The sequence below is a fragment of the Monodelphis domestica genome, chromosome 2 (genome assembly GCF_027887165.1).
Source record: "Monodelphis domestica isolate mMonDom1 chromosome 2, mMonDom1.pri, whole genome shotgun sequence".
NCBI lineage: Eukaryota > Metazoa > Chordata > Mammalia > Didelphimorphia > Didelphidae > Monodelphis > Monodelphis domestica.
Genome location: NC_077228.1, coordinates 417,554,572 through 417,698,750, shown reverse-complemented (window position 1 = coordinate 417,698,750; position 144,179 = coordinate 417,554,572). Strand labels below are relative to the sequence as shown.

The 144,179-nt window shown below is 33.7% G+C and overlaps 1 long non-coding RNA gene across 1 annotated transcript; it reads left to right on the top strand.

Moving 5' to 3' along the window:
* The first annotated feature begins 51,881 nt into the window (after positions 1–51,881).
* LOC107651193 (uncharacterized) lies at positions 51,882–122,932 on the top strand. Its single transcript, XR_008916694.1, has 6 exons — positions 51,882–53,027; positions 61,059–61,184; positions 108,864–108,952; positions 111,759–111,796; positions 122,151–122,286; positions 122,893–122,932. It is a non-coding gene; the product is annotated as an uncharacterized LOC107651193 (long non-coding RNA).
* The last annotated feature ends 21,247 nt before the right edge of the window (positions 122,933–144,179 follow it).

Sequence of the window (144,179 nt, the reverse complement as noted above, 5' to 3'; positions counted from 1 at the left end):
TGATAGTGATGGAATGCTATTGTGCAATAAGGAATGATGAACAGGATGATTTCAGAGAGAACTGGAAAGACCTACCCAATCTGATGCAGAGTGGAATCAGTAGAACCAGAAGAACATCATACACAGTAATTGAAATGTGGAATGGTCAAATGTGATAGACTGTGCTACTTGCAGTAATTCAATGATGCAGGACAATTCTGAGGGACTTATGAAAAAGAACGCTTTCCACCTCCAGAAAAAAGAACTGTTGGAGTATAAATGCAGATAAAACATAATTTATAACTTGTATATTTGGATATATGACTTGAGGTTTTGGTTTTATTAGATAATTCACTTATAAAAATGAATAATATGGAAATATTTTTGGTATGATCATACATATATAACCCAGATTGAATCATTTGATAACTCCAGGAGTGTGAGGGAATAAGGGAGAAAGATAACATGAATCAAATAATTTTGTAAAACTTGTGTGGAAATTTGTTATTAACATAAAATAAAGACATACCCATTGAAAAATAAATGTTTATTGATATAAATAAAAATACACTACAACATTGAAAAATTACTTAAATTGTACATCAGAATGAACAAGAAGTCTCATTCCAACCCTCCATCACTCCTGTCCTCTCTGAAAAAAAAGGGCATGCTGCCACGCAGCTGAGGGCTGCCCTTAGTTTGGATGGGCAGTGTAGACTGCTAGACAGTAGGAGTACTTGTACCTCTGATGTGAGGGCTTTTCAGGGCTGGCCATTCATATTTGGTAAATACCTTTCATGCAACTCTGACTTCTGGCTCCAAAATGTCTTAAGATGTTCAGAGGACACATCTTGGTAAAAGCATTTTGGTAAGCAGACTAAACCAAGTTGAGGGTAACTGAAAAGCCTGAAATTCATCTATGAATAAGGGGCAATTTTTATACCAAGCATGTGAAGACTTGCCCTGATGGAATGGGTAGATATGAACAATTTGTTCTAACAGTCATGCAGATGACTAAATCAAGTGTTGTGGAATTGGAGCTTGGTTGGATATGGAGATACCAAAGTCATCCACTACATGCTAGGCCAGCACTAGTCTTCCTGACTTTTTTCTTGGTAGTGGGCTTCAGTCACTCTGGAAGACAGAATAAAGTTGATGATCTGGGGCAACTCTACCTAACTTACATCCAGTTCATAAGAGGAGTCAAAACAACACTCCATGATGTCATTGGTCCCCTTTGAAATGAAGGATGAAGAGGATTTATCTTGAAATTCTTCTACTTAGTCTAAGAAGGTAAATAGGAGATTTAATGGAGAAGTGTTGGAATAGAATAGGAAAAGAAAAAGGTTGGTTATCTTAGAAGTAGGCAACATGTTTGTTCATCATGGGAGGATTGAATATAAAACATATCCCAATGATTTACCTGATTAACCACATACCTCTTGGAATTAAGGAACAGCTTGTTTGATGTGATGTCATATCCCCTGCCAAGGGACACTGGTCTCTTGTTTGTAGACTCCTTCTTTAATAGATTTGGTTTATCATCAAGGTCATCCCTACAGTATTAGAGACCAAAATATTGTCTTTGGGGATGATCTCCATAGCAGACTTTATCTACAACCCTGTATAGTTTTTGAGGCCATATTATAGAAAAAAATAGAAGGTTACTAAACATTCAGAGAAGTGTTATTGTGTGTTGAGGGGAATCTAAACTCTGTTAATATTTAATTTATATTGATTTTATATAATTATTTTAATATAATTGTAAAATTATATGCTTTATAGTATACTTATTGTAAAATATTTAATTATAAATATATTTATGATGCATATATATTTATAATATATGTGTATTTATGTAACATATTTTGAATATTTATTTTTAATTCAAGGTAGTGAAGGTTTTAATCTGAAAAGAATGATGCTTAAGGAGTAGTGGTTGTTTTGAAATATCTCAAGGGTTTTGTAGTTGGAAGAAGTTTTATATTTACTCAACGTGGCACTAGATATAAAAACTGAAAAAAAGGGTAAAAGTTTTTATATAAGCATAACTTCTCAAGCATTAGATCTCACCCAAAATGAAATGAGTTATTTGGATGCTAAGGTGTTCCCTCTCACTAAAAGTCTTCAAGCAAAGATTGGATAATCACTTGAGAGATATTGTTCAAAAAACTATTTCTAAAAACAATAACAAAACATTTATTTTTAAAATTTCAGTTCCCAATTCTTGCCTTCCCTTCACAAGCCCACATTGAGAAGGTAATCAGTGAAATACTTATATATGTGAAAGTCATAAAAAACATAGTTTCCCATTAACTATATTGAAAAAAGGAGAGACATAAAGAATATTAGTAATAGTAAAGGTATAGTCTTTATTCAGAATATATTAGTCTTTTCTCTTAAGGTAGATATAATTTTTCTTCTTGAGTCCTTTGGAATTATCCTAGGTCATTGTGCTGACCAGGGTAGCTAAGTATATCATAATTCATTATCCTTGTAATGTTGTTACTGTTTACAATGTTCTCCTTCTTTTACTCCATTTTGTATCAGTTCATATGAGTTTTCCTAGATTTTCTGAAATTATTCCCTTCATCATCTTATTACAGAATAATAACATTCCACAAAATCAAATGTTACAACTTATTTGGTCATCCCCCAATTAATGGACATTCCCTCAATTTCTAATCCTTTTAGACCACAAAAAGAGATACTACAAATTTGTTTGTACATATAGGTCTTCTTCTCCTCTGGTCTTTTTTCGATATAGACATGGAAGCAATATTTCTGGGTCAAAAAGCATGCCCAGTTCATAGCACTTTGGATATGATTACAAATTGTTCTACAGAATTAGTAGACCAGTTCTCAACTTCAACCAAAGTTCTTTATCATACCTATTTATCCACATAAAGGAGATTCTTTTTCAGATACAGACTGTACTTGAATCTTCTATGGCCTCTCTCAAGTCTGAGTTTCAGCAGTTCTAGAGAGCTGCATGATTTCTGTCCTAAATCACTTATTCAGTGGAACTCTTGTGGCTGAAGAGAAATACTACATCTCATTATGTTTCTCCTATTTAGGAACTCAGGAGACTTTCACTATTTGAATTTAATTTTCTCTTTCTTTTCAGGAACAGTTAAGTAGTTAAGTAGATATAGCATTAGGCTTGAAATCAGGAAGAGCTGAGTTCGAATGCAGCCTCAGACATTTAATAGTTGTGTGACCTTGGGCTAGTCACTAACCCCATTTACCTCAGTTCCCATATATGTAAAAAGAGCTCACAAAGGAAATGGAAAATCGTTTGCATGTCTTTACCAAGAAATATGCAAATACAGCCTCAAAATATCAAACACATCTTAAACAATTGAATGTTTACAAAATATCTCTAAGAAGAGGATTTAATAAAAAGTCACATGAAGTATGGTTGTAGATATGAATAGAACATGGGTTGGGTTTGTTGTCATACTCTGGCCGAATATCTCTATATGTCCTTCCTCTAAAGAGAGAATAGAAAGACCATTTGGAAGATTCCAAGTTATACCAATAGATATTCTATGTATGCATTTCAATATACTAAGGGAATATATTTGTGGTGGATTCATATCTATCTCCATAACTATAAGGGAGACAAATTAATGCTTTCCTGATTGTGAACTTATTAATTGTAGAAATTAAGTTTTAGGACAAAATTTAACCCATAAGATAAATAAAAGGTCTTTCTCAATGTAGACTATATCATCTTTTTACCCTATGATGAATAAATTTCAATACATTTATTAAAAATGTTCAATGAATTACTGGAAAGAATAATTGATAATATGACTGAGAAGGTAGAAGAATTAGGTAAAGGAGGAAAGGAATGGCATAAGGAATTTATCCTAAAGGTTAAAATTGGAATACATGACCTCAGAGGTCCTTTAAATTTTAAATATCTTTGCTTATCAGAAATGGAGGGTCAAATAATTTATCACTCCTAATAGATATCAATGAAAATGGAGGAAATAAAATTAATTTTTGAAAGTTTCAAAGTTGTTAACCAATGAACCAAATGCAAATTAGATAAAGTAAAATTGTTCTAATCCATTCCAAAATTACAATTTTTCCACACTGTATTCTGTGCTTAGATATGAAAGGAAATCCATGGGAGTTGATGACTGTTGTGACAAAAATCTGTTAAGCTATTTCTTCTCATGAGTAAAGACATAGTAAGAGTCATAATAGCAATCTGTCATCATGTGTTACAGTGAATGTTCTCCTTTTCTTCAATAGTACTGAAATTACTTTGTTGTACAATTATGTAAATGTAAATTTTTACAATGAAAGGAAACACAGAGTGATAAAGAATTAAGCTTCTTGAAATTTTTCGGACTCTCCTTCCTAAATGAAATACCAAAAAGAACTGGCATCACTTGAAAACAGAAGAAAAAAAATGTACAGGGACATTAAAGCATATCTATTATTAACACAATTGAACTTTTTACAAGAGACTTGGATTAAGTGAATCTTGGAAGTAAAAAGTACTCTTAGAATTCTTGCAAAGGACAGAGAAAGATGTTAGTGAGGCAAAAAGAACTGGATATAGAGTTAGGAGACTGGAATTCAAATCCTACCCCAATATTTGCTTAGCCATTTTATTATATAAAAGGAATTCCCTTCTCTGAAATTGTTTTTTAAATTATAATTCAAGATTAAAAATACTTGTGCTACCTACAGTAAAAAGATAAGAGGAGAAATATAAAAATTTGAAGCACCACAAAATTGTCAGGAACACAAAAATTATCATCTAGCACAAAAGTTTTACCCACTATATAGATTCTATCTTCAATATCTCTGGCAGATGGCAACCTTCAGTTGCTAATGACCATCACTTAATGCCAGATTCATGTGACAGAAAGAGAAGGAAATGGATAGCAATTTGTTATGGTTCAGATAGAAAATCAGTACATTTAAGTGCTTAATTATCTACTAGCATATGGAGGTCAGAAAGGAATCACAGATGCCAAGGGATCTAAATAATCCAACCAGTGAAATCATAAATAAATTAGATAAACATAGATTAGTATACCTGTCAGGTCTGTGGGAAAGGAAGGAATTTAAGACCGAGCAAGAGATAGAGAACATTGCAAATGTAAAATGAATGACTTTGATTATATCAAATTAAAAAGTTTTTTGTACAAACAAAACCAATGCAACCAAAATTAGAAGGGAAACAACAAACTGGGAGGACATTTTTATAATAAAACTCCCTGAAAAAGGTTTAATTTCCCAAATAAATAACGAACAAAGTCAAATTTACAAAAAACCAAGCCATTCTCTTCAATTGACAAATGGTCAAGGGACATGAATAAGCAGTTTTCACATAATGAAATCAAAACTACCAATAAGCACATGAAAAAGTGTCCTAAATCCCTCCTGATAAGAGAAATTAAAATTAAAACAACTCTGAGGTACCACCTTACACATAGTAGACTGACCAATATGGCAACAAAGGAAAATGATAAATATTGGAGGGTGTTTGACAAAATTGGGACACTGATACACTGCTGGTTGAATTGTGAATTGGTGCAACCATTCTGGAGGGACATTTGGAACTACGCACAAAGGCCTTTAAATGAATGACTTCTCTTTGACCCAGCCATGCCACTGCTGGGTTTGTACCCCAAAGACATAATGAGGAAAAAGACTTGTACAAAATACTTATAGCCACGTTCTTTTTATTGGTAAAAAAAATGGATAATGAGGGAGTTTCTATCAATTGGTGAATGGCTGAATAAATTGTGGTATATGTTGGTGATGGAATATTATTGTTCTGAAAGGAATAAAGAAATAGAGGAATTCCATGGGAACTGGAATGATCTCCAGAAATCGATGCAGAGTTTAAGGAGCAGAACCAGTACAACATTGTACACAGAGACTGATACACTGTGGTACAATCGAATGTAATGGACTTCTCTACAAGCAGCAATGCAATGATCCAGGACAATTATGAAGGACTTATGAGAAAGAACACTATCCCCATTCAGAGGAAGATCTGTTGGAGCAGAAATGCATTAGAAAAAACATGTGCTCAATCACATAGTTGATGGGGAACTGATTAGGGTTTTGAGGTTAAAGGATCACTTTCCTGCAAATATGAATAACATAGAAATATATTTTGAACAATGATACATGTATAACTGAGTGGAACTGCTTGTTGGAGGAGGGAGGAGAGAGCATGGGAGGGGGGATTATGAATCATGTAACCATGGAAAAATATTCTATATAAAAATAAAAAATAAAAATAAAATAAATAATCCAACCAAATATAATATTTTTCTTTTAGACAAAAGAAAATGCAAATAAATGTGTTCTAAAAATAAACACCATTTTCATAGATAGCTGACTCATCAGATAGAGGCATAGTTTAACCATTCACATTGTTTTCAAATGTAAAACTAACCATCACAGTAGACTATTATAGAAACATCTTGTACAGACCTTTAGAGTCACCAAATTTTAAAGTGGAAGTGATATTAGGATATGTGAAATAAATAATGCTATCATTATATTTGCCACAGTATCATAGGGGAAAAAAGGTACTATAGCAGAGACAACATAATGTAGTGGAGAAAATTTATGGACTTAGAGGCAAAAAGACATATCTTTGACATTGATTGTTTCCCCATCATCCTACCACTATGGAGCATTTAAGCATTACAAAAATGAAGCATTTAGCAAAGTAAAATGAAACAATGACTCTCTCTGAAAATATATGCTTATTTCATAGCTTATTTATTCATCAAAAGCACTTCAATAATAATCTGTGTAACCATAATTAGCATAAGCAAAATGGGAATTAGCCCTACAGTACCATCATTTGGGAAAGTTCTTTTTAGGAAAAGGACATTTTCTCCTTCCCTGACCACCATCCTTCAAAACTTGCATTACAGTACTCTGGATTCTTCCCACATTCTACTATTAGGATGCCATCACCATTGGTCACTTCTTTTAACTTTTTTCATCTCTTCCTAATTTTTGTATCAACATGATATTTGTGTCATGAGAAGAACTTGGTAGAGTTCCTTGCCCAACAATTTTCCAAAATAGTTTATAGTGTATCAGAATTAATTGTTCTTTAAATATTTGGTAGAATTCACTTGTGAATACATCTGTCCCTGAAGCTATTTTCTTAGAGAATTCATTTCAGTCTCAAATATAAATTATAAGGTTTTTAGCTCCAATAATTTCACAAAGAATGCTTTAAAATACACCATTAAGTATAAATTTCTTTCACTGTAGGATTATGCTGAGTTTCATTAAGTAGGTGATTTTTGGTTGTGGGCTTAGATATCCTTTGTCTTATGGGAATATGATATTCTATAATTTCTGACCAAGTATCTGACCAAGTCCTCTGCAATCCTGATATTGTTTCTACAATATTGTAATTGTTTGTTGTTCTATCTTCTTGTAGTATTTTCTCCTTGACTTGAAACTAATGCCTATACTTTGGTTTTAATAGTACTAGAACTTTTAAATTTGGGATTTTATTCATTAAGTATTGGTGGATTCTTTGCATTTCTACTTCCCCCTCTTTTCCAGGAACATTAAGGCAATTTTCTCTGATTATTTCTTTTAATCTGCTGTTCAGGTCTATTTTTTATATCATGGATTTCTGGAAATCCAGTGATTCTTGTATTATCTCTTCTAGATCTATTTTTCCAATCACTTGTTTTTCCAGCTAAATATTTCAGATTTTCTTCAATTGTTTTTTTTTCCATTCTTTGGAATTTGCTTAATGTTTCTTACTTGTTTATGGAGTCAATAGCTTCTGTTTTATCCAATTATAATTTTTAGGCTTTTAGGAATCTATTTTCTTATTGAGGCTTTGTGTTTTCTTTCTTAGTGAATTATTGTCCTATTTAAAGTATTGCATTTCCTTCTTTATGGAATTGTTTTCTTCAGTAAGTTTTGTTCAAAGTTGCTATTTTTCTATTTTCTCATCAAAATTTTCTGAGTCTCTTATTATTGGGTATTTCATCCTTTTTGAAACTCTTACAGGAGTTCATTTTGAGTCTGATATCCTTTGAGGATTCTCACATTTTCATTTTCATATTTCTGTTCTCTTCTGAGATTATATTATTGGCATCTTTTGTGCTAAAATACTTTTTTCTCTTTTTGGACTTTTCCCCTGTCTATTGCTCATTTTGAGGTTAACTTTACCCTTGATTTTGTCTATATGCTGAAGCTTTGTCTGTTCTTGAGGTCTGGGGAATCCTGTCCATGTTTACACTATGCCTGGAGAAGGCCCAGCTATCTCAGTTTCAGATTAAGCACTCCTCACAGGTGGTCTTGTTGGCCTGCTATGTGTAGGTTTATAACTATTCAATTCAGATGCTATTTTCACCAGGCCAAGTTGGGTTGTTCCCAGTCCTACCAAGACTAGACCTTGTTGGATTGGGTTTCTCTCACTGTTGCACAAACTGGGTTGTCTCCAGCCTCTGTTATGCCCAAATTATTTTTTTCCAATGCCACATTTTGGTTTTTTTTTTATCTTACTCTGCTGAAGCTAGGCCAAACTGATTGGCTCTTTTTCTTGCCACTTGTACTGTATTACATCTGAATTCTACTAAGGCTTTTTCAGCTCTTTCTTATCATACCCTAATGAAATGAATTCACCTTGCTGCCTATCCATATTGTTCTGTGCCATAGCACTTTATTCGGCTGGTTCTGCCACTCCACAATTAATTGAGTTGTTTTTATTTTTCTGTTTTCATTTGGTGGTTGTCATGTGCTGAGGGTTTCTTACTCTACCATTCTTGCAACTGGCTCTTCCCTTGCAATTAAAAAGAAAAGAAAAAAGGGCATCTTTAAATTACATATGGATAGACAACCAAAGAAAAAATCCTACATTGACTATATAAAAATCCTGTGTCTTTTTGGGGTAAAGAGAGCAACCAAGGTGAACTTTCCCATTATTTACCTGCAAATAACATTAAAATAATATTTCAAGTTAAATTCTGGAGTAGTAGAGGCAACAAAATATCAGATTGAGCCATTTTTTAGTCCAAGAAAACTTGGGATTTTAGTGAGAATTCTATTACATTCAATAGGAGTTGGCCAGGAGCATAGAGATGACAGTACCAGTTGTGGTACAATAGCAGTTGTGTTCAATAGCAGCTTTCAGATATCTCATTCCAGTGTTTGTAAGAAGGTCAGTCAACTAGTCCAAAAGAGATTACATAGAATCTTGAGTTGACACTGATTTCAGGACCCTGATGCATTACCCATTTGCAGTTCTGAGTCAAAGGTAAGGTAGAGAAGGGAACTTACAATCAGTCATAAAGGCATTAGGGGCATATTATCATTTCCAATTAATAGAAGAACACTACATTTTTTGGCTGCAAGATAGTAAGGAATCTGGTCACAATTTTAGGGCCATGAAGAATGCTAGTGCTTAGGGTTCCAGAGAACTTGGGGATATTCCTGGGTAAATACCAGAGCACAGAATAGGAAAACAGTATAGACACCTCTTCCGAGATTATACTACTTTGAAAACAATGAAAACTTGAAGAATCCTACAACTAGTTCTGAAAATTGTACTGCAAAAAACCCTGAGACTTGGGACAATGCTCCCCCAATCTCATCCATAGATGAGAATAAGTTAATAAATTTGAAATGTAGAAATAAACTTGGAAAAAATAACAACAGTAATAAAATACTTGCCCGTAAAAATCTACTATGGTAACAAGGAAGACAAAGACACAAACTCAATTGAAATAGCACTTTTAGAATAGCTTCAAGCAAAGTTTCAAAGAAAACTGCTAATACAGATAAGTCCAACAAGAGCAAGTTCATGCAAAAGTTAAAAACATAAAAGAGATGAGAATAGAAATAGAAAATTGGGAATGGCAGAAGTGACAGATAAATGAGAGTGGAAAAAGAAAATAAAGGAAAAAAAGAATTAACAACTTGGCAAAAATACAATAAATACCAAAGAAAATATCATAGTAAAAATAGAAGTGGATAATGATACAAGGGGCAAAAAAAAGTCAATGAAGATAATCTTTTTAAAAAGTAAAATAGGTTAAATAGAAAAATGAGTACAAAGTTTTAATTAGAATTAGAAAAGTCAAAATTAATGAAAAAATTAAAAAAGGAAAAAATGTTTAATGTGCCATGAAGAAAACAAAAGATCTGGAAAATAGATTGAAAAAGAACAATTTAAGAATTATTTAGCTAAATAGGGTAACTATACCATATTAGTGGGGTAGAGTTTTACTGTGGATTATGAAGCATTACAAATATTGGATCTATATGCTCTAAATATTATAGAACCCAGATATTTAAAAGAAAAACTAAATGTGATATAAATATATAATACCAACAAATAATAAATTTCCCCACTCAGAAATAGATAAATCTAACCAAAAATAATGAGAAGTTAAGGAAATGAATAGAAGCATAGATAAGTGAAATAGGAGAATTATCTGGAGACCACACACACACACACACAAATACACAAATACACACATACACAAATATATGAGGTTGATAGTAAATCTAAGCCCAAGTATACACATAACCCAAATAGTTTTTTGTGGTACAACAATGGCTTAGAAAGCATAAATATTCTGTAAAATTCTTGCTTTCATAGTTATTAGATTATTGAGATAATCCTATTGCCCTGAGGAGTAGTGACACTGGAACAAAGCTTACACTGAGTATGGCCAAGCTGGAAAGAGTTATTCTGGAAAGATTATAGTCTGATTGTGTCTGCTACCTAAGGACCATTCTAGCCAAATATAGTTCAGGGATGTATATCAACTGAAAAAAAAAGATGGGCTAAAGTGATCATATTAAGTATAAATAGGCACATGGAGAAATAGATTTAATACATTGCTAGAGCAGCTGTGATTAAAAAAGAAAACCAAGATGGAAATATATATTTAGAACTAAGGGGTGTTCATGCATATTGACCCAGAGATTCCAATACTAGGATTATGCTCGAAGGACATTATTGAGAGGACAAAAAGTTGTGTATGTGAAAATATTCGTGTAAGTTTTTTATGTTATGACAAAAGAACTAGGAATAACTCAAAGGCAATGAATGGGAGAAATAGTTGAATGTAAAAGATTGTATTATGTTATTAAAAATAACATTGAAAATTTAAAAAAACAAAGGGAAATATATGAAACTTAAGAAGAAGAGAAAAGAGAATAAGAATAAAATATATTCTGATTATATATATTTTAAAATAACAACCACAAAACAAAAAAAAATATTCAAAGGAAACAAATACAAGGGGAACTCAAAAGCAGAGGATGTTTATATTAGCATACATATATAATTTACATATTTTAAACAATGTGTAGTTTGTGATTTTGCACATAATTTTACATGCATTTGCTTAGTCAAATATTTCGTGGTGGTGGTAGAGATTACTAAATACATAATACAAATAAATGAATAAATAAGAATGAATGGTCTGAAATCCATGATATAATAAGGCTAGATATATTTCAAGAAACCAAGAACATTGTCCCAATAATTTAGACTCAGCTAGTAAAAGATAAAATGAAAGAATCCAATAGTTACTTATTGAGAAATTCTCAAATGAAAACACTCGTGAACATATCCAAATTCCAAATTTTTAGGCGAATGGGGAAATATTGCAAGCAACTGGAAACCATTTAAATTGTGAAGTTGCAATCAGAATCACACAAGATTTAGAAACTTACACCTTAAAGGAACAGCAAGTTTGGAAGGCAAAAGAGCTAGGGTAACAACCAAAGAAAACTACCTTGAAAAAATTGGTAAAATACTTCAAGGAAAAAATATTTTAATTAAATAGTAGATTTTAAGTATTTTATCTATTAAGATGAAAAGCCCAGGACTGAATAAAAATTTGACATTCAAACACAAAACTTAAGCAAAACATAGAAGGGTAAATATGAAAGGGATTCAAACAAGGTTAAACTAATTGTATTCCAAAATGGGAAGAGGATACATGTTATGCTTAGAAACTTTAATGTTTTGTTTTGTTTTTTGGAAATTTGGAGTATATATAGATAGAAGTTATGCATGTGTGTTGATTATGCTAGGATGATCTAAATACATAAAGGTTTGATAAAAAGAGGTGCACTTAGAGAAGGGGGAAGGTAAAGGATGAATGTAAAAAAAATTATCTTACCTAAAAATTGTGAAGGATGAGCTTTTACAAAGGAAGAGAAAAAAAAGAAGAATGGCTGCCAGGGAAGATTAAAGGAGTCAGAGGTCAGAAGTTAAAGATATTTTTTAAACCCTTACCTTCTATACCTTAGAATCTATATTGATTCTAAGAGAGAACTTCAGTAAGCACTAGGCAGTAGGCATTAAGTGTCTTGCCTATACTCACACAGATTGGAAGTGTCTGAATCCAAATGCAAAGTATACTTTTGAAGAGGTACAGAATAAGAAGAGAAGAGAAATTGAGGTGGAAAAAAATGCACAGTAATCATACTGTGGGAATGGGAATGAATTAACCTTTAGAAAGTGTATATATAAATATACATATATGTGTATATATATATATATATGTGTGTATATACACACATATGTGTATATATAAATATATATATATATATATAAATAAAAATTATAAAAACAACAACTCTCAGATACCACCTTACACCTATCAGAAATGACAAATGCTTCAGGAGATGTGGGAAAATATGTACATTAGAGTGACCCTGGTATAATCATTCTGGAGAACAATGTGTATTTCCAATGAGCTTCGAAACTTTGTACACCATTTAATTTAGCAATAAAACCATAAAGTCATTCTCCCAAAGAGAACAAATAAGAAGAGAAGAGAATTATAAGAATAAAAATATTTGAAACTCCTTTTTGTGGTGAAAAATAGAAATTAATGGAATGTCAATCAATTGTAAAATGGCTAAACAAACTGCAGCATATGATTGTGATGGAATACTTTTCTGTTATAAGAAATGATGAGGGGGATAGCTTCAGAATATTCTAGTAATAATTATATGACCTAATAGATAGTAAGTAAATAAAACCAAGAATTTATTGTACACATTACTGTTAACATTGTAATGATCAATTGTGAAAGATAGTTTCTCCAATCGATAAAATGATCAGACAATCCAAATAAATGTTCATTAAAAATGCTGTACACCTACCAAAAGAGAAATGATGAACTGAATGCAAATTGAAGTATTTTTCTCACTTTTATTACTCTATTTTTATATATAAATTTGATTAAAATAATGTAAATTTTAAAATGTGTCTCCTTCTATAATTTAAGTGTATAACCTCTGTAAAGGGTAGTTACCATACCTCATATTTGGTCCTCTATATTCATGTTTTGTTAATGCAATTATCAGAATTTTCTAGTAATCAAAAGATTTTTTAGGCAGTTTTAACTTTCAAATATTCTATAATATAGTGAAAGATAACACTAATAAAAATGTTTAACTATAAATCAGAAAGTTTCCATGGTCATAAGGGTATAGTGGCAAAGCAGATGGTAATGAATCATAAACATAAGATCATTTTCAATGATGAAATTATATTATTTTCTGCTTTTGATCTATTTGACTCTGGCCAAAGACCTTGGTGTTAAGGATCTTATTTTCAGTTAATTGTCTTTACAGCCCCAAGAGAAACAATAACCATGTCAATAATCCACAAAAAGTTGTTTCCCAGGATTATAGCTTCTAAAGTTGAGTCTGAAATAGGACTAGTAACTTCTACTGCAAGATTTCTTGGGTTTTCCTTTTCATTTGTAGTAGCCACTCAACAATTGTTAATAGTGGTTCTCCATTTTGACTGCTTTCCTTAATGTTAGCAGCAGGTATCAGGCTGATAGCAATACTGATGATCTAGAGGGCATTGTTATTCCAAAGCCTATAAAGGACCTTGCTATTACCAGAGAGTCTTCTGGACGGAGGAACATGTATGTTTTATTTGTAATGGATTTTTGATATCTCTGCCATATACCACATATTTTCATTCCCTCAGGGTGATCTGCTGTTTCCTATTATAATGCTTGACCTGTTAGTGGCAGTTGGATAGCAGGTGGTGGAGGTGTCGAACATGTAGTAATTCCTTAAAAAATCACAAGTTAAACTGATTATATTTCAAAATAAAATGACTCATTAGTGGTGTGTCATTTCTGAATCATCTTTTTCTGTAAAGTCAGATGATAAATGTATAAAAATAAGGAACATAATTATAACAAAGTAAAAGGAAAATATAAAAGTGTGAAAAATATGTGGCATTCATTAAAGATTCTTATACTTTCATTCAGAGGTTAAATTTTCATTAATGCCTAGTGTTTAGATCATGATCAGATAGAATTTTTTATTGGTCACTGCAAATAAATGATGAGTTGAGATCAGCTCTGTACAAAAAAAAATTGGATGGACTGATTTTCAGCAACAAGGAGGGTTTTTATTGGTCTTCTTCTTGGAACTTATCCGTGGAATTAGAAATTCATCTTCTATAACCATAATTCATTTTTGTTAGTATATGGCTAAGTATTATGGAACATAATAGTCTGTGAAGAATCAAAAATAAAGATTACACAAAGGGCCATGAAAATACACATTACTGACAAAAAGTATCCAAAATCTTATAGTCAAGTTATTGCAAATTTAAAATTTGTCATTAAGCAAATACTATCAACAAAGCAATGGGTTCAAATCAAGAAAACATCTAATGCCCAGTGGACTTACGCGTCGGCTATGGGGGGGTGGGGGGGAGGAAAAGAAAATGATCTATGTCTTTAACGAATAATGCTTGGAAATGATCAAATAAAATATATTTTTAAAAAATTGTCATTAAAATATGTTTTGATGAAAGAAAAAAATTCTAGTTGTACATTACAACTTAGTAATGCCCAAGGGATAATCTGTGTAGAAGGAAGAATATAAACATTTATTGTGTATGTGCCAGACACTGATAAATACTTTACTGGTATCATGTCATTTAATTCTCATAAACTTGGGAGGTGTATGATATGCCATTATTGTCCCCAGTTTTACAGTTGAGGAGGTTGGGGCAGACAGAGGATAAATGATTTTCTCAGTGTTGCATTGCAAGTTAATATCTAAGAGAAAATTACAATTCAGGCACACACACTCTACTATGATGTCTAGTTGTCTCTAAGTCACTCTTTGATATCTCTAAGACTTCAAGGGAAAGGAAGAAATGTCTCTAGTACCCTGGGTGGATGAGTTGGTTGTATGTATATGTGATCACACAAGCATGGATGAGTGAAAACTGTATATTGGAAGCAACACTCACATTGATGAAATCAAAGATCCACATAAATAAATTCACTATGAAGTAATAACATTGTTCAATCATTCTTTTATCTGCTTAATTTGACCAAGGGTTGAGTTTTAGGAATTAATTTACCTCATAAAATAATTTAATAAAATGCTTCTTTCACACAAGTAGGTCTTATATAGGGTAGGAATCTATGTCAATATTAGCATATCATAAACTTTATTTGTAGTTCTATATGGTGTAGGATTTTATAATTCATATGAATCTGTGTTAATCACTCTGAAGTTAGCTTTCCTCTAAAAATATCTTACTAATATTGGAAAATTGAATTTTCATGCTATGAAAAATCAGTTAACACACTAAATTTCTTGTTGATTCTTTGGAAGATTTTAATTTAAAAGTCCATTTTCAGTTTTATTTTTTTCTCATTTGCTTTTAAATTTTTCAAGTTTTCAGTTCATTTTGGGATTTTAACCATACACTATCTAGCTAAAGATGTATTTTAAAATGTATACAACTGGAAACAAATATTGGCAAAACAGAAGAAAGATTTGTTTCACCAATATTTATTTCCAGATGTATATATTTTAATACTTCTTTAGCTAGATACTACATGTTTTAGTATATTACTTTAATATCATTTCTTTTAAAATCACTTAGTTTTCATCAATTGTTCTTTGACTAATAATTTTTAAAAGATATTAAATCCCCCTTCTCCTTTTTTATTTCCATTTTTATTATTTAAAGACACCTTTAAAGTTGTTTTCTGATTTTATTTATTTTTTAAATATATTTTATTTGATCATTTCCAAGCATTATTCGTTAAAGACATAGATCATTTTCTTTTCCTCCCCCCACCCCCCATAGCCGACGCGTAAGTCCACTGGGCATTAGATGTTTTCTTGATTTGAACCCATTGCTTTGTTGATAGTATTTGCATTAGAGTGTTCATTTAGAGTCTATCCTCTGTCATGTCCCCTCAACCTCTGTATTCAGGCAGTTGCTTTTTCTCGGTGTTTCCACTCCCATAGTTTATCCTTTGCTTATGAATGGTGTTTTTTTCTCCTGGATCCCTGCAAGTTGTTCAGGGACATTACACCGCCACTAATGGAGAAGTCCATTACATTCGATTATACCACAGTGTATTAGTCTCTGTGTACAATGTTCTCCTGGTTCTGCTCCTCTCGCTCTGCATCACTTCCTGGAGGTTGTTCCAGTCTCCATGGAACTTCTCCACTTTATTATTCCTTTTAGCACAATAGTATTCCATCACCAACATATACCACAGTTTGTTCAGCCATTCCCCAATTGATGGGCATCCCCTCGTTTTCCAGTTTTGGGCCACCACAAAGAGCGCAGCTATGAATATTTTTGTACAAGTCTTTGTGTCCATTATCTCTTTGGGGTACAGACCCAGCAGTGCTATGGCTGGGTCAAAGGGTAGATATTCTTTTGTTGCCCTTTGGGCATAGTTCCAAATTGCCCTCCAGAATGGTTGGATCAGTTCACAGCTCCACCAGCAATGAATTAATGTCCCTACTTTGCCACATCCCCTCCAGCATTCATTACTTTCCTTTGCTGTTATGTTGGCCAATCTGCTAGGTGTGAGGTGATACCTCAGAGTTGTTTTGATTTGCATCTCTCTGATTATAAGAGATGTAGAACACTTCTTCATGTGCTTATTAATAGTTTTGATTTATTTATCTGAGAACTGCCTATCCATTTCCCTTGCCCATTTATCAATTGGAGAATGGCTTGATTTTTTGTACAATTGATTTAGCTCATTATAAATATGAGTAATTAAACCTTTGTCAGAGGTTTCTATGAAGATTTTTTCCCAATTTGTTGTTTCCCTTCTGATTTTAGTTATATTGGTTTTGTTTGTACAAAAGCTTTTTAGTTTGATGTAGTCAAAATTATTTATTTTACATTTTGTGATTCTTTCTAAGTCTTGCTTGGTTTTAAAGCCTTTCCCCTCCCAAAGGTCTGACATGTATACTATTCTGTGTTTATCCAATTTACTTATGGTTTCCTTCTTTATGTTTAAGTCACTCACCCATTTTGAATTTATCTTGGTGTAGGGTGTGAGGTGTTGATCTATTCCTAGTCTCTCCCACACTGTCTTCCACTGTCTTCTGATTTTATTGAGAAATTATATCAGGAGTCACATTTCTCCAGAGGTATTAAAGGTTATTTAGAATGGAGTCTGAAGAGGAAAAAATTACCCAATTATTTTTTTTTGTCCACATGCATGAACAGTCAAATTTTTCCCCTTAGAAAATATCCTGTTTACTTGCAATTTTGCAGACTATGAAATGCTTTTGTTTGTCTCCTCTAACAGTTTTAGTCAGTAGTTATATTTTGCCACCAAGAGTAATAGGACATGAACCTAAAAATCTGTCATTTCATCTAATATTCAGGTATGATACTGCATCTATAACTTTTATTTTTTCAATTTTTGGGAGTTTGAGGGGAGAAGATACTGAATATATCACAGAGGTGACACATTTAATCTTCAGGGATGTAGAAATGGAAGAAATTAAGTTGCATTACTAAATAGAAGTTCCTGCCACTCAACTGATGAAGCAGCACTGATTACAGTCCTAAAGGGATCTGTTTCCTGCCTTTCTTCTTAGAGGTGAAGTACCAGGAGAGTGGCTTCTGACCGGGGCAAGACAGAAGATTTATTTTCAAGAAGGGAAGATGGAAGTCAAGAATACTTTGGTTATCTAGAGAGATATAGAATTAGGGAGACATGGAATTAATTGATCTAATAGAGTAAGATCAAAAACAAAAGAAAAACCAAATGGATATAAAGTACACAATGATAATAAGAAAAATTCTAGAAAAGAAAATTAATACTTTTCAGATGGCATCACTTCATAACACTAGATATCTAAGTATTTGAATTTTTTTCAGGACATAACCTATTATCATAGGAACAAATGTTCACCTTTAACATGAACATGAAAAGAAGAAAAATGTAATATAAAACATTTGGCCATCTCTAGAGGATATTAGCAGTATAATAGAAAACAAGAAAAAAGTAGACCCTGAAGAGGACAGAACTTTATAAATGGAAAACATCACCAGAATCTACTACCAACTGAAGAAATTTAAGACTAAAGAACTGAAAAAGGTTATAATTATGCTGTCCTGTAGTGCCAAAAATATATATGCATAGTAGTAATTTTAATAAAATATAAACATATGATGAAATCAAAATGGAGATGTATTTCAAGTAGTAATGTAGTTACTAAAAGATAATATTTTCCTTCAATTTCTCCTCAAAGAAAAATTTTAAAAGTAGGCAATGTTTTTTTTTTTGAGTATCTTAACTCCTTATTCCTCCTGTTTGACCTTTTTAAATTTCAATTTTAACAAAACCAAATGAAATAAGCATTTCCAGAAGATTGTACATAAATGAAATCACAAATCTATTACAGTTAACTTACATTTCTTCATATCTACAGCATAAATCCCATCCACAAATGTCCCAGCTCTTTCCCAACCTCCCTGCATTATGGAAGATAATTGGCTAAGATATTGACATGTTCATACAAATTAAAGAAGTTCATGCTCTGGAAGCAATATTCACAAATTATTCTTCCAATATCAATTCAGTAGCTGTGTACAATTATTTGTTGTTTCTACTTATTTCACTCTTTATTATCCCATGTAGTTCTTTTCAAGTTTTTTTAATTAGTCTGCTCATCACTTTTAATTGCTCAATAGTACATCTCACAATTACATACCAAAATTTGTTTAGCCAGTCTCCCATTGATAGCCATTCTCTCAATTTCTAATTCTTTGTCACCACAAAGAGAGGCTGCTATAAATATTTTGGAACATATGGGTTCTTTTCCTTTTTTTCATCATCTCCTAAGGGTATGCATCCTTTTATAACTCTCTGGGAATAATTCCTAATTACTCTCTAAAATATATCTCTTTTTGCAGGGATTTTTTTTTCATAATATATAAAAAATCTTAATTTTGTGAATTTATTTTATTTTCTGCTAATTTGCTAAAAGTATTGAAACTTTCAACTACTTTTATAAGGAATCTCTAGGATTTCTACATATACCATAATGCTGTCTTTAAATGTAGTTTTATTACCTTTCTTCCCATTCTTCAAATTCTTTTTCTTCTCATTGCTATTGCTTCCATTTCTAATTTTATGTCCAGTTATTTTGGTGAAAATTGGCATCATTGTTTCACTTCTGGTTTTATTGGGAAGGTTTCTACCTTCTCCATATTACTAATAATACTTGCTGATGGTTTTAGGAGAATGTTTTATGTCATTTTTAGAAAAAAATCCATTTATACTATACTTTCCAATGTTTTAAATAGGAATGAATGTTGTATTCTTTCAAAGGTTTTTTTCTTCATGTATTGATATATTCATATGGTTTTTATTGCTTTTGTTATTAATAATATCAATTATGTTGATTCTTTTCCTTATATTAAAACCTTACCTGTACTCCTGATATAAATCCTTTTTGGTCACAATTTATTATCTTTGTGACATATTGTTGTAGACTCCAATAGAGTATTTTATTTTTTATTTTTGCATCCATTTGATTTTGTGAGTAGTTTGTAATATATTTTTATATATCTTTTCAAGTACAACAATAGTGTACTACATTTTGACAATGGGCAAGCATTGTGTTAGATGCTAAGGTGACAAATAATGAATTTGCAGTCTAGTAGAAAGATGAAAAACGAACACAAATAACATTAATATATATTATTTTATGACAAATTAAGAGTTTTTGTGTGGAGGTAGAAGTGGATGTGTAGAAATTATTACAATTTGTGAAAAATTTAAAAAGACCCTATAGTAGAATATGTATTAGGGAACTCACAATCCTCATGCCTAAAGTCTATGCCTTGCTTCTAATGTCTATGCATGGTTAGCTAAGCATTTACACTATTGAATTCCAAACAAGACAACCATTCCATATTCAAAGAACATCTAATTTCTCTTTTTTATCTTCATATTTATTTCCACTATTGATTAAATAACATGTTCAATCTGTGTTCAAATTCCTCAGACCTATATACACTATGGAGTTGTAGCTAATTGGATAACATAGCTAATAATAACCTGGTCTCTAAGATAATTGGTTATGTTAGAAGTATCATCCTGGAGCTAATATTTTAAGCCAAAGTAATTATTAATTATGGGAATTTTAATCATTAGAGAAACAAAATTATTTTATATAATCCAGACTTTATTGAAAAACCCTTCAAATTATTTCATGAAGGTTACTATTTATAATTTTCTAATTCATTTCATTTAAAAATATTTTGCTCAGCTCTTTGTACACTGACAAAATAATATATTATTTTTTGCAGAATTACAGGACCATCCAGATTTTAGAACTTCAATGATCTTTAGCATCCATCTTGTAAAACCATGCCTCATAGGAAAGTCCACTGTAAGCAACCCAATAGGAGGATTTGGGGGAGAGAAAAAGTAAGAAGTCTATAGGATATTAAGTTAGAGATGTGAGCTTGTAGGTCAGCAAAGATGTTAGTACTAAATAAGTAGACTTGAGAATCATCAACATAGAGATGACATTGAAAACTGATGAGATCACTGGGATAAATAGCATAATGGCAGAAGAGAATAGCCCAGGAGAGAGCTCTGAGACACATTCATTATTAAAGATCTGAGTACATATACTCTAAAGGAGATTAAGGAGTGGTCAGATAGGTAGCAGGGCATTAAAACTTAAAGAAAAAAGTATCAAAGACTTGTAAGAATTAAATTAATGTCCAGTAATTCAAGTAGTATTTTTTAAAGTTTATTATCTGACAAAATAAAACTACATGACTAAATTTTTCTACCTACTCAAAAATCCCCATTCACCAAAGCTACAACAGGAAGAAAAGAGAGAGGTAGACAAGAACTCCACCCAATTTATATTCTATCTCTGTCAGCACATAAAGATAGGAAATGAGTAGGGTGCTGGGTATTTGCTGGGGGGTGTCGTTTTTACTGAAACATATTCAAATTACACAGAGATGAGGTTTATTGATAGTATCAAATGCTACAGAGAGGCCTCACCAATTTTTTCCAGGAGACTGAAGAGTGTAGCTCCAATACAAAATCATATTTTGCAACAAAAAATAGAAAAATGAATAATTATAATAAAGCTCTGTTGATAAAGAAATATTACAGAGTCAGGATACTCAAGTATCAAACCCAAAAGGAAGAAATAACTTGAAAATATCTTCAAGAGAAAGCCTAAAAATATGAAAATTTATTTTTATTTCAATTCCTGAAAAAAATGAAGGACACATACAGAAAAAGAATAAACATCTAAACTTATTAGATATGAAATATTAATCAAGTAATAGATTCTTGAGTAAATATTGGAGTACACATATGAATCACTTGATGGGGGAGAAAAGAAATAATGGAAAAAACTCAAAAGACTGGAAAATTAAAAAAAAATTAAATATATTAGAAAATTAGATTTCCTTTGAAATACAACTAACCAGAAAAATAGGTGGAGTAGAATCCAAAAATGATCAGACTACCTAAAAACTTGGAAAACCTAAATATCATATTTGAATAAAACATGAATGAAAAAAATTCTAAACCTATTAGAACCATACAGAAAAATGAAAAAAGAATGAACTTGTTGGTCACCTGTAAGAAATTTTAAAAAATAAAACTTCTTGAGAAACTCAGAGCAAAAATTGAGAGATTCCAGGTTAAAAAAAAAAAAACAAAAAACTTTGATAATTAGCAAGGAAAAAAAAGAAAGGAAGGAGGGGAGGATAAGGATAAGGATAGGGGAAAGGGAAAGCAAGTATGAGAGAAGAAAGCAAATAAAAAGCATGTATTAAATGTTTACCATGTACCAAGAAACTTTGTAAATGTTAGTTCATTTTAGCCTCACAACAATCATAGAATATATGTGCTATTATTTTTGGCATTTTATATTTGAGTAAATTGAGCCAAAAAGATGTAAAATAAGTTGTCTAGGATCTCACACTCAAGAAGAGGCTGAAGCTAGCTTTGAATTCTTTACTTCAGACATTTGAAACACATATTCTGATGGGTAAAAATATAAAGTTGATGAGAGCTGGGAAACTGATATTTGAAGGGGAATGATGCAAGCTTATAACAAAGTGTATCTTGCTTTGGAAGGTTGAGTAAAATTTTATGCTACATGTGAACAAACAGACCATTAATTAGACAATTTCAAATAACATTGCTAAAGAGAACAGAACTTGGTGTAGCTGGGTGGCTCAGTGGATTGAGAGTCAGGCCTAGACAGGAGGTCCTAGGTTAAAATCTGGCCTCAGACACTTCCCAGCTGTGTGACCCTGGGCAAGTCACTTAACCTCCATTGCCAAGCCCTTACTGCTCTTCTGCCTTAAAACCAGTACACAGTAGTGATTCTAAGATGGAAGGTAAGTGTTAAAAAAAGAGAGAGAACAGAACTGAGGAGATGCTATGGATGCTAACACAGTCAAAATACATAAGGTTAAATTAATTTGAGCAATTTGAAAGAAATATAGAATGATGAAATATGGATATTATAGTGAAAGAAGAAAAAATATCCTCCAGAATGAAAGGTTTTCAAGGGTCATCAAGAAAGTTGCAAGAGCAGATAATTTGATGGCAGTGTCATTATATTTTAATGTTCCTAAAATAAAACAAAGGGGAAGTGGAACATACTACAGAATTGAGCACAATGGACTAGGGAACCTACTATCTCACATAATTGATGTATGAAAGAATCCATCAAGGGATGGGGTAGAAGAAAGAGTGTATGCTTTAATCTTCATTTTCAAATAAACCTAAGGTGTGAATATATACACAAATACACAGAGATGGATACAGAAATTCAATAAGCAAGGGAATCAAATGGAGATAGGAGATAGGAAAAGTAGAGATAAGGTTAATATAAAGTGTCATTTAGGGGTATATTAGAAAGAACAAAGAAACAAGTAATATCTTAGAATAGAAAATAATAATGGAGGAATAAAAATACATGAATAAATAGGAACCTGTGATCAGAGTGGTTGAAGGAAAAAGAGAAGGAAAGAGAAGAATGGAACAGAACTAAATTTTATTCAACATACCTCACCAAAGTTGAGCTAACACTTTTATTAACCTATTTCTTTGTAAAGAAGGATTAGTGAACAAACAATAAGCATTATGATATTTAGAAATACATGACATAAAACAGAAATTGTGTACAGTTTACATAAGAGTATGATGCATAATCTATTATTGTTCAGTTATAATAAAAATTAGAAGTAGAAGCAATGGTCAAAATAAGAGAGTAATAAAATAATTTTGGTTGAAACCAATAAAAGAGAAGAAATATAATTCTTAAGTGCGTGACACAATGATTTAATATGGATGAATATGAGATGACTTAAACAGCATCTCCATATTTAAAGGAAAATATAATTTATTTACAAGGAGAAATATATAGTAAAATTTTAATAGAGAATGAATTTATTAAGCACAGATTTAGATAAATTTAACTTAATCAAGAAAGAAAATAAATACTGACATACACTTTTAAGAAAAAAAGATAGTAGACTTCAAGTGATTATCAAATAGATAAGAAAAATAAATATAATTATGTCTCAGTTATACTTGACACTTAAAAGATAAACTTGTAATTTTTTATAACTATAGATATGGAAGGTTTCATGACAAGAAAAGTGATTGCCACATAAGCAACTGAGATTAAATGAAATTTTAAAAATACACTAAAAGTCAATCATTATACTTAAAAAGAAAAATGTTAACTAGAAGTATTCACAGTAATTTTCTTTTATAATATTCCTGATATCCAAGGTATATGAAGAAGTGATTTAAATTTATGAGAGAAATAGCTTCTCTTAAATCAATACATGGTCAGGGAATATAAAATTTCCAAAGGAAAAAATATAAGCTATTAAGAAGCACAAAAAATATTCTCCATCACATTGGTAAGTCGAGAAATACAAATTAAAGCAAAGTTAAAGTTCAGCTTCCTATTCAGTATGTTGGGGTGGGACCCAAAAATAAAAGATAATGAAAATTGTTTGAGTGACAGAAAAGGACTATGTTATATCTTGATTAAATTAGCAATGGTTCTTCCTCATCTGGAAAGTAAATGTATACATTTCCCTAAAGTAAGCAAAGTTTTTTGTGCATATCTTTTGACATAGAAATTCCTGTATTATGCATGCTATGAATCAAATTTCAAACAGAAATAGAAAGCTTTAGTGACTTGCTCATGGTTATCCAAATAGCAAACATCTAAAATTAGACTCAATCTAAGTTCTCTATGATCTGAAGTACATCTCTCTATGCATTGTGCCATCAATCAACCTTGTTATGCTCAAACATACACAAACATGAGAATAAATCAGCTCTTTGGTTGGTATTGTATCAAAGAAAAGTACTTGAATAAAGGAGGCATCCATCAACTAAAGGATGTCTGAAGAAGATATGTTAAGTGACTATGAGCATCTAGGTTTGGGAGATATCATGTGCTTTAGCTAATTCCTTTTTGTAAATGTTAATTGTCATCCTAGTTAATTTCTATAAAGTGATAATCATTGCAGAAATCACAAGAGTGGACTCATGAGTCAATGAGTGAGAAAGACTCCTTATTCCTAACAGGGTGGCCTCTACAACCCTAAGGGGACTTCTGCCCTTTCTCTAGATTAACCAGTATAAATGGGAGCTAAAATGTGTGTGCCCAAAAGCAAAGACCTAAATAAGTGTGATGATAGTCAATATTTGTGAATGGAGTACACCATTATGTTTAATATGATAATACCTGAACGAATCTACATATGTATTCATTTGTTAATTAAATTGCCAAGGAAAACCATTATAGAACTGGTCAAAATAACAGCAAGTCCAAGAATTTCAAGAGAAATAAACTAAAAAAAAAGGGTGCAGGTGGCCTACCATTGTCTGCTTTCTAATTATATTATAAAGTAATGATTGACAGAATTTTCTGAACCTCACTTAAAACGAAAATAAAATTATCATTGGAATATGCAAGAAAAAAGGCATAAAAGCAAAAGTACATAGCAGCTGTATGTTTGTTAAACCCAAGAATTATCTCCTACTCCTGAAAAAATAAAATAAACAGTTCAGATGTGCATTATCTTCCATATGTTGTACTACTTCCAAAATGAGAGATAAAAAGAGGGAGAGTAAAAGAGCATAATACATAGCAACATTTTTCACAAATATGGTAATATGAATAGGGAAATCATTTATAAGCCTCATATCAGAGGGGAAAAATACAAAACAGGTCATTTCTGTCATGCAAGTGATTGTTTTACTTCAACAAATATCAGCTTCAATAGAAGGAAAATATATGGTTTGGGGCAAAAACTGCATCAAATATCTTTGATAATATTTCATATTTTATATTTGTAGATAATTAACATAAATCTACATGGCCAATAACTATTCCCTGATAGAAATGTAATTATAGGATTTGAACACTTTTCAGAAGATTAAGGCCAAACTCTCAATAGTCAAAAATGAATTACAAATCATTACAAATAAGAGAAATTTAATTAAAATTACTTTGGATTATTATATCAGATTTATACAATTAGCAAATTTGAGAAAACACACAAATACTCAATTCATAATGGACTTTGAGTCCCTGTTTACTTATTTGCTGCTATTTGTACAATCTAAGCATGCCAGTGACAGAAAGGAATATAACATAGATTCCAAAATAGTCATAGCAATGACAAGTAAGTGAAATAGCAAGCAAGAAAGAAAATACAATCACCAACTATTCAAAAATGACTGAATAAAATGTTACTAATGAAAATAATGAAATCTTATCATACCATTAGGAAGAATGATTGAGGAAATCAGAGAAATGGGCAAAATTTGTTTGAACTTAGGCAAAGTGAATAAATCAGTGCTAAATAATAATAGAAAATACTATTGTGTAATTGAGAAGAATATTTGAAAGTAGCAGTCTAGCCAAATACAAAAATCACTTTTGGTTCCAATTAACAGTTTAAAATAGATTAGAATTTGTTAATTAATGTAATAAATGTAAGTCATATATATGTATATATATAAATATAAAAGCTGCTAGCAGCAATTGCTGTATTAGAAGATTTCATATAACTTTTAGTTTTTATAAGTTTACTATTATTAGGTTGTTTGATGGAAATTTGTTTTTGTGTTCAAACAAAATTTAATAAAAATAACAGATATAAAATGCACATGATTCCTTGATCTTCCACTCATAATTCCCATTTCTCCATCAATACAATGCAATAACAAATTGTCCAGGGGTTTTGATTTGTTTATGTAATTAAATGACAAAGGTGAAAAATATTCAATCAACTAAATAGGTAAATTATGTCTTAAAGTTTTCTTAAACCCTACTGTAACCCTTGTCCATTACATCAGGTAGCCTCCTTTGGTGGATTTATGGAACAATATGCACTAGAGTCACCTTGAATAAGAAGGCATTAAACGGTTGCCTCTGCATCTTGGAAATTCCAACATTGATGAGATAACACATCCATTTGAACATTCAGGTAAACATGTTTCTTGTTCTTCCTCTAATTTTAAATGAAAGGCATATGTTTTGCTCAATTAGGTTGAAGAAGGGGTAGGTGACTTTTTAGACTGATTTGTCTTAGTCTAAACACTGCTGCGGATCATGTTTGGTTCTCACCTCTGCAGCTTAGGAACGTGATATTTCCTTCTCCCCCAAAAGGATATAACTTCCACATTCAATAAAAAGTCAGATCTACTTATGTGAGAACCTTCTCACTGAAGCAGCACAAATCAACTATTATTTATTGTCCTTTCTTTTACTAGACTACATGAAGAACTTTATTTCATAATAATATCATGCTGGGCACCTTAACAATATGATTAATGCAATTGAGGTTCATTTTGCCTTAATAATAATAGACATTTAAAGATCTTTATGGTCTTCTCTTGTCCTTTCCATCATCTTACACTCTTCTCCTCTTCATATGACATATGATCTATCTCCACCGGCTTATTTACTGTTCCTGGAAGAAATGATTCTGTCTCCCATCTCTTTACCTTCCCTTGCTCTGTCCATTTTCTACAATATTCTCCTTTCTCACACAGTCCTTTTAGTTGCCCTGGCTTCTTTAAAGTGAGTTAAAAATTACCTTCTGTAGGAGAACTTTCTCAATTCCCTCAAATTCTAGCATATTTCTCTCTGAGAATAACTTCTATTTATTTGATATTTCAAATCAATAGCTCAGTAGCTATTCAAATCAATCGGTAGCTGTTAAGAGACAAAGCCAGGATTCAGAAGCAAATCTTTAATCTCAAACTCCTTTGCTTTTCTCATCACAGATATCCCTTGAATGCTTAAACCTTAGTTTCTTGTTACATTTGTTTTTTTTCCTGAATGAAATTCAACATAAAAGCCAAGAATCTCTTCAATAAGGTGGCCATGCCTCATCTCTTAAAGACAGTTTACTCCTTCAATCCATTAAATTCATACATTTTATGACTGCAAATTATCTTCAAATGTCATTATTTTTCACAATTGTAGCTATTTTACATGATCCCCAATTCTCAAAGCCCATCTTATTCATGAAGAGCAACCCTTAAATTCAGTGATATTGAACATTCTGGATGAACTTTTCTAAACTTTTTCAAGTATATTTTTGCTGTCATTTAGACATTTTCAGACAAGTCCAACTTTTTGTGACCCCATTTATGGTTTTCTTGGCAGAGAGTCGTTTACCATTTGCTTTTCTAGCTCATTTTACAAATGAATAAACTAAGGCAAACAGGGTTAAGTGACTTTCTCAGGGTCACACAGTTAGTAAGAGTCTGAGGCCAGATTTGAACTGAGGAAAAGGAGTCTTCCTGACTCAGTGCTCAGCACTCTATACACATACCACCTAGATAGCTCATAGAGTGGAGACAGTAATGTCTTTTTTCATCTGTAACTCCTGTTTATATCTAGTTTGGGGGTATTCATCCTTTACATACAAAATGTATAATAGTCTGGAGCTTTGCCAAGCCCCTTTAATATTTATGAAACGCATGTGAACTTAGCATGTGCTCATGAACTCCTCATTAAATTTTGCAAATTATACTTGGGAAATTGATGCTTCCTATAAACCATGCCAGATGACATCAGGGTTGGTTAGTTTCACATAGACATATTAATTCAGATGATAGATAAAAAAATGTGTAATTGGAGTCTTTTTCTAGAAATGAAAGGTGTTGTTCAAAAGTTTCCACAGTTTAAAAGGGGAAATTCAATAGGGGATAATAATTCATCACAAGAAATAAATAATATTGCAACAAAATTATAAAGTGGATGAACTACCATACTCTATATAGTTTATGGATATCTCTACATATCTTAGAGTCAAAAAGATTTAGGTTTAAATTTAGTCTGTAATACTTATTAGCTATAAAGCTGATCAAATCATATAGTCTGATTATGCATCAGGAGACACTTTAGCACTTACCTACTAAGTCATGGTACTATTGAAAGACTACAAGATTTACAGTCAATTTAAATATAATTTCTACCAGTTATTTCTTTGTGTTGTAAACCTGGACAAAGAATCTAACCTCTATGGACCTCAGTTTCTTTATCAGTAAAATGAAGCAGTACCATTATATGGTAATTTAGGGATCTGTCAGCTCCAGCTATATGATTCCAGGACCACAGATAGTTTGTAACATAGATCTGCATTGACAGAGGGAGTTCCCACATTACAAGAAGAGTGTAACAATAAAATTTTAAATCTTTCTTCGTTTGGGTATAAGATCTAAGGAATAAATATGAGACCAAAGTCACAGATTGTATACTCCCAATCAATAAATTGATTTCATTTCCATGTTCAAAGATGCTACCCTAACCCTGGACAGATATTCTGTCACAAGGGGAAACAAATTAGAAAGGATATGTGATTTATTGTACACTTATGTCAAGCAACAACAACAAAAAGGAACCGTTAAAATTTTTAGTCTTGTAGCAATGGGTCTTTAACATTATAAACTATATACTCTTTGCTAAAAGATTGAATATTGCTTCTTCAAACTGGTTAGTTTAATAGTTAAAATTACCAAAAGAATCTAACATGAAACCTAATAAGTTAACATTTTTAACCTTCATTTTAAACAAACATAAAAGCTAATCATTACAGCTTATATTGATTGATTAATATGTCAAGAAAATATTTCATGACAGAAGTATAAATTTACAAGTTTTTCAAATTCCAACCATTAATCTCCTTTTAGTCCTCTAGAAACCAAGCAGAACAAAGTCTAATTCTTCTTTTCACTCAAAATCTTTCAAATATTTGAAGATAACTACTATGTCCTTCCCCTAACTTTTCAATTTAATCAATTGGCACAAATGTATTAAGTTCCTTCTTTATGAAAGACAATCTGTGCTCTCAAGAAGCTCAAAGTCTAATGGGGGAGGCAACAAATAAATATACACAAACAATAGGAAATAGAGACTAGAGAGAAGGAAGTAGGATTAAGATGGGCTGGGAAAGTCTTTCTATAGAAGATGGAATTGGGAGACATAAACAAAGCCAGGGATACCAAAGGGTAAAGAAAAAGAAAGAGAAGTCCCTAGACACGGGGGACAGCCAGAGAAGATGTCCAGAGTAAGAGATAAAATGTCTTGTTTATGGAGAAAGGAGACCAGTGTCTCTAGATTGAAGAATACTTAGTGAAATGTAATAAGATATAAGAAGACTAGAATATTACAAAATGGGTGGGTTCTGAAGGGCAACACAATATATAGTATTTGAACCTAGAGGTGACAAGAAGCCAGTGGATTGTATTGAGTAGATGTGGTGACATGCAAAAATTTACCTTTACTTTAGGAAAATCACTTTAGTGTCTGAATGATTAATTGGGGTTGAAGTGGGGGAGACTTCAGGCAAACAGCCCCAACATCAGGAAATTGCAATGGTCTGGGAATGAGGCGATGAGGACCTGCAGCACAGACTTGGCAGTGTCAGAGAAGATAAGGGATTGTATTCAAAATATGTTGCAGAGTTGAAATTATCAAAAGACATTAGAAACAGATTGAATTTGTGAGGTAAACGATAGTGGGAGTCAAGGATGATTCCTAGGCTCCCTGGCCTAAATGATTGGGATGGTTTTTCTCTCTACAGTAATTGGGAAGGTAAAAGGTTAGGGGGTTAATGAGTTCCATTTTCTACCTGTTGAGTTTAAAACATCCACTGGATATGCATTAGAAATATCTCGCAGGAAGTAGGAGATGTGAGATTAGAAGCAGAGAGTTTAGGATATGATAGATTGATTTGAGAGTCATAAGATTTTAGATCTGCAATTAAGATATCTTTGATAACTTCATGAAGAACAGTTTTGGTGAAATTTAATCAGCTCATTAGCATTTAAATAGTATGTTATTTGTATGGTGTTTTTAAGATTTTCAAAGCACTTTACATAGGTTATGTTATGTGATTCTCACAACGGCCCTTTGAATAGTTTTTTTTTTTTAATCAGACAGAATTTAAAATGGGACTTTTTGAGTCCAAATCCAAGCTTTTATCTAGTGGACTTATTAAATTTCATTATATTTTTGAGGTTCTTAACAAAATATGGTAATTAAGACACTTTAACACACAGTTTTTCAACTATTTATACAAATCTACTGAGGTATTCCCAGAGATACAAAATGTAAGATATTATGGTTATAAGTACTTTAGTTTAAAATTACATTCCACATATGCTGATTTTTTTCCAGTGAGATTTTTATTTTCAGATTTTTGTTTCCAGAATATGTATAAAAACAAGTGCACTAAGATATAAGAAATAAGAGTTTTGCAGTAATTATTTAAAAAGAAGAGGAAGTGATTTCATTAAGTTTCAAGGGATAAAGGTGACTAATAATTTAGGACTAATATTACAATTGTAAGCCAATAATTGTGGAAATTTTATGAAATATTCTTTCTTCTAACAAAACTTTGAATAGTCTTTCATAATTAAAATTAAAAACAAAGGGAACAGAACATTACATGAAGGGGATGTGTTTGACCAAAAGAAATCTTCAGTAAGTTTCTGGAAGTCATTCCTATCAAAATCATTTTAGGTAGCTAAATTCAATAAATTACTTGTGTGAAAGGGAAGGGGGCTTCATCTTAAAGTTTTGGTAAGGCCATGATATCCTTCACAGAATCCAGATCCTTTTGAATATATCTCACTTTTATAGACTTTGCTACTAACAGCAATACAATGATACAAGACAATTCTGAGGGACTTACGAAAAAGAATGCTTTCCACCTTCAAGAGAAAATACTATAGTAATTGAAATGCAAATGAAAACATATAATTTGTCACTTTTGGGGGGTATATTTGTTTTTTTTTAAGATTATTTACTCTCCACAACCTAAATCCCAAGGGCTACATCAACAGAGTGTTTCTACCATTTTTCACTCTTTGGATACCAACTGTTTACAGTGAAAGGAAGAGATCTTTGTCTTGAAACGTTAAAATATTTCTCATAAATGTTTTTCTTTATTTCAATGAATATGGTCTTCTCTTTTTATATTTAATTGCTAAATTATGGCCTGTTGAAATCAAAACATTTCATTTACTACTTCATTTTTCTCCATATGCCCTACCACTTATCACTTACTATAACCAATATTTATTATGAGGCACAAGAAAAAAAATCTTCCTTATTTTCTTGTTCATGCATGAGCATCTCATTTAGAAAAGCTTTGCAGCACTCAAAATATATTTTTCTATTACAATGTTTTCTTCCAATGTCACCACAGCAGCAGGAAATGTCACTGCCAGAGTACTTGTCCTACATAAGCAGCAGGGCTTCATATTTTCTTTTTTAAAAATTTTTTATCAAATCATAGACTACGTATTAATACTCCATTTAACTATAAAGGAAATGGTTATATAAATTATGTAAACATTCATAGAATGAAAAGAGGTCAACAAAATTGTTAGAGCAAAACTCTAGGATTAAAGAAAACTATATTCTACTGCCATTAGTCACTAATGTAATAAAATTGACCAAATCTCAGATCCCTTTATGCCTTAACTTCTCCACCTATAAAATTAAAATAGCTCAATTATTTATTTATATAGTTCTTTTAAAATGTTATCTAGAATGGGTTACAATAAAAGCTACTATTAGCCTGAAACACTAATAATGAGTAAATAGCAGAAAACAGAGATTAGAATGAATGGAACATAGTACACATAAGTTTTGTGTGAGTGTGTTAGTTATATCTGGGAATTGGGCAATGACTATAAGGGTTGAATTGGAAGGACTCAGTAAATCTATCAGTGAAGTAGATAGATAGAGAACTGATTGTATAAGTCAGAAAGAAACATCTTCCTTTGTTGAAATATATACTTACTAGCTATATGACCCTGGGCAAGCCATTTAACCCTGTTTGCCTCAGTTTCCTCATCAATAAAATGGTCTGGAGAATGAAATGACAAACCACTCCAGGATCTTTGCCAAGGAATCTCCAAGTGAAGTCATGAAGACTCGCACAGGACTAAAAAATTACTTCAATAACAGCAATAAGTAAAACTATCAATAAGCAATTATTAAAAATTGAAAAGGAGGAATATAGAGTTGAAACAAGTATGGAATGAATATAAAATTAAACTTTAGCTCTTTCTTTGTTATATCTTGGACTTGAACTGGCTGTAGCAAAGGCCCAAACTCCATCTATGACTATATTATATAATATTTATATTTACATTTGATTTAAGTGATTTGGGATTTAATAGGTGGATACTGTGGGGTTTTCCTTAATGGACTTCCCTGACCAGCAGGGTCCCACAAGGGAAGGGGCTCACCTTTGTGATGGGACCCGAGGAGAGGTAGGAACCGAGAACCAGGGTGGAGAATGAAAGACACGGACAAATCAGTGATTGGATAGGGCAGGCAATCCCTATGATTTTCCTTAAGGCGGAAAATGAGGATAATGGAATACAAGGTGGTTGAGGAGATTAAGATAGAGAATGCAGGCCGAGATGGTTCCAGCCTCGGGGAAGGAGAAGGTCAAGAAGAGAGAGACATAGTGATAGAGGAGCCCAGTGGAGCTCCATGGAAGGGAGAAAGGCCAAGAGGAAGTTCATGGGATTGCCTCTGAATTTATTCATGTCCTTCTTGGGCGGTACTCCCAAGGACGTAGTAACCACATCACAAAGTATAGACAATTAAGATTGGGTGGCAAGGTGGAGGGAACACCTTTTGGGCGTGTAGGACCTAACCACACTTTCCCGGGCAAGTCTCCGAACATGTTAATGGACTTGTGTTGGGCAATAGGTCTCGTGATCAGGTCAAGGTTACCTTCACAAAGCTTATCGGTAAAGCCTCATGCTTGGAGACACAGTAGTAATACAGTCATCTATATTTCATAGATGTGAATATGCTTGGGATGCTACAGATACTACATTTGCTGTCATAGTTCAAAATATTTTTTATTCTTTCTTTACCTTCTTTTCTACTTTATTTCCAGTATGACTCACACAATGTAAAGGTAAAATGGTTTATTTGTAGCAGGTTCAACCAAGAGAAAGATCTATATAGCCAGTAGAGGCTTTCTTTAATGTCTTATTTTTTATAACAAAGTATGAATTTACTTTGTTCTCCCTCCTAATCGTATTATGTATAATATGATAAAGAGGAGGGGATTTGAGTGTGTGTACATAATAGTTCTATGACAAATTTCACAAAGCATTTTACATATATTATCTCATTTGATCATCACAACAATACTGCTCAGTAGGTGCTAGTATGCTATTTTTTGATAAAGAAGCTAAAGCAATAAAAAGTTATGTAATTTGCTAGATTTGAATCAATATCCAATAACTCTAAATGTTATATTTCATAAGATTTATTAGTAATCACTTGAAGTAGAAGAAATAAAATAATTAAAATAATAAAAAACTTAAGTAAAAACCACATGAAAAAAATTCCCCTGCTTGGCTCTCCCCCAACCTCCACAAACTGACTTCCCAGGAAATGAGAGCAAGGCGAAGCTACACAAAACTTATATCTTCCCTATGTTAGTAGTTAGCATAAATATACAAATGGGGTGCTGGAAAAGAGTCTTGGGTTGCAAATTCTAATTATACAAATTTAAGCAGTATCACAAAACTAGTATCTGAATTAAAATTTGAATTCCGATCTTCCTGACACTAAATTTAGCAGCCTATCCAATGGACAGCCTTGCTTGGCATCATACTCATTATACCTGCCTTTAAACCATCCATCTGTCTTCTACACAATGCATTTTTTCATGTTTTATATAAAAATAATGAAAATTTTCTAAATTTGCTCACTATGTGAATGTATTTATGAATATAATACATATATTCATACATATAAATTCCATTTCCTTTTAAGTTTTTGGATATTTCAATTATTTTAATACTAGATTCATTGTTAAGAATATAGTAAACTATGTGCTGTTGCCTTCCATCCTCTACCTTTCCACATTTTAATAATCCATCTCACTATCCACAATAGAACTACCAAATGAATGAAAAATGTTTTTTTTTTTCATGACTATGGAGTTTCATGAACAATACTTTGAGATTATCCATTAGTATATCTATCTTGAACAGATAACAAGATATGAAGTACATTTGGGATAAGTGGAGGATGCAAGAATTATAAGACAAGTGTTTTACAGAACTTTCATGAACACAGTTGTATGGCTAGAAGGGAATATAAATCAATCATATGAAAAAAATGAGGGACAACTTCCCCATTTTTTGAGTATCAGGCAAAACCAAGTACTTACCTTCTGCTCTCCTATCTTTTGGCTCTATATCCATGTTAGCGAGCCTATGCCATGTGTACAGAGGGACTGCTGCCCACCCCTCTCTGCACATGCCTGAAGACATTACTCTCATCACCTGCTATTCTGCCCAGCAGCCCAGAGGGAGTACTTCCTCCTCCCTCCCTGCCTGGGGTAAGGGGAGGCTTTCATGTGCAATTTGTGCACTAGATCTCTAAAAGGTTCTCCATCATTGCTCTGTATTATCTGCCAGGCCAGTTTTAAACATCCTCCTTAGTCCTTTAATTCAGGACTCACTACTTGTGTTCTCTCTCTCCCCCTCTCTCTCTTTTTCTCCTCTCTCTCCCTCTTACACCCATGTATATATATAGAGACAGACAATAGATATATGTATTATTTAGTTCATATATACATTTATCATTTGATTTTCGAATAAAACTAATGATTTTTGATGAAAGGGGTTATTTTATTTAAGAGAACTGTAGCAACAGTGTTGGCACATTAGGGTTGAGTTTTTGGTCGGGGTGGTTCCTGGGCTCTGAGGAAGCTTGCTCTGAAGGAAGCTGAAGGTGGGGGCCTCTGAGACTGTTTCTCCATTTTGGACACTGGTTTTCTCAAAAGTTACTGATTGTTGTCCGGTTAAGATGGCGGCTTAGAGAAAGCTAAAGCTCAGATCTCGGGAAAACCCTTCCCGACCAATCTCAAAATATAAGCTCCTAAGGCGCCGAAATTCAAAACGATCAACAGCACAGACCCTGGGAACCCTCCTCCTGGACCTGGACCCGGTTCAAAAGGTACGGCTCCCCTCAAAAGCCAGAACCCGAGATCACTCGGACCTAAGGGGTAGGAGCGCAGAGTCCAAGGCTCCCGGAAGCCGCAGCCCGGCGGGGCTCAGAGAGCAGAACCCTCAGGGCCTTCTACAGTCCCAGTGAAAGTTACTGCCTGGGGCTTCCGCTGCAGAGAGCTGGTCAAAACAACAGCAACCCTCAGGGCGGGCAAGACAGCCTCACAAGCTGGATCCTGCTATCCAAGTCTCATTGAAAGTCCTTGCCCTAGAGCTTGGGAAAGCTGCAGCCCATCCCCCCCGGAGGCCGACAAAACAGCCTCACGGCCAGCGATTCTGAAGGCAACTTCCTGAAAGCGAGCTGGGGGGAGAGTGTGGCCTCGTGGTCCAACCCTTCCATTCCAGCTCCAGTGAGGCATATTCAGTTTAACCCAGGGAAAGCTCTTAGAACCAACATCTGCCCAGGACTAAAGCCTCGGATCACCAGAGATAAGAAAAGCTAATCCTCCACATTCAGAGATGACAAACTCCACAGAAGCACAGAAGCCCCAAAATACCAAGAAAAATAAGAAGAAAGGGGCGACTTTGGACACATTCTATGGAGCCAAAATACAAAATACAGAGCAGATAGAAGAAGATATACAAGAAAATTCTCCAAAATCTTCCAAAGGAAATAGAAACTCTCCACAAACCCATGAAGAATTTGAATCAGAAATGACCAAAAAGATGGAAGCCCTCTGGGAGGAAAAGTGGGAAATAATGCAAAAGAAATTCATGCATCTACAAAACCAGTTTGACCAAACTGTAAAAGAAAACCAGGCTTTAAAGCAAGAACTAATAAAGCAAAGCCAAAACACCAAGAAATTAGAAGAGAACATAAAATATCTCACCGACAAGGTGATAGATCTGGAAAATAGAGGGAGAAGAGAAAATTTAAGAATAATTGGACTCCCAGAAAAGCCAGAAATAAACACCAAACTGGACATGGTGATACAAGATATAATCAAAGAAAATTGCCCAGAGATTCTAGAACAAGGGGGCAATACAGCCACTGACAGAGCTCACAGAACACCTTCTACACTAAACCCCCAAAAGACAACTCCCAGGAATGTAATTGCCAAATTCCAAAGCTATCAAACAAAAGAAAAAATCCTACAGGAAGCCAGATAAAGACAATTTAGATATAAAGGAATGCCAATCAGGGTCACACAAGACCTTGCAAGTTCTACTCTGAATGATCGTAAGGCATGGAACATGATCTTCAGAAAGGCAAGAGAGCTGGGTCTCCAACCAAGAATCAGCTACCCAGCAAAACTGACTATATACTTCCAGGGGAAAGTATGGGCATTCAACAAAATAGAAGACTTCCAACTTTTTGCAAAGAAAAGACCAGAGCTCTGTGGAAAGTTTGATACCGAAAATCAAAGAGCAAGGAATACCTGAAAAGTAAGAACATTAATAGCTGGAGAAGGAAATGGCAAATCGCTCCAATATCTTTGCCAAGAAAACCCCAATGGAGTCACAAAGAGTTGGACACAACTGAAAAACAATTGAATGATAACTAAGAATTTTAATGTAAATTTGATTATGTTTTCCTAGAACAAATTCTGCAACAATAATTAGATTGAATAATTGGATAGAGGTCTCACATTTAGAATATCAACAAATAAGTGCACTGATAGAACACTGAATCAGAAAACCTGAGTATAATTTGTACCTCTGTCACTTCCTTCTGTGACCTTGTATAATGCAGGCGCTGTGCTAAATACTGAAGATACAAAGACAAATTTGAATGAGCCCCTGAATTAAAGGATCTCATATTCTAATGGGAGAGACAATGGAGAAACATATAAGTTCACCAAAGCATAAAATATTCATAATGAATACAGGGTAGTTGAGGGGAGGAGTATATTAACTTCTCTGGGCCCTTGTCTTTTCATTTTTCAAATGGGAGGATTAGATATTATGCCCTCTAAGATTTCTTCTTCTGTCTGTTCATACCATGTGATCATTTATCAATTGGAGAATAATTTATTTTTATAAATTTGATTCAGTTCCCTATATACTTGAGAAATAAGGCATTTATCATAAAAACCTGATATAATTATTTCCCAAGTTTCTTGTTTTCTTTCTAATCTTGGCTGCATTAATTTTGTTTGCGGAAAACCTTTTTAATTTGATATATTAAAAACCACCCATTTTATTTTCTGTGATCTCTCTCATTTTTGGACATAAATTTTTCTCTGATTAGTAGATTTGACAAGGAAAACATCCCATGCTTTCCTAAGTTGCTTATTCTTAGTTCAGCAGCAAATAACAAAGCTTTTATTATTTGTAAGTCCCTGTTCTAGGCAATGAAATAGTAAGACAAATGTGAATTTGTTCCTAAACTCAAGGAAGTTATATTCTAGTGGGGGATACAACATGCACACAAATTCTTAACACTCAATATCCCCTATTGCTATATCTAATAGGCTATCACTTTTACTACAGAAGTAAAAGAGAGGTGTGTGTGTGTGTGTGTGTGTGTGTGTGTGTGTGTCAGTCAGTCAGTCACATGAAACTGAGGACTATTTTTCTTTGTTAAATGGGAAAAATATTCATCACCTTCTGGTGATGACTGTCTCTGAAGTTATCTAGTCTGGTCCTTAGACAGCAGGTACAGTCTGCTGCCAGGACAGCAGTTAATGTCCCACAGCTTGGTAATATCTTCCAGAGCTTCTGTTCTTCCAGAATAGTCTTCAAGAATCCACGGTCTCCTCTATAGCATCATGAAGAATTTAAATAGGTGGGACTTTGAGGAGACTAAGTAATTTTTTAAAATTACATTTTTACCTAACTAGCTAATTTAGTTAAAACCAATTCCTGAGTTTCACAGATGAGCTGTCCCTTTACACCAAGATCATTACTCATGGGAATCAATGCTCCTCAGCATTTGGCCCAGTGAACCACAGGTTAAATACTCCGGTTCTTATTTGGTACTAAGGATATTCATCTTTCAGGTAGCAAGGCATATGCAAGAAAAATAGGAGTTTCAAGAGATCATTGTACTACCTAACTGACCAAATTCTATTAATTTTGATCTTGGTGACATTATATATGACCTTGATCCTTGGATTGCCTTGGTTCTTAAGGGGGACCAAAGTTCTTTTTAGTGACTCTCTGATGTCTGATTAAAATGTCAATTTCTCAAAAAAAAAAAACAGTGTTGGCACATTAAGTAAAGACATCTATAATAATAAGTATTTGAAGACTAAATGCAATCTGGCCTCATACTCCCCTAATCAGTTCTGAGACAGTTCATTATTCAAATGCTACATTTGTTCAAAATATATGCACCAATGAACTAATTCAAAGGTTATCCAGTGAACTAATCTAGTTTCTTCCATTTTTCCTTTTGCTGATGGACCAAAAAATCACTGATCATAAAATGTGTTACATTCTGGAAGATTACTTATGGAAGGGTAAATGTTTTCTTCTTGTTTTCACTGGGTATTTCTTTTATATACATAGCAATTGTTTTCATAGATTTGATAAAGAAGAAAAAAGAACATATATAGCTTATATCTCCATCTTCTCCATTGTCTATTTAGGCAAAGAAGGACTACTCATGACTTTCCCTATCTTAAATGAATTTTCCTCTTGATTTTTTTTAATTTTTATTTGGTCATTTCCAAACATTATTCATTGGAAACAAAGATCATTTTCTTTTCTTCCCTCCGCTCCCTCCCACCACCTCTCCCATAGCCCACACGCAATTCCACTGGGTATCACATGTGTTCTTGATTCAAACCCATTTCCATGTTGTTGGTATTTGCATTAGAGTGTTCATTTAGAGTCTCTCCTCAGTCGTATCCCCTCCACCCCTGTAGTCAAGAAGTTGCTTTTCATCGGTGTTTTTATTCCCACAATTTATCTTCTATTTGTGGATAGTGTTGTTTTGATCCTGGAGATTGTTCAGGGACATTGCATTGCCACTAATGGAGAAGTCCATTACCTTCGATTGTACCATAATGTATCAGTCTCTGTGTACAATGTTTTCCTGGTTCTGCTCCTTTCGCTCTGCATCACTTCCTGGAGATTGTTCCAGTCTCCATGGAACTTCTCCACTTTATTATTCCTTTTAGCACAATAGTATTCCATCACCAGCATATACCACAATTTGTTCAGCCATTCTTCAATTGAAGGGCATCCCCTCTGAATATTCTTGTACAAATCTTTTTCCTTATTATCTCTTTGGGGTACAAGCCCAGTAGTGATATGGCTGGATCAAAGGGCAGACAGTCTTTTATCGCCCTTTGGGTATAGTTCCAAATTGCCCTCCAGAATGGTTGGATAAATTCACAACTCCACCAGCAATGAATTAGTGTCCCTACTTTGCCACAACCCCTCCAGCATTCTTTACTTTCCATAGCTGTCATGTTAGCCAATATGCTAGGTGTGAGATGATACCCCAGTGTTGTTTTGATTTGCATCTCTCTGATTATAAGCGATATAGAACACTTTTTCATGTGCTTATTAATAGTTTTGATTTCTTTGGCTGAGAACTGCCTGTTCATGTCCCTTGTCCATTTATCAATTGGAGAATGGCTTGATTTTTTGTACAATTGATGTAGCTCTTTGTAAATTTGAGTAATTAAACCTTTGTCAGAGGTTTTTATGAAGATTGTTTCCCAATTTGTTTCTACCCTTCTGATTTTAGTTACATTGGTTTTGTTTGTACAAAAACTTTTTAATTTGATGTAGTTAAAATTATTTATTTTACATTTTGTGACGCTTTCTAAGTCTTGCTTGGTTTTAAAATCTTTCCCTTCCCAAAGGTCTGACAGGTATACTATTCCATGTTCACCTAATTTACTTATAGTTTCCTTCTTTATGTTCAAGTCATTCACCCATTCTGAATTTATCTTGGTGTAGGGTGTGAGGTGTTGATCCAAACCTAATCTCTCCCACACTGTCTTCCAATTTTCCCAGCAGTTTTTATCAAATACTGGATTTTTGTCCCAAAAGCTGGGGTCTTTGGGTTTGTCATAAACTGTCTTGCTGAGATCATTTACGCCAAGTCTATTCCACTGACCCTCCTTTCTTTCTCTTAGCCACTACCAAATTGTTTTGATAACCACTGCTTTATAGTATAGTTTGAGATCTGGGACTGCAGGTCCTCCTTCCTTTGCATTTTTTCATGATTTCTCTGGATATCCTTGATCTTTTGTTCTTCCAAATGAACTTAGCTATGCTTTTTTTCTAATTCAGTAAAGAAGTTTTTTGGTACTTCAATGGGTATGGCACTAAATAAGTAAATTAATTTGGGTAGGATTGTCATTTTTATTATGTTAGCTCATCCCACCCATGAGCAATCAATGTTTTTCCAATTGTTTAGATCTAGTTTTAGCTGTGTGGAAAGTGTTTTGTAGTTGTGTTCATATAGTTCCTGTGTTTGTCTTGGCAGATAGATTCCTAAGTAGTTTATATTGTCTAGGGTGATTTTGAATGGTATTTCACTTTCTAATTCTTGCTGCTGAAATGGGTTAGAAATATATAGAAATGCTAATGACTTATGTGGATTTATTTTGTATCCTGCAACTTTGCTAAAGTTGTTGATTATTTCGAGTAACTTTTTGCTTGATTCTCTAGGATTCCTTAAGTAAACCATTATATCATCTGCAAAGAGTGATAGCTTGGTCTCCTCATTGCCAATTTTAATACCTTCAATTTCTTTTTCTTCTCTAATTGCTACTGCTTGTGTTTCTAGTACAATGTTAAATAATAGAGGTGATAATGGACATCCTTGTTTTACTCCTGATCTTATTGGAAAAGCTTCTAGTTATCCCCATTGCAGATGATGTTTGCTGATGGTTTTAGATATATACTATTTATTATTCTTAGGAAAGGCCCTTATATTCCTATACTTTCTAGTGTTTTCAATAGGAATGGGTGTTGTATTTTATCAAAGGCTTTTTCTGCATTTATTGAGATAATCATGTGATTTTTGTCAGTTTGCTTGTTAATATGGTCAATTATGTGGATGGTTTTCCTAATATTGAACCATCCTTGCATTCCTGGTATGAATCCTGCCTGGTCATAGTGGATGGCACTTGTGATAACTTGCTGGAGTCTTTTTGCTAGTATCCTATTTAAGATTTTTGTGTCTATATTCATTAGGGAGATTGGTCTATATTTTTCTTTCTCTGCTTTTGACCTGCCTGGCTTTGGGATCAGTACCGTGTTTGTGTCATAAAATGAATTTGGTAGAACTCCTTCTTGGCCTATTCTGACAAATAGTTTGTTTAATATTGGGATTAGTTGTTCTTTGAATGTTTGATAGAGTTCATTTGTGAATCCATCTGGACCTGGGGATTTTTTCTTAGGGAGTTCTTTGATGGCTTGTTCAATTTCCTTTTCTGAAATGGGGTTGTTAAGGTAATTTATTTCTTCCTCTTTTAGTCTAGGCAATTTATATTTTTGTAAGTATTCATCCATATCACCTAGATTGCCATATTTGTTGCCATATAATTGGGCATAGTAGTTTTTAATGATTGCCTTAATTTCCTCTTCATTAGAGGTGAGGTCTCCTTTTTCATCTTGGATACTGTCAATTTGGTTTATTTCTTTCCTTTTTTTAATTAGACTGACTAGTACTTTGTCTATTTTATTTGTTTGTTCAAAGTACCAGCTTCTAGTCTTATTTATTAAATCAACAGTTCTTTGACTTTCAATTTTATTCATTTCTCCTTTGAGTTTTAGGATCTCTAATTTAGTCTTCATGTGAGGATTTTTAATTTGTTCACTTTCTAATTTTTTTAATTTGCATGCCCAATTCATTGACCTCTGCCCTTCTTAATTTGTTAATATATGAACTCAAAGATATAAATTTCCCCCTGAGTACTGCTTTGGCTGCATCCCATAGGTTTTGAAAGGATGTCTCATCATTGTCATTTTCTTCAATGAAGTTTTAATTGTTTCTATGATTTGTTCTTTAACTAACTGGTTTTGGAGAATCATATTATTTAATTTCCAATTAATTTTCAATTTACCTCTCCATGTTCCCTTACTAATTATTATTTTCATTGCATTGTGATCTGAGAAAGTTGCATTTATTATTTCTGCTCTTTTGCACTTGTTTGCAATGTTTTTATGCCCTAATACATGGTCAATTTTTGTAAATGTACCATGTACTGCTGAAAAGAAGGTGTATTCTTTTTGTCCCTATTTATTTTTCTACACATGTCTACTAACTCTAATTTTTCTAAGATTTCATTCACTTCTCTTCCCTCTTTCTTTTTTTTTGACTTTTTTTTTTTAATTTTAATATTATTTTATTTGGTCGTTTTCATACATTATTCACTGGAAACAAAGATCGTTTTCTTTTCCTCCCCTCCCCTCCCCCCCCCCGCCTTTCCCTCTCCCATAGCCGACGCATGATTCCACTGGTTATCACATGTGTTCTTGACTCGAACCCATTTCCCTGTTGTTGGAGTTTGCATTATAGTGTTCATTTAGAGTCTCTCCTCAGTCTTATCTCCTCCAACCCTGTAGTCAAGCAGTTGCTTTTCATCGGTGTTTTTACTCCCACAGTTTATCCTCTGCTTGTGGGTAGTATTTTTTTTTTTAGATCCCTGCAGATTGTTCAGGGATTGCATTGATACTAATGGAGAAGTCCATCACCTTCGATTGTACCACAATGTATCAGTCTCTGTGTACAATGTTTTCCTGGTTCTGCTCCTCTCGCTCTGCATTACTTCCTGGAGGTTGTTCCAGTCTCCATGGAACTTCTCCACTTTATTATTCCTTTTAGCACAATAGTATTCCATCACCAACATATACCACAATTTGTTCAGCCATTCCCCAATTGAGGGGCATCCCCTCATTTTCCAATTTTTGGCCACCACAAAGAGCGCAGCTATGAATATTTTTGTACAAGTCTTTTTGTCCATTATCTCTTTGGGGTACAAGCCCAGCAGTGCTATGGCTGGATCAAAGGGCAGACAGTCTTTTATCGCCCTTTGGACATAGTTCCAAATTGCCCTCCAGAATGGTTGGATCAATTCACAACTCCACCAGCAATGAATTAATGTCCCCACTTTGCCACATCCCCTCCAGCATTCATTACTTTGTATAGCTGTCATGTTAGCCAATCTGCTAGGTGTGAGATGATACCTCAGAGTTGTTTTGATTTGCATCTCTCTGATTATAAGAGATGTAGAGCACTTTTTCATGTGCTTATTAATAGTTTTGATTTCTTTGGCTGAGAATTGCCTGTTCATGTCCCTTGCCCATTTGTCAATTGGAGAATGGCTTGATTTTTTGTACAATTGATTTAGTTCTTTATAAATTTTAGTAATTAAACCCTTGTCAGAGGTTTTTATGAAGATTGTTTCCCAATTTGTTGCTACCCTTCTGATTTTGGTTACATTGGTTTTCTTTGTACAAAACCTTTTTAATTTGATGTAATCCAGATTATTTATTTTGCATTTTGTAATTCTTTCTAATTCTTGCTTGGTTTTGAAGTATTTCCCTTCCCAAAGGTCTGACATGTATACTATTCTGTGTTCGCCTAATTTTCTTATAGTTTCCTTCTTTATGTTCAAGTCATTCATCCATTTTGAATTTATCTTGGTGTAGGGTGTGAGGTGTTGATCTAAGCCTAATCTTTCCCACACTGTCCTCCAATTTTCCCAATAGTTTTTATGAAATAGTGGATTTTTGTCCCAAAAGCTGGGATCTTTGGGTTTGTCATATACTGTCTTGCTGAGGTTGCTTGCCCCCAGTCTATTCCACTGATCCTCCTTTCTGTCTCTTAGCCAGTACCAAATTGTTTTGATGACCGCTGCTTTATAATATAGTCTGAGATCTGGGACTGCAAGACCCCCTTCCTTTGTATTTTTTTTCATTAATTCCCTGGGTATCCTTGATCTTTTGTTCTTCCAAATGAACTTTGTTATGTTTTTTTCTAAATCAGTAAAAAAAATTTTTGGAAGTTCCATGGGTATGGCACTAAATAGATAGATGAGTTTGGGTAGGATGGTCATTTTTATTATATTGGCTCGTCCTACCCATGAGCAGTTAATGTTCTTCCAATTGTTCAAGTCTAGTTTTAGTTGTGTGGAAAGTGTTTTGTAGTTGTGTTCATATAGATCCTGTGTTTGTCTCGGGAGATAGATTCCTAAGTATTTTATTTTGTCTTGGGTAATTTTGAATGGGATTTCTCTTTCTAGTTCTTGCTGCTGAGCTGTGTTGGAATTATATAGAAATGCTGATGACTTATGTGGGTTTATTTTGTATCCTGCAACTTTGCTAAAGTTGTTGATTATTTCAATTAGCTTTTTGGTTGAGTCTCTAGGATTCTTTAAGTAGACCATCATGTCATCTGCAAAGAGTGATAATTTGGTCTCCTCCTTGCCTATTTTGATGCCTTCAATTTCTTTTTCTTCTCTAATTGCTACTGCTAGTGTTTCTAATACAATGTCAAATAATAGAGGTGATAATGGGCATCCTTGTTTCACTCCTGATCTTAATGGGAATGGATTTAGTTTATCCCCATTGCAGATGATATTAGCTGATGGTTTTAGATATATACTGTTTATTATTTTTAGGAATGACCCTTCTATTCCTATGCTTTCTAGTGTTTTTAGTAGGAATGGGTGTTGTATTTTATCAAAGGCTTTTTCTGCATCTATTGAGATAATCATGTGATTCTTGTTGGTTTGCTTGTTGATGTGGTCAATTATGTGGATAGTTTTCCTAATGTTGAACCAGCCCTGCATCCCTGGTATGAATCCTACTTGATCATGGTGGATGACCCTTCTAATCACTTGCTGGACTCTTTTTGCTAGTATCCTATTTAAGATTTTTGCATCTATATTCATTAGGGAGATTGGCCTATAGTTTTCTTTCTCTGTTTTTGGCCTGCCTGGCTTTGGAATTAGTACCATGCTTGTGTCATAAAAGGAGTTTGGTAGGACTCCCTCTTTGCTTATTATGTCAAATAGTTTGTATAATATTGGGGTTAACTGTTCTCTGAATGTTTGATAGAATTCACTGGTGAATCCATCAGGCCCTGGGGATTTTTTCTTAGGCAGTTCTTTGATGGCTTGATGGATTTCAATTTCTGATATGGGATTATTTAAGAAAACTATTTCTTCTTCTGTTAGTCTAGGCAATTTATATTTTTGTAAATATTCATCCATATCACCTAGATTGGTATATTTATTGCCATATAGTTGGGCAAAGTAGTTTTTAATGATTGCCTTAATTTCCTCTTCATTTGAGGTGAGATCCCCCTTTTCATCCTTGATGCTATTAATTTGCCTTTCTTCTTTCCTTTTTTTAATTAAATTAACCAGTACTTTGTCTATTTTGTCTGTTTTTTCAAAGTACCAGCTTCTAGTCTTGTTTATTAGCTCAATAGTTCTGTCACTTTCTATTTTATTAATTTCTCCCTTAATTTTTAGGATCTCTAGTATGGTTTTCTTCTGGGGGTTTTTAATTTGTTCATTCTCAAGTTTTTTTATTTGCATTTCCAATTCCTTGGTCTCTGTCCTCCCTAATTTGTTAATATATGCACTCAGGGATATGAATTTTCCTCTAAGTACTGCCTTGGCTGCATCCCATAAGGTTTGAAAGGATGTTTCGCCGTTGTCATTTTCTTCAACGAAATTGTTAATTGTTTCTATGATTTCTTCTCTAACTATCCGATTTTGGAGTATCATGTTATTTAATTTCCAATTAATTTTTGATTTGGGTCTCCATGTACCCTTGCCGATCAATATTTTAATTGCCTTGTGATCTGAAAAGGCTGCAGTTAATATTTCTGCTTTTCTGCATTTAAGTGCCATGTTTCTATGACCTAGTGTATGATCTATTTTTGTGAATGTGCCATGTGGTGCTGAAAAGAAGGTGTATTCTTTTTTGTCCCTATTTATTTTTCTCCATATGTCTATTAATTCTAATTTTTCTAAGATTTCATTCACCTCTTTTACCTCTTTCTTATTTATTTTTTGATTTGATTTATCTAAATTTGATAGTGGTTGGTTCAAGTCTCCCACTAATATGGTTTTACTGTCTAATTCCTCCTTCAATTCTCCTAGTTTCTCTATTAAAAATTTGGATGCTATACCATTTGGTGCATACATGTTGATTAGTGATATTTCCTCATTGTCTATACTTCCTTTTAGCAGAATATATTTACCTTCCCTGTCCCTTTTGATCAGGTCTATTTGTACTTTGGCTTTGTCAGATATCATAATTGCAACTCCTGCCTTCTTTCTATCGGTTGAGGCCCAAAAGGTCTTACTCAAACCTTTAATTCTAACCTTGTGAGTGTCAACCCGTCTCATATGTGTTTCTTGAAGACAACATATGGTAGGGTTTTGTGTTCTAATCCAATCTGCTATTTGTCTGCGTTTTATGGGTGAGTTCATCCCATTCACGTTCAAAGTTATGATTGTTATTTGTGGATTCGCTGGCATTTTGATGTCTTCCCCTAGTTCTGACCTTTCTTCTTTAGCTTTCTCCTTTTGAACCAGTGATTTACTTTAGGTCAGTCCCCCTAGTCCCCTCCCTTGAGATGCTTCCCTTTCTAGCCCCTCCCTTTTTATGCTCCCTTCCCCTCCCCCCTCTCCTTCCCTCCCTTTTTGTACTCCCTCCCCCCTCCCCCTCCTTAATTTTCCTTTCTTTCTTGCCCTAATGGATAAGATAGAATTCAGGATCCCACTGGATCTAGATGTTCTTCCCTCTCAGATTTGATTTCACTGAGAGTAAGGTTTAAGTAATTCCACTTCACGCTCTCTTCCTCTCCTTCTCATATGAGAGTTCTTCCCCTCCCCTTCCCATGTGTATCTTTATATGGGAAAGTTTATTCTATTGATTCCCCCCCTATTTCTTGAAGTTAATCTTAGTATTATCACGGTTCCCCCCTCCCTTTTCCTTTTTTTGCCCCAACTTTCCCCAAATCTTCTTGATTCCCCAATCTTTCCCTATGCATGTTTCTTCTAACTACTCTTATGATGATACAATTTATGAGAGTTACACAAAACATTTTCCCCACATATTAATATATATAATTAGATGTAAATGTAGTCCTTATAGAAGAGAGTTTGACTTAAAGAGAAAGATAAGATTTATCTCCTTTTCCCTTTCTTTCATATTTACCTTTTCATGTTTCTCTTGCTTTCTGTGCTTGGATATCGAACTTTCCACAGAGCTCTGGTCTTTTCTTAGCAAATGCTTGGAAATCTTCTATTTTGTTGAATGCCCATACTTTCCCCTGGAAGTATATAGTCAGTTTTGCTGGGTAGTTGATTCTTGGTTGGAGACCCAGCTCTCTTGCCTTTCTAAATATCGTGTTCCATGCTTTGCGGTCTCTTAGTGTGTTAGCCGCTAAGTCATGTGTGATCCTTATGGGAGCCCCCTTATATCTGAAGCTCTTCTTCTTGGCTTCTTGTAGGATTTTCTCCTTTACTTGGAAGCTCTTGAATTTGGCAATTACATTCCTAGGCGTTGTCTTTTGGGGATTTAGTATAGAAGGTGTTCTATGAATCCTTTCTATTTCTATTTTGCCCCCTTGCTCCAGAACGTGGGGGCAATTTTCTTTTATAATCTCCTCTAGAATAAAATCCAATTTGTTGTTTACCTCTGGTTTTTCTGGGAGACCGATGATACGGAGATTTTCTCGTCTTCCTCTGTTCTCCAGGTCCGTGACCTTCTCAGTGAGATGTTTTATGTTTTCTTCCAATTCATTAATTGTTTGGGTTTGCTTTATTGATTCTTGCTGTTTTATCATCTCACTTTCTTCGAGGTGCTTAATTCTGGTCATTAGGGACTGGATTTGCTTTTCAGCCTTGTCTGCCCTTCTATTGGATGCTTCGAGTTCTTTTTCCAATTGAGCATTCTTATCTGTCAGACAGCTGATCTCTTTCTCCCATTTTTCTTTCCAGAAGGTTTCCATCTTTTGGATAAGTTCCAGTTTGAGATCTTCCAGAGCTTGTTGATAGTTTCCATTTTGGGAGGCGTGTTCTGAATTTTTTTGGATTTCCTCCTCATTCTCCTCTTTTCCTTGGGTACTTCCACCATAAAAGTTTTCAATAGTCACTTTTTTCCCTTTCTTCCTGGAGGCTTGATTTTGGGCCATGTGAGCCATCCCTTTGGTGGTTTTATTTCCCTTTCCTTTTTGGTCTGGGGTCTGGGTTATAAGAGCGGTTTTTCTGTGAATTTAGGTTGCTTCAGACTAGTTCTTCCCAGCCTCCGATTCCAGGTATTCAGCTCCGCCCAGATAATCAGCGCGCGTTGTTCAGCGCAGCCCGCCCCAAGCTGGATTCTCCAGTGAAAGCGCCCTGAGACGTTTTTTCCTGGCAGTCCCCAGATCCCAAGGACCCTGGAGTGCCCCCCCAGACAGAGACGCTCCCCACTCACTCGCTGTCCCGGTGAGCGCTCAGGTAGCTCACTCTGGTTTAGTGGGGGAGGTGGGGTGGGGGAAGGGCGGCTCAGTTAACTTTTCTGTGCAAGCTTTTCCTTCTTATTTTAGTGTGGAAATGTTCAAGCCCCACGTACCTTTGCCTCTGTGGGGTACTGGGGAGTCCTTCTGTTCCTCCAAAGGTGATTTTATGCTCCTTTGATGTAGTCTATTTCGTTCGGTGCTGGGGAGAGAAAGCGTGTGGCGTCTAGATTGCAGCCATGATTACCCGGAAGTCCTCTTCCCTCTTTCTTATTTATTTTTTGGTTTGATTTATCTAGTTCGGATAGAGGAAAATTCAGGTCTACCACTAGTATAATTTTTCTATCTATTTCGTCCTTTAGTTCCTCTAGTTTCTCCTTTAGAAATTTGGATGCTATGCCATTTGGTGCATACATGTTGAGTACAGATATTTCCTCACTGTCTATACTGCCTTTTATCAGGATGCAATTACCTTCCCTATCTCTTTTAACTAGATTTATTTTTACTTTGGCTTTGTCAGATATCATGATTGCGACTCCTGCCTCCTTTTTGTCAGTTGATGTCCAATAGATTTGGCTCCACCCTCTTACTTTCACCCTATGTGTATCTACCTTTCTCATATGTGTTTCTTTTAGACAGCATATGGTAGGGTTTTGGACTCTAATCCACTCTGCTATTTGCTTGTGTTTTTTGGGTGAGTTCATTCCATTCACATTCAGAGTTATGATTACTAGCTATGTATTTCCCAGCATTTTGATTTCTGCTCCTTTACCTGCCTTTTCTTCTTTCACTATTTCCTTCTACTCCAAAGTTTGCTTTTGAATAGTCCCCCTTGTTCCCACCCTTATTTTACTTCCCTTTCTATCCCCCTCCCTATTTATTCCCCCTTATTTTTCCTGTAGTCTTTCTAAAATTAACCCCCCTCTCTCTCCCTCTTTTGTACTGCTTCCCTCCCCACCAGACCATTTGTTATCCTTCTACTCCCCTATAGGGTGCAAATCTATTCTCTGCTCCCAATGAGTTGGATTGTTTTTCCCTCTTTGATTCACTTTCAAAGCACGTAAAAGTTGAGTATTTCCTGTCTCTGACCTCTTTACCCTTCCAGTGTATTGATGTTCTCCCCCCTCCCACCATGAGCTTCTTTATGACATATAAATTTACCCCCATTTGTTTCTTTTCCCATTTCTTTTAATATTAACATAATTTTAAGCTCTAGTTATATATATATATATGCATACTCATGCATATGTATTTTTGCATGCATATATCTATATACATATTTATGTGTTGTCCTTTCATCCTATACAGTTTGTTGCTGTTCCCTCTAAGTATACTTCTTTTTGCTGCCCAGGTAATAACAAGAGTTTTTAAGAGTTACCAATGACCTCTTTTCTTATAGGGATACATATCATTTTAACTTATTGAGTCTCTTAAATTTTTTTTTTGTTTTTCTTTTTCCCCTCTTTTTAAATTACCTTTTGATGATTCTCTTGAGTTCTGTGCTTGGACATCAAATTTTTGGTTCAGGGCTGGTCTTTAAGAATTCTTGAAATTCTTCTATTTTGTTGAATGACCATACTCTCCCCTGTAAGAATATAGTAAGTTTTGCTGGGTAGTTGATCCTTGGTTGTAGACCTAGTTCCCTTGCTTTCCGGAATATCTTATTCCATGCCTTTCTTTTTTTCAGTGTGGATGCAGCCAGATCCTGAGTAATCCTCACTGTGGTTCCTTGGTATCTGAATGACTTCTTCTTGGCAGCTTGTAATATCTTTTCTTTGGTCTGATAGTTATTGAATTTGGCTATAACATTCCTGGGTGTTGTCAGTTGGGGATTAAGTATAGGAGGTGATTTGTGGATTCTATCAATCTCCACTTTTCCCTCTTGTTCAAGGATTTTGGGGCAGTTTTCTTTAATAATTTCCTGTATTATAATGTCCAGGCTTTTTCTTTTGTCATGGTCTTCTGGTAGGCCAATAATTCTTAAATTGTCTCTCCTTGAATGATTTTCTAAATCCATGTTTTCCTCAATTTTTTCATTCTTTTGGTTTTGTTTTATAGTGTCTTGCTGCCTTGTGAGGTCGCTAGATTCTAGTTGTTGTATTCTTGTTCTTAAAGACTGAATTTCATCCTTAGTTTTTTGGTCGTCCTTTTCCTTTTGGTTGGATTTTCTTTGGAGGTCATCTTTCATCTTCTTCACCTCATCTTTCATCTGCTTTGCCTCATCTTTCATCTCCTTTGCCTCATTTTCCAGCTGGTTGATAATGGCTTTCAAGACACTATTTTCTGTTTCCAGATGACTTATCTTAGTTTTTAAGTTCTTTTCCCAATTGTCTTCAGCCTCTCTTAATTGTGTTTTGAATTGCATTTTGAGTTCTTCCAAAGCCTGTATCCAATTCGCTGGGATTTCTGATTTTCCTTTGCTGATCCCTCCCCCTCTATTTCAATCACTCTTTGCTCATTACCTGTGCAGAAGCTGTCTATTGTAATTTCTTTCTTCTTTTTCTGTTGTTTGCTCAAGTTTACCCCTTCTTTGCTCCCCGTATTTGGCTGTGCTCTTGCTCCTCTCATTTTGTTTTGGTTTTGGGGCTGTCAGTTTCCCCTCTTGGAGCTTTGTCAGTTCTCTTGGTACAGTCTCTAGGGGAGGAATGTTAGCTTCCCTGTCCTCTGGAGGCTTTTGATCAGATTGAGTTCAATTGGGTTGGGCTGTATGTGGTATGAAGCTCTGAGGCTCTGAAGACTCCTGGAAGGCTGGCCCGCCCAGGCTCTCTCCAGTTCTCTCCAGCTGCTTCTCTGCTGTCCGCAAGTGCCTTTGCCCGCCTCCCTAAACTCTGAGGAATTTGGATGGGGTTATGTTTAACTGGATTGGTCTGGATGTGCCCGAGGCAAGGGTGAGACTGGAGCCCTATGGAGGGACCCAGCCATGGCCCCGTTTCTCCCTGGCTTCCTTCCTGCTATCCAAACTGGATGCACCAAGCCCGGCACCCCACTGCTCACAATGTAGACCCTCCAAACCAGCACCTTTGCCCACTCAGAGGTTCCAGCTGCTGCTGGGGGCTCAGTCCTCTTGATTGTGGGGGAGGGGTCCTGGGACCTTCGCTCTGCCTTCCCCTTAGCTCTGAGTATTCTCAAATTCCGGCTTTTTGGGGGTGTACCTTTTGATTTGAGTCCAGAAGGATGGTTCCCCACTTCTGTCCTGTTGTTCAGATTGAATTTTGGTGCCCTAGGAGCATTCAGTCTGTATTGGTTAAGGAAGGGTCTTCCATGAGGTCTGAACTTTTGCTGCTTGCTAAGCTGCCATCTTGACTCCGCCCCAATTTTCCTCTTGTTTTGAATATATCTTGAAATTCATTCCTTTGAAGGAAAATCTTAAGTGGGAGGTCATATAAAAAGAGGAGGAGAGGAAGAAGATATTAAAATTAAGTTAAAAACAAATAACATAAGAAAACAACTTTCCACACAGAAGAGATTCTATAGGAGAATAGGTAAGCTTTAAAAATGGGGAAAACAAGTTTTTTAATGGTCATAATGCATGCCAATTATGAATGCTCATATAAGAGAAGAGACATGATTTATAAAGAGACAGGGACCATACAATGGATATTATCTATAGAGAATTTTTTTACAGAGAAAGACTACTTATGCAGTCTTGGGAGAAAATGAATTGAAGCACCAACTGACAACTGATACTCAGAAGAATGGAAAGAGTATATTCATGGAAGAGATTTTGAGAGAAAAGAGAAAAATGGCAAGAAAAAGCAAAGGTAAATAATAAACTATATAATTAAGGATATAGGAAGATTTGTACAAAAGGACAATATCTTCCCATCCTCTGGAGAAAATGATCATTCTAATACTGAATCACAACAGATAAATAAATCTAAGAGGTCATATCTACAATTCTATCACAAAAACTATTTAGAGGAGAAAACTCAAAGTAATTAGAATAAGAGTCTTAATTCTAAGATGAATATAGAGATTAGAGATTGACTAAATAATCATAAGAATGAAAGAATTAAAGTCTAGATTAGAAAAAGATGGAAGACAAATAATGAAGAGACACAGGTAAAAGAGATACTTTCTAGAATAAGCTAAAATGCATTATAAATACACAAGACATAGAAAAGGATGAAAGAATCAAGGAAATACTATTGACTACTTATATCAAAGAAAATAAAAAATGAAAATTAAATAACTGGATAAAAGAAAACAATTAAATGAGAACTAATAAACATAATCCCCAACCAGAGAAAGGGGTACAAAAAATTGGTGCTTTGATTAGAGGAAAGGAGATAACCAGTAGGATCATATATGCCTTAAAATAGATTAAGCTAAAACTGAAAACACATAGAACTATATTTACAGTAGAAGAGGTAGAAATCATTTTTTGGGAAAAAAGCAGTATTTGAGGAATGAGTAACACATTGCAAATATTTTCAAATTATTAATCAACTAGAGTCCTTTTCTTTGTTTTTGTCTTTAAAAATACTATGTAGGGACCAGGTAAGTGAATCAGTGTTTAGAGAGTCAGACCTGGTGATGACCGTTTCTAGGTTCAATTTTGACCTCAGATATTCCCTTCTCTGTGACCCTAGGCAAGTCACCTAACCACATTGCTTAGCCCTTACTGCTTTTCTGCCTTATAACTGGTATTTAGTTTCAATTCTAAGACAGAAAGCAAGAGCTTAATTTACTATTTGTTATGTGGGATTACTGTAGGAGAAGCAATATTAGGGGAAATTATAGTAATATTTTTTTAAAAATGAAACACTTATAAAGCAGAGTTAAATTCTATGGGTTGTGAATCTATAATGAAATAGGACATTTCTAAGCATTCCTGATGAAAATTTCAGAATTGAGTAGAAACACTGAAATAGAACAGAAATCAAAAGAATCATATAAACATAAATGCACGTATTTGAAAGTAACTGAACAAAGTAGAAAGGGTTTACATTAAAATAGATGAAGATAGTAAGAGTAATCCACAGAACATAAATGCTACCAAGTCAAATAAAGGGGAAGTTAAATAATATAGAAGATCTATGAGTAAAATATTTTTTAATATTTGATGATGTTAATAGAAGTAAGGAAAGGTAAGATAAAAGGAATATACTACAGAAGGAAAAGACTGCAAGAGTGAAGGAACTTATCTTGCATAATATATGAAGACATATAAACAAGGGGGAATGAATATAAGGAATTAGTGACATGAACCCTATTTTCATTTAACTGCAGGCAGAATAAGCAATTGCTGTGATACTGCTTTCAACTAATTAGGGAAAGAAGGAAGGGAAGAGGGAAGATGAATGAAGGTGAATAAAGGGAGGGATTAGTCATAAAATAAACTCTAACTACATGGAAGGGGGCAGCATAGAAAAGAAATGTGTTTAAAATGGAACACAAAGCAAAGATGAGAACCACTAAATGAGGTGTGACCCAGGGAAAGCAAAACAGGAAGGAGAAACAAGTGACATAAAGCACAAGCTCTGCTCCCAAATAAAGACATTTCTCACTGCCGTATTCTGTGTAAATGGGGGATGAAATCAAAGAGGGTCAAAATTATAAGATAATGAAATGAACAGTAAACAATGAATCATCATAATTATAAATATAAATTAGATTAATTCATACAGGAAATGGAAGAGTAATGGTTTTAAAGAATCTTGGGAAAGATGAAGTAATACATCATGAAGTAAGAAAAGCCAGGAGAATTATTTATGCAATAACAACAGGGGAAATAATATATATGTATATATATGTATACATATATATATATATATATATAATTCATGTGTTTGTGTGAGGAGAGAATGTGTGTATGTATGTATATATGTATGTATGTACGTAGGATAGGACCTTATTTTACACAGACACAACATTCCATAACACTTCAAATAAGCTGAAAATTATGCATAATGATGAATGCCATTATTCAATAAGTATTTCTTATATTAACATACTTAGGTACTTTACAAGTAAGTACTTTTTTCCCAAGACTTATAAGAGCTAACATCACTACTCATACATTGGGAACATTTTAAATAACTAAATGATGTTAATGAAACCAAGAAAAGCACTACTCTGATGTGGACACAATTTCTTATGAGTGAGAACAAAGATTGAAGTGGAATCTACTATCTGGTACAAAACAACGTATGGACTCACACTAACACTTCTCAGAGTGAGAATGAGTGTGATTGAATGAATTGCTTCATGGACTTTATGCCTCTCAGGAAAACTGATGTGGATTTAACAAATAGTTTTTTTTTAAGTATTTTTGTCTTAATTTTTTGAGTGACAATTTCATATACCTGACTTCACATGTGTAGAGTACACGTAAATCAGTGTCCCATTTGTATACACACACAAACACATATGAGCATAACTAAAGTAGGAATTTGTTTTCCTTGACTATATATGTTTGTTACAAGGGTATTGTTGCTTGTTCATTTAGTTGTTTTGGCTGACTAGGAAGCCATAGAAACATTTCCTGATCTACCAGAAAGTTTCTCCATATACAAATATAACCATTGCCTCACTATTTTGGGCCAATAATGTTCTTGAGATCGCCTCTTTGTCTTTTAGGGAACTAACTAGGTTAATCCACATGATGAAAGAATGAAAAAATTTCTGGTAGATATTGATCTTATCACAGAATGGGATTAGGAAATGAACAGAGAATCTTGAAAGAGATAATGAGGTCACAAAGCTATGGCAAAAGACAAGAGTTGGGTTCAAGCATAGAAAAAAATTATCTGGAGTTAAGTATGACTTTAGAATTCCATTTTGAAGTTAAATTACCCTTCATCTACATTTTACTTTGCCATTTTGAAGTTAAATTACCCTTCATCTACATTTTACTTTGTCATTTTGAAGTTAAATTACCCTTCATCTACATTTTACTTTGCCATTTTGAAGTTGTTACCCTTCATCTACATTTTACTTTGCCCCTGACATTTCTTGCTTATCAGTCCTTGTTGGGTGCAGTCATGCCAGGGGAGAGTTGATCTATCACCCATGAAGTGCAACCTTGCCCCCTCTGCTCCATTATAGAGCATCTTCAATAATCCTTTGTTCCTCCACTATCTCTAATTAAGAGAATAAGAGGAGGTATACAGAGAGAAGATAGAAAGCATGAGACCCATCTTCTTTGACTGGATGATGTAATTTGGATATATAGCATTGATTATGCCAAGAAGGAATCCAAAGTTGAGTTTGATAACTCTTGAGGGCTCTAGGACATCTGTTGGTAACTGGGATCAGTGCCCGTTAAGAGGAATGTTCCCTTTTTGTGCCAAGTTTTCAACCACCTCCTCTCCCCCTTCCTGTGTCCCAGACTCCTTTGGTTGACCTTCAGGTAGCTATGTAAACTTCCCTCTTCCTAAAATAAGTTAGGCAGACCCCTAAAATCAAACTGTTGTGGAAATCTTTCCTTTCCCAATCCCAACAAATTAACATAAAAACAGTTTAATGCTAGGAATTTGAATGATATCCTTACAGAAGAATATCTATATCTATGTTGTTGTTTAGATGTCTCAGTTATGTCTTGACTCTTCATAATCCCATTTGAGATTTTCTTGACAAAGTTGCTGGAGTGCTTTACCATTTTCTTCCAAAGTTCATTTTATACATGAAGAAACTGTCATAAACACATTTAAGTGACTTGCCCAAGGGCAACAGCTATTAAGTAAATGTCTTAGGCCATCTCTGACTTCAGAAAGAAGAGTGCATTGCACCACCTAGCTGCCTTGTATATCTTCAAATCTAGCTAGCTAGCTAGCTGAAGCCAATGCCTCTCCTAGGGCTTGCTTGGAGCTCAGTCATAGGGATATATTATCAGAATAATGACTTTTATACTTAGGCTTTCCTCTCCTCTGCTCAGCTGATAAGGTTAATAATGCTATATATACTTGGGTCCAGGATGTTTAGAGGTATTATGCGCTGATTAGATAGGAATAACTATTGTAACTGAATTTTATAGAGGTTTTTCCTCTGAAGAGCTTTTTTGGTGTAATTTATGTGTGAACACATGTTAAAAAACCTATTGTTTGAAATCTTTTGCCAGAACAGAGCAGTGGAGAAAATCATCTTAAGGATATCCATAGCTGAAATTATGGTTAGGGAAGGGGAAAGCTCTATATACATTAGACAAGTAGTATGGGAAAACACACCTTAGAGAAGAACAGAAGTCAGTCAATAAACAAATAATTATTAATCACTTATTGTGTGTTAAATACTCTGTTATGGGCTAGCAAAGAAAAGTAAAAATATTATATTTTCTGAAGAAAGTTCTACTGTAGGATAATACCCTGCAAACTAAGATCATAACTATAATCATGTTTTCCATTTCCTATCCATTCACACACTTTCCAACTCCTTGCAATTCTGCTTTCAAGATCACTACTCAATTGAAATTGCTTTGTCTAAGGTTTTGTCTGATCGCTTAATAGCTAAATTCATGACATTTTCTCAGTCCTCATTCTTTTTGAGCTCTCTGAAACATTTGGCACTTTTGACCATCCACTTGGTTTGTGACATTAAATTCTTCATCTATATTGTTCTTTGATACCCTTGTTGATGCTTTTGGTCTTTTCTCTCCAATCAATTCTTTATGTAATTGACAAAAAAGTCAAAAAAGCACCTTGTAGTTCTCTTATTGAAGAAGCTTCAGTAGTTCCTATGTTGTCTTTAGTATAAATTCAAATTTAACTTGGAATTGATTTCAAGGCTCCACCCCATCCTTTGAGAACCATTTCATCACATTTCCGTTCCCTATATTAGCCTATTTGCTGTTCTTCTTCAGTATTCAATCTCTTATTTCCAGATCTTTGAGGAAAGAATTTGATAAAATGTTAAAGAAAAAGATTTGAATTGACATAAGCATATAAATTGAAGCCTTCAAGTATAAAATATGAAAAGGTAGTTTATAAGGTTGGTACTGAACTCTTTGAAAAAGGAGGAAGAGAAACTTATCAATAGATAATATCAACAAGAATATTAATTTTGATCTCTTCAAAAGAAATAACCAGATTTCCCATGAAAATGTCTTTTTATTTTTAGATCCATGTTAAAATCAATTCTAATAATTATTTATTTGTCTATTCAATGAGTACTTTTAAGTTATCCTCTCCTCCCATTAAGCTACATATTCTTTCTTCCTTCAAATTTAACTCCAGAAACCATCAGCCAAATATTTGTTTTTTTTTTCTTACATATATAAATAACCATGAGGCTTTTCTAAAAATCTTCAGTGGCTATCTATTGACTCAATAAGTTCAGTCTTTTCTATCTCTAAGTTTATGTTTTCAGAAAGCCGACACTTTTTCACTTTCTAGTCTTGTCTCATATTTCTTACCTCAATGTGTCCTTTTTCAATCATGCTGCACTATTTTGTGTCATTGCTTATGAAGTTCAATCTGACTAGAAGGTTCTTCTTGCTCCAAATCATGGATGATCAGTCTCCTACTCTTTCTTTAAAACAAGTTTCAAATGCTAACTCTCAAGTGAAATTTCCCCTAATCCTCAATATTAATAAGTAATATCTCTTTTTCATATATCCTTATCAGGTTTTTAAAAATTACACCTTGAATGAAGTTGTCATGGAATATGGTATGTTATATTTTATATTTTGTATCTTATTCTCTTACTAAACTAAATTCTTCAAGAGGTTAGGGAAAGTTTACATCTAAACTTTTTATCTCTCCCTATATCTACTACAAAACTGTGCAATCATAAGTGTTTAATATTTGTTGACTTGAACTGAATTAATGAATTTCAAAAAGGAGTAGAAAAAATTCTACTCAACTCCCATTTTCTTTTGGTCCCCAGGAATTTCTCCAGCCTTTTACCATCCCTCTATTTCTGCTTGATGTCAGATATCATAGGAAACAATAAATAACAATATTCTGCATGGATTCATCACTAAATGATTAGCATACTCCTATCCTCTCTTAGTATTTCCATTTCAGTTATTCTCTACTCAGAACTGTCAACAACGTACAATCTTCATTCTTCATACTAAACTGCTTCCTTTCTTATTCTCTTCTAGATCATCTTTACCTTTCTAAAGTACTTTTCCACAACTATCTGATACTATGTACTCTTCAATGCGTTCTCTACAATGAATGAATTTCTCTTCATCTTAACATTATCCTTTTCTCTGTGGATGCATCCTCTAGCATTAAGACAATGTTCCCTCTATATCAAACTGCTTTCACAAATAGCTTTTCCAGTCCTGGCTACTCTTTCTTATATACTTCCAATATGGATGACTCAGTATACTCTGTTTCCCATTGCTACTTCCAGACTCTTCCTCTACCAAAGCACTTCTTTTAAGTTTCATACTATGTGAACAACTTATCATCTAACCCTGATACCTTATCAGATTGTAGAACATTTTCTATTTTCTGAATGAATTCACTTCTTCACTTAGTTTTTTCTAAACCCTAACATTTAACCTCATTCTAGGAGATTTACCATAATATTGATAATCTCTTAAACACTCTAACTTCTCAGTTCCTCTATCATTTTTATGCCTATCATTTGCTCTTCATTTTACATGCAGATATTATCATCTTTGATCTTGGCATCATCCTGGTAAGTAATTTAACTTGTTTTCTCTGCAGTAAAATGTGGATAATATCACCCATATAAGAGTATTGCTGTAAGGAAAAAATGAGATAATAATTGTAACATACTTAGAGAAATGCCTGGCACATAGTAGGTTCTACATAAATGCTAGCTTATCATAATCAGTAATATTAGATTATTATCTAATTGATTATGACTATTATTGACTTATTGTCATTAATTCCCCAGTCATATTTTTCTTATCTCTATGCATTATATGATCTAGCTATGCATGACTATTTTCCATTTCTCTCACATGTTATTCCATTTCCTATTTCCATACCTTTCTATTGACTGTATTATATATCAGAAATTTTCTTCTTCTTAATTTCTACCACACTTAGAATCCCTAACTTCCTTCAAGTATCAGTACAAGTCATATTTCCTGAAGGAGAACGTGCATGCCCACCTCCACCCTCAAGGTGTAATTGCCTTCCTCTCTGAGGTGACTTTTCATCTGCTCTTTTAGATACCTTTTATGTGATAACCTCAATATAGATAATCCCATTACTGATTCTACCAGTCTTAAAGAACTGAAAACATTTAATTGACTATGGAATAATATTGCCCAGTTCCCAGAAAATATCCAGTCTCTGTAGGAATCCAGAATTTGAAATAAAACAATCAATCTGAAGAACTACAGATCAGGTCTCAGTCATCCCTGCCTCTGACTCGTCTTTACCAAGCTTTTATAAATTCAGGTAACCTAACTTTTGTCTCTTCCTCTATTTAGAAAGACTATTTATGTACTGGTCTTTCTTTAATTCAGGGGAAATCTCAGTGCTATTGGTCTGTGAGTCTTCCCAGATTATAATCTGGATGCTACTGCTCTGTGTGGCATTCTCAAAGACCCTATATTATAATTACTTTGGTTTTTCTGTTTGTTTTGTTTTATTTTCAGGTTGACATATAGTATTTGAGTATCACCAACCCCATTGGAAATTGAGCTTCTTGAAGCTAAATAATCAGTCACCTGTACTGTTTGTTTTTACTGTCTCCTTTTGTACCCTAATCACTTAGCAGAGTGCCTAGCAAATAATGGTTACTAAATGACTTATTACTTGAGTAACTTTCTTGAAAAATTGACCTGAGAAAATGGAAAAGAAGAAAAAAGCAAAGTAGTAAGGCAATATTTATTCTATGTTTTTTTTTAATCTCTGTATTAGTTGGACAAAATTCTTCAAGGATCAAGATATTACATTTGCTTCATAAACAGATTGAATGATTTAGTAATCATGCACAAAGACCAAGCTCCTTAATCCTATCAAGCTACTTCCTGAATTTCATTTTAGGTGAGTCTCCTACCTTTCACCATCTGTCATAATGTGTTCTTGGTTTTAAGTAGAACTTACACTGAATACAGACTGACTTGCTGTTTTCTCTGTTGACAATTTGAATTTGCCTCCTATAGGAAGGCTTTGGGCTTGTGTTAGGTGCCAGCACATAATGTGAGAGAGAAAGGCAACATCAGCAGGATGACCTTTGGGGTTAGGGAAGATTCTTTCTTATCTGGATAGATTCTGAGCAACTAGCAATAGAGGAGAGAACTCCTTTCCTGGTAGAAAAAGATCTAGAAAATCCCTACTAATAAATTATATTAGAAAATCAAAACAGAATGCTTTGAAATGCAGATAAATTAATTAGAATACAAATCATTGTTGGGGTTGAATCCCTTTGGCTGCTAATTATTAGCCATCACTGACTTCTCCAGTTAAAGGTTTGTGGTATTAAATGTGTAGGTTAACTGCCTGTGAAATTAGTCAGTAATCTATGGGCACCAGTAAAACTGAAGTCTAAAGATCTAGGGTAGCTGAAAACATTACTTAGCTCCATAAATTTTCTAAAACTGCACACAAATAGGCTCTTTGGTGAGTCTAGGAATCAAACACATTGATTTAACTTTTCTACTTTTGTCCTAATTTGTGGCTAGACATTCATATAAACAAAAAGACAAAAGAATTAAAAATTGTACCAAAATATTTAAAAAGTGGAATAATTTGTGTATGAAGGGTCACTGGAGGTAATCTACTATCTGAGAGTTCTTCCTAATGAATTTTTTTCATTTATACTTCAATGCTTCTTTCTATAGGAAAGGAAAAGAAAGAGCAAAAAGCATGTGAGGAACAGAGAAAACTGCCCAGTAAGCTGAGCTGTCCCTCCTACTGAGCTTTTAAAAAAAAGGACTATTTAAATGGACTCAATAGAAGAGATCTTCCCTTTTCAGTAATAAAGGAGGAAAATTGGCAAAAAGCCACACTGGCAGTTTAAAAGCCTTTTAAATTGTTCTGTGAAAGAATTAGCTTTAAGAGTTCTAGAGGGATAATTCAAAACAGAGAAGTAAACCTTTGGAGTGGAATCTCTTAAGGTATGTTCCCAAGACAACTGGAGGTTTGGAAAAGCTCTTGGAGCTATCTGTAAACACCACAGCCTATAATGAGTGGCCTGAAGCACTAGGAAGGAACAATGTAGTGTCTATGAAGAGAGATTAAATCACCTGATAGATCCTGACAACTCTTTCCAGGAGTCTATTTGCTTCACAGATGAGTTCTGAAGAATAAGGATAGGTATCAATTAGAAAAGAAAGCATGGATATGGCAATATTTTGCTTGAGTCACTATTCTAAATGTAGGCACAGAGGATGGAGTAAGGACAAAAAGAAAGAGAAGGAAAATATAAGAATACAGTCTCTACAGGGAGTAGAAAAATTAGAGGAAGGGTGGGGAAATCATTAGTGAGCTGCGTCAGAAACAGGAACAATTAGGGAGTAAAAAGTGGTAGCACAAGAAGGAAAAAAAAAATGGGAATCATTGAGGGACTCATCAGTACCCTATAGAGCACATGCAATGTAGAAGAAAATAGAGTTCTAATTGTCTTGCAAGCCTCAAAGAATAAAAATAATTGATTGAATAAACTGTATGGGATACTTTTTCTCTGGGTCTTGATCAGTGTCATACCCTCACTGTAAATAAGCTATCATTTATCTACTAAATCTGTCAGGTACCCCAGCTTAAGTTGTCTATAGCTAGTCAAACAAAGATGAAATAGTGAAGTGAATTTTGCCAAAGGTCATTTACATGAACCTTTCAGAGGACTATAAGCTTCATTCAGCTGCAGCATATCTGGATATTGCACAATATGAGGCAGAGAACCACATTGGACCATTCTGCCATGCCTTAAGGATATTGATTTATATCTTAGGTTGACACTGACTGGGAGTCTCTATTTGTTGAGAGATACCAGTTTATTTATGATGGTTTTTCCAATTTCAAAACAGTTTTGAATGTGTGACTTGAAAAAATATTTATATTACTTTCATTTTTAATACTTAAGGAACTTAAGATTCTAATGAAGAAAATAAGATTGGCATGCATCAATACTTTCATGATTCTGGAATCTGACTGCTCTAGGTATTCCTTCCACTGGTGCAGACTAGATTCATTCTATATCTTCTCAGCCTATGTCATTTTTGTTTTATCTTTCTGTAAATTCTTCTCTATTAATACATGAAATGTAACAAAACTCCTTCTTTTGGTTAACAGTGTACAACCAGAGCTTTTTAAGTAACAGCTCACTTTCTGTTCCCTTCCTATACCTTATTAACATCTTTTAACTCATTTCTGTAACATACTTCATCAACAGTAGTGTGTTCTAATCTGTACTACCTCATACTTGCATTGTCCTTTGGGTAACTGCAAATGTTTGTCTGAGATCATAGCATTCCATGTGCGACAGGGATATACTCATTTACTGCCATCTTTTGTAAAATTAGTTGATACTCCGTAATATGTGCCAGACACTGTAATAAGTTCTGGGAATAAAAATATAGAAACAAAACTAAACAACAACAACCCCTCTCCAAAGACACTGCCCTCAAAGAGCTTAAATACAAAAGAAGAAAGATAATATTTAAAAGGAAGTTGAAAAGAGACAGAATACTCGTTGGGCATGATGAAACCCAGAATGTAGTTTGGTGAGAAGCAAAGCTGTAATTGACCCAGATTTCCTCTTAAAATGGAGCTCAAGGAGGAACATAGAGGGTAAGCATGTATGTGTATTAAAGGACTGTAACCTCTAGTATGAGGATTCACTAAGCCATTTTTTTGGTCTGCTCACCCATCTTCAATGTCCACCTAGCACTCAATTCTCACCTGTGACTCCAAGAAGCTGTAGCATGCACAGTGGCCATACTCCAATATATCATCTCAGCAGATGGGCTCAACAAGGATAAGAATAACCACAGTACCAAAAAAAGACTTTGAATTGGGATGAGAGTGTGTCTTACTCAAGCATATTCTAAATGGAATGGGTGGATAAGAACAATTTGTAACAAAAGCCACAAAAGCAGCAAAGCAAGCTCTCTGAAGGGCTTAGAGCTAGTTCAGACATCAAAGGAGCCAAGGTAATCCTCTGCATTCCAAGCCATCCTCAGTCATCATAACTTTTATCTCACCACTGAACTTCGATAGCTCTAAAAGATAAAGTGAGACTGATGATTTTGTGTGACTCTATCTCCCTTGAATCCAATATATACAAAATTCAAGCCATCACCCTGGAATGTTGTTAGTCTTTTTTTAGAAGAAACAGATAATAAAGTGAATTTCAATGAAAACTACGAGAAATAAGAGGAGCCCCATGGAGCAAGCTTGTCATGCTGTCCCCAAACACAGGAATTGAGAGAGCACATGATTCTGAAGTCAATTAGGTCTAAGTTGGCTTAACCATTTTCCTTCCCTACTATCCATATCAAACTGAGAAATGGAGTTATAGCATGAAAAATTGAAAGTTAACTCTTTCTCCACTAGCTACATAAATCTACAGTATGATGATTCTGTACCTTCTTGAATTAAGTTGAGGTTTTGGCAAGTTAACATTCATTAATCACTCTTTAGGAGCCTAGAGAAGATTATATTCATGTGCAGATGAGGACTGAGAACAGATCTAATTCTTGATTTTCTCCTTTTTTATTTACTGTGGAATTCTGTTTTAATTAAATGCACTAGGTATTTCTGGTTGTTGAAGTTTACAAGAAGAATATGGACAGTACTAGACAAAAATATATGAAGAGATACTGACCTCTCCAGTGTAAGGGAGATTCCACAGACATTTGACCTTGGTAATATGCCAGTAAGAGCAACAGAAAGGATTATCTGAGAAAGAAACAATGCAAAAAGCTTTTGTTTTTCTAACTCTCAATGAGCTGTGCAGTTTGTCCAAGAAGGGACTTACAAAAGTAATTACAATGATTCATGACCTTTTCTTTCTCAGATGGAAAAAGTTAGAAACCACAGAATATATGGTTGAGAAGATATCCTAGCTGAAGGGCCAAAAGGAGAGCTCTGGCTTTAACCAATAGCAATACTTACTGTTTCTGGAACAAGAAATGGGAATAGAAATTCAAATTTTAGACTGACTTCCTTATATGTGTACTCATATTGGGGTTGATATACTAAAGTAAGCCTTTTATAGCATACAGTGTTAATCTCCAGAAGACTCAGAAATAATTTTTGCTAGCCAAACAGTGGCCACCAGAAACTAATTGTCCTTTTCAGTAGAAAACTTAATAGTAGAATGTGACTTATTATTCTGTCTATAAATTGAAGTTATTGTTCACAAATTGGATTACTATAGGTGAAATAAGAGGCTTTCTTTATGGAGCTGAATTCCATGAATGTATGAGCATAAACTCATAGACGTATTCCGATAGTACTATATATGTCTGAAATCACAAGCATTACCAACGAGGGATGACTAATAATATATATGCAGATACATCATCCCATGTACCAGACTGTGTACCAGAAATTTTGGTGATCCATGTAGAAAGGATCCCTTATTTGTGATATAAAAGAAGCCAGTCTCTTACACAAGAAAGCTAATCTGAGAGTAATGTATTTCCCTTAGAGAGAATGTCATTGAGGGAAGTAAATATTATATCACTAATTTAGGCCACATTGCCTGTCCTGATGATCGATCACTACCTTTGGGCAAATGTAACTGTAGAATAATATTCATGTTCTGTGAAGTGTTTTCAATGACAGAGATTAAAAAGTCTAGCATGACAACCTACCATCTTCAAAGAAATGTATAGGGAAAGTTTTAACTGATTCTTGCTAAACATGCTAAAGATGATGCGACACAAGATTGTAACTTCTAATACATGCATAATTATGACCAAATGATTTAATGTTTATTTAAAAATGTTAGTATGAGAGATCTATATGCCTAATAGATTATATTTCATAGTTTTGTAAAGGATAGATTTAAATACTTATAAGCTTGCATACTACTCTTTTATGTGGTTGGTAAAAGGAAGCCTACCATTTGGCAATGGACGAACCTCAGAAGAACGAATAGAAGAAATTATGACATGATTTTCAAGTTATTTCTCAGAACCAGGATCCAGATTGGGATAAGACCTCATCATTTCACAAAAAATTAATTGGAAAACTAGGAAGCAGTTTGGCAGAAACTAGGTTAGGCCAGAATTTTATGCAATATACAAGGGAAGAAGGTGGAATCTAGAAGTGGCTCGTTTCTATTCTAATATCAGATAAGGCAGACAGAAAAACTGAAGATGCTTCTTCAGTCTTATTGATTAGAGGCTATTGATTATTGAATTCATCCCAGGCTACTTATAGACCTAAAGATAAGATATCAGGACTAAGTTTATTAGGCTACTAAAATCTTCATAAGGAGTATTGTAAAGGGATGAATTTGAGTTTTGTTTTGTTTTTTTTTTTTAACCCTTACTTTCTGCCTTGGAATCAATACTGTGTATTGGTTCCAATGCATAAGGGTGGCAAGGGCTAGGCAATGGGGGTTAAGTGACCCCCCCAGGAAGTGTTTGAGGAAAGATTTGAACCTAGGGCCTCCCATCTTTAGGTCTAGCTCTCAATCCACTGAGTCACCCAGTTGTCTTTATGAATTTGAGTTTTCTGAGAAACAGTTGTATTCTTCATATAAATCCCTGAAGTATTACATTACATTCCTTTGGGAATTGAAAGATTATACGCCTTTGTTTATGGGATTGCAAATGACTCAATTGTTTATTTTCTACTAATTGTTGTCATTGTTATTCCATATCATTATATGCTTTCCTATTTGTTTTAAAAATTCTGCCTTATCTGTTAGCAAAAGAAAAAATAAGGAATGGGGGAAATAAAGAAGTTACCTTTTCTCTATGATTTTAGGAGATATAACACAGCAGACATTAATAGCATTCCCATTACATACTGTCCCACAGCCAAAGAACAATATTGAGTGTTGAGGTTAAAATGATTATCTTCTCTGACAATTGATATAATTGAAAATGCCATGAAATTTGCCATATAATTCCAAGTTTAATGTCTTCCTAGTCCTGCAATGAGAATAATAAAAGTAACTATTAAAATTTTCATGGAACTTTAAAGCATTATTAAAATGCTTTCATCACAAAATTCTTTTAGGTTACATAGTATGTGTTATTGCCAATTTACAGATGATTACACTATCTTTTTCCATTATTATTTAATATTTGCAGAGTACTTTATAATTTAAGGCATTCTGTCCCAACTATTTTTATTTTATTTTTCCCATATACTTTGAATGTAGGAAAGGAATTGATTCTCAAAGGTGTTTGCATACTAGTTTCTCCCTATTTTTAAGTTGATTTATCTCCTAGGAAGTGAGATCTTTATAAAGAGATATTTTTGTCTAAGAAGGTAATATCTGTATGTAATACCCTCAATGATGAATCCTTGCCCAACCTGAGACCTACTTGTTGGTCTTAATAACCTTGTTAGGAGGACAATGGATAACTAAATGTGAAATAGTGAAGGGAGGAAAAAATGGGATCCACAAGTTAAAATAGATAGAAGTCAAAAGCACATTTGATATATACCATAAATTTGTGTTTACCCAGCTAACAGTAGTAAAGCTAACCAGCAACAGAATAAAATTGCTTATAAAATCAAAAGGCCTGGTCAATCATTTTATTTTTATTCTTGATGGACAAAGCATTGCAGGAATAGTTTGAGGGGGGTGGGACCTGGTAGGATTTAGCCATAGAAGAGAAATGAGCCAGAATTAATGCTAAATAACACTGATATAAACTTTAGGAAGTTTTAGCTATATTTGAACCAACATGAAACTTGCCAAAAGTAGTCAAAGAGAATAAGGAGGAAAAATGAAGGGATTAATGGTCATTTTTTTTTAAACTTTGAGCTGGTGGCAACACATTAGAGAGGAGGTGTCATGGGAATAATTGTATACATGAATCTGACAGAGTAGTTGAATAGATAGTAGAAGAAATTGAAAGAACATAATAATGAAATCTCAGCTAAGGCAGATAAGGAGGAAGAATGATTGACTATATCTATAGAAGCAAAGAGATTTTTTAAAAGGATAAGAAGTGAGATCTGTACTTTTTTCAGAACTCATGACCTTCGAGAAAATAGCTATTGTAGATAAGATAAAAGGTATAATAAAAATAGATTTTAAAGGATGAGGGAGACGGGGGGAGGAAATCATGGATTAAAAATATTATTTTAATAAATTGATGCCAGAACATATTTCAAAATCTAGAGAGCAAGAGCAATGGAGAAGCAAAAAGAATGATACTTGTACAACAACCCTGAAGGTGCCAATTCATAAGCAAAGTGACATGGCTTGGAAAAGAATAGGCAGAAAGAAATTTTGGGATCATATTAGCAGAGTAAGAAATTGAAAAGAAAAATATGATGCTTTAGTATTATCCAGTCAAAAAACTTTCTTTGAGTTTTGCAGATTTTTCATTGGTTGTAAATATGCAGATCATTGACATTGACATGCTTTGAATCTGTCATTTTAAGAGGAAACTCAGATCAATAAGGTGAAGTTCTTTAACAAACTAGTGAGACATGTTTTCTATGAACATTCTATAATTTTTTTGTTAAATTAAGAAAGACAGGCTCCCTAATGCCAAAGAGAGAAGTTTCTAAGGAGGAAGTAAATGTATGCCAAAAGCCCTAGGGCTCTTGGAAGGGTGGTTTCATAGAAAGAGAACAGAAACAGAGCATTTCACATAAAAAGAGTTGATTGGATACAGATGTCTCCCTTTCTCCATTCTGCCATCTACACATCTGCCTCTTGTCCTAGTCTCCTTGCTTTCTGAGATCAAATTCCATTATGCACTCTTTGGGCTCCTTCCCCAGCATCCTTTTCGCTCAGTCCATACCTTTTCTATTTCTCAGTTTCCTTTCAAGTGATGGAGTTTCAAATACATTCCTTTCATCTTTGCCTCAACTTTCTCCTACTGTAACTAAAATTGCCTTTCCCTACTTTTAATGTCTGCTCTCCATTTACCCTTTTTCTTGATTCCTTATAAAACCAAAACAGAAACAGAACATATACCACTACTAAATATATACAATTAGACAGAGTTTCTACACATCCATAAACAAATTATATCCAGACTAAACTACATATGTTAACCCAAAAACATATTCAGTAAACAGCACAATATATTGATTTCATGCTTATCTTCCAGAATTGTTTTGCCAGTATTTCTATGACACTTCCAATATGTATGTTTTTTTTTATGTTAATGCATTACCCCTGATAGAATTTCAACATTTTTATCTTGCTTTCTCAGAGCTTCAGTCTTTCACTAAAGGATCAATTCTATACTCTAAGTTTATATTTAGAGTTTAAAAATCAAGTTACTGAGCATAAGGTTAATTTTTAATTTCAGTTGCTAGAGACGATGATCCTGATTAGAGGATAAGTTCCATTATCTCTGAAAATTTCATGTTGAATTTTGCTGTGTTCACACTTTACTAGTTAAAATTTCTCTACCTCTCCAACTAAGATCAACAATAGTCTACTATACTTTGATGTGGTATTGACAAATACAAAATATTATGAAGCATTAACATTGTACTCATCATTAATTAATGGAGAAATGAATTGCTTGAATCTTAGAAGATAGTTTTCTACATTTTTAGAGGCTTGAGTCACTAACCAATTTTTAAAATGATAATTGATAATAATGACATATTATAGTTGGACAAAATGACTTTTTGTGTCCTTTTCTAATGCTGAGTATAATACTAATACATTTGAAATTTACTGTAGCTTCAAATTATATTACTGTTGTACCCTGCAAAACTTAATAAATATGAAATTCACTGTGAAAGATTAATGAATTAGCTCTCATTGGAAAATATCTCTTTTAACATAAATATCTTCATTTGTGATTCACTCAATAGAATACTAATAAGAGAACTGGGCAAATGAATATGAGAATATTTAATTAATTACAATCAGAGGATTAGCCTTTAAATCATAAAAATAAGAGAAAATCCAGAAGGAAAACATATATATTTTTATCTTGATGAGAACATATTTTAATGATATTATTTTTTGACAAATTCTTCTATTTTAGGGCAGTTACTATACCTTCATTAAGTAAATTATCATTTATTAATAATCTATTATGAAAAACACCTGGAATTATTATGCCAAAGCAAACTCCAAAACTACATGAACATAATTATAAAGTATTTTAGACAAATAAATTTAGACCTAAATAATTAGAGAAATATTAATTGTGTATGAATGGGCCATAGAATTAAAATAATAATCCATCCTAAACTAATATACTTATTCAATGCCATTCTAATTAAATTACCAAAATATTTTATTGTTAGAAAAAATAATAATGAAATTCATTTGGAAGAATAAAAGATGAAGAATATTAAAGGGATTTATATTAAAAATAAATTAAGTAGGTCTAGCAGTACCAGATTTTAAATTGTATTATAAAATAATAGGTATCAAAACTATTTGACTAAGAAATATAAAGGTAGACCAGTGGAATAAGACAAACATACAATAAATAGTAGTAAAAGATTATAGTAACCTTATATTTGAAAAAAGCATAAATTCAAGTTTGGGGAATAGGAAATCATTATTTAGTAAAAAATTGTTGGGACATCTGGAAAGTAATTTGCCAGAGATTAGGTATAGACTGATATTTTACACCATACATTAAAATGAAGTCAAAATAGATACAAGATCTAAGCATAAAAGGAGAAATCCTAAGTATTCTAGGAGAGCAGGGAACATATTACCTATCAGATTTATGGCTAAGGGAATTTTATAAGACAACAAGAGCAAGAGAGCATTGTCAAAAATAAAATGGTTGATTTTGAGTACATTAAAATGAAAAAAAAAGTTTTCCATAAGGAAAATAAATGTTAAGATTAGAAGGAAAATAAAAAAATGGGGAAAATTTATAGAAGCCTATTAGATATAGGTGTCATCTTTAAAATATAGAGAGAATCTTGTCAAATTTATAAGTTTAAGAGATATCCCCCCAACTGATAAATGGGCAAAAGATATGATCAGATGATTTTCAGATGAAAAAATATCAAAGGCATATATAAGTACATGAAAAAAATTGGAAGGGATGTGGGGAAATGGGGACAGGTAATACATTGCTGGTGGAGCTAACATGAACTCGTCTAACTATTTGGGAGAGCAATTTGGAATTACATTTAGAGAGATTTAAAATTGCTTATCCCCCTCATCCAGCAACACCATTGCTGACTTTGTTTCTCAAGGAGATCATAGGAAAAGCAAAATAATCTATATGTTCTAAACATTGACAGTAGTTTTCTTTGTGGTAGCAAAGAACTAGAAATTTAGGGGATGTCTACCTATTGAGAAATAACTTTAAAAATGTGGTATATAATTGAGATAAAATATCACTGTTCCATGAGAAAAAGTGGTAAAGTTAATTAAAAGACAAACAAACAAACAAACTTGAAAAGAGCTACATGAGATAATGAATAGTAAATTGAGTAAATGTATAGAATCAAGAGAATATCAAAATTAGCTACAGATTTAATACTTGAAGTATAAGTTGAGAATGTTACCACCAGAGTTTTTAATGAAAAATGGAAAAAATATTAAAGTTATAATTTATATTTATACATCTGTCTCTTGGATAATGCCTTTTATGATGTGGAGAAGGGATTGAGGGACTGAGACACTTATAAATAGATTACATTAAAAAATAAACTCAAAAATGGTCTAAAATAATTTAATATATCTGAATTCCTATGCTAGGATTTTAGTATTCAAATCATATTGATGTAGTCCTTGACTTAAAGGATCTTACAGTTCTGAATGATACAAGACATACACAAAGAAAACATACAGTGATTTATTTGGGTATTACTAAGTGGTGAATTAGGAAATTCTTCTTGATGACTGCTATATTGTAGTTACTTAACAAATGCTTTTATCTTTCCTTTCTTTCAAGAGGGAAAGGTGTGGGGAAAATAGTTGAAAGCAGCTTATTCAAAGGGATAGAAATAGGAGAAGGGACATTATTCATAAAGAAGAGTAAGTAAGTCAGTATATTTGGAAAATAGCTTTTCTAATCAATGTGGAAAGGAATGCTGGAGTCAAATTGTAAGTGCCTTTACATTGTAAAGGAATGAAACCTTTGTATTTCATGAAAGAAGCAATAGGGAACCACTAGAGATTCATGAATAGGATAGTCACATCATTACAATCAATATGACATATTAATTTAACGTCTTTGTGAATGAATTGTACAGGAGAGATATTAAATTTAGGGCAAGTAGTGCACATTTTGTTGTGATAGTTGAGATGGAGGACTGAAGTAGGATTGTTTTGTGAGTGGAGAGAAGAGGACTGACAAAAGGGATGCTATGGAAAAGTATGATTGACTTGTCTTGGATATGAAAATTGGATATGAAAAGTGAGTGATAGTAAAGAGTCACATGTCTGATGTCTGTTCTTATGAAATACAATGATCCCTCACCTATCATGGGAGTAACATTTCAGAGACCCCATGATAAGTGAAAATCTGTGGAGTAGCAGCATTATATTTATTTTATTATATACATATATATATTAAGGTTTTTATAAACCCTTCCTACTCTCCTATAAACCATATCCACAGTCTTATTAATCTTTCCTAAAGTCTTATAAACACTGCATATACTCTTAAAAACTTTCTACACTCTTAAACCTACATAATGTGGTGCTTGGGTTCACTGCCAGAAGCCTTAGAAGGCACTGAATGCTTGGGTGGCATAGGGCTTAAAATAAATTCAATCTTTTACAAAAACTTCACAAAAACACAACACCTCAGAGCAATGTTACATGCAACAAATAGAAGACAATATGGACAAGGAGAGGTGTTGAACATATGGACACAGTGCGGGAGAGCAAACAGACGATACCACAGTCACTGAGCCAATCATTGCCCAGGATACAGAACACAGACCTGTGGTTGGTCACCTTTCATTACATCAGGCAATAGTGTGCCATGTACAATCTCATCTTGGCACACCTGAGAAAATGGTAGTGGTGTACTGCATTTCCATTGTGTACAGTACAGTATTCATCCTCAAAATCCCACGACATAGAGAAAACTTCACGATACAGAATGAAAAAAATATATATATATGTATGTATTTAAAAAAAAAACACAAGAAAGACTAAATCCACAATAAGAGAACCATTATATAGTGAGGGATAACTGTATTAGTAAAATTCTGAATACATAGTAGGCACAGAAAAAAAATTTTTAGTAAACTTTATATTTATTAACTCTAATCTTAGTAAGTTACTTTAAGAGAGGATATGTGCATTATCTTCATATTGTTCATAATCCTCTAACTTTAAAAGGCTATTTTCTACTCTTCCATTAACTTACTTCTTATTTAATCTATATAGCATCTGACTTTTGCAAAAGTGCTTTTAATATAATTGATATTTGTATTATAGTATCATCTTCCAAATAGTTGTGAAGTTATGGCAAAATTTACTTGCAGCTTGATATTCTGTGGCTTTTTGAAACTTTGGACTACTATATCATTTTCTTTCATTGTCAGGATTTTAGAAAGTACAGAATTCTGCTTAAGGATCACCTTGTAGTTTAGAGTTCATTATTTTTTTTTGTTGTGTGTTATGCTAAATAAGAATGGCAAACATGAATACTAATGATAAAACATTTATTTAAACATAAAGCATTCAAGAAGCTAGGCTTACGTAAAAAACACACATTTTGCATTTTTATGTTTTCTTTACCTTGATAATTATTTCCTGCTTATTCATCTATTACCTGGAATAAGTTTAAGTAGTAGTATTTTATGTTTATTAAGGCAATTAAACATAGAAGATATAATTCACACTTTGAAGGAGTGTATGTATATATATTAATAAAGAAATTAATTTTATATAATACTATAAAATATGCACATTGGTTAACCAAGAATTGAATGGTGTCTAATAGTACTTATTATACATGAAAAGAAATTTTACAATAAATTAATTTTAAAATTTTATGAGGATCAAAGAGCAAGAATTTTATGCTGATGATACTGATTTACCCAAATGGAGGAAGGAAAAGACTAAAGATAAATATCGATTAGTGATGTGATTATTAAATATCTTTTATTTCTGCTGTGAATGTACTACCATTAGAGGCAGTACAGCCTCTAACCACCAATTAAGCAACTAGGTTATTCCACCAACTAGTAAACCCCAAATATGAGTTTTTGCCTTACTGGTATAATAGTTTTTAGTTCCATTGAAATACTACCTGCTCCTAATCTAAAGGAACTCATCCAGTCTTAGGCTCTTCATCTTTAAATTAAAGAACTATAAGGAAAGGTAGGTAGTGGAGTGGATAGAGCCCTAGGTCTGGAGGGGAAGAACCTGGTTTCAAATTTGGTATCAGAAGATTTCTGGCTATGTGATTCTGTGCAAGTCACTTCATTGTAATTGTCTAGTCCTTGCTGCTCTTTTGCCTTAGAACTGATAATAAGACAGACAGTAAAGTTTTAAAAAAATAATCTAAAGCTGGATTAGAAATTCTATGACTCTTTGGATCTGAGTTATAATATAGCAACATAATGTAAGAATTTAAATTAAATTAAAATACTTTTAGTAGCTTTATTTATAAAGAGGTGGAAAGAGTGATGGTGAAAAAATGTAGATAAAGAGAAATAACATACTGCTAAGCTACAAATACCCTGAGTTTAATCCCAGTGTCTCTTGACCACAAATGAGAATCCGAAAGTGAATCTCACCAGAATACAAAGTCCTAATTAGGAAACCAAAATTCCAAGAACCAGGAGATGTTGAAGAATCCACAGAGAACCTTCAGTGTACACGAGGCTTAGACCACCAAGAATCTCACCAGAACTCATGCTGGAGGGAATGTCCCACTGAAGCACCAACTAGCAGAGAGGGTCTCCTCACCAAAGAACTAGGGAAGGAATCACTCCACTCACCACCACAAGCTTACACAGGATCCAGGGAAAGAGCCTCCTCCTCTAGTCCAGCTCACCAATGCAGAAAAAGTGACTGAATCATGGAGCTGATCTTTTTAAAGCAGTTTTCTCAATGTCGCTTCCTATCATACCCCCACTTTATGGGAACCAGTACAAAAAAGAGTTTAATTCACTCTTCACAATAATAACATATATATCAATATCTAATAGGTTCCAAAATACAGACAATCTTGAACTTTTATGAAGATAAGATCTTGTGGGAAAAATCCTCTCAGCAAAAAGTCAAATAAACCATATTTGACTTTTTTTTTTGAGTCTCCAAGCCAAAAATAAATTGGTTTATTGGGGGAGGACCAATCTCACAATAAAGCCAGACTCCTGATCAAGACCAAAAGACCCAGAGCTTTGTGAGAGGACTTCTTTTATGCCCAAAGAATTAGACTATATATATATATATATATATATATATAAATTTAAGGTCACCAAGGAATTCAGCTATGTAATTCCTAAATGAAAAGTCAGCCGTCAACCTTTTATAGAGTTTAATTACAAACAGGAGGAAGAAAGGAATTAGAGATATAGAGAGAGAGGGAGAGAGAAAGGGGAGAGAAGGGAATAGGTCTCAAATACCCCTTCTGTTTAGGCTGGGCCAAAAGGCCGAAGCCCTTAGATAGCTGGGGCAAAGAAAGGAGATCAGTCCCTATTACTCACGTGACCAAAATGGAGAAACAGTCTCAGGGGCCTCCACCTCCAACTTCCTTCAGAGCAAGCTTCTCAGAGCACCTCTCCAACCACTCAGAGCCAAAACTCTCCAACCCCCCTCAGTCCTCAGACCCCTCTATCTTTAAGGAAACCATCTAAGTTCCCTCCCCTCAGTTCTCACATCTACCAATCACTGTCCATGTCTTCCCTGTGCCAATGGTGGCTCTAGCTTAACCCAGGACCACCCAGAGGTCTGCCCCTTTGCACATGTCTGTTGAAGGTCATATTCTCAAATAATTAAATTTTGATCTATGCTGCAGCCCTTCCTAAATCCTGTTAGGACTGAATAGGGTGGACATTATATTTTCCAAGACCTGGTTCTCTCATTCCAAGTATATCTATTGTATCAATTCTAAAATCAATCATGACTCAAAGAACTTCCTGTTCTATGCTTAAGCATAGGTCAAAGCCCTTTTCATTGTTTAGCAAAAGGTTTCTGTCCTAAAGTAGTCTTAGGTAGGGAGGAGAAGGAACCTCCCATGCCAATGGGGTTCACATTCCAATAGACTATCAGTAGGAAATTTTTCAAGTATGAAATTTCCCAATGGTGAAATTTGCAACATTTATAAGTCTAAGAAATTTTAAGGTTTACATGGGAAAAAAGATACATTCCTTTCTATTCCCTTTCAGTTTTCTCCAGAGGTCTATCATATCAAATATTTCTAAAGTTTTATTTCCTCCTTAACTTTTTTCTTCCTTATTTTTGACTGGATTTATTTATTTCTGAAAGGGGAAGTTTCAGGTATCCCACTAGGATCTTTTAATATTTCCTACTGTAACTTGTATAATTTTGACTTTAGGAATTTGGAAACTTTGTCATTTGGTGAATATATGATTATTATTGATTTATTTCATTTTCTATGGCAACTTTTATCTATCAAGACATAATTTTCCCTTCTATCACTTTTGATTAGACAATTACTTTTTACTTTTGTTTTGTCTGGGATCATGATTATTACTTGTTTTAAAAAATAATTAGTTGAAGGAAAATAGATTTTGCTCCAGCTCCTTCTTTTTACTCTGTATGTGTCTCCCTGCTTTAAACATATTTCTTAAAGACAGACTATTGTGTTCCCTTCCATCTTATATTATCTCTGTTAACTCTTTTCTTTCTCCTTTCAGCCTTTCCCTCTTCACAAATATTTAACTTCTGAACACTACCTCTCCCAATTTACTTTCCTTTTTGTCTGTTTCTCCCCTTTTTTTAAGATACCTTCCCTTTTACTTCCTGATAGGTTAAGGTGGATTTCCTTAACGAACTGAGAGTAGATATTATTTCCACTTAGATAAGAATAAGGTTCAAGCATTGCCCACTGTCCCCACCCCCATCTTCTACTCCATTGTATTGACTCTTATGCTTCTGTTCATAAGAGATAGTTTACTTCCTTCTATTAATCTTTTTTTTCTTCCCATGTGTTCTTTTTCTCATTCCCTAATTTTCTAATTCCTTAGTTCCTTAGAACACTCCTTTTAGGTAGGTTAATAGGTTATTTGTACTATTCAGTATATTCCATTTCTTCTTTCTGGTTGTTTTCCCAGCAAAATATTTAAGATTTTCTTCATTTTTTTTTATTCTTTTGAGTTTGACTTATTGCTTCCTGATGTCCTATGGATTCTTTAGCCTTTATTTCCCCAATTCTAATTTTAGAGAGTTATGTTTTCCTTTTAGCTTTTGTGTTTCCTCTTTCATTTCACCAAACCTACTTTTGAAAGAGTAGTTTTCTTCAGGGTTTTATTTTTTTTTGTCCCCCATTTCCATTTGATGGACTTTTCTCATTAGATAGCTGTTTTCTTCTGTTTATTTTTTTCCCTTTCATTTGCCTTTGGCTTATTCTAGTCTTTAGGAAGTTTATTTCTTCTGTGAATTTTCTGCAGGCTCTTGAATCTTTCTGTCAATTCTCTTATTTTCATTCATTTATTTATTTATTCATTAATATTTTATTATTCATTTTTAACATCTTTTGAAGTTCTTTTAGTGGTTCTTTTGAGGCCTGATATTCTTTCACACTTTCACTAGAAGTATCATTTACTTCCTTTTTGGCACTCTTGTAATTTTGTGAGTTCATATTTTGATCTTTCCTGTCACTAAATTAACTTTCTAAGGTTGGGTTTTTCCTTTGTCTTTTGCTTATTTTACAGGTTTTTTATTCTTCTATTGAGGTTCTTTTCTCTTCCTGGAGTAGAGAAATAACTGTTACACGCTTATAGAATATTCTTCTCTGTTTGGGGGAGTAAGTCCAACTGCCTTGTTTCCTTCAGTGTGTCTATCAAGGGATGGTCCTACTGACTTCCAGTGGGGTGACATGTGGTTATTTTCTCCACCTATATTCCACTGCCTCACTGTTCTGCCAGTTCCCCTCTTGTCTTGTGAACTGAACTGGTCCCCACTGAATAAGGTTACATGGAAATGTGTTGGCCTCATATCTGGTATACCTTCCAGACCCTTGCAAGTGGTTCAGACTGGATTCATTCCTACTCTGCTGTTTCATTGCCTCTGGCACCATAGCAATATGTTGGACTGATTCACATTCTGTTCGTTCTCAAAAATGCTGTGCTCCCTAGGCTACTCTTTTTTCTTACTAATGAAATTTGTTCTTCCTTCTTTCCTTTGTTTTGAGGTGATACACTTTCTGTGTATGTGTCTGTGTGTGTGTAGGATTTAGGAGGGCAGAAACTCCTTTATTCAAAAATATTAACTCCTAGGATGCCACTCTACCCCGTCTGTTTGTTTGTTTTCTAGAGGAAAGCAATATGGTCTCTCAAATGTTGATTTAAATTCTCTATTTAGAAATTCTGAGATATTTTCTGGAATTTATTTATAGTTTAAGATTTATACACAGATGTGTACTTCTTTACCATGTTATTCTGAGAGATCTATGATCCTTAACATTATCACTTCATGCATTTTCTTCAAATACTTTGTTTTTTATCAAAATTGTAAGCTTAAAAATTGTTTGCCTTTCTTTGTCTTTTATTATCTAATGGGTCACATGATCATGGAAATATTTAAGATGTCTCCTTAAAGAACATTCGTGTATTGTCATTGAAATGGAATTGCACATTTCAACATTTCCAAAGAAACAGAAATGTTTTCCATTTTAATCTTTAAAATATGCATAGACATAGAAATGGAGTAAATAAATTATAGTTGATTCCGGTCTTTGTCACAATAGGATGGTTGATTTTTTTTCATTGTTCAGAGGTAGAAGATCTATTTCTGATTTTGTTGGCGAAGGGAACTTCCAGATAAATAAACCCCCTTTAGTGATATCAGTTGGCATTCCCTTTCTCTACAATTCATAGTCTTACACTGAATAGATAAGTAGATTAAGAAGGGTCATATGGGCAATATTTTTAGAAATGAGACTCAGATTTCAGACTACCATACTAAAAACCAGATTTGTATATGACAAATCTTGTTGCTTCCCATATACATGTAAATAAACATATTATATTAAACAACAAATATTATATACTGTTGCTAAAAGAAATAGTGACATTTTATTTAAAATGTTAAAACGTTAAAGCTCAAGTTATATGTTGTAATTATGCTACCAAAGAGCAATGCAAATCTTTTGTGCTCTAAGCTCAAACATGCCATGTCAGTGATGTGGCTTAGTGAGAAAATAAAGTATTTAGATAAATTTCATTTTAAGATATTTAGAGAAGTAAATACTTATTTTCATTTATTTATTTGTTTGTTTATATTTAGAGAAATACAAGTTTTTAGAGAATAACCAAGATAGATAGTTTTACAGAGGTATAGGAAGTATGGTACACAGTACAATATCCTCACACCACTATTAGGCACAGTAGAAGGTAGGATTAAGAATGTTTTAGTCTCAAGAATTTTCTTTGCTGTGTCATATTTATGGTATCATAGATTTTGTGCGTTATGAAAATTGAATATTGTCTGAAATCATTTTTATTAAAATTTTAGCAGAAAAGGTCACAGAATTCTAGGGAATTATTAGAAAGAAACCAAATTTTCATGTTACAAATTTTATTTTGTGAAATGTGTTTTATGGGTTATTTCTTGATTATTCTGTTAGGAAAATATATGTTATCAGAATTAATGTTTTATTATAAGTAATTGCTTGCCAAAAGCATATTTTCAGTAAACTCTAGCAAAAGTTTAGAGATGGGATTTTTAAAAGCAATGCACAATTTTAAAATTATGACCTATTGTATTGGCATGTAATCTGGAAAAAATAAAATTAATAAAAATAAATTTAATTTTTTAAAAGACCTAACCTAAATCCTTCCTCTTAATTTTGAGCCCAATACATTGTCCATCTTTATTGCCTCTTTTAAATATGTATACTTACTCAGTGAATTGACTAGGCAACTTGGTGTCATAATCAGATTATATACATATATATATATATATATATGTATGTGTGTGTATGTATTCTTCAATTCTGTTTTTATGTGCATTATTTGAGCACTATCTTTTGAGAGATCATGAATCAAACTGATAACTTGCTATAATGTTCTATAGATTTATTCAATCAAATATTTATTATTAGGAACCAAGAATATTCAGACCATCTCATCAGTTACAGAAAATCATTGCTTTGTTCTCTCTTATAAGTAAGAAGCCATTTATGATACAAACTCATAAATGCCTGTAATGAGCATACTATCTTCCTGTTTTATACCTTACTTGTTATTAAGAATCAGAAGATCATTGAACATGCTCATTTTTGTGTGTGTATTGCCTAATGAATCTTGAATGATTTTAACATGCTTTAAAATTTCCATTTAAATGAGCTTTAGGCTGAATTTTATTTTACTCAATGAACTACTATTTGTTGTTCTTGTCTAGTCAGCTAACAAGAAATGTAAAAAAAAATCTCATATACTTTTAATCTTTCAGCCTATTGTGCAAATATGAAGTCATAATTCATATTTTTCATTGAAGATGTCTTCAATTTTTATGTAGATCAATCTCATTAAGATTTTATAAATATAAAAGTAAATGTGTAGCTCAGTAGTTATTGATATTCCATTAGGCATACTTATTTTAGTATTGACAGCATCTGATTTTTCTCCGTGTCCTTTGGATGCCTTACTATCCTTGAAATATTTTGAACAGCAATCACTCATTGTTTTCAAGACTATGTGATCTGTAGCATAAAAATTAATCCATATGCCTACTTTCCTCTCTGTGTATTTGACCTACTTCAGAAGCTATTACTGCTTTCATTTAAAGTTCTCTTTGTATTTTCATATGATATTTTATCTATTGTGTTATTAATCAAAATATGGTTGGTTTATTTGTCACAGATAATGAAAATAAATTATTATAAAATGTTATAAATTAGGTTGTATTTCACCTGTATTTGTTGACAATTTCCTCATCAGTGTCAGTTATGAATTCTCTTAGAATGATGTGGCCCAATTGGGTCTTATAGTGTAAAGATTAAAATTTAAGAATATGGGGAGACTGAGGCAGGTAGAAATTAGTTTCTCTCTGCAAGGAGTATTGCATTTTTAGAGGTTTATTAAAAGTTAAGGATGAAAGAAAATACAAGAAAAATGTGCCTAGGCCAGAGGCCTAGACAAAATAACCTCACATCACAGAAGAGATGCATTTGCTCCAAAACGGAAGTCCAAAAGAGCACCCCAAAACCTTTGCCACCAGCTTAAATCCTTCCTTGATCTCGGCCCACCTCAGAATTCCCGTGAGATTACAAAGCATTTTTGGGGAAGTGGAGCAAAGGCTTGTGGGGATTGTAGTCCTGTATTCGAGTCTATTTTTTACATTTTCCCCTTTTGATCGTTTGCAAAAAAAATATTTTTTTTTCCAAAGGATCATGAAAACATAATCAATTTAAAGATTACAATAATTTGATGATAAGAGAAAAAAACAAACAAACCCAATAATTGCTGAACGCATTGACAAAAAGCCAGTTAGGGGGCAGTCCCCTTTGGCATGAAAGTACAGATACAAATAAATGTTCAATCAACCACACACAAAGTTCAATTTTGTGCAACTTGTGGTCTGGAGGCTTCTTCATGGTAGCTTCTCCAACTGTTCAGTTCTGGATTCAGAGAGGTAGCATCTTCTTTACCGAAAATTCTTCTCAAAAGGAATTTAAACTTTGCAATTTAAATAATGGTATTTTTTTTACATTCCCCCCATTAAGAGGGTGATTAAAAAAACAGGATCACTTAGGGATGCATGGCTGAGGTATGAGGTATATGAATCAATTGGCAAGAGATATTAAAAAGACATCAGAAAAATCAAAAAGAAAAGAAAAAATTCTGGATGAAAATATAGACTATCAAAGTCTTATGTGTAAAAATTCCAAGTAAAAGAAAAATAAATCTATAACAGGTCCTTGAATCAGGGCCCAATTAAAATGATCTAAGAAAGGTACCACACTATGAGAGGCAGAAAAGGGGACCAGATTATAGGAGCCAAGTTTGGGGATACTTGTCTGTGAGTACCTTCAGAGTGAGTGTGGATACAATAGTTAACTTTGTTTTAACATATTTTTACTTTCTCTATTTTTTCTTTTCTCATAAATTGATTCAGCTCCTCTGTAGAATGATAAGTTTGTATTATAAATTGGTATTATACTTCTCTGTCATCTCTCTCTGTTTGGCAAAAAGATCAAAGGTTGCTAGCTAAACAGTTACTGTAGTCTTTTGTCCCCCTTCTTTTTTTACTTTATTTAAACTTTTGAAGGAAACAGCTATAACTAATCAAAGTCAATAGCTTTGGCTTTAATGATTTCAAGCTTTTCAGAATCCACAGGCCATTTGTCCATCAGCACATAATTGTGATTGTTCAGTCTCTTCTTCATATTTTCGCTTTTATTATATTTTAATTAAATATCTATTCTGAAATTTATTCTATTAAAATCACAATAGACAACTGATGCTCATGAATCCTGTATCTGAGACAATTTGTTTCCTAAAATGCATACTTGAGCTAGTCAGTTCTCTACCCAAAATTTCTACTTATTCCTTCTTACCTCTAATAGGAAATTAAAAAAAAAAAACCAAACCCTAATGATTTGAGATTTACAATCTTTAAATCTGTTCTCACCTACATTTGTAGTTTTAGTATATATTATATCCTTTCTTATACTCTATAGTAATGATAAACTAACATTTTAATTCCAGTTGTATGCATTTTGATTGGTCATGTATTCTGTATTCCTCTGAACTAGCTTCATTTAAGACAAAATGTAGGTGCTACCTTGTAAATCAAGGCATTTAAACATTTTTACTTATCATAATCTCTTTCAAAAGTCTGGTAAATGCTTCAGACAAATTCTCAGAATCATATTTTCAAGCATTCAAAATAAAATACATAGGTTTATAAAATCAGCCAATTATATTGCAAAACATTTATGACTAAATAATATTGTCCTATTGATAATTTTCTGTTTTCAACTTTTATGTCTATTTCCCTAGAGATTGAACCTGAATAGTCTCTCAGTCTTCTTCTACATTGGTAATTCATGTTTCTCAGTCTCAGTTTCTATCAAAATGATTTCTGGGACTTCCAGGTAAACATGGCAGCAGTCTAGATACAAGACTCTTCCTCTCATCAGCACCTGCTGACATAGACCACCTCAAAAGACCAGAAAAAAAACAACTTTATGACAATGAAGGGACTCTACAGTAGGGCACAGCATTGAAGATATGTGAGATTTGGGCATTTCCACATTATAAGGGGGTTAATAAGCTCCCACAAAATGCGAGTTGATCTATCTTCCCCAATCCTACTGAGCCAGAGTCAGAGACAATGTGTTCCAGAATCAGTGAGTGAGTGAGGGGTACCTCCAGAGTGAGTAAGGGGCACATCTAGGTCCTTGGTAGCTGACTAAGACTAAAAAAGACCTATTCCTGAGAGCAGATGTACCTGAAACTCCAGTAGGCTGAAGAGTACAGATCTTGGGCGCTCACAGGAAGATAACACAGAGAAGGGCAGCAACTAGCATAAGCTGTGGTGATTTGAGAGCTTGCCTCAGGCAAAATCCTTGCTCCTTATCTCCATACAAAGAAAGCCTGTCTACCTCACTCAGATTTATGACTAAAAAGGGAAGGAAAAACCTCCATAGTGATGGCAAATTATGCCCAAGGAACAACAAATTCCTTCCACCAAAAAAAAAAAATAACAACAAGAAGAGGGGGTTGACCCTGTAAAATGTTATGGGGGAAAAAACCCAGGATATAGGGGAAATAGAAGAGGAAATACAAATAAATGCACCAAAACCTTCCAAAAAAATGGAAATTGTCTACAAGCTCTTGAAGAATATAAATTGGAGCTTATCAAAAAGATGGAAGCTTTCCAACAAGAAAAGTGGGAAACAATACAAAGAGAAAAATAAAAGTTTAAAGAACAAAAACTTCCAATTGGAGAAACAGCTTGAAGCCACGAAAAGCAGGATAGAACAAACTGAAAAGGGAAACCAGTCTTTAAAGACCAGAATTAGGCAACTAAAAGCCAATTATCTTGAAAAACAACAATTAATAAAGCAAAGTCAAAAGACTGACAAAATAGAAGAAAAAATAACATGTCTCACTGAGAAGATGACAGATAAGGAAAACAGATCACAGCGAGTCAATTTGAGAATCAATGGTCTACCTGAAAAGCCAGAAATAAACAGAAATATTGACATCATACTACAAGAAATCATCCATGAAAATTGACCTAATGTTATTGAACAAGGGAGCAAAATAGACATTGAAAGAATTCATAGAACACCCTCTACACTAAATTCTCAAAAGACAAATTCTTGGAATGTAATTGTCAAATTCAAGAGCTTTCAAACTAAGGAGAAAATTCTACAAGAAGCCAAAAAGACACAATTCAGATACCAAGGAACACCAATCAGGATCACACAACACCTGGAAACTTCCACAATAAAGGACTACAAGACTTGGAACATGATATTCAGAAAGGCAAGAGAATTGGGTCTTCAACCAAGCATCACCTATCCATCAAAACTGACTATATAGTTCAGGTGGAAAATATGGGAATTCAATAAAATAGAAGATTTCCAACTATCTGTAAAGAAAAGACCAGAACTAAGTGGAAAGTTTGATATCCAAACAAAAAGATTAAGAGAAATGTGAAAAGGTAAATAAGAAAGAGAGGGAAAAAGGGAAAAGTGTTTTTTTATTCAAACTTTCTTCTTTAAGGGCTACAATTAGATCAAATTGTATATATTAATATATGGGGAAAATGTTATTTGTAACTCTCAAAAGTTATATTCACTATTATAGTAATTAGAACAATCATTCACATGAAGAGACTGGAGTAATAAGTGCTATAAAATGATATAATGATATGCAAAAAAGAAAAAAGGGGGATCAAAGATGGCACCAAGAGAAACTGGAAGAAATAAAATAAATAGGATAATCTTTATCACACAAAGATATCCATGGGAAGGGGAAGGGAAGAATACTCTTATAAGAAGGAGAGGAAGGGAGAGTTAATAGGTAATACTTAAACCTTACTCTCAGTGAAATTAATTCTGAGAGGGAAGAGCATCTAGATCCATAGGGGTCTTGAATTCTATCTTATTCTACAGGAAAAGGGGAGAAAAGAAAATTTAAAAGGATAGCAGAGAGGGAGTACAAAAAAGGGAGGGAAAGAGAAGGGAGAGGGATGTTCCCTAAAACAGACCCTGTCCGGGGTCAAGAAGGGAACAAAAAGGGAGAGGCCAGAAAGGGAAGCATATTAAAGGAGGGGTTTAGGGGGATTGATGAAAAGTAAGCCACTGGTTTAAAGGGCAAAAGAAGAAAGGAGAGAATTAGAAGAGGATATCAAAATGCTGAGGAATACATAAGTGAAAATCATAACTTTGAACAACAATGGGATGAACTCACCCATAAAATGAAAACAAATATGAGAGTGAAACAAACCTGATGTGGGTAGACACTCACAGGGTTATAATTAAAGGTTGGAGCAAAACCTATTGAGCCTCGAATGATAGAAAGAAGGCAGGAGTTGCAATTATGATATCTGACAAAGCCAAAGTAAAAATATATCTGATTAAAAGGGATAGGAAAGGTAAGTAAGTCCTGATAAAAGGAAGGATAGAACATGAGGCAATAAAAGTACTCAACATGTATGCACAAAATGGCATAGCATCCAAATTTCTAAAGGAGAAACTAGTAGAATTGAAGGAGGAATTAGATAGAAAACTACTCTAGTGAGAGAATTGAACCTACCACTATCAAATTTAGATAAATCAAATAAATAAGAAATAGGGAAAAGATGTAAATGAAATCTTAGAAAAAATAGAGTTAATAGATATATTGAGAAAAATAAATAGAGGGACAAAAAGGAATATACCTTCTTTTCTGCAGCACATGGTACATTCACAAAGACTGGCCATAAAACATGGCAAACAGATGCAGAAAGCAGAAATAATAAATGCAAACTTTTTAGATCATAATGCAATAAAAATCATGATCAGTAATGGCACATGGAGAGCCAAATCAAAAATTAATTAGAAATTAAATAATAAGATTCTCCAAAATCAGTTAGTTAGAAAACAAATGATAGAAACAATTAATAATTTCATTGAGGAAAATAACAATTATGAGACGTTCTTTTAAAATCTATAGGATGCAACCAAAGCAGTACCCAGGGGAAAATTTATATCCTTGAGTTCATATATTGATAAATTTGGGAGGTCAGAGGTCAATGAATTGGACATGCAAATCAAAAAAATTGAAAGCAAACAAATTTAAAATCCACAGAAGAAAACTAAATTAGAGATCCTAAAAGTGAAGGGACAAATTAATAAAATCAAAAGTGAAAGAACTATAGAATAAATAAGACTAGAACCTGGTATTTTGGGAAAACAAACAAAATAGACAAAGCAATGGTCAATCTAATAAAAAAGGAAAGAAGAAAACCAAATTAACAATATCAAAGTTGAAAGGGATACCTCACCTCCAATGAAGATGAAACTAAGGCAATCATTAAAAACTATTTTGCCCAATTATATGGCAATAAATATACCAACCTAAGTGATATGGATGAATATTTATGAACATATAATTTGCCTAGATTAAGAGAAGAAATAGAATTCTTAAATAATCCCATATCAGAAAAAGAAATTGAACACACCATCAAAGAAATCCCTAAGAAAAAATCCCCAGGGCCTGATGGATTCACAAGTGAATTCTATCAAACATTCAAAGAACAGCCAATCCCAATACTATACAAACTATTTGACAGAATAAACAAAGAGAGAGTTCTACCAAATTCCTTTTATTACATAAATATGGTACTGATTCCAAAGCCAGGCAGGTCAAAAACAGAGAAAGAAAACTATAGACCAATCTCTTTAATGAATGTAGATCCAAAAATCTTAAATAGGATACTAGCAAAAAGACTCAAGCAAGTGATCAGGAGGGTTATTCACTATGATCATGTGGGATTTATATGAGGAATGCAAGGATGGTTCAATATCAGGAAAACCATCCACATAATTGATCATATCAACCAGCAAACAAACAAAAATCACACTATCTCAATAGACACAGAAAAAGCCTTTGACAAAATACAGCACACATTCCTATTGAAAACACTAGAAAGTATAGGAATATAAGGGTTTTTCCTAAAAATAATAAACAGTGTTTATCTAAAACCATCAGCCAACATCATCTGGAATGGGGATAAACTAGATGCATTCCCAATGAGAACAGGAGTGAAACAAGGATGCCCATTATGACCGCTATTATTTAACATTGTACTAGAAGCACTAACAGTAGCAAGTAGAGAAGAAAAACAAATTGAAGGTATTAAAATTGGCAATGATGAGACCAACCTATCACTCTTTGAGGATGATATGATGGTCTACTTAAAGAATCCTAGAGAATCAACTAAAATGCTAGTGGAAATAATCAAAAACTTTAGCAAAGGTACAGTATACAAAATAAACTCTCATAAGTCATCAGAATTTCTATGTATCTCCAATACATCTCACAGCAAGAATTAAAAAGAGAAATTTCATTTAAAATCACCATAGGCAATATAAAATACTTAGGAATCTATCTGCTGAGACAAACACAGGAACTATATGAACACAACTATAAAATACTTCCTCACAATTAAAACTAGATCTAAACAATTGGGAAAACATTAACTGCTCATGGGTAGGACGAGCTAACATAATAAAAATTACCATCCTATCCAAACTTATTTACTTATTTATTGCCATACCCATCGAACTACCAAAACCTTTTTTACTTAATTAGGAAAAACTATAACAAAGTTCATTTGGAAGAACAAACGATCAAGGATATCTGTGGAAATATGGAAAAAAAAAATTGAAGGGAGGTGGCCTTTTAGTTCCTGACCACAAACTATACTATAAAGCAGTGGTCATCAAAACAATTTGGTACTGTCTAAGAGACAAAAAAGAGGATTAGTGGAATAGACTTTGAGTAAGTGACCACAGCAAGACAGTTTTTGACAAACCCAAAGATCACAGCTTTTGGGACAAAAATCCACTACTTGATAAAAAACTTCTGGAAAAATTGGAAGACAGTATGGGAAAGATTAGGTTTGGATCAACACCTCACACCCTACACCAAAATAAACTTAGAATGGGTGAATGACTTGAACATAAAGAAGGGGACCATAAGTAAATTAGGTGAACAGAGAATAGTATACATGCCAGACCTTCGGGAAAGGAAAGATTTTAAAACAAAGCAAGATTTAGAAAAAAGTCACAAAATGTAAAATAATTTTCATTATATCAAATTAAAAAGTTTTTGTACAACAAAACCAATGTAACCAAAATTAGAATGGAAGTTACAAATTGGGAAACAATCTTCAAAACAAAAACCTCTGACAAAGGTCTAATTACTCAAATTTACAAAGAGATAAATCAATTGTACAAAAAAATCAAGCCATTCTCTAATTGATAAATGGACAAAGGGACATGAATAGGCAATTTTCAGTTAAAGAAATCAAAACTATTAATAAGCACATGAAGAAGTGTTCTAAATCTCTTATAACCAGAGAGATGCAAATCAAAACAACTCTGAAGTATCACCTTACACCTAGCAGATTGGCTAACATGACAGCAATGGAAAGTAATGCATGTTGGAGGGGATATGGCAAAGTCGGGATATTAATGCATTGCTGGTGGAGTTGTGAACTGATCCAACCATTCTGAAGGGCAATTTGGAACTATGGCCAAAGGACTAAAAGACTGTCTGCCCTTTGATCCAGCCATAGCACTGCTGGGTCTGTACCCCAAAGAGATAATGGGGAAAAGGACATGTAGAAGAATATTCATAGCTGCACTCCTTGTGGTGGCCAAAAATTGGAAAATGAGGGGATGCCCTTCAATTGGAGAATGGCTGAACAGATTGTGGTATATGTTGGTGATGGAATACTATTGTGCTCAAAGGAATAATAAAGTGGAGGAATTCCATGGAGACTGGAACGACCTCCAGGAAGTGATGCAGAGCGAGAGGTGCAGAACCAGGAGAACATTGTACACAGAGACTAATACACTGTGGTACAATTGAACGTAATGGACTTCTCCCTTAGGGTCAATGTAGTAATCCTGAACAACTGGGAGGGATCTACAAGAAAGAACACAATCCACATTCAGAAGAAAAACTGTGGGATTAGAAACACAGAAGAAAAACAACTGCTTGACTACATGGGTTGAGGGGATATGATTGGGGATATAGACCCTAAATGAACATCCTAGTGCAAACATCAACAGCATGGAAATAGGTTCTGTTCAAGGACACATGTAATACCCAGTGGAATTGTGTGTTGGCTATGGGATGGGCCAGGGCAGGGGAGAGAGGAATAGAATATGATTTTTGTAACCAAGGAATAATGTTTGAAATTGACCCAATAAAAGAAATTAATTTTTAAAAAAAGACTTCTGGGAGGGAGAGAATTGACCCCCTCTGGATGCTGTAATTATGGAATATCATGCAATCTCATGCATGTATATGCACACATATCCTTTCCCACTACCATTTGATCCTAAGTTGAAGTATGAGGTGCCACAGATACTCACCAATAAATGATCTCATTCTTTATTGCCCCCTCTAAGAGATTTTCCCCTCTATCATTCCTAGGCTTTCTATTAGTTTCAATCCCTTGGTGTCTACTAGATCATTCCCTAAACATACATTCATATCTTCCCCATCCTGGAATAAAAAATCTCCTTGATCCTTCTAAATTAACAATTTTCCTCCATCCCTTTGGCCCCTTTAGTTAAACTCTCCAAAAAAGTCTATGTACAGTAGAGGCCTCCATTTTCTCTCTTCTCACTCTCTTCTTAATCCTTTGTAATTTGTCTTCCAACCCTTCATTCCACTAACACTCCTCTATCCAAAGCTACTGATTTTTTACTTGAAAAATCCAATGACTTTTTGCCACCAGAGCCTCACCTGCAGTGGCAAAAGCTGATCAGGTCAAGATAGTGAAGTAAGAAACATACATAGTCTGCCAATCACCCTCCAAACAACCACATAAGAACAAAAACACCTCAAAAGGAATATTGTAGCAGCAGAAGCAGCAGAAGAATGAATAAAATAACTTTAGCCCAGAACAATGTCAAGAGACAGTAAGGAGGACTCATCTCACTTGAGTACATGGAGGTAGCACTGAACAAGTCTCAGCAGAATTCGGTTACAATAGAATACATGCAGCAAGAGAAAGAGAATAGCAGATTTCATCTAGCATTAGCACAGTAAGAGCAGAAATTAGTGGAATACAGAACAGCAGCAGTGGGAGGAAAAAGCCCTTGTATAATGCAGCCAGGCCTGAGGTCAGAGGTGGGGCACAACTCAGTATAAGCAACAATGAAAGAACTCAGTCCAGTAAGTTCAACTCTCAGTGAGATTGGACAGAACCTTACTCCAAACAATTGAAATGAATACCTTCATATCCTCCATACAGTGGGCTAAGCAGGCTGCCTCTATAGAGTTCTTTCTTCCTTTCTTCTTTGCAATTCAAAAAAAAAAGTTTTATTTGTAGTTCAACAAAGGAAGGAAGGAAGGAAGAAAGGAAGGAAGGAAGGAAGGAAGGAAGGAAGGAAGGAAGGAAGGAAGGAAGGAAGGAAGGAAGGAAGGAAGGAAGGAAGGAAGGAAGGAAGGAAGGAAGGAAGGAAAGAAGGAAGGAAGGAGGAAGAAGGAGGCATATTTTCCTCTATAGAGTGCTCGGTCTAAGATGAAGACAGCTGAGCTGATCCCAGTCATAGTAGCATTGCTGGACAGTACACACTTTACCCCAGAAACATAATTTAGATTCAGCATATAGACAAAATAACCCCCAAGTGAGCAAAAGACAGAGAAAAAACAAACAAACCTGATGCTAGAAAAATGTCTCAACAAGAGATCTGAACAAAATACAAGCTCAGGAGAGGACAGCAATGCAAACAATTAAAATGTATGAAGCCTCAAAGGAAAATGTGAAAAGATTTGAAATTCAAAAGAAACCCCTGGAAGAGCTCCAAAAAATGAGAGGAAAAAAATAAGAAACTTAGAAAAAAATTAGGAAAGAAAATAGAGAAAATAAACAGCTTGGAACAAAAACTTGCTGAAGAAAAACAATTTTCTAAAACAAGAAAAGAGAATATCTCAAACAGGAAAATAACTTCCTAAGAAAAGAAGTATAAAGACTCAAGGAATAAATTCCTTCCTAAATATTAGAATTAGACAAATGGAAGCTAAAAAGTTCAGGAAATAGTAAGAAACAATAAAAGAAATTCAAAAGAATGAACAAATAGAAAAAAAAATCAAAATCTTTCACTTGAAAAACAACTGACCTGGCAAATAGTTTTAGGAGAGGTAATATAAGAATCACAAGATTACCTGAAAGCCATGATCATAAAAGAACTTGGATGTTATATTGAAAGAAATTATCATGGGAAATAGTCCTACTATTCTTGAAAAAGAGGAGGAAATACAAATTAAAAGAATCAACCCATGACCTTAGGAATGAAATCCCAAATTAAAACAAAAAACAAAAAACCCAGCAACATATATTACAGAACCACAATTAGGATTACCAAAAAAAAAAAAAAAAGAATTTAGGCCTACAACCAAAAATCACCTACCCAATTAAATTGAGCATAATACTCCAGGGGCAGAAATGGCCATTTAATAAAATACAGAAATTCTAGACTTTCCTGATGAAATGGCCATCTTTAAAGGAAAAAAAAACTCAATAATCAAATTAGACATTTAAAAGAAGCATAAACAGCTAAACATAAAAAACTCAAGGGAATCAGTGAGGTAAAACTAATCACGTCCCTGCATAAAAAAGTGGTCATCTAAGATAGATTTGTATAGGACAAAAGATACCCAAAGTATTTAATATACTTAAGGTAATCAAGTAGAAAGATCATAAACTGATTATATTCCTTTCATGGAAAAATGATAGCTAGAATACTTATGATACTTATGATACAAGATGTATTTAAAATAATTAAGTTACTTTTATATAATCAAGGAAACAAAGGGTTTAAACTGATTACATTACCAGTAAGTAGGTGATAACCATGATGTTTAAGTTATCTATGATATCTAGCATCCTTAAGTTACTGAAATAATTAAGAACTTTATCACTATTAGATTAATGAACAGAAACATCTATATACAGAAAGAAGAGAGTAAGTTGAATATAATTAGATATATTTAACATAGAGGGATAAAAATAAGTAATACACTGGGAAAAGAGAAAATGAGAGAAAGCTCAGAGTATATGTCTTCTTTCACCATATGACAAACTTGGAAATATGTACTATATGATAATATAGGTATAACCAATATCATATTACCTGCCTTCTTACATAGGTAGAGTAAGTAGGAGGGAGAGAGAGAACATGGATTACAAAATATCAGAAAACAAATATTAAGAAATTTTATTGACATGTAATCTGGAAAAAATAAAATTTACGAAAAACATTTAAATGCAATGGTCTTTTTTACCTCTTTGTAGCCTTTGAAATTCTTCATCCCTCCTTCTCTTTGATACTCTCCTTTCCCTAGGTTTTTGGTACACCACTCTTCTGCCTATCTGATCACTCCTCCACAGTTTCCTTTACTGGAACATTCTCCCAAATCATTCCCTCTAAAACTATATCAATAAAGGTGTCCTTCAAAATTCTCTCTTGTCTTCCTCTCGTGTCCCTCTATACTTTTTCATTTAGTAATCTCATCAACTCCCTTGGATTTAATTACCATGTCTGTTTCTCATATTTTCTTATCTTGCTCTTACTCTTCTGACCTCCAATTATGCCTTACACTTTTCTTTTCAGACATCTCAAATGATATATCTAGTAGAATTCTTAAACTTTCTAAAGCTTCACCCTCAATCCACTCATCCCTACCTCCTACCTTGCTGCTTACTTTAGATGGCTTCACCACCTTCTCAATCCCTCAGGCTCTTAGCACAGAAGTCATTCTATATACCTTATCATCTCTTATCCCCATTCCATATGCAATCTATTATAGAAACTTGTATTTTTCAGCTTTGCAATATCTTTTAAGTATGTCCCTTTCTTTCCTCTCACACCATCACTATGTGGTTATAGGACTACATTTCCTCATGCCTGGATTATTGTAAAAGTCTAACAATGGGTTTGTCTGCTTTAACTCTTTCCCCACTCTAATATATACTCCATTTAGCCAATAAAGTAATTTTCTTAAAATAAAGGAACCATCATCTCATCCCTTATTCAATAAACTGATATTTCCTTATCACAAAAACAATGAAATAAAGATGGTCTGTTTGGCATTTAAAGCCCTTTATAACTTATCCTAATCTATATTTCAAGTCTTATATCCTACAGTTTCCTGACACATACTCTTTGAAGAAGTGACACTGGTTGTTACAACAACAAGATTCCTCATCTTTTGGCTTAGGGTCTTTTCTCTAGTGGTTCCTTGTGTCTGGAATGTTTTATCCTGCTATTCTGACTATTGATAGCCTTGGCTTTCTTTTAATCATAACTTAAATGCCATCTTTTACTGGAAGTCTTCTGCAACTCCTCTTGGGTCTACTGTCATCTCTCTTGATAATTTCAAACTGGGGGCAGCTGGGTGGATCTGTTGATTGAGGACTAGAGGTAGGAAGGAGGTCCTTGGTTTAAAACTGGCCTATCTGTGTGACCCTGGGCAAGTCACTTAACCCCCATTGCCTAACCCTTACCACTCTTCTGCCTTGGAACCAATATACAGTATTGATTCTAAGTTGGAAGGTAAGGGTTTAAAAAGATAATTTCATACTAATCCTGTACAGAGTTTCTTTTTGTAAATATTTATTTGCATACTGTCTCCCTCATTATATTGAGTGCACTATCTTTTGCTTATTTTTGTATCCTTAGAACTTAGAACAGTGCTTGACAAATAGTAGGCACTGAAATATTCATTGATTGATTGACATATTTAGAGAACTAACAGGATTTAAAAATCATAAATGTGGAATGCAAGATACATTTTGAAACATACAATTCATTTCATAATGAATATTTGTTTTTTCTATTTTTGACATAATAAAAATAATTTCCTATTCTTATTGTTAGAAATGCAACATATAAAGAAAAGATGCTATTGATGAGAAAAGTGATTTGTTTAGAAGCACATTTTTATGTTACAAAAAGAAGAGTTCACTCCAAATAAATATGGAACTTAAAAAATACTGAAGAAGCAATAGATATTACAATGTTTTAAATTATTCATTTAAGGGGAGCTTCAAAACCCCAAATATTCTTACCATTAGTGATTCAAGAAATTGGTATTCTCAAGCCCCAAAAAATTCAGATCATACCTTTCTTTTTCCATCAATTTCTATTTAAGTGGTAATTTGTGCTCATTCTAAGATTATATAGAATCAAAGTTTTTGTTAATGTGGATGAGCTCTAAATAATGACTTTTTTATCAAAGATGAATATATTTTGTGTAAATGTATGCATATGTGTGTTCATGCATATATACATATGCATGTTTATGCATGCATATAAGTGCATATACATGATTATATTTCATTTTAACAGAAGAGTAAAGGGAAAAGCAACATCGAAATATTTCTACTAATGAAATATATGGCAAATGCAGTAGAGGGAAGGAAGTATTGTTTCAGTCTTGAAAACTGAGATGGAAATCCAAGGTATACTGATGGCTATAGCCTCATTTCCTTTGATTTAGAGAATTTTTACTCAAATGTGATAGCCATCTTCAACACTAGTATTAAAATCATTGATTCTATAACAAGAAACCTAAGTTCTGGTCATCGCCTCCAAAAAATCAACATGTTACTGGTTCCAGTTATTAAGGAAGTGAATTACTGAACCAAGACAAACACACTTATAGAAAATAGGAGAAAGGCAGCGCAGTTCAAGATAAATTTATTAGATCCACTGAATTAATGTAAAATATATTCATATATATATATATATATATATATATATGAAGTATAAAACTCAAATCAGTATATAATCAAGCACTAAATTTTGTCTCAATATGTGTGTAATACATATATCCATGCATGCATAGAGAATTGGAAGTAGAAACAATGTACACATATATAGGTATATGTGTATATGTATGTATGTATGTATGTATTTTCAAAAAGGCAGAGAAACCAGAGGCTAAACTGTCAACATGTGGTGTATTATGGAAAAAGCAAGAGAGTTCCAGAAAAGCCATCTTTTTCTGTATCATTGACTACACTAAAGCCTTCAACTCTGTGGATCACAACAAAATGTGGCAAAATCCTCTAAGAGTTGGGAGTCCCAGATCATCTTACTTGTCTCCCGAGGAACCTGTAAGTGAGTCAAGAAGAAACAGTTAGAAACAAATATGGAACAATTTATTGGTTGAAGATTGGGAAAGTAGCATGGCAAGTGTGATAGAGATATGGAGAGAAGTTTTTGCAGGACTTGTGGAACAAGATGCAAAGAATTCAAAAACCAGGGTTCCAACAGAATGTCCCCGGTTGTTGGCAATTGGAGCTGGGGGAGGGGGCTTTTTGGTCTCTTTGTCTTGGACTGGAAGTCACTCTTTTCCTTGGAGGCTTTTGGCTGCCCATACTAAGAAGAGAAGCTGGGCTTTTGAACTTAGTCTCTGTCTCTCTGTCCCTGAGCAGTTGGAGCTGAGAGGGGGCTTCTGGTCTATGTGTCTCTGACTGGAGGCCACTCTTTTTTCTTACTGGAAGTTTGAAGCTGGCTGAGAGACCTTGTGTGAGGCTGATTTGGTTTTTGGACTTTGTCTCTGACTCTGAGCAGTGAAAGCTGATCAGGGGAGAAGCTTTTGAGTTGGTGATCTATTTGAGAATTGAGCTGGCCAAGAGGAAACTTAGAGTCTTTGAACTTTGTTTCTTTCTGGGGTTTAAGCTGAAAGATCTGGCTGAGTTGTGAAAAAGAAGAAAGAAGACCTTGAAAGCTATTGACTTCCATCTTTCTAACTGTCTAAGAGCCACACTTGTGACTCCCCAAACCCTAAGTTTTACCTCATTTAGATTAGGGATTTCCTCGTCCCTCTTACTTCAGGTTCCCATCCTGTTATCCCAATAAACCCCTTACCTGAGAAAGAAACTTAGAGTATTTTATAATTCACTCAGGGGGGAAGGAAAATTGGGAGGAGAAGGGTGGCAGGAGGAAGAGGGTTGGAGGACAGAGTGAGGGAGGAAGGAGGTTAGGAAATAGATCAGCCATCATTAGGGATCAATAGGCAGATTCCTCAGAGAAGTCCTTTATAAGCAGTGTCCCCTGTGTACCAGCATCTGTGTGGCAGCATCCTCCAGCATTTGTTTGTTTTACCTCCATTAACAATAAGCAGCCTCAGGTCCCTATAGCAGCCTCTCTAGTCACAGCCAGCCAGAGAAGAGAACAACAGTCATTGTGAAGAAACAGGTTCCCCTCAGTTTATCCTCTCTAACTCAAGAAGTAACAGTTTCCAGTCAGTTGCATATTTTATTACACAAGGTTGCATATTGTCACATTATTTTTTTAAACATATATGCAGAGTACATCCTATGAAATGTCAGGATGGATCAATCAAAAGCCAGACTTAAGATTGGTGGGAGAGTAATCAATAAGTTCAGATACACTTTCAGGGCAGAAAGTAAAGAAAAATTAAGAAGCCTCTTGATGAGGATGAAAGAGGAGTGTGTAAAAGCTGGTTTGAAGCTGAACATTTTAAAAAGAACTAAGATCATAAAAACTGGTACCATCACTTCTTGGCAAATAGAGGGAGAATAAATGCAAACAGTGTCTGATGTTACATTCTTTGGCTTAAAGACCACTACAGAGGATGTCTATAGTAATAAAATTTAAAGTTTAAAGCTCTGGAAAATCTGAACATCTTTGAAAAAATCAGAAACATTGCCTTAATGACAAGAGTTCTATGGAGTCAAAACTGTGAGTTTTCCATTAGAAATACAAAACTGTGAGAGTTAGAATATAAGGAAAGCTGAATTCCATAGAACTGATGATTTAGAATTGTGGTACTGGCGAATCTTTTTGAGAGTTCTTTGGATAATCAGTAGATCAAATCAGTAAATACTGGAAGAAATAAATTCATACTATTTATTGGAAGGTCAAATACTAAAGCTGAAGCTTAAATACTTTGGCTACATAATGAAAAGACACAAGTTATTGAAAAAGACTTTGACATTGGGAATAGTTTGAAGAAAAAGGAGAAGATGGCAGAAGATGAGATGGATAGAAGCAATGAAGAAGAGTGTGGGCAGACTTAGGGATTTAGCGGAGAGTCTGACTTGCTATTATCCATGGGATCATGAGGAAATGGACATAATCAAATGAGTATACAGCAAAAAGTTTGTGTGAGTATGCATATGTGTATATTTCTATGTGTATTTGGTAACAGGGACAGAGAGAGAGAGAGAGAGAGAGAGAGAGAGAGAGAGAGAGAGAGAGAGAGAGAGAGAGAGAGAGAGAGAGAGAGAGAGAGAGAGAGAGAGAGAGAGAGAGAGAGAGAGAGAGAGAGAGAGAGAGAGAGAGAGAGAGAGAGAGAGAGAGAGAGTCTTCTCATGGCTAGTAAATGTCAGAAATTTGATTTATATCTAGTTATCTGACCACTAGCCAAGAACATTTTACTCAATTGAAGTTTTCATTATACTGCCAAATATATATATAGTAGTAGTAGTAGTAGTAGTAGTAGTAGTAGTAGTAGTAGTAGTAGTAGTAGTAGTAGTAGTAGTCGTCGTCTCTCGGAAACCGAGGATGACGATTGTCTTTGTGTGTTTTTGTGCACAAAGACACTTGTGCATGAAGATTTAAGTGGAAAAATCAGTGGAGACTTCCTCAGCTGCATTGGATGGCCGTGCTGTCCTTTGTGCTCCAACATGCCCTAAGCACTCCACAGTGCTCTGCTGCGTCGCCATCTGAGCCATTGAACCTTCTTGTTGGTTTCTTCCGTCTGTTCAGCCGAAGCAGTCTTCACATGCTGGGTGAGCAAAGCCCTGGTTCACCAGGGGTCGAAGACCCAATGGCTACCCTCACAAGGTTTAGCCGGCCTGTTGAAGCCGTTGCCTGGGGTGTGGCCGCTGCTGCATGCTAGCTGCTACTGGGAGCCACAAGTGAGAGAGAGGGTCAGAAGCTGGAGATATATATATATATATATATATATATATATATATATATATATATATATATATATATATGATTTGGTTTTTATCTCCAGGCTTCATTCTTCTTCTATGATATGGTAGGTATTGGACATAAGATAAAAATCCAGCAAAATAAAAAGTAGAAGATGATCTTATAAAATTAGAAGGAAATTCACTAAATAGATACCATTTCCAAATTAATTAAGGCTTGATTACTTCTTAAAATTCCAGTGATACTAATATCATGTAAAATGCAATTGGAAAGCATACCCTATGTTTTCCCTCTGTGTATATAAAATAAAATAATAAAATGAGGTATAGTTAGTATATGTTTTTGCAACTTTATCCATCAAACTCCCAAACAGAATGATTCCTGAATGTGATTTGCATTTATGCTCTAAATCTTCAGCATTAATATAAACATATAACAAAATTGAGTGATTCTAGTAATGGCAATCACACACTGATCAAATACAACATATTAATCACACTATTTATTATAAATTTCCCATTTTAAAATATTGTATTTTCTCTCATTATTTATTTACTTTTTCATATACGATTCCAAATGAATCGAAATATACTTACTCCTATAGCTCTTTCATGGAATTTATGTTTCTTGATTCACCTATTCAATGAAACATCCTGTCTAAATAAATAATTACAAAACTCAATCCTGCAATCATATTTCCCTTCCCTTCTTGAGAGGCTAGTTTGATCCTTTTGCCAGGTAATAGTTTATTTGTTCTTTTCCTGAGATTTGTGTCTACCAAATCGGAGTAGAAGCCACTTAAGTAAAATCCCATTTCATATAGCTTCAAACTATTTTCTTTGGTTCTCACTAAAACAACTCTAGAAGTTTACTCTTCCTCATGCCTGAGGCCAAACTTAACCTGACCATTTCCAGAAGCAGTTCAGTTTTAATGGGATAGAGACAAAAAGTATCAAGAGTGTTTATTCCAATGACTCTTGGGAATCCAGATCTGGTATTAAAATCCATTTATAGAATTACTAAAATGTCAGAAATTGGGAGAAAACAAAAGCTACTTCTTTAATAGATTTTCTTTTTAATAGAAGGAAACAAGTTGGGCCAAAGGATTTTGTTTATTTCAAGATCCAAAGAATGCTCAAGAGTATGCTCATATTTCACTGCCTGCAAATCAGAAAGCTGCCATATTTTTATATCTCAACTTCCACATCTGATCAGAGACAAGCTTTGATGTAGGGTCTTGTGGCTTCTTATTAGTGAGAATTCATATTTCCTTGTCTGGACCCAGATTCATGATGCTACTTTTAGTATCTTCAAACTGCAAATTTCCTGTGCTCTAACAGCTACCTCTGATAAAGAAGTCTAGTTTATGACTTGTAGCTATTTCACTTGATTTAGACTGGACCCAGACTCGCCATGCTACCTTCTATCTATTTTCATGTTAGGGAAAACATCCCTTTGATATTTCTATTAAATATTCTCCTCTTTTTACGTAATCTTTCCAGCTAGAATGTAAGCTTCTTGAAAGTAAAGACTATTTTTTATTTATATGCCCAGCACTGAGCACTTTGCCTGACACATGACAAATAAATGCCTTTGCATTCCAGAGTTCATTTTCCTTAAGCATCTCAGGTTTAAGGAAGCCCTAAGTTTGCTTGGTACCACAGGAGCTTTTAAAGACATGAAAGGTCTTCACCTATGTGCCCAATCAAGACCTGAGGTCATCATGGTGTGTCATTTCGTATTCTTGATGTCAGATTTCCGGTTAGACATAGTAAAATAAACATTGGTTAAGCCAAGAGTGGTTCATAAAGGTAACAAAAACAGACAGCTTGCTAAATGGATGTGAGCTACTAAATGCCAAAACTTTGTTCTAAAATAATCTTTCTCTCTTTGCATTTTTTCAATGTGCTCCTTTCCCACTCAATTCATTTGTTAAAGCAGTGAACAAAGGAATAGGAGACATTTATTCTTGAACAAATACATGGCATGTTTACTTAGATCTTCCTTCCATATAAATATTTAATTTCAGACCCCATGTGTCAGCTTCGCCTTCGTTAGATGTCTCATTCTGTGGCATTCTGAAGCATGTGTTGCTTTCTAACCAGAGTAGAGGCAGTTAATAATGTCCATAATCCTCCATCAACATGACTTAAATTCCAAGTTGTTTGCTTGTGTAATAATCATGCTGGAGTAGGGGGAGAAAAAAAGTGATAATTAAGAGTCTGAAGTAGAAAAGGGTAATGCACTGTCCTCTCCCTCAGTAGGGAAGTTCATTAGTAGTGGAATCATGTCATTTGCCCATCTGTTCATAATTGCATTCGCCACAGGAACTAAGTGAAGGAAGTGACATCACACAGTCCTTATAAGCATAAGACTGTAAATCACATGCATGTTGCTATATGCATGGATACTCGCTGGAAAACTGAGTCTACTTTTTTCCCATAATTTTAGTAGATGACATCATTAGTGTGTGTGTGTGCATGTGTGTGTGTGTGTGAGAGAGAGAGAGAGAGAGAGAGAGAGAGAGAGAGAAGAAAGAGAGAGAGAAGAAAGAGAGAGAGAGAGAGAAGAGAGAGAGGGAGACAGGAGACAGACAGAGAGAAGAAAGAGAGAGAGGAGACAGAGAGAGAGAGAGAGAGAGAGAGAGAGAGAGAGAGAGAGAGAGAGAGAGAGAGAGAGAGAGAGAGAGAGAGAGAGAAGAAAGAGAGAGAGAGGAGACAGACAGAGAGGAGACAGACAGAGAGAGAGAGAAGAGAACTCAAGAATAGAGGATGTCTCTAAGGAATTTCAGAGGGAAATAAGATGCTGCTGCTTCTGTGTACTATCAAGGCCATATTGTGGGGGTAATTATCTTGCAACTGGTTGAAGACACACCTCTTGTTTGCATGTCCTAAACATCGGGTGCTTAGCAGCTGCTGTAATATCAATGGGCGATTGAAGCAGGCCCTCATTAGATTAGTGCTGAGCTTATTGCTTGTGCCAGTCTCATTATTATTGGTGGCTAAACTGGCAGATTGTCAGGATGCCTCATGGCGAGATGAGCTTTTGCAGCTCTTTGTTTGTAGTTATTATAAACAATGAAGTGAAAGCAATCCCTTGGGCATAGTCATGTCTCAGATGTTTTTTTTTTTTTTGAGCAGCAATCAGCTTTCAGGAGCAACCCTGGTAAACAACTCTTATTTTAAGAAGCAATATTAATTAAAGCATGGAGCGTGGTTTAGAAAGAGAACTTGTTAATTATTTAATGTCACCTGCTCTGATCAAGCCCACCAGTTGAAAGTGATTTCATTTTTGCCTCAAATATGCCCTACCTGTCATGTGAGCCAATGAAAGGATGGGCTTGCAAGTGCCGAAAGCCTGTTTTTCATTTTAAACAAAGTGCAAATATGAGACATTACATCATATTCTGAAATACAAAGCAGATTCTATTACTTCCACAAAATGCTGGGAGAAACACCGCAATGCACAGTGTTCAGAAACAGTTCATTGGACAGGCTGCAATTATTAATGCACCCAGAACATGATTCAGATTCAGCAGATTGCATGTCAAGTGGGTAATTAAAAAGAAGTGAATGGAATTATGATTGCAATGCCCACCTGGGTAATTGAAGATATGGCATTATACTGATGAACTGACACAAATAAATGAATGAATGGATAGAATGGATAAAGAGATAAATACATCTCCTCTAATTTTATATATGTATGTGTGTGTATATTTAAAGAGCAGATGTCTTATGGTCAAAAATAAACCTGAGATTCACGAAAGCATATATGAACTAAGAAAGAAATAGTATTATGTTTAGCCTTAAATAAACTTAAATATTATTCTAGTACAAATGTATTTGGTTTTAAAGCTTTTAAGTCATAAGCAATTTTGGCTACCAATTTCCATTCTGGAATTATAATAGGGGATTGTGAGACCTGAATAAACAAATGATGCACTGTGTGTATATACAAAAAACCAACACATGTATATAAAATATGCATGATATGTTATATTATTACACATGTAAACACATGTGACTAATTCAACACTCTACAAGTATAATATTTATGTATACTTATGACATATGCATATATAATATAGATATCACATATATATTATACAAATTTACATAATTTAAAATGTAGTATATATTTTTATGTAATGCATATATAAATACTCTATATTATACTTAACTCAAAATGATATGTACATATGCTTACATGTCTTGGGTAAATATATAATGTGATATATATGCAAATATATAATTAGAAGCACTATTAAAAGTTCATATGTACAAAATATATACATGTATGCATATATACTTTCACAAATATTTATATGTATACATATATTCACACATAATGATTATTGTCCTTACTCAAAATGGTTCAAAATGGAATGATGATGTCTTTTGACTCATGTAAATTGGATTTAAATGAGGTAAGGTTGCACAGGGTCACTGGTTGCACTCTCTCTTCCAGAGTCATCCAAATCTGTTGGCAAGACAAAAGTCAAGATGACTTAGGAGGTCTTGTGATGTGTTGGATGACCTTGACTTTTCCAAGTTCTAAGTGCTACACACTACTTGCTTCTGCCACCTTCATGGACACCAGAACAAATTTTTCTCATACTTTTTCCTAAGGGAGAGGTCTTCATATGTCTGGAGAAGATGCCCCTACCTGACTCACCAAGGGTTTTGAGTCCTGTCATTTATATTCAACCTGTTAAAATCCACTTGCTGACATGGTTTATTGGGGTATGACTGCTGCATATTGGAAATCTTGTGCCTTTGAACTACATTTCCCAGGAGCCCACTGACTTCCTGTCCTTATGTGCTGACATAGACAGGGGATAAATAGGGTGGTCTTCGCTAGCTCTCTTTCCTTCCTGGTCAGGACTTGTTGAAGTGGGATGTTTGAGCAGGTAAATTAGCCATGGGCATGTGGTTTTCTTATGTTACTTCTAGTGATCATTAATAAATCTTATAAAATATTATATTTTAAGTTATTGAATATTAATTTTAAATTTTACACTGCTCATGCCATAGCTTCTTGAAGCCATAGGGGAAATTTGGGTAGCAGGTAGACACCAAAGGAGTAAGACAGCCCTGAAAAGGTTTTGCCAAGTCCTCACACCAGAGATACTAGTCTTCCCTAAATACCCTACACATCTCATCATTCATTTTAAAATACATGTATACATTTATATATACACATATGCATATATTCACACACATGTATGTATATTTGTATATCCACATATTAACTTTATTATACACAAATACAGAAACAGGTCATATGTCTATGTCTATTCCTATCTATTTACTATAATTTATTTCTTCAATTGATTGGTAATTATTTCCCAGGAAAATCAGTATACTATTTTGTTTAATGTGTACCCTTTCCATGATTTAGAATGGTATTAAATATCAATAACTTTTCATATAGTGTTGTTTACACTTCCTCACATAACATATCCTATAAAATATGACTGTATTGTCAACTATTTCCTCCTAAATCAATGTTGATGAACAAGTCAAATATTTCATCTCTGCTCATCAATTTTGTTTTTTCAATGGTATTCCATCAGGGGAGTTCCCAAATCAAATAATTTGATTGAATAACTAAATGAATAGTATTTTTATTAAGTACCTACTATGTGCAAAGTACTGTGTTAAATACTGGGACAATATTTAGAAAAGCAGCAGAGATAGAATGTGATCTCAAGCTCATATATAGGCATTGAAGTTTTCATCCAAAAGCCAAATGGAAATGTCCCATGGTATTTAGGATGTCATGGAAAAGCATATGGCAATGAGTCTTCTTCAATATCATTTTCTTTCCAGGGGAGGAGAGAAAGAAAAGAAAGGGAAAAAAATAAGCATTTATATAGTGCATTCATGTTTCTGAGGCTATATTCAAATCCCTATATTTCTGACTACATTCACTACGCTACTTAGCTGCCACTGAGAAAATAATGTATTTCTGATTAGGAACTATTTGATAGTTCCGTGGTAAAACAAGCCTTTTATGGATTTTCCATTGGTATGATTTCTAGGATATTAGGGATATACTACCTTTAGATACAGTTGCCAAGTCAAATGCTCACAATAGTTCTTTCCCAGGATTTTTCAATGAGAGTTGTTTTAAAAGTTGTTTTAAAAAGTGTTTAAAAGAATACTCTTCAAGGTATTGCTATTTTCAGGGGTCTTGGGTTTACTTCCTCTTCAAAGGTAATTGGTCAGTGGTTAACATTGGTGGTTAAATGTAAATGGACCTCTTCTCCACAGGGATTGCTCTCTTCAATCCTGAAAATATGGTTAGTGATATGGGGTATTGCTGTTCTCAGGATTCTTAAATTCAGGTCCTGTGTTATTTCTCTTTGGATTGGGGGTTTGATGGTAATGATTTCACTAACTTGGTTTATGCCACTTCCTACCTGTCTCAGCTACTTCTTAGGAACGTGAGACATTTTAGATCACAGATTATATTTTCCTATGGATATTATAGGTCTGGCCTTTGTTAATCTCTTTGAGAAGATTAAGGTTCAATGGGGTACATTTGGACAAATTGAATGACTATTAGGAGACAAAGTTTTTTTTTCTTCCTACAGTCATAGGAGTTTCTTTTTGGAGAGATACTGAAAGAGTTGAGCATGGATTAGGAAGCACCCCTGAGTTTCAGTGGATTAATGTCTGTGCATACAAAAAGAGCAACATGTTTCTTCTGAACTGCTAATCATTTCCTTGGGACAGAGGCTTATTGTAATATTCTATGCTTTCAACCACAAAGAAAGTTCTTGGAACATGTTGTCATCACCATTCATGTAAAAGGAATGAAGGAACTTCTCAGGATTATAGTGAATGATGATGAGTAGTTACGTAGAATAATAGAAAGAAGTAGCAACAAAGAGTATTCAGAAATTTGGTTCCTATCCCTGTCTCCAAATCAGATTGCAAATAATTAATTGCAAGTCTTCCTATTGTGTAATCATAAACTGTCAGAACTGAAATGACATTTAAATATCCATCAGTACTTTATTTTTAAATGAGGCAAATAAGATGATAAAGCAGCATGTCCAAGGTAAAAGACCAACAGGTTTCACAATTATACTCAGATAAAAATATCAAGAACATTTTAGCATTCCTCCTTAAATGTGCCTTCACTACTTCTCTCTACAAAATATTCCACTGATATTCAGGCATTGATTTTAAGCCCACAAATCTTACTTTCTAAAATAAAAAAAATATTTTAAAAATATTTTGATATGTTTTTTTAATTTCTTTATAAGATCCATCTCAAAAAATGTATACCTCCAAAACAGATTTATGTAAGATCAACTGGGCTTCCTGTTTTGTTTTCATTTTTAGTTACCTTTTGTCTGAAATTAAGAAAGAAGTATTTTATACTAACAACATGGCAATGGGTTCAAGTCAAGAACACATATGATACCAGTGGAATCACGCGTCGGCCACGGGGGGTGGGAGGGAGGAAAAGAAAATGATCTTTGTCTTTAATGAAAAATGCATGGAAATGATCAAATAAAATACTATAAAAGTAAAAAAAAAAGAAAAAAATAAAGTGCTTACAAAAAAAAAGAAAGAAGTATTTTATATGTGATCACTCACTTCTAATGAGTCATGGAAACATGAAGGGTTATAACAAAATATAATAGAAGGGGAAAACAAGGGAAATTTCAATTCAATTCTATATTAGAAGAAAGATACTAGTGACAATCTTTATAAAATTAAGATTAGCATATGGGCTAATCGACTATAAATATACCAATGTCATTTTGAAAGAAAAAAATAATATATTAGTTAATCTATAAACAAGTGAGGCTACATTTAGTATTGAGCAAGATTCTGAGATTTTTTTTTGGTGAGCATCTCAAAAGGGAAGTGATAACCATTAAGTTCCAGTATGCTTTAATTAAAAACAAACCATTGAATACTACAATAATTTTTAATATTAATTTTTCAAACCTAGATTTTTATGAAGTAATTCAAAGTGAAGTGAGAAAAAGCAAGAGAATGTTGTTCAGAGTAACAACAGTTTATGATGATCAAGTATGAATGACTTAAGCATTATCAAAAGGTTATCCATCTCTATAGAAGGAAGTGAAAGAGTCTAAATACAAATTGAAGCATACTATTCTTCACTTTATTTCCTTCATGAGTTCTTCTCTAGTATAATCCATGTGTCTTATTTTGCAACATGACAAACATAAAAATATGTCTTGTACGATAAAATATGTACTACCTTTATCATATTACTTGCCTTCTTAGAAAGGCAGATGAGATGGAAAAGGGGGAAAGAACATGGATTGCAAATTGTAAGAAAATTATTATTAAAATCATAATGACATGTTATCTACAAATAAATAAATAAATATTATACTATTAGACTTAAATGTCACTGATACAGTCTATCTGCATTTTGGAAAATGCTTTAATAATATCTTATTTTGTAAGATAAAAAGAGATGTAATAGAACACTGGAGTCAAATATGGTACCTGCATACTGACTTAGAAAATCATCAATTAGCTTTACCTATGCTGTATTTTAGTTTTATATATTTTTCTTAAATATATCCCAATTATATTTTAATCTCTTCAGGTTGAATAAGGAAGCTTTGAAGACCACTTGTATAGTCCGAGATAAGAATGTATTGACTACTAGATCTCACACAAAATGTAAAATGAATTGATATTCACCTGTAATAAGATTTCTAATAAAATTCCCCAGTGACAGGTAAAGACATCAATTAATTCATTACTTAAGGCAAAAGGTGGAAGAGATATGATATACATTAGATCAATGATGCCAAACCTTTTAGAGATGAAGTGCCCAAACTGCAACCCTTACATAGCATGCGAGCCCCTGTACCTCATCCCATACAGGGGAAGGAGGAAGAGCTCCCATTGGGCTGCTAGACAGAGGAGCAAGTGATGTGAGAAATGTCCTCAGGCAGCACAGAGAGGGGAACATCATCAATAGAGTTGATATACCATCAATATTACCAACAATTTCTGAACTAAAAATACTTTGATTTAATTTATCAAAGTGTTGTGGATGACAGATACGTCAGATGCCTGGAAAATTAAATATCATTGTGTGTTAAGACATAGCTTCTAAGGAATAAGAGCAGACAAACCTTTTAGTCCCAATCTGGTTTGGTTGTAGAGTTGAAAAATCGATCCTTATTTTAATTACCTTCTCCTATCCCCCCCCCCAATTAACAAACACACACAGAGACAAAGATACATACAGATTTGAAATATAAATGAATGTCTTAACAAAATTGTGGTTGTCAATAGTCATAGGGAACAGACAAGAAAATGAATGGGTCACTACTCAAGAATGAAAGGTTAGAATGAATCATTATTGGGTTATAGAAGAAATCCAATCAGTATTTCTTTCCCTTACATGCTTCAGACAAGAAAGCCCTATAACCCTGAGGACCCCTGTGAACCAAAGGATGTGAAATATTAATGAATTGCCACCATGATAAACTATTAGGATTCATTGAAGTGAAGAGAGCAATAGAAACTTAATAGAGAGGTAAATTAATTATCTGATGCACATGGCTAATACTACAGGAGATCCATATCTACAACTTACACTAAGCCTAAAGTTGACAGGGCACATCAGGTAGATGTTACCCCCAAGGGACAAGTTAAGACTGAGGACAAGCAATCAACATATCTCTAAGAGATGGTAGTCAATCATTGCTAAACATAAGGTAAACATGCTGAGCAAGATGTTTTGTTAAACTTAAAACTATTTCACAAGATCATTGTATAAAATATTATTTGACCAGTGGAGAATTACTTTTTTATGAGAAGTAAATAACTGAAAGGTACCAAGAAGTCAGTCACAATTATAATCATATGATTCATTATTGTTACATGTAAATAAAAGTATATAATTTTCCTTTCTCGGAGACAAAAAAAAGGCTCTATAGGAACCAGGGGAATGGATTATAACTTATTACAGGTGGAGAAAGATCCTGAATAATTCTTACATACAAGGGACTTAAAAGAGAGTTTAAGAAGATGAAGTAGTAAAGAGTAAACATAAGTTTTCTGTTACTTCTCAGGTAATTATGAGGTTTTGTCAATTGATAAAAGTTCAGGGGGATTTCTAATTCAAGTTCTTTTGATGCCCATGACCCTGCAATAAACTTTTCTGGCTGTATTTATAAACATGTACACAAACATGCACAAAGTGGATAATTAAAACAATTCCTTGTATATATCCAATCAAACATCTAATTTCCTAGAGTACTCTAATTACCTGAAATGACTAATTTTTTTTTTACTTCATTTGTCTTCAGACACATTGTTCAAGACTTTTCATAGGTGAAGATCAATTCATTTTATTTTGTGTGAGATCTAGTAGTCTTGGCTCCTCTCGCTAAATAAGGTAATAATATTTTTAAGTGATTTCAGAGCATGTACAGGAAGTTTTTAGAATAAATAATTGTAGTATACTTTTCAAATTTCATCTTTAAAGAAATAAAATTAATGAATCTTTGCCTCAAGCTGAAGGAGAAATTAATTATCCAACTTGCAAAAAGCTATATATCAGGATATTTTCATTTTAATTCTCTGCTTTCCTGATCAAAGTACAAAGTAGACTAAATATATTCACAAAAAGCAAAGTTCCTATGAGTGTTTGGATTAGTGATAAATGTTTTCATAGTCTTCCTTGATAATGCTCATGAATAGGCAAATCTCAATAACGGGAAATTTATGCCAATATCAAATCTCAAGTATTTGCCTTTAAAGTTCATTACCTAGATCCTATTTTGGATATCCTGACTCTAAGTGATATGGAATAACACCTTGGATAAAACAAAAGGTGAGAAAAATAATCCCTATTCATAGATCTGATAGGCAAACTATTTCATGTTTTTCTAACTGGCTGATCATTTTAACCTTTATGTCTAAATTAAAATATATTCATTTTGACTTTATCTTGGTATAGGGCATGAGATATTGTTCTATACCTAGTTTCTGCCATACTCTTTTCCAGTTTTCCCAGAAATTTTGTCAGCTAGCGAGTTCTGTTCCCAAAAGCTGGGATCTTTGGACTTATCAAATACTTGATCACTATGGCCATTTACAACTATTTATTATGTCCCTAATTTCTTCTACTAATCCTCTATTCTATTTCTTAGAATATACCAGATTGTTTTTGTGATTACTGATTTATTGAAGAGTTTTTCTTTAATTCCCTTGATATGTTTGACCTTTTGTTCTTTGAGATGAATTTTGTTATATATTTTCTAGCTATATAAACTTTTCTGGTAGTTTGGTTAATTTTTCAATAAATAAATTAATTTCAGGAAGAGTTGCCATTTTTATTAGATTATATTATCCTACCTATGAGAGTTAACATTTTTCAATTGTTTAGATCTAATTTTATGTGAAGTATTTTGTAATTGCATTCATATAATTCCTGTTTTTGCCTTAGCAAGTAAAATACCAGGAATTTTATATTTTCTAGAATTATTTTGAATTGAGTTTCTCATTGTATCTCTTGCTACTTGACTCTGTTGGTAATATATAGTAATACTGATAATTTCTGTGTTTTTTTTATTTTGCAATTTGGCTAACTTTTCACTTACTTGAACTAGCTTTTTAGTTTATTATTTAGCTATTCCATTTTATCATCTGAAAAAAGTGATATCATCTGAAAAAAGTGATAGTTTATTGCTTACTTTTAAAATTCTTTCTGTTTTTATTTCTTCTTTCATTGATACATAGGGATTTTTATCATTGTCACATTTTAGTCATTTATCATTTAATCAAAGCCAAAGTTAAGTCCCTTTACAATGAGTTCCTTTCTTAAAGATTTTTACTCATCTTCTGTACCCAGTCTATCTCATCCACTGTCATTCTTGTGACTAATAAACATATTTTGCACTGGAGAATCTTTCAATTCAACAAAATATTTGATATGAGATTATAGGTCATCAGAACAGTATCAAATAATTTAACTTTGTCTGGAAAAGAAGTGCATCAGAATATATACACACTTGTTCACAGCAATATTTTTTTAGTTTAGAATAAATCTACTATCATATTATAATCACTCCATAAAAGAAAATTCCATTAATATTTAGACAATGTAGAAGTGGCACTATAATTATGGCTTTACAATCATTCCAAAGTATCCAAATAAACCATTTATCTATTATGTCTCAAGAAACATGTAGAAAAATGATAAAAATTTCAGTGTGAAATGATTTGCATGGCTTTCTACCTACACTAGTGGAATGTGTACCTATGTCAGTTTGGCTAAGGATACATATAATCATGCAGTCTAAAAACAGTTCAATTCAACAAACTCTCATTAATACTTACTTAATTTTGAATGCTTTCACTCATAAGGGAAGGTCTGTTTAAGGGTATATAAACAGGTGATGAAATGTGTTAACATATTGGGGAAGGCAGGATGTCCATTTTGGCTCAAGTATAGATTATGCAGACAATGATATGGGATAAGCTTAGAAAATTAAGGTGGAGTCAGATTTTTAAGAGCTTTAAACAAAACACATAGAAAGAAATTGGCAGAATTTGTGTTTTATCGTACAGACTTTGTTTGAATATCCTTGGGATTCCTTGCATTTGAGTATCCTTGAGAGTCCTTGAACAGCAGAATGACTTAATCAGACAAGTTCAATCCCTGTGTTCATATCTATCTGCTGCATTTAAAACAATAAGTTACATGGAGAAATGGAGTTAGGAAGGCGTAAGTTGAACAGTTGATGAGGATTGAAAAATGATAGTAACAGGAATATAAGCAGTCCAAGTACACTTACTACTACTTATCTATCTTATATCATCAAGAGACTGAAAAGTTTTCCTCTATTTTTACCTATGTGTTCTTTATGAGACTATACAACTGGAGTCAACTAATTACTCAAAAAATTCATCTGATTAAGAACAAAGTTAAACTAACTGAATTTCTATAAAGCCATGCTTAGCACAAATGGATATAATATATATTGAGATATATTAACTAAAGAGTCTCTATTCACCAAATGAGTATTCAAAGATGTATCTGAAGTCACTTAGAAAGCTGTTTTCTGAAATAGAACACTAAAGGGACCTTCACCTATAAAGGTAGTCTCAAAAAAAAAAAAAGATTCTTAGAATAAGTCTATAAATTTTTTTTCATGGTTTTCTCTCTTTCATGAGTTGTTTTTTTTCCCTCCTCCTAGACTGCTCCCTTTCTTGATCCTTCCCTGAAAAGTTCATTGTAAGTAATGTGGATACTCAAAGACTAAGTGTATTTGAACTGGGTATTGACGTGATGAAACTTGCTCATTGGTATTATTATTTTGGCAGCTGTGAGTCAGAAATACTAGAGGAGACAAAGACTAGAGACAGGGAGACCAATTAGGAAATTATAATGTCAAGGAGATAATAAAGAGTTATTAGAATAGGTTTGTAACTATAGAAATGGAAAGAAGATAGCTATGTGAAGTAGTAGATAAAGCAATGGACATGGAATCAAGAAGAGAAGCTCAAATTTTGTCCAACAGTTACTAGCTGTTGTGATCCTGAGTAAGTCATTTAACTTCTGTTGGTTTCAATTTCCTGATGTTTTTTTAAATTTTAAAATGAGGGTAGCAATAACAACTAAATCCTAGGGCTGTTGTGAAGGTAAAAGGACACAATATTTGAAATGTGCTTTGTAAACTTTTAAATTATATTTAAGAGATACCTATCATTATTATTAATTATTATTATTGATACTACTAATAATTGCTATCTGGAGAAATAAATAACAAAATGCTTCAGTATATTTTCCAAGAAATCCTCCCAAAAAACCCTGAAAATGAATAAACAAGAACAATTACTACTACCACTAAAGATAGCCACAACATTTTTTGTGGAAAGTTTTAGAAGGATTTGGTAATGATTGGATATAGGGAATGAGGGAGAATGGAATGTCCAGTACAACCTAAAGAGTGTAAGTGTAGATGAATAGTAGAATAGTCATAAGGCAGCATTTTATTTCATTTAAAAAAATTTTTAAAAACCCTTATCTTCCATCTTGGAGTCAATACTGTGTATTGGCAATGGGGGTTAAATGACTTGCCCAGAGTCACACAGCTAGTAAGTGTCTGAGTCCAGATTTGAACCTAGGACCTCCCATCTCTAGGCCTGGATCTCAATCCACTGAGCCACCCAGCTGCTCCCATAAGACAGCATCTTAACACAGATCTATGGAACACCAAGATCTCCACTCAATCTATGACACAAAATTTCTTATTTTTTAGCAAAATATTTCCCAAATACCACAAAGCAAGAATATTGTAAAGTGACTAAACCCATAGAAACCACAAAGATGTTCTATTATAAACTAAGTTATCAGTTAATCATTCTCACATTACTAGTTTTATTTAACACAATGATAATTCATATAGCATATAACAATGACAAAATATTTCATATAGCAGAGATATGAAATAGGGGAAATATACAAACTAAAAATCAACAAATGTTACAAAAATGTCAAAAAACAATATCCTTATATTTGACCTCACCCCAGCATTTTTGCCATCTTAACCTTGGGAATGTTTAGAACTAGTTTGGCTTTTACAAGAACAGTCATGATAGATGAAACTTCAATTATTTGTTTTATTTGTGTTCTTTTTGATAAAACTGTAAGATAAGAGGATCAGATAGCTCTAAAAACATGTTATACCTAGACTGAGCAATATGTTCGCTGAGTTTCTTGTGATATTCATGAGTATAACGATAGAGATGAAGGCTATTCAGAATCCAGTTTATTTGATATGGGGTTGGTTAAATGACCAAACAAAGAAAGGTATTATAAATGGGTGCATGACAATTTGGAGGAAAGCCAATAGTGAATAGCCTAAGGAATCTGTTTCCATTATTTATTGTGAATAACTTGGATGAAGGTTTAGAAAGAATACTTATCAAGTTTGCAGATGACATAAAAATGAAAGGTATCTCATAAGCTGTATATCATAGTTAGGATCCCAATGTTTCTCAACCACCTAGAAGTCTAACCTGAGAGGATGAAATATAATATGGCTAAATATAAAATTCTTAGGACCACAGAAACTCAGAATTGGAAATGATTTCAAGAACCAAGCTCCCCATTCTGTCTTTGAATATTAATCCCTTCTAAAAATAGCTGACAAATAATCATGTAGACTTTGACTAAAAACTTCCACAGAAGGGGTACACTAATCTCCCAAGGTAGCATATCCATTTCTACTCATGGCTAGTTTATGTTTGCAATGATACTACCAGGTTACCTCCCCAAAATAACTAGGCTTTTGCCTCACTCCCATGTTCTGACTCTAGGCATGGGCTCACAATTGAAGTTCTGCCTACAATCTAAATTTTAGACTCTTCTATTTTGATATTTTGCCATTTGAACCATTGTATTAGCATTTCCTTTAACCCAGACTCATGTTGGTCCAAGTACAATAACTTCCAAGAAAAAAATATTTTACAGTCTAACTCACCAAAGGTCCCAATGACAGGGGTGGGTGAGTGGGATAAATGAAAGAAAAATATAGATATGGAATAATACGGACAAAAGCAAGCAGCACACTGAATAAATTCACACCTTCACCCTTCCAATAATTACACTACGTCTAGCAATGCAGACAAAACTTAAGTCTGGAATAAAACATATTGTTTGGATCATGAGATATGCAGGGCTTTCTCAGTGTAGAAACTATAAATTCCACTGCAGGTGGTCACTGAAAAGCATTCCATTCAGACCTCTTCTAGGTGAGTACTCATCCATTTAACTCACATAGAGTATTTGAGTTAGAATTCCATTTTGTCTTCTTTGTTTTTTCCATCCCTGACATTGTCTGAGGCTAAAAGTTAGCCCTTCAAATCGTAGTCATTTGAAGTAGTTTTCAGAGCACTGAAGTTCAGTTTAAACTAAAATCCTGATGTATTTTACATGCTGTATTAATATTTGGAAGTAGTTTGGGGACTGTGTCAAACTGATTTACCTCAGAAGGCAAGGATAACCATATTTTAAATGATGTCTCCCCTTCTTAGTAGAACCATGACCTCTCTAAACTTTTGCAATTATAAAGTACATTTGTGAATTCTTTTTGGAAATAGTCATATAAATATACATGCATATGCCGAGCTGCTGGAGGGATTTTGGACTGGGTTTGAACCTTTTACTCATGGTATATAAGTACTTCTACTTCAAAAGATATAAGGGAGAACAAGAAAAGAGATGTAATATTGATCCATAAATATTTAATAAGATAGAAAGAGAGAGCACAGAATCTCATGGTCAAACGGAAATCAAATCCATCTCTTTCACTACCTCAACAAGGCTGACCTAACTAAATGGTCATCTATCCTTTACTCTAAAGGGTAATGCCTCCATTTTTGGATGATTCTATTTGTATTAAATTTTCCTTCTTCCACTTATTCTTCCATAAAGCCAATTTAAATCTGGCTAATACCAACTTTTATCCTTCTGTTGTGGGGGGTGAGCAGGTGCAGATGTGTAACCCTGGGGATACCTTTTGCAAAAATGTAAGACTCCATAACCTAGCCTAAAAACAAAAAGAGAAATTTATTAATTTAGGTAGTAATGTTGAGAATGGCCAGGAGGATAGCAAGGTGGAACAACAAGATGGGGAGCAGTTCCCTGGGAGGACAGCATGGATGGAAAAGCTGTCCCCCAGACAACATCAGTTCTGGGGATTTTATACTTTTTACAACAGAGTGTTGGTCACTCAGGCATTTGGTGAGGTTGGGTGATCATCTGATTGGGGTCTGCCTGGAGACATAAAGATTCCTTGATCAAGGTGTAGCCTGGAGGTGCATCTCTCTGTCCATCTTAAATCTAGAGATCAATCAAAGGAGGACAATCATCTCAGGACCCTAGAGGGGTCATTGGATGTTTTTAGGCTCAGAGTCACAAGGATGTAAGGGAGCAAGGGAATTTCCCTAATGATAGTTTGCCTGAGTTTCTGGGGATACAATGCCCATGTTGCTTCCACTATAGCTTTTTCTACCATTCTGGTACCAAAAATTAAAAAAAAAAGAAATGAATCTCTATTAAATATGATAACTATGCAAATACTTTTAAGACTGATACCAGGACACTCCTTTGTCTTCTCTATCCTCAATATCGCTAGTTCCTTGTACTGATTGTCATTTGATACAGTCTCAGTAGCCTTATTACTACCCTGGCTGTCCTTCTCTGGATGCTACTCAGCTTGTCAACATTTTTTTTCTAAAATGTACCACCAAAAACTGAATGCAAAATTCCATTTGTATTCTGATCAGGACATAGAATAGAAAGACTGTCACTTCTCTAGTCTTAGAGGCTATGATAATAGATGAAGCCTAAATAGGTTATACAATTAAAAATATGAAATCCCAGTTCAAACCATTTAATAATGAATTCATATCACTTTGCACTGTACCATGACACTTTTCAATCATTTATGGTATATCTATATATATATATAGAGAGAGAGAGAGAGAGATATATAACCAAAGATATGATTCCTGCCATTAATGAACCCAAAATGAAGATAAGAAGATGAGCTATATATCTGAAAGGAAAGAACAAAATGCTTTTGTGAAATGAACATGAACATGAAGGCAGATGTTCTTAATCTTTTTGGTGTCATGGAACCATCTGGCAAACTGGAAGTCTATGGATACCTTTATATAGTTATATTTTTAAATAAATAAAATATATAAGATTATAAAGAAAACCAATTATTTTGAAATAGCTAATTTTTTTTTAATTTTATGCATCCTACATTACGGTTAAATACTGTTGGGTTTATATATTTTCCTTACATAGACCAGCCTTGGATGCTGGCCTACAGATCTGAAGCAGGTAATTCATATTCCACTACACTGCATCATCTTGGCACAGAGACAATCTCAAGTCTTCTAAGGCTTTGCCAGCAGTGTTAAAGTCATGGCAGGCTTTTCCAAAGTGCATTCCTTATCTCAATTTCATTTTTTTCTGGTATGCTACTACTCATTCCTGGAATATACTCTCTCCTTAAACTAATTTAAAATCCTATTAATATTCAGTTTATATACTATAGAAACTGTGAGAAGACTTCCCCAAATTATCAACTGTTGTCTTCCTTTTTTTAACATGTTCTATTTCCCCAGTAGCATATAAGTTCCTTGAGGCGCTGAGAGCATGGGTTGTGTTTAATTTTTGCCTCTAAATTTCCAGTGCCAAGCATTTAGCCTTGCACATAGTAGGAATGTAATACATTCTCCTTCATTGGAACATACAATAACTTGATTCAGAGTTCAACTCCATTCACCCTATTTTGGTAAGTGAGGAAACTAAGGCCCAAGGAGGTTAATGGACTTGTGCAACATCATCCAGGTATAAAGTGTCAACCTTTAAAACCAAAGAACCCCAAAAGTAGTTAGAAAGAAAAAGTCTTTGATCAGGACAAGGAAGACAATGCTCCAGTCAGCCACTTCACAGAGTTCTGTGCTAGATACCACAGGGAGATAAATCTCTGGCACTCAAGGAATATTATTTTTTGGGAAAAGCACCTTGAAAGTAGATTTTCCCATGAATTGAAGAACTTGGGGTCTTATATACATTGATTGGGAATAAAGGACAGAAAGGTTTAAAAGATAGGTTTACAATGGACACAGGGAAAGTATGATTCCAGCCCAGGCTGGAGTCCCTGGAAGATGCCTCTAAAACAAGGAAAGAAACTTCTAAGACAAAAGGGCACTTAAGATTTGAGTATTTCTATCATTCCTCTTTAGGGTGTTTAATGGATGCTTGGTGGTTCCTTGTTCAGTCTAAGGCAAAGGTCAGTCTGAGACTTTCCCCAAAGTAAGTTCCCATGGGACAGGGGCAAACTTGGGGATTCCATAAACAAAGCTGACAAGATCAGAAGCAGGATTTGAACCCAATTCTCTGGCCCTTTAGTCAGTGTTTTTTGTTTGTTTGTTTGTTTGTATTGTTGAATAGCATATAATAAAATATATTATTCTGAAAAAGTATTGTTATACTTAAGAAGAAAAGATATATACTTGAATGACAACAAAACTTTATCTAGTTTCTATTAGCTACATGGCACTTGCCATGATATATCCAGAATACACCATAAAGAGATGTATATTAGTCATGTATTCATGAATAATTTAAAGATATAGTGTTTTTTTGAATAGTGTCAACTGTGTTTTTAGAACCCCTAAGTTTGTCCTCATTCCTTGAGAACTTGCCTTAAGGGAAGTCTCAGACTGATTCAGGCTCTGACTGAACAATAAACTTGTACAAAAAAAGGACATAATGATCCCAGTTTAGGTAAGATTAGTAGATAATCAAATCTTAACTACCCTTTTTGTGTTAGAGGTTTCTCCCTTTGTATCAGAGACCTCTCCCAGGTAGCCAAGCCCCTGGCTAAAATCATCCTTTTCTATCCACTGTAGAGCAGGGAGCCTCCTAGGACCCCTCTTTTCCTTGAGTTCATTGTAAAGCTAATCAATCATATTTCCCTGTCCTTTGCTCCCCAAAAGGTATATCAGCCACCCCAAATTCTATTACTCTTTGGGAAATGTCCTTTGGTGGTATGTTTTCCCAGAGATATGGTTCCCAGAGTCTCAGAGCTTTGGCTCTGTGTTGTATAAAGTGTTTGACTCTCTGTGCACTTGTCCTGATTAAAGACTTGGTCTTCCCAACTACTTTAGTGGTTCTGTGTTTTTCAGAGTTGACAATAATAATGGCATTAAAAGCAAAAGACAGATCAATGTAGGATGTTAGACTGGGAAGATTACAAGGAGAAGTTGCCTCCATCTAGGTGCAAAAAAGAACTAATCTGATCTGGGTTTTCAGAGAATGCAAGAGGACATTGAAGAAAAAAAAAAGAAAAATATGGGTAAGAATGAGCTTAGTGTGTATTGGTAAATAACAGCAGCAAGAAAGATGGGAGCAATTGCCAATGTACCTGAACTCCAAGAAAAGTTCCCTTTAGAGGAAAAAAACAGTTAGCTTTTCCTAAAGTTATAGAAAAGGAGAAGGAAGTAGAAATAGTGACAGAGTGATGTTCAATGACAATGAAGGCTATGGAGATCAATCTTTTCAATAAAGTAAGATGTAAACTTATCTGTCATAAATGGCAGAGGAGTATAAGAGAAGGAAAAAATTAAAGGACTCAGGCTTGGAACAGCTGTGGGGAGTGAACCAGGGAATTGAGGTCAGAGCCAAGCTGTAGCTGGAAAGAAAATGCTTGCAATAGGCCAGGTCTATTCAGTTAGGTGATTTTTCTTTAGCATCATTCTAGCCCTCCCTCTGATGAACCTTTTACGAGTTCCAAATGGACATGTTCAATCCAGTGGAATCATTTAGTAATTTCATCTTGTGAAAGAAAAATATAATTAGATGTTTATTGATTAATGAGTTTCCATAAAAAGCCGAAGTGAATCAGACCTGGAACATTCAGGCTACTCTTTTAGGTTCTTGTTGGAACCTGAGAGGAAAAAAAAAAAGTATTTAAAAAATGAATTAAAATGTAGAGTGATTTTTTTCCTTATCTTTAAATTAAATGTAATTTCTCTCTTGCCATCTTCATAAACACACTTCTCTCTGCATTGAATAAAACAGCTTAAAGAAAAATAAATAAAATAATCAAAATCATTTTACTCTGACAGGTATAATTTAGAACTTTAATATTTTAAAATAATTACCTGAGAAATTAAAATTTTTAATTAATTATGAATTTAATGGAATTGGAGGAGTCTTCTGAATTTTATGAGGTGATAAATATAAGGGGGAAAGACCTACTGGACCATGAGGTGTTCATACCAAGCCTCTTGAGGGACTTACAATTTGATTTGGAAATTTTACTGAAGTAACATCAATACCTCAAAACATGTATTGTCAACATGGAAATCTAGAGATCCCCCAGTTTATTTAGTTGGGAGGTAGAAACTCCAGGTTTTGACCTTGTCACAGGAAAGGTTTCCCCCTGAGGGAAGGTCCCTCTTAACCAGACAATAGACATCCACTTCAGGTGGGGAGGTAAATCCCAACCAAAGTCAAGTAGCTCTTTTGTCTCCAGAAGCTTTTCCCAGTATATCACACCCTCCTTCTGAGGATCAAACTAAGGACCTTCAGCTCCCGAGACTGACTCGCTACCTACTGCGCCAAAGCTGAAGTGGATTTTGTCTGGTGAAGTGGGACCTTCCCTCAGGGGGAAACCTCTCCTGTGACAAGGTCAAAACCTGGGGTTTCTACACTCAAACTAAATAAACTGTGAATCTCTAGATTTCCATGTTGACAGTATATAGAGGGAAATAGATATAATTATTGACATGGGCACTGTACCCCAGAAACCCAGGTGAACTATTGTCAGGGGAACTCCCTTGTTGTTTTTCCTGACTCTGAGACTAAAAACATCCAATGACTCCTCTAGGGTCCTGAGATGGCTATGTTCCTTTGATCATCCTCTAGATGGACAGAAAGATGCACCTTCAAGCCACACCTCGATCCTATCAGACATCTGTTTGTTTCCTAAAACTAAGGAATCTTTATGTCCCCAGGCAGACCCCAGTATGATCACCCCACCTCATGCCTGAGTGACTAGTAACTCTGTTTTAAAGAGTATATAATCCCCAGAACTGATTTCAACTGGGGGACAGTCTCTCTATCCATGCTGTCCCCATGGGGGAACAGCCTTTCCTTTCATGCTGTCCTCCCAGGGAACTGCTCCCCACCTTGCTGTTCTACCTTGCTATCCTCCTGGCCACTCTCAACATTACTTTCTAAATTAATAAATCTTTTTGTTTTTAAGTTAAATTTTGGAGTCATTGCATGCTTGCAAAAGGCATCCTTCCTGAACCCCAAGATATCCTTCCTGCCCATAACAATTATGGTGCACAAATATTCAGTGTGAGAGAGGAAATTCAGAATCTTAGTGTAGGGACAACAAAGATATTCATTATCTTCTTCCTCTTAAGGTATGACAATTCACCCAGTTGAAAGGGCATGCTGAGGAAATGTTAGACTGATTCTCAGAAAGTGGATGATCTTCCCTCTCTAAGGTCTCTTTCCCTGGTTATCTGCCCTAATTAACTGTCTAAGAGAGAGAATCTTCTTGATTGTTGTTGTTGTTGTTTAAGAGCCATTTGGCAGATTGGCAAAGGGCAATTCTGTCCCAGAATAGCATTTTAAAGCCATAAGATTAATATGATTATAAACTAAGCCAATTATTTTGAAATAAAAATCATTTCCAATCCAAATTCAAAAACTTCCCAAGATATATTCTATGGAACCCATATTACTAACCCCTGGATCCTAATCATGGACTTGTATGGATTTATTCCACAACCATCAACTCTTAAGATACTAATCTGGGAAATCCTGTTTTTTCTTGAATTTCTCTTTTCCTGAGCATAGGTAAGGCTATTGATAACCAATAATAATTTATAAAATTTTATATAGTGATGCTTATAAACATTTATATGTTGATTCTTACTACTCTGATTGTTGGGTATTATTGTTATTTTCAATCTATTGATGATAAAACTGAGGTTGAGAATGACTTACTCATGGTCACACAACTAGTAAATATGTAAAGGAGGATGTCATGATCCTACATTCAGTAAACTCTCTACAGAATATTACCTATTTTTAATGGAGGTATTTTATACAGAAACAAGCAGGAATATGTAGATACTGCATAAAAAGTTTTACCTTCAGTAAAGAACCAATAAAATAATAAAATCGTAACAATAATGATACATACTAAAGTTCTACCTTACCCCTATGTTTCATACTCTATCAGATCTATACCTATATCTATGTATATATATAGATATCTATTATATACTTATATCTATCTGTACCTATCCATCTACCTATAGTTTCCTTATAAATTTTAAGTATGTATGTTTAACAAATGACTAGAAAAATTATGCAGGACAAATATTTAATTTTAATAAACATTATTCACATTTTCTCCATTCTTTTCTTGAGGCTATCAATTAACCAACAAATTATGTATTGATATATCCCATTTGCCAACTTCTCAAATATGAATTATTGTAATGAATATCTAACTATCAGCTTTTGTAAGCCAGTTTCAACTGGCTCCACATTTCCTTGTACCCTGGCTTCTCCAAGCCATCAAATATATATTGTTGACTTTGCTTTCTCACAATGCTTTTCTTTGGGATTTTTTAGTTTATTTTTTTGTCATAGTAACCTAATATTTGCATTGGGGTATATTTTATTTAATTCGCATGGTGTTTACATAGGAAGTTTACTGATCAATCCTAAAATCTAAATCTGCTTTGCTACTTTCAGATGGTAAACTATTTTACCTGAGACTTTCAACAAGAAAAAAAAAAAGAATTGAACTTATGTAGGATGCACTCCCCTTGGAAATTTGCTCTAATTTTCTACCAGTGACAAAACCATGGCACCATTATTTTGTAATAAAAGTATTCAAGTTGGCTTCCTGTTTGTATTATTGCATATTGTGTATAAAATAATATTATTAAAATGACAAAGTAAAATACTATTACACTTTCTAATTTTGTAATATTCCATGTAAATGGTATCTCTGGTCCCACTTTCATAGGATCCTATTCTCCTCAGGGCAACACTGTTGGGTTTACATCCACATCCAATCAAGATTTCTGGATTCTTCTATTCCCATGACTTCTGCTCTTGGCCACAACTGTAAGACCTGGTTATCAGAAATCTACCTATAACAGGTGAGGGGAGAATTTTGGAAATTTAGTCTTCAAACTTCCTGCCTCTCAGGGCTCCTTGTTATATTTATTTACCTAATTAAGTAATTATTCTAAGACAAGGAAGACTTCAGGTGCTAGAGTCAGAAAATATATTGTCCTTTATTTTCAATAAAAGTCATGTAATTTTCAAAACTCACATACCAATAGAATTTGGGATGACTACTAATAGGATTTCATTATTTTATAAGAAATAATGTATTAAATCTATATTTCTCACATTTCTTTGGAGGGCAAGTCTCAAGGAGAGAAATAAGATATAAAGAAATAAGTAAAATGTGCTATGAATATAGAGGAGAAAGTTATATTGTACATCACAAGTAACATTTGAAGCTACAATATTTCAGATCTTTTTAATAAGGCTAGGCTTACATAGGGGTAATGAGGCTGGAAGTCTAGGATGAAAGACAGGAAAAGAGACAGAACAGATTAACTGGCAAAGTTAATATATACTCTCTGCAAAAGAGAAATCTCTAGAGTCATGATTCCTGTGTTGAACAAGTCTTCTAGAAACTTTCAAGAACTGGATTGAGTCATAATTGATTTTTCTCTGTTTACTATATTCCCCAGGTGAAAAGTTAATGAACCAAAGCCAGAGCATAAGAAAAGGTGAGATTATTTAAAAGATTCTGATCAAAATATCATTCATGTGGATCAGGGAAAGAACCTTAATACTATAGGGGGGGGATATCTTACTATCCTAAACCATATAGAAGTAAAGAATTGTTGCCTTAACATACATGCATGCTCACATGGATAGTTTATGTATAATGGCACAACTTTACAGTAAACATTCAAGGCAATGTTTGTGCTTGCTTATATATCTTTTAGGACTCAAAGGGATCATAGATATTAATTATTCTAATGCCCCTAATTTTACAAATGAGGACACAGATGCCCAGATAGTTCCAATGATTTGGCCTAGATCAGGAATAAATGATTAACTAGTAAATTATAGTGCAAGAATTTGAACACAGATCTTTTGACTTTATCTTAAAAAAAAAGTATTCATGAGCATATGTGAGCCTATAGCAATCTTGTTTATCCTTCAAATACCTATTGAATTGTCATTACTACTTCCCTAGCCTCTTTCTATGTGACTTTGATGGATCTGTACTAATAAAGAAAACTTTGAAAATTTTTCTTATTTTATTGATTGAGCTAGTTCAACCTGGCAACTATATCAAACAACTTTAAATGTTTAATTTGATGAGCAAATCCCCTCTTGTGTAAATATAGGATATATTAGGTATGTTTAGCCACCTAAGTGGGGTATGATGACTGTTTTCAAATATTTGTAGGTAGTCATGTGGAAGAGAACTTGAACTTGTTCTGATTCAAGAAGGAAGAAAAATGAAAGATTTAAAGTTGTAAAAAAGGAAAAACTAAACTGGATGGTATCAGGTATAAAAAGAAACAAAACAAAATAAATTTCCGAATTGGTGCTATGCAGAAGTGGATTTAGTGAAGAGGTTCTTGATTCTCTTTCAGTTGATGGTCTTTAAGCATGATTTGGATTATCACTTCCTTGATTAATTTTTCATTCATTAATTATCTGTTGTGTCAATGTTGTTCCAGGCACTCTCTTAAGTACTAAGGAAACAAAGATTATTGAGAAAATAATGTATGTTCTTAAAGAGCTTATATTCTATTAGAAGAAATAACATGAACCTACATAAGTAAATCTGAAGCACACATATATGCCAGTGTCCTCATTATAAATTGAGGAGTAGTAGAATAACTGATTTCTAAGGTGACTTCCAATTCTAAATTATATGAGTGGAAACATATGAAAATACTTCAATTAGACAGTATAATTTTTGAGACCTATTTTTACTTCAATATTTAATATAAAGTTGTATCATTATACACATAGATATTCATGTGGTTTGCATGTATGGCAAGCCAACAATTCTTCACTTTTATATTGTTTTGAATAAGAGATTTTTTGTCCTTTAGTGTGTATTTTTAGGGATATGCATATGTGTGTATATGTACATATATACATATTTAAAGATGTGTGTAATGCTAAATAATTTCTGGGAGAGAAAAGGCACTAGAAATTAGAGGGATCATGATAGGCTTAATGTAGATGATGCCACTTGAGCTCAGCTTCGAAGGATAATAAAAATTCCAAGAAGTTTATGAAGAAGATATTCCAAGATTGATGTACATCATGCAAAGATAAAGATCCAGGAGATGGAATTTTATATACCAAGAACATCAAGTTGGCTAGTTTGAAAGAGAGGTAATAGAGACTTTTTTCCAGTAGAAGGACAATATTGTCTTGACACATAATTTAGAAATTTCATTACAAATAATTGCAAATTTATACAAACTATATATCCATATATCCGTCCACCTGCCACATATATATTAAAGAGAACTGTTGTTTGAATATGAGCAGAACTAGATCTCCTTCTATATACTATATAATGCTTGAAAGTTTTGATTTTTCATCCTTATGATACTCCATTTGTTATTTTATATTCCTTAGGTAATTCTGAACTGAGTCATCCTAAATAGGCAATCCTATGGTTTCTAGGATTTCATATAAGTATCTTTCAATTCCTATTGTTAGTTCCTTATATTCTTTCTCCTTCTCTATTACTTGAGATAAAGATGATTAAGAAAATTTTGGAATCCATACAATCCTGAATTTTGGAATTGAAATTGGAAAGGCTTTTTAAAAATGTAAGAATGATATTTACCTGGTGTCTTATAATTCTACAGCAAGTGATTTATATTAAAATGTTGTAAAAATATAATGAAATGTTAATTGTTAACAAGCTAAAATCCTAGAATTAAAAGTAGGAAAGAGAATATAATTTTGAGGTGACTAGAAATGAATAGTGGGAAAATTCCAGGAATAAAATCTGATATTGAAACCAATAACTCCAATTATCTGTGTCAAAATACATGAGAATTAGCAAATGAGAAAGATCAACTGAGAAATTATATTGTGAGGTGTTGTATTTGACCACATAGGTATCAATTAAATTTCATGGAGTTTTTTGGAGTAAATTTCACTATTAAATTCAATTCAATAAATATTTTTAGAACATACTATATGCCAGGTAATATATTAACCCACATTAATTAAAATAAAGAAAAGGACAACCTTTGTCCTAAGGAGTTTGCAACATGGAGGGGTGGTGGTGTAGACAATGCACACAGTAAGTTAAGTAGTGATGAGTACTTATAGAGCAAGGGGAATGATTTTCCATGAAGTAAAAAACAAGCTACAGATGAGAAATTGAGTTTCCTTATCACTCTGATTATAATATATCCATTTATAGTTAGGCTTTAAAAAGCAATTATAGGAAAAATGAAGGGTAAATGTCTATATGTATTTCTTTTGGGACACATTTTTTCTGTTATATGTTTATGGATTGAATGTAGATGCAATTTTAATAATTATTTTCTGATATTTTTTATCCTTGTTCTTCCCCTTTCATTCCTCAAAACTCCCCAAATTATCCGCAAATAAGATATAGCTTGTACATGTGGTAATATATAATAAATATTTCCACATTTATCATGTTGTGAAAGAAGACATATTGATTATATTAGAGAAAAACCATGAAGGAAATAAAGAATGATATGCTTCAATCTGAATCCAAATTCTCTTCATTCCTTATATGACAGTGGAAAGCAATTTCCATCACGAGTTCCTTAGAGTTGTCTTTTGATCCTTATATTGATGATAAAAGTTGTCATTTATAATTGATCATCCTACAACATTGCTGTTACTGTGTACAATGTTCTCCTGGTTCTGCTCACTACACTTTGCATCATTTGATGTAAGTCTACATTTTTTAGTCATCTTGTTTGTAATTTCTTATGGAATAATAAGAATTCCATTACAATCATATACCAAAACTTGACCTGCCATTCTCTGGTGGGTGGATATCCCTTCAGTTTCCAATTTTTTTCACCACAAAAAGATGCAATTTATAAGTTTGTGAAAATAGTTTCTTTTCCTCTCTCTTTTATTTCTTTCTGATACAAACATAGTAGCAGTATTGCTGGATCAAAGGTTTTGCATAGATTGGTGGTCTTTTGGATGGGGTTCCAAATTTTTCTCTAGAATGGTTCTATTAGCTCACAATTATACCTGTAGTGGATTATTGCTCCAATTTTCTCACAATCACCCCAGTATTTTTCATTTTCCTTTTTTTTGGTCATATTAACTAGTCTTATAGACAACTGTGTTGGTAAGCGGGGATTTTGAACAGCCTGATTAGTCATGGGCATGTGTTTTTTTTTAATTTTCTTACCTTTCTATTTCTTTATTTCTAATGATCATTAATAAATCTCTCTTAAAATAAAAAAAATTATTTGAGATTAATTTGAAATTTTACAGGGCCATGCCCAAGGATGCTAAGGAGACCCTTGTTATAAAAAATAAACTATTGAAAATATATAGAAGGATTTCTAACTAAGATATTCTAACTCCATGCAAATAAAACTCCCTGGTTCCACAAGTAACCACTTCTCCTGTGTCCACAAGCTACACTAATCCTTCCTAATCAGACAAACCCCAATTTTTCCTATTCCACGATAAATTTACACTCTAATCCTCATAATTATTAACTTTGTCTTGAAGTTATAAAAATAACAAAAAAAATAACAAAAAAAGGCTAGCTGGCTGAGCTTTAGCAAGAACCAAGTTAGGATTCTGAGCCTTAACAGACTTAACAGAGTCTAAACCAAGGACCAGGTCTTTCTTTGGTCTTCTCCAAGATAAAACAAGCTATGAAAACAGCAATATGAAGTCACTAGTGTTTCCCAAGTTGGAAAAGGAAAAAAAAAAACACTTAGCTTTCTCAGGTCTTTTCCTCCTTTCCTTCTACCTCACACAGTGAGAGAGAGAAAAAAAGAAGATGTTATCTGCTCTTACCACTCAGAGTGTAACTGCTCACTCTCTCAGTGTAACACTCCCAGAGAGTAACTGCCACATAAACTGTTAAACTTTCAACAATTGAAACTGACACTCTGTCTCATATCTGCTTCAAACACCAATTCTTTCTTAAGTTCAGCTTCTCTACTTCTTATCTTTAAATTAATATAACAAGACCCAATTTCTAATATCATCCTTATAATTTCCCCCTTCTATGTAATTCTAAAGCTATACCTAACATTATTATTATTATTATTTCCCCCCCATATAGTCTTAATCTAACACTTCTCTTATCCTATTCTTATTGCTACCCCTTATCTATGCTAACCTGAACTAGGGATATTAATCAAAGAAAAGAAAATGTCAATGAAAACATATAATCCATGAAAACATATTTGCACAAGTGCAAGTACAAAATATATAATTACAGAAATTCAAAACACAAAATACAATATAAAAGACCACATAAAGAATAAATGAACATTTAATATGGAATTTGCCCTTGTAAAAATGGAGATTTGAACCCCAGACTTTAATCCCCAGAAGTCCTTGGTACTTTCCAGAATTCCCTATAATCTCACCTGAGTCTCCACCTTAACGAGATCACAATTTATTAATTAAAGAGCTCTCTGCCTCTCAAGAGCTCTATCTTCTTCTACTCAGAGATTGCCACATGTTATAAGTAGGCTGTGAATGGGCTAATCGTGCCCTAGGCATGTGGTTTATTATTTTGTATCCTTGATTTCTAATAATCATTAATAAACCTCATAAAATATAATAATTTTAGTAGAGAAACAAATTTAACTTTTACACCTTTCTGAAGACTCTTCTTGACTTATGGAACTCAACAAGGAGGAAAGGAAGAGATTATTGTTTGGAAAGGGAATCCTCCTTCATAAGGACCTTAAGTGTGAAGGCATTGTCTGCAAGACTTTGGAAAGAAACTGACATATAGAGGAGTTGTTACTTTCGTTATGTCCTTCTTCTCAGCTCAGATACTATGGGAGAATTTCTACTTGATTGAGATGAGATCTCTTGCTCCCAATGAGAGGAATCATTCATTTTGTATATTATCAGTTATATATTCTCCTCCATATGCTTTATCAGATTTTCGTTTGCTATCTGTATGGATCAGTGCATTTACTTTGTATTTGCTTTTCAATATGTGTATTGCTCACACTGAGCAGGAGAAGAAACATGTGGGTCACTCTTTGTTTTCACAAAATTAGCATCAAGGTCAAGTGGGCACACCAACAAAATTCAAAGCAACCAACAAGAACCTAGACAAATTTTTCAAGGAAAAAATGGAGTAAAACTGGATAGCTGTATCCAACAATAACCAATGTCAACAAAAACTGAAGTATTACTGTATATCTATATCTATATAACATAGTCTCTTAATTTTAAAAAATACACATTTCTATGTTTTCTTTAGAGTTTTAATTGAACATTGTAAGTCCATAATCGCTTGTTTATTTCTTTTCCAAAATCTATTACTCGATCTTTACGTAAGTTATTTTTCTGAAACTGCTTAACTTCATATGTGTTCCTTTAAGTATTTCTATGTGTATTTTGATATTTTATTTTTGATATTAGAATGTAATAAGAAACTTGTTCTGTAGCTTAAAAAGAGATTTATTTAGCCATAACAGGAAGATGTCTAAAAAAAAAATACTATCCATAAAGGGTAATCTGAGTTGATTAAACCAAAGCATTAGACAGCACCGGGAACTTCTAATTACTAGTCAGAATATCAGGAAGTAACATTAATAGGTGGAATGATTAATCTCATTAACCAATTAAGTCTCAAGGATAATTTCAATTTATCTTTTATGAAAAAAATTATCTAACTTTCATGAGGATAAAAGTTTAGAAGACTATTCCCCTTATGCCCCACACTTACCTTAAAGTAGTCTAGAGTTGGAGTTTCTTAAAACTGTGTTCCGAGGGTGAAAGACTGCTTATACCATATTTTTTTTTTTATTAAACCCTTACCTTCCATCTTGGAGTCAATACTGTGCATTGGCTCCAAGGCAGAAGAGTGGCAAGGGCTAGGCAATGGGGGTCAAGTGACTTGCCCAGGGTCACACAGCTAAGAAGTGGCTGAGGTCAGATTTGAACCTAGGACCTCCCGTCTCCAGGCCTGGTTCTCAATCCACTGAGATACCCAGCTGCCCCCTGCTTATACCATATTTTAATAACATTTTATTTCTTCCTCAATGATATGTAATTAAAAATTTCAACATTATTTTGACATTATGACACCTGAATTCTCTCCCTCTTTCCATCCCCTTTCTCCCTTGCTGAGGCATTAAGTTGTTTGAGATAGATTTTATATGTAAATTATGTAAAACATTTATATATATTAATTCTTTTTATTGTATATTGAAGAAAACTCAGACAAAAATTAATACAGAAAATGATTTCATCTAGATTAAAACTCATGAGTTATTTCTGTGGAAACAGGTGGGATTTTTCTCATCAGTTCTATGAGATTGTCTTGGATCCATTGTATTGCTGAGAATAATGAAGTTATTCACAATTATTCATAGTACAAAAAATGTTATTACTGTGTACAATATTTTCAGATTCTGTTTTATTTTACTTTGCATCAGTTCATGTAAGTCCTTTAGGTTTTTATAAAATCCTCCTCCTCATTTTTTATACCACAATAATATTCTATTACATTCATATATCACAGCTTAGTCATTTCCCAATTAATGAGTATGCCCTCATTTTCAAATTCTTTGCCACCACAAAAATAACTGCTATGAATATTTTTGGACATTTAAGTACCTTTTCTTATTGATACAGGCCTATTAATAGTATTACTGGATCAAATAGTATATACAATTTTATAGCCCTTTGGGCACAGATGTAAATTCCTTTCTAGAATGACTAAATCATTAGGGGGCAGCTGGATGCCTCAATGGTTTGAGAACCAGGCCTAGAGAGGGGAGGTGCTGGGTTCAAATTTGACCTCAGATGCTTCCTAGCTATGTGACCATGGGCAAGTCACTTAACCCTGTTGCCTATCCCCTACTGCTTCTCTGCCTTAGAACCAATACACAATATTGATTCTAAGACAGAAGTAATGGTTTAAATAAAAAAATAGAATGACTAAATCAGTTCAAATCTATTTCAACAATGTCCAAGTTTTGTCATTTTTCTTTTCTGTAATAATAGCCAATGTTTCCTTAACAACCTTTTATTCCTTTTTGCATTTGTTAATTGTCACATAGATGATGATGGATGAACTCCATCAAACTGATTACAACCTGAATACAACCTTTAAAGAATTTGATGACCTAAATATCTGGGTTGATTTAAGGAAAGGGGTCTTAAGAAGTGATTTTCTGATATCTAGTAGCATCCATATCTCTGACTGATCATTTGCCTGCCTTTGAGTTGTTTGTAACAAGAGGCAAGGATACATTTAGTAGTTGAAGTAAAGTGCAATAGCATTGTTGTATTTCCCCATCTTCACATTCATCAAAAATATAATGAAGTGATTTTCATTATTTATTTCTTGGCTCCACATTAAAATGGGTAGAACATATAGGATATAGGTCTTTTACACTGTTATAGTCTTATACCAGAGGGAGGGAGGTGCCCAAAAAGGAGCTTACTTACCCTATAATGGGTTATAATCTCATTCCATTGTTGGGAAGGATTTTCCTGGGAACCCTAGTAGCTTCTAAATGGGTTTTTTATATTTGTAACTCTTCAGTTTACTCTACCCTTCCACCAGAATGATCTAAATTTTGGTGACATATTAGACCCAAAAGGTTTTCATCAGTAGGACAGAGGCTTGTGTTTTTTTTTTTGGGCTCCTCTGTCAAATTTTGGAATGATGGCTGTACTTTGTTAAAAAAATCTTCACCAAGATTGAAAGATTGGCTAGATCTGGAGAACTTATGACAAGTATCCATGAGTTCAAAGGTTTTTTTAAATGTCACACAGCAACTCATGTGAATCCTAATTATAATGGGTTTGTTTACTATTGTCAGTAAGTGTGCATTTGTGAATTTTGAGAATTTTTGTATTTCTTTCAATGTGCATTACCTGCTGTACTACTCTTGCATAAAGCTGTTACTTGGTGAAAATAATTTGCACTCCCATTGTGGATCATGGCCAAGTTAAGAAGGAAATGGATCTCATTTTTGGGTGAGAAACCTTTGTGTTCACCTTGGTTGACACAGTGTGTCACTAACTGTAATCTATATATATATTTTTTATTTTAAAACATTTTTGTTATTCTTTTCCCTTGTATGTGCAATATAATATTTGAGGTTTTTTTTCATTTTTTCTCATTTTTTTACTTGAAGCACATGTTACTAGGATTAAGGGTTGTTTTTTTTTCTTTTCAATAGAGTAAGTTTAACATGTCTATTGGCCCTAATGTCAATGTATACCCAAAAGCTTTAGACTAAAGAAACAGTGCCATTCATTGTTTACAAAGTATGGGACTTTTATTAACGATTGTCCTCTGATTCTAGGAGAAGGGAACACAAAAAGAGGCACTGAACAGTGTCAAGGAAGCACAAAGTTAACCTGCATGGTGCCAATCAAGAACACAGTCAAAGAGACCAACCAATCCTGGTAGGATTGATGAGATTCTGCGCCAAAACAAAAGGACCTGCACTTGCTTCAGGTTCAAGTTTGTGGCTATTTGACATATGTTAGATGCAGGTATTCCCTGTCCCACACTTTTGTCAAGCACCTCACTTTGGCTGCCATCCTAGATCCCCTATCCCTGAAAGAAAAGGTAAAATTAGACCAGGGAATGCTATTTCCCATTTGCTGCTAAAATCTAGTCCCTTTTCTTTCTTTCATAGTGTGACACATTTTCTGTAGTACTGGCTGCTGATTGGGTAAGTACATAATTGCTACTATAGGTTTATGTGACATAAATCACTTGAATCAGGCCCTGATTCAAGGACCTGTTATAGGCTTATTTTTCCTTTACTTAGAATTTTTATACATAAGACTTTAATATTTTATATTTCATCCAGAAGGTTTTTTTCCTCTTTTACTTGGATTTTTTAATTTTTTTTTTATTTTCTTAGGGCAATTGATTTATATACCTCATAACTCAGCTATGCATTCCTCTATCATCCCTGTGTTTGTTAACATCCTTCGGGGGTGTGTGGGGGTTTATTATTATCCTATAATACAAAGTTTAAATTCTTTTGAGAGTAGTTTTACGACAAAAAAACTTGATACCTCCTCTCTCTCTCTCTCTCTCTCTCTCTCTCAGCCCTTCCACTTTTTGCAGTCCAGGCAGAATTCTCTTTACTGATGGTTTCCTTTCCTCTACTTCAAGTTATTATTAGTAATATCTTATAAAAATATAATACTCAGAGTAGTGGATATTAATTTTTAATCTTACAAACTGGAGGAGCAGAACATCCTTTATTCCACTATCGTAGCTCCTAGCTCCTTGATAATTTCTTGAAAGATTATATTTGGGGCATTTTATATATTATGGCATTTAGGTAGTACAATAGTTGTTAAAAATATCTCTCCTGAACCCATTTTCCATGTCAGTTGTTCTTCTAATATTTCACTATTTTTTTTCATGCTTTTGATTTTGTTTCTTGATATCTCATAGAGTCATTAGTTTTCACTTGCCCAGTTCTAATTTTCAGTGAATTATTTTCTTCAATGAGCTTCTGTACCTTATCTTTAATTTGGCTAATTATATTTTTTAGTTCTTTTCTTCAGTGAATATTTGAACATCTTTTTATTCTATTAGGCCAATTTTGCCTTTTAAACCCATTTTTCGGTAGTAGATTTTTGTGCCTTTAGTTTTAAACAATTAACCTATTCTGTTTTTTAAGATATTATTTTCATTAGCAATTTTGTGCTTCTTTTAACAAGCTATAGATTCTTTTTCATTATTTTCCTATATCACTTTCATTTTTTCACAATTTTTCTTCTACCTTAGATATTTGATTTTAAACATGTTTTCTGAGTACTCTCATAATTATTTTGGTGCTTGAGACTGATTAAGATTTTTGCTTTGAGGTTTTGGATGTAGCAGTATTGACTTTGTTGTCTTCTTCTGAGTTCATGGATTTAGTCTTTCCTGTCACCAAAATAAATTTCTATATTGTTTCTTTTTTTATTTGTCTGTTTATTTGTTCATTTTCTAGCCTTTCCTTGTCTTTTATCTTTAAAAAACTGTTATAGTTAAGCCACATTTCTCTATCAAATGGGGTAATGTCCTTAGCTTCAGATTCTTTGTATACTTATACCTTATTTTTTATACTGTCTGTAAGGGAGGGATTATTTTATTTGTGAGGTGGCTTTCTTGATGAAATTGGTCAATCCCTTATCTAGAAAATCTAGATTTTCATTCTAATACTGTTGTAGTTGTCTATACCACCCCTCAATTGCTTGCTTATACTCATATAAATAATAGCAACTCACACATTAGATAGTATTACTAAGTCCAAGCACTGTGATAACTGTTTTACAATTATCACCTCATTTGAAACTCTCAGCAACTATGGTGGGTAGTTACTATTGTTTCTTCCACTTAATAGATAAGGAAATTGAAGGAAATTAAGATTAAATGACTTATCCAGGGTCTGTTAGAAAAGCCTCTAAGTTTAAATTAGAACTCCAGTCTTTCTCACTTAAACCAAGTTTCCCTATCTACTGTGTCATCTAACTGCCTCCAAAATATTAAGGTTCTTTTTAGCTGTACTGTCATTTCAATTTTTTTTCAAAACCAAATTGTTCTTTCACACTTCATACATAAATATGACTTCCTTAAACCTGTGAGAGGCTTTCTTTCATTAGATAGTTGATGGACATTGCTAGTAGGAAAGTATCAAATTTTAATAAGGGCAAAGTACATTTCTTTTTCATGCTTTTGTCTTTTCCTTCATAGGATGGTTGTGTGGAGTGGTCACTTTTAATTCTTCAAAATTAAATCTTTTTCTAGGTATTTTGGAGATGAAATGAGTTTTAAGAATATCTCTTATCTTGGAATATGATTAAATTAATCATCTGAAAGTCTCAAACACAATATAACTAATGAAGCTAAAATTCCATTTAATAGAATTATTTTCTTGGTATGCTTCTTAAGAATATGAAACATTTTTCACATCATTATCTTCTTGAAGAACAGTCACAAGATATTTATTCTATAATCTCCCTGGGGTGTGTATGTGTGTGTATGTATGTGTGTGTGTTGCTTCCTGAAAAACTATACAAATATTTAATTGAATTAACAAAAGTACAATTGTGGAGACCAATTTGGGTTCACCTTAATCTGAAATATATAACCCTTATTAAAAGAGATATTTACCAGCCCTGCAATATAGCATCAAGATACATTCTGTACTTATGATGTTCATTACTTTCCATATGACAATATTCTTTTATTATGTTTTCATATCTTTCAACTTAGTGATCCCAATCCTTACATTTACCAGGATGTGTGAAACTCCCATCCCCTTTTTTGTGATCATAATAGTATTAGTCTTTATGATTATTTTATAGCAAAATCATTAGTTTTGAGTTAATAGTTAAGTAATATAGTTTGCTTTATAAAACTATAAAGATTAGCTATGAAAAATATAGTTTAAGGTGGCATCAAATCTTGTATACAGGCATTTTGACCTTTAGTCTATAACACAGAAGTTTCCATGAATCAAAGCACAACCCTCTCTGTGAATGACAGTATAGTTGGATAGGAAGTGGAGGGTTACTCTTGTTTGTACAGCAAGACAATCAAACAGGAGGTGGAGGTGCACATATCAGTTACTGGACTGCTGACTCCTAATATTACTCCGTAATTGTCAGCAAAAGCACCAAGACCCTGACTGATTATTGCAGAGGCCTTGGAAAGGTCAGCTATAATAATAGACATGTTACCACCCATAGTGATCCTTTTTACACTTTCTAGCTTAATCAGCACTTGCATCATTAATTAATAACTACCTGTGTGAAAGATTTTACATCCATTCTATTTTAATTTTGATTGTATTTTCTGTCACTGTGTCCTCAGACTTCTTGACATAATAAAGGCTGATTCCTAAGGCTCGAGGTCTCTGGTTTTTTATCTTGACCAGGGTCTTTATTGTGAGACTGGCTACCTCTCAATAAATCCATCATCCAGCTTGGAGACTATTTTTGTGATAAAATTTTGCCACACCAGTAGAAGGTCAATGATAAAAATAATGGTTCTAATGGAGGAGAATTTATATAACTACTTGTTTACAATAACAGGTAACTAATTTAGTAGAAAATGTATTAGCAAAGGATAATACATATGCCCATTGACTGGGGCTTAGAAGTATAGTGGAGATCATTTGAGTGAAGATTAAGAAAGAAGAAATAAAAGTACTTTTGCCTGCTGAGTATACTAGAGACATTTATATTGAAGGAAGAAACAGATGACTTAAGAGAAAAAGTACATCTGAAATTTAGACATATTGCAGACATGAGGGATTTTAGTTATCAAAACATATGAATTTATTAATGAATAACAAAATTTTTTCTAGCATTTACTATTGCTAAAACCTAAGAAGGCAAATATAAGAAAGTAAGATAGCCCTTCCCTTAATAGGTTTACATTCTAATAAGGGATGTACAACATCTGTAAAGGATCTAGAAGAGTGGTGATAATACCTATTCTATAAGTTAAAACTTATTAATAACATCAGGGTAATTTCTCAGCTTGCTTTGATGATAACACCATCCTTCAAAAAACTGAGGAACCAGAAGAGAAAATTCTATCTTAGCTACTTATAGAAACAGAACTCATGTGGAAATTATGGGAAGCCTGGTGGAGTCAACATGGATAGCAGAGCAATGAATGAAGAATATCATCTAGAATTTCTAATAGAAGAAGGAAAAGTTAAAAGTACTCTGGGAAATAAGCTAGATTTAAAAAAAAAAAAAAGCAAAGTTAAGAGGAAGATTAGATAGAATCCAAGAAATCCCAATTATATTTGGGAAGTGAATCCAAAAAGAATGAGGAAATCTAAAGTATTTAATTCTGAATGCATAAATGAACCAATAAAATAGAAAAATGGTAGATAAGCAAAGCAAATAAAAACAAAGTCACAAAGTTGCATGCAACAATTTGACCTACTGCTTTAAAAATTATCTGGAGCTCTAAAACTCAATATGAGACTAGACGATGGATTAAATAAGAAATAAGTGAATTTTCTTTGTTTTCATTTATAGTTATAGGGGGAAATGATGGACATTAGAAAATGGATAGCGTGGCACTCTGAACTAATGGTATCATGACAAATAGTAACAGAGAAATCAGGACTGACTAATTTAAATTTTATTGTTTTCTGATAAGAAACATTTCCTTTGCAATAAAAAGGAAAGAACCAAATGGATTAGAAATTTGATATTTAGTGTTTATGATGTAAGGTAGAGTAACTAGCTTTCTCTGACAAATTCAAAACATTTAGTCCAAAATATACATCTTAAAGACTTAAAGAACTGTAAAAATTAATGAAACATTATTAGTGATATGTGAAATATTTTTGAGAATCAGAGAATTATCAGAATCAAATACATTGTAAAAAGAAAGGGAAAAAGGAGGGAAAAAAGAAAGAGGAATATTTACAATCTATTGGCAATACCTGTTACTTCATTTCCCAGGAACATTCTAGAACAGATTATTAAAGAGATAGCCAGAAAAGAAGACAATGATCATGAAAATCCAGTGTTGTTTCATTAAGAAGAGGTTATGTCAAACTATTTCTTTTTTTTCTGTGAATGTTACTAGTTTGTAAGAGTAATTGCTATAGATAAAGTTTATCTATATTTTACCAATAAATTTCACACACTATCTCATACTATTCTTCCAGAACAACAATTGAGCTATAGGCAATAAAACAGTACTACTTACTTTGGAATGGTCTCTGTGGTAAGACAAGAAGTATTTCTTAATGCACCCATGTTGTCTTTATATAAGAATTTCAATGGATAGGCTCAGGGAACTTTTCTTGGCCCTTTGCAAAATGAACATTGTTATCAGTTTCTTGGACAAGGAGATATTCTGCTTGTCATATTTGCAATGGACACAAACCTGACAGAAATAACTAACATATATGAGAGGCAAAATCTACCTAGATCTTATTAGGGTAGAAAATTGGCCTGAATATAATTAGATAAAGTTAAATAGATAAAAAAGCTTGTCATGTTTAACACAGGATAAAAAGTTATCTTTGTAAATTTGAAATGGGGTAGTCATGCTTATCTAGCAATTTTTTTAAAATCTCAAAATAATTGAAATAAGTCACTAAACCATTCATAGAGATCCCCAAAGGCAAATATGAATTTATATAATCACATATTTAATATTATTTGCATTTCATTGTCTTTTTCATTTTGTTAAATATTTTCCGGTTTCATTTTAATCCAATTTGTACTGCATAGGCAGCCCTCACTCCATTTCTGGACATCTGATTTGATATGTCCTAAACAGATAACATGGGCAGCTATATGGTACAGCAGAAGAGGTGTTGAATCTAAGTTCAAATCTCACCTCAGATAATTAACTAGTGGTCTTATCCTGCGCAAATGACTTTACTGTTTTGGCCTCAGTGGCTTCACTTGTAAAATGAGTTGGATTGGAACTATGCCCAAAGGGTGCTAAAAGACTGTCACCCTTTGATCTAGCCATAGCACTCCTGGGTTTGTACCCCAAAGAGATAATAAGGAAAAAGACTTGTACAAGAATATTCAGAGCTGAACTCTTTGTGGTGGTAAAAATTTGGAAAATGAGGGAATCCCCTCCAATTGGGGAATGTCTGAACAAATTGTGGTATATGTTGGTGATGGAATACTATTGTGCTCAAAGGAATAATAAACTGGAGGAATTCCATGTGACCTGGAACAACCCCCAGGAATTGATGCAGAGTGAAAGGAGTAGAAGAACCAGGATAGCATTGTACACAGAGACTGATACACTGTGGTACAATCGAATGTAATGGACTTCTCCAATAGTGGCATTGCAGGAATCCTGAACAACTCAGAGGGATTTATGAGAAAAACCACTATCCACATTCAGAGGAAACACTGTGGGAGTAAAAACACCAAAGAAAAAGAACTACTTGAATATATAGGTTGAAGGGATATGGTTGGGGATGTAGACTCTAAATGAACATCCTAGTGCAAACAACAACATGGGAATAGGTTCTGATCAAGGACACAAGTAATACCCAATGAAATTGTGTGTCAGTTGCAGGAAGGGTGGGTGGAGGGGAGGGAGGGAAATAAAGAGATTATTGTAACCAAAAAATATAAAATAAAACAATAAAAGGAGTTGGAGAAGGAAATTGAAAACCACTTCATTAATTTTAACCAAAAACAAATAAACAAAAAAAAACAAAAAAAAGGGCCATGAAGAGTCAGACACAACTGAAACAACTGAACAACAAATCTAGATGACAATCCTGCAAAGGAGACTAAGGGCTTACAGACAGGTAGGAGAACTAAGAGGGAGTACTGTAGTGAAACCCCAGAAAAGATAGAGTACCTAAGCAGAGCAGATGGCAGTCAAGGCAGCACAGATTTAGAAAATAAATTTTTTAATGGAAACAGATGGTAGAAGATTATGAGCACTATCATTTACATCACACAATATAAAAAATAGTGAAAAGAAGGGAAACAACAAGTTTAAAGTAAGCCTGGTGAAAGACCAAACTAAGCAAAAATATCCTGAGGAAATCCATTTATGAAACTGTAAGTAGGAGAAGAAACAGATGAGCATGGAAATAGTTCTAGTGATTTCTATAACAAGCTTTTTTTTAACCAATCGGTAGAATATTCTACCACATTTGGATTTTGTCATTAAAATTCCATAGATTAATATATAAAATGGAGAGGACCTTGACCAAAACACTATAACAAAAACTACAGTGGGCATTGTGTAAATAGATAAGCCATGCCCATAAGCAATTTTGAGAGTATTGGAAGGACTATTCACACATTGCACACATTGTCTTCAGGAGTGAAGATACAAAAATGTGTGGGAAAATCATGCCTTATAAAAAAAGAGAAAACAAGAAAACTTCAAAAAATACTCAAGCTTACAATCATCCATGATTTTTAAAAAATCACATTTTTTTTTCAAGCTCAAGCAAATAAAAAGACACATAGAGAAATATTTATGGTTACCAGGTCAGAGTTTGGCAGGAAGAAACCATGCCAGAGTGTTCTGCAATAAGGAAAGCCTGGGTGTACTAGTACAATGAAATTTTCCACATCTAGCATAGATGGACATGAGGGAAAAGAAGCCAAATGGCAAATAGCATTCATTAACCAATAACAGGTTACACAGCCAGGATATACTTCAAAGAGGACCAATGCCTAAGAGTGGCATTCCAGCAGATTAAGAAATTTTCACAAAACCTAGGATAGGCACCACATTAGGAATAAGTACAGAAGCAACAAGCAGTTTTGTGGAACAGATTCACAAGAGCAAATCTCAGTTCCAGTTTTTAGACCAGTTTATATCCTGTAGAGAAATAATCAGGGGAGAAATCCTTTTTCAAGGGGAGATATAGTTCTGTCACTGACAAGAAGGGTTTTCCATCTGACTGATAGGGACAGAATACAGTAGTAGCACTATCATGAAATTCCAAATTAGAAAAGTCCTCATGCTCATTACTCAAACACAAATCAGGGATTTCAAATCAAGGGTGGAAATAATTAGACACACAACAAATGTAGGACCTCAGCTTGTGATGTCCTTTAGATGCCAGAATAACACAACACTGAATATTCAAGAGAGCAGTAGAATGATCAGCATAGAAATTCTCTCCATAAGTGTATAGAATCTGGCTCAAAAGTATAGGCTACAGCTGGGGATTAGGATGAAAGAATAAGAAAAGAAAAATGATCACTCCATGAAGAGTTAAGGTGATAGGGACACTCAAGACACAAACACAGAAAAAATAAAATGACTCCAAAATATCTACAAAAAATATCCCAAAGAAAAACCTAGCTTAGGTACATATTCATATAGGTTTCTTGGAAGAGATATTGCAAGAAGATGAAGTAAGGCAAAAATTTAAATAAATAAAATACGTTCACAAGAGTGAAAAATGAAAAAAACGGAAAGCTATAGAAGAATGAATTAGAAAGGGAAATAATAGCTTTCCACAAGAAGTACAAAACCTTGCTCAAAGCAACAGAATTTATAAAAATCAGAATGAACCAAATAGAAGCTCAATTCATAAGACATAAAAATTAAAATACAGCTAAAACTTTGAAAAAAAAGTAAATTTGATGCATCTTATAACAAAAACAACTAAACTATAAAACATCAAGGAAAGAAAATTGAAGAATCTTTGCTTTAGCCTTAAAATGATTAAGAAATTTTAAGAATCTTTCTACATATTTTAGAACCAGGAGATACAGCAGAAATCTAAATAATCTACTCACTTGTCACCTAAAAAAAAAAACCTCAAAATGAAAACTTCAAGGAATATCATAGCCAAAAGACAGGACTCCCAAGTCAAAGAGAAAACATGTGAGCAGTTTGAAAAGAGGAATATCAATATTGAGGAATTAGTTATGATGACATATGATTTACCAGCCATCACTATTGAGGAGAAGTTTGCAATATCATATTCTTGAAGGCAAAAGATTGGCCTTTACAACCAAGGAGAAAATATCTTCAATGAAATAAGCAACCTCCAAGCCATTATGTACCTCATATATTAAGACCCACATATGCCTTTCCTTCTACCATTAATACTCATCACTGTTAAAGAAAGATTAAACTATTTCAGATTTTGCATACCACCTAAATCTCTTAGTACTGAATGCCATTGATGACACCCAATCCCTTCTCCTGGTATTGTATACAATCCTATGAGATGAAATTTGTTATCTTCATGTACAAATCCTTTCTCTGTGTTTTTCCATTAAATATACTAAATAGTATATATGTTTTTCTAAATTAATTAGAACCTTCAATTGTTATAGAGAACTATATTTAAAACAAGGAACCTCTGGGGTAGGTTACATAGGTTAGTACCTTCAGCCCTACCCCAATATATGTTCTGTGTCATACCTATTACATATATAAAAATAACTTTAATAAAGGGAATGACCTAGTAGAGTTCTGGAATTGGTGTGAAGATCTGTGTTCAAATGCTACTCCCAAATCATCCTAGTTGTGGGAGCATATGGAAATAATGATTTCTCAGTGTCAAATGACAACTTTCAAATATTTTGAATTACAGATGAGTGCTTAACTTGTATCAGTGGAGGGAAATTAAAAATCAGGAATTATACCTATTGATAAAATCACTGAAATGAGTCAAGAAGAAATGACCCTAAATGTTTATGTCTTATTAATTCTGTTTCCTGCATTTCAGATTTTCTTCTCTCCTATTTTAGTGTAGTTTTCAAGTTATTATTTTATTTATGTCTGTCAATGAACTTGTCTCTAAGTGATACTTTCCAATTTTTTGTTTCTAAATTGATGGGAAGTAAGACTTAGAAATCAGATAGTCAAAATTTTTAGAATTATATGTTGAGTAAAAGTGAATTAGGTATTCATGTTGTTGAACAATTTAAAAGGTTTTTTTGTGAAAGTTATTTATGTTGATTGACCAGGAATCATTATTTTCTTATTAATTCATAGATGTGTTTTATTTAGAGAAGGTGGAGGCTGATATAGTGCTATTATATAAAGAAACAAATTTATTTATTAATTAATATAGTAGAGTTCTTTGAATACCATTTTAATATATCATATGTTTTCTCATCTTCACTTTTTAGTCTTATGAATATGACCTAAAACATATCTGAACACTGAAAGGCAAAGTTAATTCATGATTATAAAGAATACCTATTTAACAGATTCCTTGTTGCTATTAAAAATTCTGATAGCTCTAATGTGCCAATGATTCTCTTTTCAGTTAGTACCTTGGTAGAGATATTGAGTTTGACACTATTGCATTTTAATTGGAATTTTTACTCCTGTTTATGCACTTAAAGGCTTGAAATCATGCAAAATCCTTCAGCTAAAGGCATGTTTTATATTGTTCTCAGGGGATGTTGTTTGGTACATCATGTGTTTTGTCCTAGAATTCTCCTCTGGAGCTCTTTATCCTGACTCCCCTATTCTGTTACTCTCTATGCCTCCATGCTAATTATTTTTGTTCCTTCCTGTATGTGAATTTTACAAAAGCCTATGAATATATGGCTGATTTCTAGTTACTTCCAACAGTTTTTGTACACACAAATTTGTTTCAATGATTTCAACATAGAATACAATGGAATTCATTTTAACAATTCAATACATGAAGTCAAATATAATTGTTTACTGACATCACATTTGAAAAAGTACAGTCTCCAGTTCCCATCTTTGCTTTGGTCCTAGGAAATCAACTATTGCTTAGCAAGCAATGTCAAATAGAGTATTATCTTGGATTCCCCTTTCCTATTTTGTAATTTAGAAGAATTATTACAGTATTTAGACTTCACTAGGATCAGTAGATTGATAAGTTTCTTGAGGAAGGGAAGTGCTTTGTGCTTGTCTTTCTGTCCCTGGTGCCTTGATACACAAGATCTTAAAACAAAACAAAACAAAAACTCATATTTTATGTTGAATTAAAACTTAGAGCTTACATAGAACAATCAGTAGATGAAAAAAAAAGATGTTTGGATATAAATCTTTCACACAACACACATTGATTAAATAATATTCAAAGAATTTAATTTTGTCCTTATGTAAATGTTAATAAAGTTAGGAATCAAACCTTAGCTTATTTCTCTCCAACTTCCACCCATTATTCCTAGGTAAGTCCTCTAGGACCAATCAGAACAAGTCAAATCCCATTTTCATATGAAAGCTCTCATATAAGTTAAGGTATTCTCTTCTATAGGTAAAATATCTTCAGTTATTTCTCTTAATTCTTCAATGGCATTTTTCTTTGGTCATCTTACAAGTACATCAAACTCATTTGGCTATATTCCAGTTTATCCTTACTATAATGTGATACGAAGTACAGCAAAATAATTCTGAAGTTATTTAATCAGAATCAAGTACAGCAAAAACATAGTTTCTCTTGTCATATACACAGACTTTCTTAATGAAGCTTCGGCTAAGATGATCATTGTTAGCATTTATTAGCATTTTGCCTACCCGGGACATTTTTGACATGAATATTTTGCAGTCTGTTATACCTCTTGATATTTTATCCCATCCTTAGGTTGATAAATACTGCAAACCATGTCAAACTTATGAAACTGAACTTTTGAAATCTGTTATGGAACTCTATAATAATTTCTGCTGCATTTCATATTATTATATGTGACTCATTGCTATACTCCAAATCACTTTGGATTCTGATTTTACCACATGTTTAGTAGAAAAAAATAAAGGTAAATAATACAGAAGATGAAAAAGTATTTTCCCTTACCTTCCAGAACCTCTAGAAGTACCAGTTCAAAGATTATTTGTCTTTCTATAAACTGGTTAGTGAAGCCCAACTCATATTAGAATTCTTCTAATTAAGAGTGTCTTTGATAATGAAATCAATGATTTTAAGGCTTAGCATATTAGATTTTTCTTTCTCTTCTCTTCTACATATTCTACTTATTAGTAGAGAGGCTATGTTATGACTGCTGAGGCATTAAACTTATTAAAGCCCGGAGTAATTTATGACTATGCAAAAACTGGATCAGGTCCCGGGAAACAAAGTCTGGCAATGTGTCTGATGATCTAAGGGAAATTGAGAGAAGGGAAATTAGGGAAGGAACATTAGATCTTTATCTCGACACTTGAGTTGACATCCTGTGGCCCATAGATACATAGAATTGTTTCTTCTGTCTCTCTTGGTACTTTTCTTTCCTCTTCTGAAGTGAGAATACCAGAAGAGTATGTAGCATTGTTAATTTCTACTCTTCAGGAGAATGAGTCATTGGGTGTCTGATGGTCAGTCCAAGTTAG